Genomic DNA, 143391 nt, shown 5'->3' with positions numbered 1-143391 from the left:
TTATGTCTCTTCATCTCCATTTTGGTCTCACCTGTCTAAAGGACATTGTTTCAGAAGTCTTGTGCAAACCTGAGCTGTTCTGTCATGTTTTTGTTTTTGTTTTTTAGAGAGAAGAGGGTCTGTCTAACCTGGCACCCCTTCCAAACAATGCATAGTTTATTTTGTGTCTGCTCAGTTTAAATGGTTATCACTAAGTTAAATTTTACAGTAACTATTTTAATTGCTTTGAAGTAATGAAAATAGTTACATGACTGATGGGGTAAAAATAACCTTCATACTGATGGGTACCAGTCACTCTCAGTGTTCAGCTTGTGTATTGCGCTGTGACCTAATTCCACACAACACACTGAAAATGCTCTTGTTTGCTCACATTTTAAATTATCAAAATAAAATATACTCAAAGATGTACAATGGCGTGCATAATTTGCTGAATTCCTGGGAGTGCCATTAAACACAGGTGATGGAAAAAGAAGTGAACTAAGAGTTAGCGTTTTGTGTGGCCTGCTGAAATGAAATGAACTGTCTACAGTTTGTCTGAATGAAGGCCTATATCAAGCACCTGTTCCAAAAATATTATCATCTGAAAAGCTGGTAAAATTAGAAGTTTTTAAGTGCTGAGTGAAATTAAGTATTAAATTTACATGCAAAATGCAAATGACTGCTCTATAACTACAAACCTTGTCCAAAAAAAGTTATGACATTTGTGTAAAATGTCTATGAAAAAAAACATAATGAAAGAATTTGCAGTACTCATAAATCCATATTTTATTCACAGAACACAGAAAACATATCAAATGTTTAAACTAAGAGTGTTGCAAAGAGTTTGAATATCTCATCTAGTACATAATGTCAATAAAAGAGTCGGTAAATCTGCTCAAGGGACGAGGCTTATACTTCAAAAATGGATGGATGTCGGTGATTGTTGGGCCCTTAGCCAACACTAAATTTAAAAAAGGCATGATTCTGTCACGGGAATCACTGAATGAGCTCAGCAAGACTTCAGAAAAACCATTGTCGTGCCATACAAAAACTTAGATTAAAGCTCCATCATAAAGAACTCGTGTGAACACGATGAATGAATGCTGTGATATCCTCCTGGTCAAAGCTCGTTTTAAATGGAGTGAGGCAAAGAAAAAAACTATTCTGAGCTCAAATGAATCCAAAAGTTTTAATTCTATTTGAAAAACACAGACACTGTGTTCCCTGGACTAAAGTGGAGAGGGACCATCTTGATTGTCTGTGAAGGTTCTCAGTCATCCAGGTCATCGTAGTCAAAGGAGCTTGCTAAGAAAAGCGTCTGGACTTCTTTAAGTTACTTGAAGACGTTTCACCTCTCATCAGAGAAGCTTCTTCAGTTCTAAGGTCAAATGGTGGAGAGTCCCAGATATAAACCTAGTGGGAGTATCCCCCCCACAGAGGGACAAAAGGACCCCCTGATGATCCTCTAATCGCCTGAGACAAGGTGTGAAACTGGGTGTGGGTCCCAATCAGCCCGAGTTTCGGGTGAGTTCATTGAGAAACCTGGCCCCACCTTATCATGCGAATTCCTGAGGTCAGATGGCCCAGGATGTGAGTGGGCGTTAAGGCGTCTGGGAAGGGATCTCAAAACTGGATTATAGATGGCAGAGAGTTGGTGTCATAAACCACCGCCTCTGTTCAAAGATGGTCGCTCACAGTGGACATAGATGGCTTCTTTCACTCCTCTTTCAAACCATCTGTCCTCTCTGTCCAAAATGTGAACATTGGCATCCTCGAAAGAGTGTCCTTTATCCTTAAGATGCAGATGGACTGCTGAGTCTTGTCCTGTGGAGGTGGCTCACAAGCGCATGGCACAACACAGAAGAGCCACCTCCACAGGACAAGACTCAGCAGTCCACCTCCGAAGTGGCCCGAGCGAGCCCCAGGTTCCAGGCCCCGATAAGCGGCCGCCAAGGAGTGAGCCGGTGTGTACCCGGACGCCCACCCCCAGACACAAAGAACCACCAACGTACCGACACCTGAGGGAGTCCGCCACTGGCAGGGGAAGTGGTGGTGGGTGGAGATAGGCCTCCAAACCTTGGAGGGCCTGAGATGTCCCCAGAGAGGTGGCGTCTGATACCCAACCTGACATATAGACACAGACATACAGGCACACACAGACACAAACATCCATTCCCACCCTCATGCTCTCATATGCACTTACTCCACACTCAACCAACGTGGAGACAGACATAAAGAGACGCTGTACACACGATCACACTCCCCAAGCGTACTCTACGAACCGGGTCTAGGTACCCTTGCCCCTGGAGGGGGGAACTGCACCCAGACCCAGGTGGTGTTACCCTTTTCCCTGCGGTGGGGAGAGGCAGACCGCCCCGACTCCGCAGCAGCAGGGAGGCCCCACACTCCAGACCGCAGTCGGACGGCCAACTCCTCCTCCTAGCCCCCCCGCTCCAGCAGGCCGCAGAGAACGGGGGTGAGAGAAGACTCCAAACCTCCCTCCACCCGCTCATTGTAGTGTTGATGCATGTGTGTTCTAAGGTGCAATTAAAACCCAGGAGGGCATGGAGCTACCTGCCAGAGAGCAGCAGGTAAGCGCATGGTCCCTCCTGCTAGCCCTCAATGTCTACGTGTATTCAAAATTGAGAGCCATCTATGTCCACTGTGAGCGACCATCTTTGAACAGAAGCGGTGGTTTATGACACCAACTCTCTGCCATCTATAATCCAGTTTTGAGATCCCTTCCCAGACGCCTTAACGCCCACTCACATCCTGGGCCATCTGACCTCAGGAATTCGCATGATAAGGTGGGGCCAGGTTTCACAATGAACTCACCCGAAACTCGGGCTGATTGGGACCCACACCCAGTTTCACACCTTGTCTCAGGCGATTAGAGGATCATCAGGGGGTCCTTTTGTCCCCCTGTGGGGGGATACTCCCACTAGATTTATATCTGGGACTCTCCACCATTTGACCTTAGAACTGAAGAAGCTTCTCGGATGAGAGGTGAAACGTCTTCAAGTAAGTTAAAGAAGTCCAGACGCTTTTCTTTGCAAGCTCCTTTGACGACCATCTTGATTGTTATCAGTGCTCAGGTCAACATCCTGCATCACTGATGATATGAGGATGCATTAGTGCTTATGGAAATTGCACTTTGCACATTTGGGAAGATGAAAGTTATATACATGTTTCAGAGTAACATATGCTCCCATCTTTTTCAGGGAAGCCACTGAATATTTCAGCAAGTCAATGCTAAATGACAAACTGCATCTACAACAGCATGGCTTCGTAGTAGAAAACATTAGGCCCATCATTAAACAAAAGGAAGAAGACACAGGTATGTTGAGCAGCAAAATACCTGTATCAGACTGTGGGAGAATATCCGTCTTTCATTTTCTATCTTTCATTTTCTTAAACATTTGAAAAACAAACATATTAAACATTAGATTCTTTTCATGTTATAGTATAAATAAAGATGAAGGTGATAATCAGCTTTCAAATGCTGATTTGACGCAGTTATAGTTTTAATCAGGGTTAAGCCCAACATAAATGCCATTTTTTCTGTCTTAGAATTAAGTGATTTTGTTTGTAACTAAGCTGAGTTTCATTAAAGCTTCCAGAGAAGCACCCTGCTGTGGGACCATCTCTTTGCTCCTATCTGTGTGTCTGCAGTGGCATCTAAGCATTTTAAGACATTATTTAAGGCATGATGCAGATATAGCTGGTGCAAGCTCCTCAAGCAGAGCATTCTTGTTGTTTTTTAACCTACTTTACTGCACATGTGAATTTGAAACCAAACAAAGCTTTTTGCTCAGAGGGAATTTTGTCTTCATTAGACAGCTGCAAGGAAGGAGAATTACATATGATCTCTAAGCTTAATGCAAGACAGCGCACTCAACATCAAGAGTCTGTGTACGCCATCTGAAATTATTATTACAACAGATTTTCTTTTGTAATAAAATCACAAAGTGAAAAGTGTGTCAGCAACTGAGCCTTCAGTGTTTTGAGTCATGAAGCATGCTCTGGCTAAAACATCTCTCTACTTTCACTGGTGACCCCTTCTTGAGCTCAAGCACTTCATGAGCCACAAACTGTAGACCTCTGCTCCCAGATCTAGCATCTACTCTCTTCTCTTTAATCTTACCAGGTTCCATCACTGTTATCTATATGGTATCATTCACTGGAAATAAAGCTCTTTGCAGTCTGTGTTTTTCCCAGTCTGTCTAAAGAGACAAACAATCCCCTCAAGCTATATCGGCACAAAGCAGACTTACTGAATCGCTCTCCATTATTCTAAATTCCCATTTGTCAGTGTGAATTTTGATGTGGTCAAAGGTTCATTCATTTATTTGAAGTCTCTTTGTCAGTTGCACAGAACTTGTGGTAAACATCCGAGTTCATTAAGAGTTTTATTCACAACTTACAACATATATTTAAAAACTTTTTTTCCTGCTTAGATCTGGCTGAACCTTCTTGAACAAAGCCAACTGGCTTCTGCTCTGACTGTAAGATGACTCTGGCTTCAGACTGAAGACCTGGCAAATCTCTTGAAACTTTTTCTATGTACCTTTCCAATTACTGATATTCATTTAATGTTTTTCAGACTTTGTTCATGTTTAAAACTCTGCAGCTGGGAACACATTAAAGGCAGATTATTAGTGCAGATGATTATAATCAAGAATCGGTGCATAACAGCTACCTGTCTGTTCCAGTGGCTAAAGTCTGAATTGCTTCTATTAAATCTGAAGACAAGAAATTGGTTTATATCCAGTTTCTTACATTAAATTGTCTTGTTCCTGGTTAGTCTATTGTGAATTGTTTCACTGGTAAGAGACGTGTCCTGTGACATCAAGTACGCTGGTGTTCCAATTGTGCAAATCGCGAGTCCGTGCTTGCGTTCTCGGCAATTCCGGACTCGCCGCGAACGCAAGTATGGACTCGCGTACTTGAGAATTGAGAAAGGGCCAATGTATCACCTTCCTCCATCTCACTCTATATCTTGCATCCTCTTCTGTCACACTAACCCTCTGTGTGTTCTCCTTTATGATATTGGCAAATCTTCTGTTTTTTTTCCTCCTGTCTGCTCCATTTTCAACATTCTTTGTCCAATAAATCGACTATGAAGGATAGTCCCCTGCACATGGTCAAACCAGCTCAGCCTTGCTTCTCTAATGTTGTCTCCAAACTGAGATTTCCCTCCCAACAAAAATCTTCAGCATCTCCAATTCTGCATCCAGTCTTTTTGTCAACTGTATCCAAACCTTGTCATAGCAGATCTCCCTTCCATCGTGTGAACCTTTCACTCTTAGTTGCTATCCTTCTGTTACTCCTGACACTCATCTCCATCACTCCACCCTTCAAGCACTCCTTGCTTCACCTCCCTTATGCGCTGTCTGTTGCTTTGGATGGTTAATCTCAGGTATTTAAATTCATCCACCTCTATTACCTCTACTCCTTACATTGTCACACACATGCATTCTGTCTTCTTTCAACTGACTTTTATTCCTTTTCTCTCCAGAGCATACTTCCACCCATCCAGACTGTCTTACACCTGCTCACTACAGATCGCATGTCATCTGCAAATATCATAATCCATGGAGATTCCTGCCTGACCTCATCCGTCAACCTGTCCATCACCACTGCAAACAAGCAGGGTCTCAGAGCAGATCCCTGATGAATTCCTACTTCCACCTTGAACCTATCAGTCACTCCAACCACACACCTCACTAATGTCTCACTGCCCTCATATGGGATCTGCACTACCCCTCAATCCTTACTTCTTTGTCCAGTACCACAGTTCCTCTCTTGGCATCCTATCATATACCTTTTTATGACAAAGCTACAAAACATGGTGCAACGATGTTTCTCTATACTTCTACATCAACACTACCAAAGCAAACATGACTTCTGTAGTGCTTTTTCTCAGCATGAAGCTATACTGCTGCTCACTGACCTTGTAACCTAGTTTCCACAGCTCTGCCCTTGTTCTTGAAATTCAGCACCAATATACTTTTCCATTTCTCAGGCATCCTCTCACTTTCCAAGACTGTGTTAAACTATCTGGTTAAAGGTTAAGTCGCCTACCCTCCCTTTTAGACATCTCCATACCACCACAGATACTTTATCTGGATCAAACTTGTATTCCATCCTTCATCTTCTTCATACCTTTCTGCCAGTGTGGATGTTGGATTATGTGTGTGTTTCTATCTACTTTGATTTCAGAAGCAAAGCCTCCCTAGACTCCCACGCTTCTCCACCTGCATAACTGCAAGCAATCTGATAATCACTCACCTGTGTGCAATCCTGTGATTAGTCACCTCCTGCCTAAGTTACTCCACCATTGAAAAGGAGACATTTGTCTTCTTCTTCTCCTACATTTTAAAGGCGGCTGGCAAACAACTTTTAGGTGCATTTACCACCACCTTCTGGAAAGGAGTGTGGGTCGGAACGGTTTTGTAATCTGAAAAGGAGACATTGGCCCTGTTGCTAGCTCTTCAGCACTTCCATGTGTACTTGGGATCTGGCACATTACCCATTGTAGTGTACACTGATCATAATCCACTTGTATTTCTTGCCTGAATGTTTAACCACAATCAAAGACTCATGCGATGGGCCTTGGTGCTACAAGAGTACAATTTGGAGATTCGGCATATAAAAGGATCAGAAAATGTACTAGCTGATGGCCTCTCCCAGTTGTGAGTATGACTTGTTTTGTTGTTTGTCACGAATATTGAAATCTGTGTATACAAAACGTAGTCTTGTATTTTAAGGGGAGGGGTGTTACGGCCCTGGGCCTTGGAGAGAGTGAGACTATCTTTTTGTGCTTATGCAAATCTAAGTGTGCCAGGACTTGCGGATGATTGGCTGCCTGGAGATCCCACGACCACTCCATGACCAATTGACTGGCTGATTGTCTGCACCTGGGAGTATAAAAGGCTGAAGATCCATCACACTATGGGGAATTGCTGTGCTGAAGTGAACATGCAGTGTCCTCCTCGTCTGCGGTGCATGTGAAGCTTCCATTCAGTTGATGTCAGCTTGTTATGCCTACAGTGCTAGTGTTGGCCTGCTCCTCATGCTGTTTTGTGGACTTCCAGTATCCATTACTCGAGTCCAGTTTGTGTTCTTTTCTTGACACCAAATCTCTCTTCTTTCCTCTGCTCAGAGGGTACAACAGATACTTTATTTACAGTTTCCTTAACAGTTTCTCCTGTACTTTCACATTCATCTGGTAAATCTTGTCTCAACTCCTCTCTGGACTCTGTATTGCGTTCATCCTTGTTCATCTTCCACCATTCAATCCTTGCCTCTGCCTTCACTCGCTTCCTGTTCTTGACTTCCGAAGCCATCCTATAGACTAACATCCAATGCTGCTAGATGCATCCCCCCTTGGCCTCCACCTTGCACCTATCTTTTGTAGACTGCACATTCTGCATAAGATATAGTCCATGTGTTTCCAACCCTTCTGTAAAACCTGCAGATATATGTAGCTCATACTATGGTGCAAGTGATGTCCCTTTCACTGTATTTTGTTCTGTTTGGGTCTCTCAAGCAGCTTATAATGGCCTTCTTCTGACTAAGCTGGTTGAAGGCAAGCCTATTATAATAGCGTCATTTTGTTTTTGTTATGCTCAGACTATTGATCATATCCACTGTTTTTGCTGCTGTTCCTTTTGATATATGCTACAAGTCCTGCATCCTGCAGTGCTGACTGCAGCTTATACTGCATCTATGATGGAGCAGAGGCTTGTTAGGGTAGGTCATAAATCCCAGCTAGGTGTTTGTTATTGCAGCCTGTCTTGAGAAGTGATGGATTAGTCAGTGCAGTTTTAAAAAAAATTCTCATTGATTTTCTTTTTCTATCAGGTTAACAATATCATATGAACTTCTGTAAACTTCTGTGAAGATTTGAGATGAAAATTTTACACTGATTTTCATTTATTTTTTTTATTCTGTAATAGATTGGCACCCTATCTATGGTTTATCTCTCACCCAGTGAAAGTTAGGATAGACTCCAGCTCCCTAAATTTGACACATTCAAACCTCTTCTCCTAATTAACCCCTAATTATAGACACTGGTCAAATGTAATATTGGTCAAATACTACAATTATGTAAGACACTGAGTTAACAGTGTCTGATCTAACAATATGAAGATATCCCAGACAGCAGTGTTGTCCATTTCAATCAACAATTGTCCCTTTATTGGTCCCAAAGGGGATTTAAGAAACTATCGTAAATTTGAGGGAATATTCATGTATGTTCATGAGATTTCAATTACAATAAGACTGGTCTTTCAGTGACCTTTACAAACGTCATGCATCAATGAAGATCCAGGAATAATATGCTCTGCAAAGCACCAGTGACTGTTTAGATGCTCGACCCACTGAGCTGTGCCAACATTTAAAACCTCAAACAGCTTTATGGTATTTGTCTCATCGGGGTGCTGTTGATCGCTCGTGAGTTTTTGTGTGGCTGCTGTATAGAGATTGAAAATGTGACGTCATTCAGGGGTAAAACCGCAAAGAATTCTGGGAACTCGTGGCAAGACGTACTAGCGCATGCAGGCTTTCAATTGAAATCAGTTATACAGCGATAAAAAGAAACACAAAAAATGGCAAGAAGCTGTTGTATTATTAACTGCAATAGCCGGTCGCATGACAGCCACGGAAAGCCGACGGGTGAAGAGATCGGTTGTTATCGGATTACGTCGTTGAAGAGAAATTGTTCAAGCCATGTTTCCGAAGTAACAAAGAGGCGACTGGATTGCAGCCATTCAAAGACAAAATATAACGTCCCAGAACCCTCCAGCTCACAGGTTAGTCTGCTCCAAGCATTTCCACAAAGGTCAGTCTTCTGTTGTAGTTAATACGTGATTTTTCTTAACATAATTGGTGATATAGGTTACAAGCAGGTCTGGCGCTGAACAGAAATTGTCGCGCTATGCTCCTTTGTTTATTGTGCATAAATAGTAAATTGTCCTGACACAATATTGTGTTTCGCTTCTGTTATTACCATGGTACACTGACAAAAACATATACTTTTATTCACAGGGTAAAACAGTTTTTTGTATCACTAATTGCCCAGTACGATTACAGCATACAATATTATTGTCACTGCTGCATTTCTGTAATGCGTACCAGAAATTATTTCCACTACTAATTAATTACCGTTGAGCTCAAAGGTCCTATTAATAAACAGTTAACGAATGTGTATTTATGAAGACAATTTGTGAGACTGGTAAACTTATGATATGTACGATGGTCTTTCGTTCTACATGGTGCATTTCAAGGTCCTGTACCCATCCGTCGGTAAACTGGGGCTTGTTGCAGTGACCTGAAGTTACTAAACTTCACGAGTGTATGCACTCACTCCAAGAACCGTATGATTATAAATATGAGCGTGGTGAAAGTTGGGCAGCACGCTAACGTGTTTTGTCCCTCTGTGTGCTCGTAAGGGTCTAACCCTTTCACTGGTTTGATTTTTTTCCTCGTATCTTTTCTTTGACTTTTCATCAAGTCTGTCTTTGTACGGACCGGCATTGTTCTCCTTCGTTTTGTACATACCTTTTTGGTATGTACAGAAAAAGCAAGAATTTATTGGAACCGAAGAATGAACGTTTTGCGGTGCTGCAAATGCTTGCATTTGATGCGGTACTTGGATTGTTTTGCCACGAGTTCCCGGCATGCAATGCGCGAAAGTCACGCGGTCTGTCAATCTCTATAAATAGTCCCTCCTCTACGTTGCATTATAAATACAAGAACAGCTGTGGTTCAAAGCATCCACAAAGGCAAAAATTGTGCAAAAGTGACTTTGCATGGCAGTGGTACTTACAATTTCAGCCTGACTTAGCCACCTGTTAATCACTGTCATGCTGCTATTCAGCTTACTTTAAATAATTTAGGGCCCTGCTTGATGTGGACCTGCACACAGAACCTTCCGCTGCATGATTCATATACTTTAAGATAAACAAGAATGAGTAATGCTTACAGCAGCTGTTTGCTTTTAAAAACAGTTTGCTCATTTGCTTGCTGCGACTTTGCATTAGTTGTATGGAGTGAGAGTGGTTTGAATCTTTTACTATAAGAAAAACAGCTTTTTTGTCTGTAACAAAAAAGCAGATGTACAACTGAGTTATGTGGGGAGGCAGCAGAAATGCAGTGAGCACAGCATTTATTTATGCAAGGATGCTTATGAGAACCAAATATGGCAAGATTCAGTTTAATGTCAGGTTCCAACCTGTGATTGCACATTAGCTTGAGAGACTGCTGCTCTCCGGCACTGTAATTACCTACAGTAAGTGTCTTCAGCCAAGAGAATGGCAGCCAGCATAGGCAGGGGGTGGACTTTGCTTCAATTAGACTGCTCTGTTTCATCTACTTTCTCTTCAAAGACATCACTCAAAGGAAGATGGGTGTTTGTCCTGCATACAGCTGGTGGGCCTGTCCTCTCCTTGACACCATGGAGAAATGTCACAGAATACAACAGGCAGCATTCAAAAGCTTTCTTTGAAGTGAAAGCTTTCATTTTGAAGTATGGCGGTGCTCCACAGTCAAATGTGTGAGTTGCAAACAAATTGAACGCTGTCTGATCTGAAGAAACTGAGCAACACCACCTGTGACAGCAACATCTGATAGAGGTCTAATAGCTGACAGCTTATCATAAATCACTTATAAATGATGTGCTTTATTGTCTTCACTGGTTATTTGCGTTTTTGCTAGTAACACTTTTGGTCTGACAAAAACATCTGCATGTGTTTAAGAGTGCATTGAGTACCTGTTATAGAAAGCTCAGGCTGCTGTCACACAAGCCCAGATTGGTTGGCAACTCCCCCAACAACCACCAGTGACCATGAAAAAAATGTGTACTGGTTGGCAAGTGGTTAATAGAGGTTGCTGGCAATTGCTAGATGAACTCTCATGCAAACATGGTTTGCATGTTTGCCACTTTTGAAACATGTTGGTTGTGGTGGCAAGGCCATCATTTTCTTTGAAGGAAAATCATCACAGTTTTCACACTTTTTCAACTGCTTGTGTGATGACAAGCTAGCAATCTTAAGGAGGCTTTAAATGCAGCACCTTATACGTCTTTGAAAGCAAGACCTGTTTTCCACAAGTACCTACTTGTCTCAACTCAGATTTGTTCATTTTCCATTACAATTGAGTATCACTTCAATGTTCTTGGGGCGCAGTCAAAAGTCCCGTGACACAAACACAATGCAACAATTAAGGACATCGAGGCAATGATATAGCTGCTTCTTGGTCTATGACTTGTTTAGAACCCTGGCTGAGCAGGTACTAAAAAAGTACCTGGTACCAGCAACTAGCACCTAAACAAAATCTACAGTACTGTTTTGCTAGCGTTTTTCTCAAGCTTCTTAGCCTGACCTCTCTGGAGCAGCTATACATAGTCATGTACGAGACTGAACCACCTGCAGGTCTCTGCTCTCTGTGTGTCCACTTCATCATGTTCCAATCCACCACAAGCAATACACTGTTATAAAAGCTCAGGCAGGGTAAAAGGCAGAACTGTCATCATGACGAGGCACTACAGGTCTGCCAGTGCTATATGGGTGACAGTCAGATCAGGACAAAGATACAAAAAGCCCTTCTTGGAAAAAAAAAAAAAGCTACCAGAGAACAGAAAGGAAATGTCAAATAGGAAACCTATATCAGGTAAGGTTTTTACATAGTGATACAAGTCTTTGTCACCCACTGTGGTGCTGCTTCCATTTGTGGACAAGAGAAAGGGAACAGAAAAAATGTGAAGTACATTTCTATGTTTTATGTATGTTTTATAACTCTTCTATAATGTTGTATTCATGAAAGTGACCGGATTTGCATTCTTGTTGAATGTAATAACATGAATAAGTATAAATAAATTGAACATGTCTACTTTTATAAGTAAATCACTTTATCAAAGAAAAGTCAGAAAGCTTATACGGATCAAACAAACATTTGCTGCTTTTTCCGTTTCTTCTCCCTATGTCAATATGAGGATCTGAATCCCCCAAAATGTTCACTAATGTCACCTATTTTAAATATTTCACTCTGTTGCCATAGCTTGGTGGCTGCTACATTTTTCAAATGGATATCCAAGTCCTACTTTATGTTTAAATTTTTGAAGTTCAGCAAGCATGTTGTTTGCTAATTTCTAAGTGAGCATCAAAATCAGGCCAGTTTAATCACTGCAATCAGTTGATTTTATCGTGGAGCTTTGGAGGTGTCCATGGTGAGTTAGCACAGCGTGTCATATTCGTGAAATCCACAAAGTTGTATATTTATAAGTTGCTTCCACAGTGATGTGATACAAAAGAGCAAATATACAGCACCTAAAGTCGAGTGAATATCAGCTGTGTTACAGTATCTCATTTATATCACTGTTTTCTCTTAAATTGGGGTATTGTTCACAAACTGCAGAGCTTGTGAATCTCACTGAATTCTGGGGAGTAACCACCAAATGTTTGAGTTTGATTAATTTTTTTGTTCCACTTCTGATCCTGAGTTCTGCATTTGGGTCTGCAGCCTGCCCGTAACACAGTCCATGACAGTGTTCTGGTGCAGCAGCAGGAGCTTGTAGAGCTTGTAGGAGCTGTGTGTCCTAGATATAACAATGATGCCCAGTCATGATCACACAGTTGCATCCATCCATCCATCCATTCGCTTCCGCTTATCCTTTTCAGGGGCGCGGGGGGCGCTGGAGCCTATCCCAGCTGTCATAGGGCGAGAGGCGGGGTACACCCTGGACAGGTCGCCAGTCTGTCGCAGGGCCAAACAACCATTCGCACTCACATTCACTCGCACATTCACACCTAGTGGCAATTTGGATTATCCAATTAACCTATCCCCACAAGCTGCATGTCTTTGGACGGTGGGAGGAAGCCGGAGTACCCGGAGAGAACCCACGCAAACACAGGGAGAACATGCAAACTCCACACAGAAAGACCCCGGCCTGATGGTGGAATTCAACTCAGGACCTTCTTGCTGTGCTGCCCCAGTTGCATCTCACAAGCAATTTTTTTCAAAAATAAAAGCATGAAGATTTTCTTTGATTCATGCTGCTATGAAGTTACACCCAAGATAACTAACACATCTAAGATGTGTAATGAAATGAAAACAGCCCTACGACATGTGAACAGTTAACTCTGTTATAGTTATAACTTACCATTATGACAATGCCGCAGTGAAATTAATATATTTTCCATAATGTTATTGAAGAAATGTGAAAAACTTTTACTATATTCCATAAATCCTTAATGCTTCTACAGCAGCTCATCATTCTGATGAATTTATAATGTCCACAATTTAACTATGTGTGAACAGAGGTCACATAATGCATTGAATTGGTGTAGTCATAATCCCAAGAGCTGTGTTTCAACTATCATAACTTTAAGGTGTAGAGTTACATCAGAGGTTCCCAAAGTGTGGGGCCCCCCCCCGGGGGGGGGGGGGGGGGGGGGGGGGGGGGGGGCGGTATGAAAAGGAAAAAAAAAAGAACACTTGGACACTGCTAGCATAATGGACAGGTTTTTGACGGGGCTCCCACACAAACGCAAAGCAGGAGATGAAGCATCGGCAAATATGTTTCCAAACCAACTTCATTCCAAGCCAAAGACTAGAAAATATGGTGAAGCATATCTTCCCTTTGGCTTCACCTGCACAAGTGCCGAGGTAGGTCTCTGCGACAGAACTAGTTTCCCTGCATCGGGAGCATGCGCTGGGCTGTCCAAATCACGGACAAACGGTATCCCACATTCTTGATTTAAAACAAAGGGGGGCCCAGCAAAAAATGTTTGGGAACCACTGAGTTACATAATCCAGGCACTTAAATTTAACCTGTTGTGCTTCCAAAATTTACATAATTGCATATGTACACAAACACTATAATTTCACACAAATCATATCATTCAGATCCCAGATTTACACGTCTTGCTAATTTACTGACACTGGCATCTAACACAGAATACTCTCTGTCTCTGCCTCATATTGAATATAAGAGAAGCAGTGACACACACCAAACAGGAGGTACAAACTCTATGAATATGCTGGGTATACACAAATACATCATTTATACTCTGCCAAATTCATTGCCTAACATAACTTAACAGATCAACAACCCAGTGCCAAGCCTGCAGAGACTAAACAATCACCATCTCATTTATGCTGGTAACCTATGACTGCTGCCTGTAATGATAAATTTCTATGCATTAACAACCACAGCAAAGCCACTACTTTAGTGAAGTGACTAACACATGCAGCTAAACCCAGCCAAGCAGAACTCAGTGTGCAGTTTAGCCATATCTTTACAATGCACATGCAATAAAGCGACAGAAAGTGAAGAGGGTGTGAGTTTTACTCACCTTATTTAAAGTCTTTATCACTTAACCATGTGGCAGAATTTCAGCAGGACCACTGGATATTTTGGTTAGCCAGATAAGCTTATATTTTTCTTTTTTAAGGTTAACATGCTTGTAGTGGCTCATTAAATATGGATCATCGTTTGTTTGTTTTTTAAGACGTCACGACCGGCAAAATACCAGCTGAATTTACACAAGTTACATTTTTACACCTTTTTCTGCATTATTTTAACCACATGTTTAAAAAAGAAGAAAAATCAGAATTTTTTGAAGAATTTAAACAACTTATTGGTCTCATGACTTTGAATGTGGTCGAGTCAAGTTCTCAGTGAGAAATGTGAAAAAAATAACTAACAAAAAAATTACTGAAACTGTTTCACCCTTTTGCAAAATTGTAATTATTTGTCATTGTTGTATTAAAATGACAAGTAATGTCAAAAAAAGAACAGGCAGGCGTTCCTTAACCTTCAGGAGAAAACGTCACCATCAGTTTTATTTTATTTACCACTCATATCAAACATCAGCAATACAAGTCAAAATACCTGTAACTTTTTGATCTTTAACAACAAATACAAAACGTATACTCGAGGGGAAAAAAACTGAAACACATACAGACACTTTACTGAAAAATAGCTGTTTTTCTTGGTGCGTCTAAATTGTAAAGTAGTAGCAAGTCCATCCATTTACTCATTTCAAAAACATCGCTGCAGGTACCTACTGAAATCACCACCCACACTGTTTTCAGGCATTGTAAGCACTGACACCATCTGGCATTAAACGAAGCACTTCGAGAAATATGGCTGCTGCATGGATGCCTGACTGCCAAGGGCAGCCTAGGGCAAGTGCATTGGAACCAATGATATGTTCGCATGTCTAATAGATCGGCACGGTGCCAGGAATTTGACCATCCACCTTAGGCCATGGATGAGGGTCAAAGAAGTGAAAAGCTGAGATTTAGTCACCAAGTGGTGAAGTGTTAAGAGCAAACCAGGAAATGCACGCCATCTACGCAAATGAAGCAGAGCCACATTTTTGATTTCAATTTTTTTTAACTACAATTCCCTCTCTAAAACAACCGCCAACTCATTTTGTGTTGATGGTTCAGTTTAATGTCTAAACTCGTCTTCTGCAGGCTTGAGAAATTTGCATGCCAGGTACCAACTACTTCCCACCAGCCCCCCCAAGTCACAATCCCCTTAAAACTCATTGCTCCCCCCTCCCTTTGCCTCCTGCGCAGGTGACAAGCTAAAATGAGAGATAGCTCCATTTGCTTCCTATAGCTAATTGGATTAGTGCTTAAGGCACTACAATAACGGCTGAATTTAGAGAGGCAGGCGGAGAGAATGGGGGAGCTGAGTGGTAGAGCCAATTTTCCAGTGAAATGAGCTTTGCTTCAGGTAAAGAGAAAACTCCTGCAGAGAAATAGAGAAGCTCTGTGTTGGAAGATTTTATGCTTCCAGACGCAGTAATGTGTCACAGAATTTACATTCAGTGCATTACAAGAAGGAGCACACAGTGGTAAATGGCGTGTTTGTAGCAATGTCACAAATTAATTACATATTATGTATGTCCATGGAGACTACTTTATTCTGATAAGCTGGAGGCTGTGTGGCAATTTTCCATAACAGTGCAGCTCTGACAGCACCCTCATCACTATTATGAATGCATATTTTAAAAAATATTTAAACATACCCTGTGGATTGGATGAACAAATTGATGTTCAAAGTCCCAGGAAGAATGTTTAAAGTGAGTTTTGCAGGTGCTGTATTAGAAATTGGAAAACACAGTAAAAGAGTACTTTGGAAAACTTGTTTACATTCTTCATCGCCTTCACTGGTTTGTTTCTTGGTAGAGTTCAAATAGCCTAAAAATGTCAGCAGGAATCCAATTTCTGAATGCTTGAAGAGCACACACGTGCTTGTCTGGAAGAGATGAAAACAAATCAGAGACCAGGTGAGAGTAAGAACACTGATCCACGGTGCCGCTGTACCTTTAATTGCACAGGAAAGCAGGTGCAGCAATCGCTTGAAACATGTAGAAACATACATGAAAATACAGCATATAAGGCAAAAACAGAATTTGTGCAATTCTATCAAGATTGAAATTTAATATTTTGCGTGATTACATTTATTTTCCCACACAGACTGAACTCTCTTACACAAGCTTTGTTGTAATCTCATTCTCTCACAAGGTGATCTTACATTGGTTCAATAATATTGAGGTTTTCTATCCAGGTATGTTTTTACTACATTGGCAGTGTGTTTATGATCATTGCGATCACTGACATGCGGAAAAATAAAGCTGTTCTCAATCAGATGCTTTCCAGATGTTGGATCAAAATCTGATAGCACAAGATCTCCAACACTACTGACTGAGATGAAGCCCCAAACCATGACAGAGCCTCCACCGTGTTTTTTGAGACAAATATTTCAAATTTGAATTAATTAATTAATCAGCTAATGGTTTTTTTGGGAATCACCTTGTAGATGCAAAATATAACTTTTCCCTGCAAACTGGGTTATTGCTTGCATTTTTTTAGGTTAAGTTGATTTGGAGATTATGTATCGGAATTTCAGGAGCGGGACCACGCCTCCAAAAATGCTCCTGCCGGTTGTCATCTATATAGGTTCCCCCAGTTCTGCAAGCTGTTCATTCTCGTTTACGTGCCCCACGTCCCTCCCTCCTTGTTCTCAATTCTTTAACTTCTTCACTCCTATTTAGCACATGGGGATCTGCCAGGCCCGAGAGCCGTCGCCAGTCCCCTTCGAGGCCTTCCCCAAACCGCAGCTCAGTTCATGTCCAAGCATTCACCTTTACCCTAGTAAAATGCTGTCAAACCTAAAATGAGGACGTGGGCCCAGCTAGTGAAAGTAATAAAGTGTCTAAAGATACAATTTCAAATTAGCTTTTTGCTAAGTTGTCTGTTATGTGTAGACACGACACTGGTTGACCCTTTGAGGTAGATTCAGTGTGAAGTGGCTTAACAACCAAACAATTAAAAAACATTCTTTTAAAAAAGGTCAGGTACAAACAACTGGAGTGTAAAATAAATGAAAAAGCAGCCAATGCTTTCAAAAAAACTTTCAGTATCTCCAGAAAGCCTGGAGAGCGACTGCTCAAGACCACTTTAAAGAACTTACAAAAAAATCCTGCTCCCTGGAAACTATAAAGAAAATGAGCTCAAAACTTTTGGATAGCCCTGTACCTTAGCAATAACCCTTTTAACTTAATGACTAATAACTTGGGCGTAGCTAAAAATATATTTAACAGTTACTCTATATTTTTATGTAGTTGCAAGTGTAAGACAAATTTGGGAATTCTCAAATTGTTTAATGTTTAAGAAACTGAAGTACTTTTTGTTTTTCTCAGTAAATTCTGTGATTGTACCCTGGGGATAAAACAAGGTGAGTCCAGCCATTAATGTATTTCTATTGCAACATTTTCTCAGCCCAGCAGGCTGTGTCAGCAATAATCAGGGCACAGTGACAAAGGTAGTTAAAAAAACAGCATGCAATGTCAGAAAGTTCCAGGAAGTCTGTACAACAACTTATTTCTTAATTAGGTTGCTCGCATGAAATCACACAATTCTCTCTCTTTCTACACCACACTAATGAATTTATGTCGTTTTATATTTAGTTCGCCTGCAGGATCCTTTCCTGGTTATCTCATTCTCAGTTCATCCTTCGTGACCTGAAGTAAACCTGCACAAAGCAGCTTCAAACACTGGCGGTTCCAGATGGCTTCGAGAGGCCAGATGTTTGCAAAAATGTGAATGTGCAGAATTCTTGTAACCAAATGGGAAATTCACACTGCACACGTATGTTTACTAATAACCTTTGGTGCTTAAGGCACAAGAACAGCAAAAGACTGGGCTTTGTTTTTGTTAAAAAATAAAACCATTTACTTTTTCAGTTCCATGTAAATGAACATTTTTCAGTTTGTCATAGATTGGGATTCAAAATAGTTTGAAACAATTTTTAGCACACTGCATTAAAATTAAGCTAGAATACAAAAATCCAAATCACATTAGGAGGTTGTACCTGCTACAAATGTTAGTTTTTATCATGCTATCATTAAAGGACACAAGGTAAGACATATTCCTGGGAATGTACTGCCAACCACAGATCTCAGTGAGGTGGATAAAAGCGAGTGGGGGAGATTGTCACTCTATAGAGAAATGAACTATAGAGGTAAGTGTTAATGGTGATTATCAACTCTTCAGTAACTTGGTTCTTCTCAAAACCTGTTTCCCATTTGTAGGTCAAAAGCATATTTAGTTTGCAAGTTGGTGTGGCAGTTCATGATGAAGTGATTCTAACATGTTCTACTTTTTAACGCAGTGTTAGGGTCGGTGATATTTAGCTAGTCAGTGGGTTATGGTGTCCTGAAGTCTACCACCAATATGGATCAGACTTGATCAAATACTGTTAAAAGTATTATTCTATATTTTGAGAGTTGAGTTTTGTTATGTTTCTATATTATATTCAGATGGATATAATCACCAAAACTCCATGTAAGATCACTTTCTGAGGCTTGATGTACCACATCACATCTAAAAAATGAGGATTTTTAACTTAAGAAGAAATTCCTGTCATGTTCTGGGTGAGTGCCAGTGCTTTTCCACCGAGCCAGCAGTTCCACCTCTGGGAGGAGCCACTGTGTTCCTGTTCATTGCTCTCACCTGTGGGTAATTATGCCGTGGACTTATAAGGCCAGCGCACTCAGCTTCTCTTTGCCAGATTCTCTGCTAACCACATTTAGTGCAGGTTGCCACTGTGTTTTGTACACGTCATGGCAAACTATCTTGTCTTAACTTGTACCTCTCTTTCATAGCTACTCACCAGATTACCAGATGCAAATCTCCACCATGGAACTCCCACCCGGACGCTGGCCCTCCCGACATTCTCACGGGTTTACTCACACCATGCACCTGCCTGCCTCAACGCCAGGAATTACTTACCATTCACCCGAACAACTCTCCCTTCCATGCTACTGATCCACCCACGGCAAGTAAGCAGTGCAAAGGAATATTCAGAACTAATAGCTGCCAGTATTCCTCCGGAACCATACCTGACATATGTACTCTTGTTTTAGTGACTCTGACCCTTTCCCGAGACCCAGCCATCCAGTCTGACTCTCCCTTTGGCCCAAACCACAGAACTGCAGTTTCCACAGTTGAAAAATCACTGGTTGTTTACATAGCTCAGGTCGCATAAGTGCCCCTTAGTTTTGGTGTTGTTCCTCGCAAGTTAAACACACGACTCAGTTTTCTAGTTTTGTTTACTACACTTGTTGTGAAAAATAAACATTGTCATTTAAACATTCTCTGTGCTTCTTTGCGTCCTGCATTTGAGTCCTTTTTCTCTCGAGTCGGCCTCGGCCGTGACAATTCCTATAGGCCTCCTTGCATGTAAACATACAGAAGCCCTGTATATGTACAAGGTCAAAATTCTTATAGAGCAATTCCCATTCGTGAAATCAGGACCAGATGTCATGTAGAGTGTGAATGGATTTCATATTTTACATTTACAGGGAATAAAGTGGGCCACAACCATCAGGCACCTTTGCTAATGAGTAAATAAATCTGACTGGCGATAATAATGTCAAGGAAATTTATTTTTCATGCACGGCTTCCTGGCTCTGAACCCACGGAGACACTTAAATCAGAAAGTAATGTTACCTCAAGCACACACTCAACATGCAGAATTTTTCCTCTGAATCACTGAGGATGAATCTGTGTGTGCAGATTTTACTGTAGTTACCATTTAAGTCTAGCTAACTACAGATCAGCGCAATCTTTTTTTTTTTTTTCTCAGGGAGATACAGTGCATGTATGTATAAGAGGTTAGTTTGGAGAATCATCATTGAATAGCCTTTCTGGGTTGACAACATGTTTACAGGAGCTGAAGGAGTTTCTGACTGTTTGAGTCAATTAAATAAGTGCACCATCATAAGATCCATAATTGCAACTTCAAACTTGTTGCATGCGTTTATGCAAGTGATGCAAGGGATGGGGGTCTTTTTTTCCCCCTTAAATTCAAAGTCAGAACTGACAGTGGTGATATTGTATCATAGGACTGCAGTGGTTCAAACCCAGGACTTGTTGGTGCAACAGTGCTACCTCACACCTACAAGTTCCTGGTTTTGATTCCAATCTGGGGCCTTTCTGTTTGGAGCTTGCATGTTCTCTCCATTGCCTGAACCATGTAACACAGCTTCCTCTCACAGTCCAAAGATGTGTTTATTTGGTCAACTTATTATTTTAATTTGCAGTAGGTGAATAAGACTGTATATGTTTGTGGCGGGGTGTGGTTTGTGGGCAAGGGGTGAAGCAGCGGGTTCAGGGTGTGGTGTCAGGGGAGGCTGATTGTCACAGCATCATCTAATTGTGTCTTCCCCACTTCAGCAGCCACCCGGGCCAGAGTAGGATAGCCAATCGGAGCGGCTGACAGGAGAGGAGCTGGCAGCTGAGATCAAACTGACACTGGAAAGTGTAAAATAAAGTAAAAAGACCCCGGGTCCTTTTTTAAATGGTTGTCTGTCTCTGTGTGTTAGCCCTGCAACAAACTGGTCGGATAGTAGCACCTCTCACTGGATATATGGGTGGCCCCGTTTAAAAAGCAGACATGTATAAGTTATAATGAATGTTAGACCTCGCTATAAAATAAATTGCAGTGTCAGAATTTTAAGGCTGTCCTTTATGCAAATTCGTACCCTGCTGCACCTTTTATTTTCTATAAGTCACAAGTAGCCATTACGCTATTGTCAAAAACTGAACATAATTTTATACAGTGTGAATAAATAGCAGTATGATGTCAAGTATAAAACATGATATGAAATACAAATTTGCTGAAATGCAGTGGGGAAGGGTTGGACTTATGGCAAGCGCTGATTTATCTTATGAGAGAGGATATTTAACACCGCTGCGCTGATTTGTGGGTGTTCTTCATGCCCTGTCCACCTCGATCAATATGGGTGTCAGTGTTATGGCCTTAAATTACTGTTAGATGCTCATTATGAAGCAGAGCTCGATAGAATTGGGGATGTTAGTAAGGTTTGTGTAGGTGTGCGTGCACATGCATGTGTGTGTTTATTGCACCTGTGAGTGCATCTTTCTGTAGTGCCTGCCAATAAACACCAAGGCCATGAGGTGCTTTGAGGTGCAGTGGTTTAATCAACCAGAGGGATGATCTTTCACTCTCTCTCACAGACACACACACACAAACACACACACACAAACACAGAAGCTAGGTGGGGAAACGACTCTCCTTGAAGTCTCCTTTGGAGATCATAGGTCTCTGGGTACACAATATAATATATAGCAAATAATCTTGCAGTGCAGATAAAACATGAAATAGTATGTTCACAAAAGAATGATCAAAGGCCAGCAAAAGCAATAAAATAAGTGTGTCTATCCATCAACGGGCTGCTGAACACCTAGAATGATCTCAGTCTCAGGTGGACTGGATGCCTGACAGAGACTCTCCTCTCTAAATCACATGGCTGCTCTCTTATTTCCTGGATGAGTGGACAGTTTCTCCCCTCAGCCATGTACAAAACAAGCAACTTTTGAAAGAAAAACTTCACCAGTCAGTCAATGGTGAGTTACATTTATGTATTATTGATTTTTTTGTTCCTGCTCACAGCCATCAGTGAATCTTATGAGCCTTAAAGAATTCATGGAATTCTGCACACACTTTGTAAACATGAAGTGTAATTTCTACACTGTCTTGCTTTCTGCTCGGAAATGGAACAGTTTTATGGGTTTTGACACTATATTCCTCAATATAACAACAAAATCGATACCTACATACTCTATTATCTATACCTTAAAGCATTTTTTTTTAATATGCTTATATACTGTAATGGCAAAACAAAACTTCACCCTCTGTTTTACACATTGGGAAAAGGATACAAATACATCCAGAGATGAACAATAACACATGACATATATTATGTCATTATTTATTTAACAAAAACTAAGCTAAAATGCAGGAGCACTACGCAAACTACCACCCATGATTCAGTAGCTTGTAGAACCACCTCTCCCAGCAGAGACAAACAGTACTGGTTCTTATTATGTGCTTTTCTACTTTATCTCAGCACTCAAAACTCTTTACACAACTTGGCTCCTTCAGCTCTATTCACATAAGAATTTTTTTTCTATGCAAGTGCTTTCTAAATACTTTGATGGATGCATCGGAGGGCAACTTAATATTTTGCCCAAGGATTTTTGGCATGCACACTGCAGCAGACGGGGACTGAACCACCAACCTTTTGATTAGAAGTCAATGCCAGAAACACCACCCAGAGAGCATCCATATTGTTGCAAGGGACTTTAATAAGGCACGTTTGAAATCTGTACTCCCTAAACTTCATCAACATGTTAAATGCCCTACATCCAGAGTTGAGCAACAACACATGACATATACTTTGTCATGTGTTGTTGTTAGGATTAGGGTTAATGGACCATGTGTACATTAATATCAAGCAGACCTACAAATCGACGCCCTTCCCCTACCTAGGACTCCCTCTCTCTGCTCCTTATCCTTGCCTACACTCCCCAGGAAACAAACCCCTCCAAGCTCCCGGGTGATTAAAACATGAGCAGATGATGCTCTCCTTCAGCTACAGCACTGTTTCGATCTTTTAGGTCAAGCTTCAACTATTGGACAGATAACTGACTTTAAAACCCTGTGGAGTTCATGGCCCTTTCACTGCAAAAAAAAGCCCAAATCATCAGCCCTCCACCACCATGTTCGACAGTGGCATGAGGTACAGTGGTACTTTGATTTATAAGTGTCCGAACAAATGTGTTTTTCGAGATACAAGCCTTCTCTTCTTTGCTATGACTCTAGAGCTGAAATTCGTATACAAGCCAGCTTTGGATACCCCACGCCTATTTGGCGCAGTAAATGCCACAGTTAACACCGCAACATCCGCCCAGCATATCGTGACTCACTCGTTCACTTTAAGCATTTAGCTTGCAGTGTTGTGCTTGCATATGTGCTTGCATACGAATAATTTGAGTTACGACCTCCGTCGTGGAACAAATTAAACTCAACGCACCACTTTACTATTATTTTTTCTCCAAAGATGAAGATCCTACAAAATTTCCCTGTTGGTCTGCTCTGTCCAAAGGACATTTGGTATCTTCAAATGAAACTTTGCAAACCTAAGCTGTGCTGCTATGTTCTTTTTAGAAGGAAGAGGATTTTTTTCTGCTAAACACCTCAAACTTGTTTAGTCTTCCTCTAGTTGTACTGTCAAGAAGCATAATATTTAACACGATTACTGAGGCCTGAGATGTAGCACTTGGATTTTTTGCGGTTTCTCTGAGCATTTCACCGTCTGACCTTGGTGTGAATTTGCTGGAATGTCCACTCCTGAGAAGATTGGCAACTATCTTGGATATTTTCCAGTAGTGAATGTTTATAGGATAATGGACGTCAAATTGTTTGAAAATGGCTTTATAATCCTTCCCAGATTAATGGGGAGCAACAGTGGCTTCTTTAACAGCTTCTAATTGCTGATGTCTTTTCTCCTTTGCAATTTGTCAACACAAACCTGAATCCTCCCGACCAACAAATTGCCAGGTCCACTCCTTTTATAGAGCTGCTGACACTTCATGATGATCAATTAATGTGCCTTTGATCATTATCATCAGCACCTGACTGCTATTTATTTTTATTATTTCCTGATATGTAAAAAAGTGGTATTCATAGTGGGTTTCTTTGCTTTCTTTTTACCATGACTGTATGTGTCTGTTTCCATGGGCAGCTGCAGACAGTAACAGCAGACTTGCACGCATGCATGCACTACAGTTGTGGTTACGTGTATGTAGACATGCATGGACACTAGAAAACACGATGAACAGTCTGAGGCAGAGTGACAATTTTAAAGTACAATTTCCAGGCTGATCCAGTCATACGGATAGATGCACTTTGTCCTAAGAGCAGCCCAATGCTCCCAGTGTCTTATCTGCCAGATTTGACCAGATTTTTCCTGCTGGTTTGGAAAGCAACAAACAAAACCCCCTGCTCTAACCACCAAGCCCCCAGTGCAACATGGCCCTTCAGTGTGTCCAAAAGCACACTATGACATTTGCACTCTATTTCATGTGACTGTGATTTTCCTTTTTGTGTGTGAATATACTGCACCATTTTTTCAACATTGTTTTAAAATGTTTTAAGGTGCATCATTTTCGTATTTCCTCGTGTGGGTTTTTGTTATTCGTCCAACATATATTTTTAATTGAAATTAAAGACTTTAAACAGGTAATGATGCACTAAGATTCGCTCCTGTTGTCAGAGCACTCCGCAAAGCCTAGCCGCTCATGTCGGAACATTTTAGTAGACACCACACTGGTAGAAGAGCACAGTGCATTCTGCGTAATTAGGATTTTGTTTGGCAGTGTCTCCAAAGCTTGTTGCCTCTGTAGATAATCCTAACAGGCTACACAATGTGTTTGTCTGAGCTATGGGAGAACTGTGAACTCAAGCCTGAGCCTGTAAGCTGCCACAGAAGAAAATGAATGAACACCCACATTCCAAACAAAGCAGACTTTAACAGAGAAAGGCAGGAAGAGAAAAACAGAGGCAGAAAGGTGGTCGTTCAAGTGATGACACACAGCAGAGCTGTGCTCTGCAGAAGAGAAATTACTTCTGCTTTTAAAGTTTCGTGCATCGGCCCTGCATTTATCCAGCTGTTGTGGTCTGGAAAAGTTTCTCTACAGTGCAAAACTGTTAGTCCTTTTTAGTATTTATTTTATTGTTTTTCCTTTTCCTATGTATAATTTCAAAATGCATTTCATGGTGAGACAATCAATGCCTCAAATCTAACATAAAAATCAAGCTCCTGGCAAAGACAAAAAAGATCCCGTCATAAATGTGCGGGTGTGCCTGCATATGCAGTTTAGATTAAACATAAAATTCTCAAAAAAGACAATTTCCCTTGATATTTATTAATATTCTTTGCACATGTAAGAGATTTCAGCCACTCATACTACAGTAGGTGACTAGAATCTCATTGATTTTCATTTAATTGCTGATGGCTATGTAAGTCTGGGACTCATTAAAACAACAGCATGGATGCAGATGCACAGCTTAGCGCAGTCTCACTTGAATCTCTGACCTCCAAGGACCAGTGCATTTAACAGGGAACTGTCTCTCATTACTTATCCTTTATCTGCTGTCTCATTATACCCCTGTTCTGTTTTTTGAATTTTTCTATTACTGTCTTTGCAATGCAAATCTGCTGCTTAAATCAGCAGCTCTGTGTATACAAAGGCAAGGGGGGGGGGGGGGGGGGGGGAGAGACTCATCCTATTAGTGTTGAGAAATGTGGGCATCTGCACAGCAAAATCTCCAGTGTTAAATTAACACTGGAGAGTGTCTATATGGGTCCACACCTCTGAGTGTCAAATACAACACTGTTGAGTGTTAAATTAACACTTTTGACAGTGTTATATGTTTGGAAAATAACTCAAAATGTTAGAAATATTCCAGTGTTAGAAAATCAGCACTGCTCAGTGTTAGCCATTGTTAATCTTCAAAACTGACTAGGTTACTTTTAAACATATAACACTGTCAAAAGTGTTAATTTAACACTCAACAGTGTTGTATTTAACACTCAGAGGTGTGGACCCATATAGACACTCTCCAGTGTTAATTTAACACTGGAGATTTTGCTGTGTGGGAAAGAAGTCAGGGTGTTTAAAAAGGGGGAAAGAAAGCTCTGAAGAATATTCCCATCATCCTAACTGCTGCTTTTTGACCAAAGTATGATTTATATAAGAGGAAGAGAGAGACTTCCATAATCTCTGCAGTGCAGCATCAGGTCTGCAGTAGACTATGTGTATGTACCGATATGCCTTCCTGGATGGTGGATGATAGCTTATATGTCATGACTGCAGGCCTATCACTCGCTGTGTTCCCTGCAGTGTGAGCCAATATGTTCAGTAGACATAGATGTGGGCATTGCCTAATGGAATCCAGTCAACATGGCTGATACCATCACCAAGTCACACTGCCAAGCCTCGATAACACCCAGCTCTCTCCGTCTCCGGAGCTATGGCAAGTGTCCTGAAGAGGCCTGCAAGATGTTACATATTAATACTTCTCGACATTTTCTGGGTGATAAGCAACCCGGGTATAAATATTATGAAATCGCTTTGGCACAGCTTCCTCTTAGAAGACAATCTCTGGCTATTTCCTTTTCATGGACATGTATCTGAAAGTAAATGTTCTGTCCTCAGTAACCTGCACTTCATATCACTGCATCACCGCATGAAAGTAAAGGATAGTCTTCCAGTTCCCTCAGAGTACCGTATATATTTACATTTTAAAATTATGTGATAAATATACACCTATAAATATATAATCAATTAGTTTGGCATGAAGATGGAAACAGGGAGAAACAACAGCTGAAAGCAATAAGATCTTCTACTAACAACTCATCTCATCTTTCATAAACCAAACTTTAAATCTACTTCTAAGTCCTTGATATTTTTAACAGCCCCTCCAATGAGTCACTCATCCGACTTATCATCTTAGAGTACAGTTGATGACGGTAGTCCTTGTTTTGTTCTCCAGGACACCCACTGTGGACTGAAGGGGCACTCCATCCAGAACCTAATGTCGGTGGAGAAGGGTTTATGTGGCCCTATGCCAAACTCACAGAGGCTTCACAGCTTAACAAGGACTCCCCTCACCAGCTGCCATCCAAAGTGGTGGAGCTGGAGTCATGTTTATGGAAAAGAGTCACTAAAGAGGGAGCTGAGTAATGTTGAAGACTATCACGACAGCCTCCTGGCCAACCTCCACGTAGGAAAACCTAGGCACAACAATCAAATGGGATTGGGATGGACTGGCCTGCAGTCCTGACCTCAACCCTACTGAACACTTGTAGGATCGGGTTGGGCATGCTGTTCGTGCCAGGGTAACCAACCAACCCAGAATGGGACGCTATCCCACATCACTTGTGGGCCAAGCTGGTGACGATCATGAAGATGAGGTACCAGGCTGTAGTGGCAGTATATGGTTCTACTACAAGCTACTGAGGTCCATGTTATCTGTTAAGGTGCTAATATGCCAAGTTTCTTCAGACTTCAATCATCCAATCTAGCAAACAGCACCAAATAAGAGTCAACAGCAGAATAAGCTGTTTGGCACTGTCAAAGGAGATCTGGCAAGTTTTTCATGGATGCAGCCCACATACTCACCTCTGCTGCGCAACCCATGAATGTATTTTTCTTACAAATGTGGCACCACTTGATTTTCATTTTAATTCATTTTCACTTTGTCAGAGACCATGCACTAACAAAAAAACATTAACCTCCTAAGAGAAAAGATGTATTGTACCACATGGAGCTACTAGTTAATTTCCATCTGCAGTCCCTGGGCAGGTCAAAAACAAATAAAATTACATAAAAATACATCTTCAGTAAGCAAATTATACTAATACAAATGTAGTTGATAAGTCTGCACAATAAACCAAGCATCCCAGCTGAAATGATTTAAAACCACATGGACATATCCAACATTAATGTTAAGGGGAAATAAACAATCTTCCCAACCATATTTATTAAAAACGAGTCATATTTCTTGCGCATCAGTGTGAATCCACTGTCAAATCCAGAACACAGTTCTATGCATTTCCACACAAAAAAGACTGAAGCTGTGGAAGAAGATGCTGCTATCAGCTAAGCCCTGCAAAACAGTCCCAAAGCCAAAACAATTGACTTAAGTGTCTTTATGAAAGTGCTACTAGAAGAACCTCACAGATTATTCCAAGCAGCTCTGATTTTCCTCCCACAGAAATGACTCTCAACTTCCACTAAATAATGCAACGTGGCGTTTGCTTCTGAAACTTGTTAAAGTGTTATCCTCTCTCTGTGTGTGTAAGGCACCAAGAAAAAAATGGAACCTGGACCACATTATTTAAAAAAAAAAACATGCATTAGTGATGCCAACTGTCTAGTCAAATGTCATTAAAATTGTACGCGGTGACATGTGTAAGGGCACCAGCATGAAAACAAGGCTGGTACGATGTGAGGAACAAATTAGATTTGTTTAGGTTCTGTTATTCAATCTGACTCTATTGCAGTGCTGCATATGTATAGAAACCTTTTGCAAGCTATAACGTGTCGATTAGCACACTTTGGAGGACATGTTTGTTACGTGAAAGAGAAAAGTACCCAAAATAAGGGACAAGAGAGAGAATCTGCTTGCACAGCTACTGTGAGCTGCATAAACACCAGGCATGTGTGGGCTCGTTTCTGTGCATGCACCTGTGTGTCTGGGTGCCGCGGAGCCTTGAAATCCAAATGTGAAATGCAGGGTGAAACGCATACAAAACACACTGATCCCCACCCATCTCTCTCTCGCGCTCGCTGCTGAGTGAAAAAAGTGTTTTATTACCTCATCAAATATGAATTGCACTTTATTAGATCACATTTGAAATTCCAGGTTGCAACTCATGCATCCCCAAATACTTTGGGTAACATCATCAGTGTGTATTTTGCCTCCTAGCTGATGGAGGTAGCTTGTAAGGGCATTTCTTTTACATTAGGAATAGGTAGAGTGTGACAATCAAAGCTATCGCAGTTTAAAATGCTGAAATAATGAAGCAGAGCCACTGTATATGGAGATGTATTTAAATGTGTGCGCCAACTACTCCAGCACTGCATGAGTTATGAGATTGCCTGATCACTTGTCATGGGCTGGCATAAGGGAATGAGGCATGTGTCATATCTTGTTTAGGCAGCCTGATGCAGTGTGTATTTTGGTGGAGGTTTCACAGCTACTCCTCAGCCTCTCAGTGCGGCTCATGTTGTTGAACGGTTCCACCCCTCCGGCTGTTAACTGACTGGGGAAGTTTCTCGGCGGATACCATGACGACAACTGGCATCCGTGCTTTGCACCGTGGCAAATAGAGGTCATCTGAAGAGACAGCACCCTTACCTCTTACCTTCGCCGCCACAGCTGCCATGGCTACACAAACCGGCAGATTCTCTCAGCCCTTAGCCATCCCAGCATGCAGTTCACCTCTCAGCAGGCTGGAGCCAAGCATCCGTTCCAACGTACATATGCTCATGCCAAAGAATTCAGGTGCCAAGAGACGAGCACAGCGTGTGCTTGCATCTTTTACACATCCAAGTCCTTTGGGCTTTACATATCCAAGTCCCTCCAGCTCGGTGTAGAAATCCACTAGAGAACAAAAAAGCCGCACACGAACACGTACACATGCGCAAATACGAATCCAATGCAATAAACGAGTTCAGCACTCCCCACTAGGCAAGAAGCCCACAGCATGCAACGATCAAAACACATTAATTATTCATCAGAAAGTAAAGATTCCATATCTCTGATGTGTGCACATCCACAGGATATTTTAGGGTTTGGTTTCTTTTTCCTGATCCTCTAAAAATCCAAAAAGTTACCAGCTTTAGGATTTATCTGTTGGTGTTTTTGTGTAGTTTTCACTCACGCTTGGGTTATTACAGGTTATCCTTCCTGTGTAACACTGGAGTCACCATACAAAACTCAAATAATTTATATTTCATTAGTTGGAGCCAATACAGTGGATGGATTTTAGAACATACCACCTCTAATTTTTCATAAATGTAAATTATTTATCTTACTACTGAACTAAAGCAGACAAGGTCTTGTGATATTCTTACATAAATAATATTCTCCTTTGCTGTCGATGGGGCTTGACTCGACTACAGTATGTGATGATGTAGCCCTTTGTTTGCTGCTACAGGCAGTAAATATCTGTCCTTGGATGGTTGTGATGGGAAAAAAATAATAGAACATAACTTTCTGGAAATATAGCCAAGAGAATTCAGCTGTAAAAAAATATTCACAGCTTCCTCTGGCAGTGAAAGACAGATTTGCTTTGAAACTGGGTTGCTGGAATTTGAAAGACTGGCTCTCATAAAACAAGATGATTTCAGGTTTGAGTTAGTTTGTAACACTTGTACAAGTTTGGGATAAAAAAAAAATGGTACAAGAAGTGTCCAGATACTTTACTTAGCTTAAAGTACAAATAAAAGTTCCCCATTTAAAATCCTATTTAAATTTATGATACAGCCATGTGCAAAACTCTTGAGCCATTCTTCATTTCTTCATATTGTCCTTCCGAGGAGCCAGACTTTGTTTTTCTTTGGCTGCTTTTCATTCATTTTCAGTCCAGCCCTTGTAGCTGACCATTTGCCCAGGGATGTTATCTTTTGTTTGTTAAACCACTTAACACTGACCTATGAGTCATTCAAGCATAAAAAAGGCACCTACGGGATGAACCAGTGTTGTGTCTACGCATAAAAGATAACTGAGCAAAGAACCCATTTTAAATGATATCTTTAGGCCATACTATTTTAGCCTGTTAAAATGTGCTAAATTAGTAATAACCACAAAAGTACAGCCAACACTGATATTTGACCACAATCACAGTGTTTATGGACCTAGACGTCAAACATACAAACAGTTAAAGTTTCTCACAATTCATTTCAAAGGAACATAAATGTTTGTACAAAATTTCATCACAGCTCACTCAGTGGCAGATGAACCATTACAGATGCTACAGTATTTCTTTCCCAAGTAGCCTATTTGTGTGTATATATGTCTGTGTAATACTTGATTATTCACTCTTTGATTGATTATTATGATAAATGGAACACATCCCTCCACTAAACTATTACATCACTCATTTGTTCCTATGTCTAATAAAACCCACACTGTCAAAATCCATGTAATTAGATTGAAGGGGTGGAGGTAGTACACCACCACTTCATACATACCAGCCTCTGGACCAGGACTGAGATTGCTTAAGTAGCATTGCTTAATGTAGGCTTTAGTCACATAGATAGAGACCTGGCAACCTCATTGGGAGCAAAAATGTTTATTCCCTGACCGGTTGGCAGGTGGTTTTAGGACGTTTCTTTGCCAAAAACTTCCTTATATTGCTTTGATCTCTGCCGTAATCACCAATAGTTTGTATGGAAGATGCAGAGTGTCTGCAAATACTCACCATTCACTCTCAAAGCTGGAGTCAAATTTGAAAAACTGTGATGCAAACTAGAAACAAAGAATGCCTGTCTTCAGAGTAGAGGTTGTTCCTTACTCCTGCACCCAGCATATGTCAAAAGGCTCAACTTTTACTTTGAATGTCAACAGTCTCACTTTTCAGTTTGTGTATCATATTTCATATTTTCACTCACACTTGGCAAGTAGTTAGCTAGTTTTTAGGGACACGTTGATGTCTTACATGCAAAAGATGGGCACCCCTCTAGCAACCAAAGTGACCAGAAAGAGCATTTCAGTGCTGTATTAAATACTGCCTGGCAACCAGTTTGCAACCTCCTACTTGCAGAAAACACACTTCTCGCTAGAAACTGGTGGTTACAGGATATTAATAACATGTTACAAAGCTCCACTCCGTTCATTTTCCATTTTAAATGCAGTTATTCACATGGCTTCTAAAGGCTGCTTATTGTTATAAAGTTTTCATGCTAACAGCTTTTGCAGCTGATGTGCAATTGATGATCATTTCACACTGTTTTCTTTTAATGTGTAATTTTCTTCTGTAGGAATGCCTATGACAGCTCAAATAAACAGAGTAAAAAGTGGGTGAAAAACTGAGTAGAAGAATAAATTAGCCTTAAAAGTGCAAGTTAAGTCAATTTTTTACAAATATATACTTCTTCGGGAAGAAGGCCAAAAGAGTGACTTTATTTCACTCTGAAAATATCTTTAAATAATGCAAAAAAGGAAGAAAGTATAAAAATACGCTTATAAACCGGAATAATTGTGCTTACCAGAAAAGCTTGTTCTTCAGTATTGGATTCAGCTAATGACAGTGAGGGCAGTGCGAGATGAATTGACAGTGACAGTGGAGCCAAATGGCATTGCAAAGAACCCCGAGCATGAATAACAAACTGAATCAAATATTAAATTCATTCAAAAGGGGGATAACACTGGCAGTGACAGTTTAATCAATCCACATTTTGGCCTGATCTATTGTGTAACAGCTCAGACAAAGAGCACAAATGAGCAAAGAAGTCGATTTCTCCTCTGCTGTGAAACCCATCTTCCTTTCACTCTGTTTTTTTCTCTTCACACTCTTAATGTTTCTTTCCTCTTTCTATTCTGTTTTCCCCTGGATCACTTAAAGTCAATTTTCTGGTTCCATCTCAGTATATTACATTTTTGTCTGATAACATGTGCTAGTTTCACATTTGAGAGTAGTTTATATGTTGTAGAACAACAATGTCGAGTCCGCCTGCCCAATTTCTTTCCTTGTGACAGATTTCATCCTCTGTGTATCCATCTTTCTTACCAGCTTGGGCCATGATGCTTCTGAAATAGGAAGAAAAGGTCAGACCGTTAATTCACAAAGTGACAGCAGATACATCACCCAAATCTATGGTGACTTTCAGCAATACATCCCACACATGGACGCTCCGTTTTTATTGGGAGAAATCAGGAGTGATGGGGGAGGCACAGAAACTATAAACTGATTTCTAATTGTCCGTTGCTTCTAATAACATGAGAAACAAATAACAGTAATTCTTTTTAATATACTAAAAATTAGAAAGCAAATGTAGATTTAATTTGTTTGCCACTAAATGAGTCATAATTTTTCATATTTTTTTAGAACAGATGATTTCATAATAGATAAACTAAGTCTGTGGAATTGCCAAATAACACACATAAATGGGGACGTTTCTCTGGTCTTTGGGTTTTAAGTTAGAAGCTGGAGGAAATGGACAAACATATAAATCACTACCATGTCCTTGTTGTTGTTCTTTCTGCTTTTGTTAAACCAGCGTGATGGTGTTTGATGGCGCTCGTGTTTTCCATTTGCACTGCTGTACTACTTTCCGGTGCTTTTATTTCATATTTTCCTCGTGTAAATTATATTTGAAAGTACATTTTTGGGGGGCAAATTCTTCACTGTAAGTAAGAGGCCACCAATTTCAACTTGATTTCGTACACTTCTTGCTGTATTTTACATTTACCCTGCAGATTACTGCTAATGGATGCATTTTGTGTTTGATTTGCTGGTTGGCTTCACCGAATTGCGACTGATAGTTGAATATTTATCTTGGAGGCAAAATATGTTGGAAATCAAGGGAGCAGAAACTGGATATATATGCCTTTGGCTTCCACTGGGTTCCCAAATGTGCGCATTAATTTGAAACACTTTTTCAAAAATGGTCAAATGCATTGCCTTCTGTTGGCTCCCTACTGCAGCTTTTCAAAATGTGATTGATGGAAGCTCTTTTTTTATTTTCTTAACTGTGCTGAAGTAATCAATCAGCCCAGTACACATTAAAAATTAAGGACAAAGGGAAAACACAATTAACTATACTTAGGGTATGCGCTCTATTCATACTCAGCCAAACGCTCGAAAACAGATAAGACAGGGCTTAATGGTGCAAATGGATGATGACTCAAAGCATACTGCAAAAGTAAGAGTAAGGCACAGAGAGATTCTTCAATGGCCAATTCAGACACCTGATCTCAGCCCAACAGAGCATGTTTTTCAGTTACTGAGGACAAAACTGAAGGCAGAGAGATCCACAAACAAGCAGTAACTGAAGGCGGCTGCAGTAAAGACCTAGCAGAACATCTCAGGGGAGGAAACACAGCATTTGGTGATGTCCATGGGTCAGAGCCTTCAGGCAATCACTGACTGCGAAGGATTTTCATCCAAGAATTTAAAAACAATGTGGATATTTAAAATTATGTTAGTTATCCCTTTAAAGCCTGAATCATGACATAATTGCCAGAAAATTCAAATATTTTGAAAATAGTGTTTATTTAAACACTATTTTTTTAATAAATCACATTTCAATTTCCATATATGACATTTAATTTGTATCATATTTGCTTATCTGTTTTTTTAATTGCTTAAAAATGTATTGTGCAATTTATTTAGGTTTTTCAGGGGGGAAAATTCACAAATTCAGTTGAAGTCCCAAAAACTGGCAAAGTATGTATGTAAACTAGGCGTTAATGGGTTAATTCAATTACCTTTGAGCCTTTAAAAATAGGGGCCTAGATGGCTGTACATGTCCTTTGGTTTCCTCCAACAGTGCAAAGGCATTACTATATGAATATGCTGTAGATATAATGCTTTAAGTGTACAGAAACAAATGCGGTATAAATGTATGGTTAAAGTGTGACTCATTAAAAGCTCTTTGAGTGGTCAGTGAGGACAATTTATTCCAGGCTTGTTTGCACTAAGCCAGTTTTGTGATCAATAAGTATTGAGTAAGTATAGTACTCATGCCAACTTTAAAATATAATGAAATCACATGGTTGACATGTGTCATTCTGTAATTCAAACGTATCAGTGCAAAAGGTTTAAGCAGCAAATAACTGTAAAAATAAATACATACTGGAAAATACTGTAAATTCCAGTTGCAACTTTACTGTAATTGCAGTTACAGCAAGATATTTGTTGCTGTAAGTTGCTGCAGAATTTACTGCAACTTGTTTAAAGTGATTTTGTAAAGCATGAAATGCACTCTCTGCTCTCTGAAATATTAATTTAGCATTTATTTATTTCCATTTGTTATCAGATAAGCTATTTACATTTTTTAAATTACTGTGTTCAAAAATCATTTAGACATTTGTTATGTGTGAATTCTTAACCCAGATACAAAATTGACCCAAACCAAAACAATATGCACTGGTTCATTCCTGAACAATTAATATACATTTGTTAAACCCTTTGACCTAAAGCTGAAAGTCTGAAGGTCAGTCACATCTTGATGGTCTGAATTAATATCTATTGTTTTCATGCACAGAATGACAAACAAAAGCTGTCACTGTTCAAAATCTTCTAGGTCTAACAGTACAAGGTATAAAAGGACGCAATGCAAAAACTGAAAAATCTCAGTCCAAAGTTCACTTTTTAGCTTTGTCATGCTTTCAGGGACATGTTACCATCTTAAACTGTGATATAACCACATATTCTATTCCCTACAAAATTCTAACGCAGATAAAAACTTAGTAAAGCTTATTATCATTGTTATTCTGTGTCAAACTAAAATGTACAAGGTCAAGATTTGCATCAGCCATGAAAAACAAAAAAGGAGGAAAAGAAAAAAAATGACTCATTACGATGTTCCAAGGGCATATTATTAGGCAAATGTACAAGAATGACATTTTTTTATCATTAGAGTGCATTTCCATTAACAAATTCAGTCAAATATCCCGTAGATTGCAGGCAGCTAAAGCCATTAGTAAGCAGGCATTTCTTCACACCCTCTGTCTCTCTCTATCAGTCTTTGTCCTTGTGGGTGATTAGAATGCACCCTGGTTGTCTGTCTGCTTGCTCATTAATCACACTGCGAGAGACTGGGCCGAACACTAAATATACAGTTTGTCCTCATCTCAGCACTCCACACAAAGTGCTATTACAGCAGAAAACCACAAAGGGTCATAAATGACTCATAAGCTATCCTATACCGGTTGGCAGGCACTGGTTACAGTAACCAATGCACAGAGTGGAAAGTGATTATCATTTCTGTAAAATATTACACCCATTAAAAATTAAATCTTCAAGACCAGCAGCAAATATAAGTGTTCTCAATTATTCTGTCTACATTACCATTGCATAATAGCGTCGACATGGCTATAACTCTCTTCCGTATCCAACTCTTAAAACTTTATTAATTAAAATATACCAAAATTAACTGAGATATAATTATAAAAAGTATCACGGGTGTCGTTTTAAAAAAGTATTGCCTCGGATGTAACACAAACACTTTTTGACACTCACCTAAAAAATATCCTTCCTCTCGAAAAAGAATCATTTTAAATGTCAAAATGTGCACATTTTAGTGGTAGAAAATTGGTTTGCCATTAACAAGCAGGCATTTACTGTACTTTGCCTCAAATTCTGTCTGCCACCCTGTACAAAATCTCCCAAGAGAAGGAATGCTTGACGGAGCATTCAAAACAGGAAGACCCACTCCACAAGGAAGACTGGTCCCCCTCTGTACCAGTGCAGCTCCACTTGGGAAGTCGGTCAACTAATTGTAGTCTGTGGCTGGATTCCCGGTACTATCATTCTCCATTATGAAGTGTCCTTTGGCAAAATATCAAACTCCAATGCATCCTTTTGTGTCATGAATAAAAACACTGTATTCATACATTAAGCCTCATCCTACTAACATGCTACATATATGGAAAGGGTGGAAGTAACTAAGTACAAATACTGAGTTACTGTACTGTACTACATCCTCATGTTTTTTTAAGATATTCAGATGTGTACTTATTTTTTTCTTTCATATTGTAAATTCTGGGAAACAAACTGAGCTATGCTAACTTTGTGTTATTTAAAGGCTGCATGAAAATACTCTGCAGCTTAGCTTTGCTGTACTGTAGCAGGTTTAAAGTAAAGAACAGTGTGTGACTGGTCAGAGTTAGCTTACATCAGTTGTAAAAGCTGATGATACTTGCACCTTCACACCAAGTGTTTACAGTTAGTGTAAAGCAGGGGTGTCCAAGTCCTGTCCTCAAGAGCTACTGTCCTGCAGCTTTTAGATGCATCCTAGTTACAACACATCTGAATCAAAAGAATGGCTTGTTGTTACGACCCGGCTCAAAAGCTGCAACATAAAAAAAAAGGAGACGAACAACAGAGTGTGGGTGAGAAGAGGTTTCATCCTAAAATGGAAAACCAGGTTGGCTAAAATGGCTGGGGCCACCAAGGCAAAGACTAGTGCACTGCCGGAAAGCTTGCCTCAGGTATGCTTTTATCCACACCTGACTAGGTGTGGCCAATTAGCACCAGCTGAAAACACTGAGACGATTAGAAGCTGCAGAGGGACGTAACACTTGTTATCGGGCCTTTGCCAAACTTGATGGCATGCTGAAGCGGTAATCAAGCCATATGATTCAGCTATGTTGGAGTAGGGATGCATCTAAAAGCTGCAGCACAGTAGTTCCCGAGGACTGAGAAGCAAATATTATAGCAAAATAAACTGCAGTACAATCCACGTTATACTTAAAAACTCCCTCACCATCTGGTATCATATAAATCTGGTGTATAAATCTGGCATGATGTAGTTTTTAGTCATTTAAAAAGTACCTAATCTCTCCAGCATCTCCTGGGCCTGCCCAAGGGCCTCCATTAGATGGCCAAAACATCTCACCCAGGAGTTGCCCAGAAGGCATCCTGGTCAGATGCCCACCTCAACCTCCAAACCGCTTCACACAAGGCTGGAAAAAACCCCAGTGTAAGCTTGAGGCCTTGGCTCAATAAAATCATAGAAAGTTCTCAATCCAGATAATGAGTTTTTCTTCTTTAAAATGACTTAGGATGCATGACAAATGTTCACTGATTAAATCCATTTAAAACATCACTGGCAGAATTCTGTGTTTTTGACTCTGCAAGGACCTTAAAGCATGTGTGTTTTTGTAAAAAAAAAAACACTAATAAAAACGGAAACTGAAATAATTGGTGTGTCATCATTAGGAACTGACTAACATATTCACACAGAAAAAATCAATCAATCAGAATGATTTACGTGGTAAAAAAAAAAAAAAAAGTACCTCCAGGGTTTGCCTGGGCATCATTCAGTGGGATCAGGGCAAAAGCATCGAATTAGTGCCTTTAGGATCATAAGTAGAATAACAGTTGGTTCAATATAGAAGGTGAAGCAGTGTTGAGAAGCAAAATAGGTCAAAATCTGATTGAGATACTATGGCATGACTTTAAAAGGGTCAGAATGCCCAAAGAATTAAAGTACTTTCACATTTGAATGATTGGAAGGGATGTGTATTTTTAGCTATTCCCAGACTGAAATAAATCAAACTGCTTGGCATTTCTAGGTCTTGATTTGTTTTTCTTTTTTCCATTAGACAAAGAGCGCACAGAGGTTACCAAGGATGCAAATGAAGACACTGGTGTTTCATGAACAAACACCCTCTGTAATAAGAGCAGACATTGTTTTCCCCTCTTGTCTTACTGGTACCAATAAGTCAGGACAGCTTTAAAAACCAAGGAGGATATTTGTGATTCAGAGGAGAACATTCATCAGTCAACAAGCTGCCAAAACGCTCTAGAAATTCAAACAAATTGACAATATGGCTCATGTACTTCATCACTCAAATGCCAAGTCAACTTAAATCTTGTGGTAAAAGTTGAGCTGAAAACAGCATACTAACTGATGCATTATTCTCCATGACTTGAAGAATATGATTTAAAAAAAAAAGAAGTAATAACTTTTTAATTCTCCTTCCTCTGTTATTCTACTTTAATGCACCTCCATATTCAAAGACAGGCCCAGGGGTAGTCATTTACCTGCAACCTAAACTCATTAGATATTATTGCTGCGTGGTTCACAGTGACACTGAATGAGGTTGCCTCTCCAATGGAATCCAAACAAATTCTCTTTAGCTGTAGGTCTACTCTGAATGTGATGGCGAACTGAGCTCATTGATAAATCAGAAAGAAAAGTAATATATCCAATCTACAGCTATTACTACTTGATTAAAATTAAAATGAATAAGAATCTAATGTTACTAACTCGGCTCACTGAGCTTTTTTGTCTTTAAATATTAAAATTTGGCTGATGATCTGAAACGTGAGGTTGATAAATATGCAAAAAAAACCTTTGTTTACGGCACTATATAGATGCTGTGTTGTTATTCTGATGCACAGATCATTGGAAGAAAAAAAAAACACGACCAAGTATATATTTAAATTCTTTCCTGCTGCTTGGATTATTACACAAGACAGTATCAATCATTGTTGGTGTGCTTCACTTTTTCCTGTTGCTGTAAACAACCAGCCACAAATTGTGTTTGTTTCTTCATTCTGATCAGTTCAAGAGTCTGTGGGGTGTGGAGTTCTCCCTCCAGGTAAAGATCCTTCCTTGTTGTTTGGCAGTATGTTTTTCTCTGACAGGTTGTTTGCTCAGGAAGATGTCAGCATTTCATCTGTAGCATTTTTTTTTTTCAACAGGAGCCGGTGGAGAAACAAGCTATGGAACAACGTGTACTGTAAAGTTACTGTACATGCTTCCAGTGGGGTGTCAAGGCTTTACAGTAATGCAAGCAGAGCTGCTGAGCACAGTGCACACAGAGTTTGGGCAAGGGTCAATGTACAAAACGAGTGATGACTCATAACTAGGATGTTTTAGTGACTTATCAACCTTTCCACATGCCACACTGTTTGCCTGCTTTGTATCCTCCCCACCCCCCGACTCCACGCCATTTCAATTTGAGTCACAATAATTCTCCAGAAATGCGACTCTTACTTTTCACGCTTGATTTCATATTTCTCTTCACATTTATGGAAAAAGCAGTTGTGTGTGCTTACACAATTTCCGTTAATGGCTTCGGAGATTGTTTTTGCTGTGGCTTTAGACAGCCGTAATGTGTGGGAAGTTGCTGTATAAAACAGATGTAGCCTTTTTCACAGATCATCTAGCTTTGCCTCACCTTGGAGATATGAGATTTTGCATGGCATAAAGCGAGGGATTTGCTGACATAACTCTCACTCACTGTCCTCTCTGCGAACATTATTTCCAAAATCGTTTTCAATACATGTCTTTACACCATGATGAATGAAAAACAAACCGCTGCTGCTATTACTGCTGCATCACTGTTCCTTTTCATTCTCACTGATCCAGAACATCCAACAGTAAATACAGCAGCGGATTCCTAAATGAAATCCCGCTCCTTTAACTTTCTCTTTATAGATACAGACGTACGACAAATTAAAGGAAGCGCGAACATAAAGCGCATTGTGATGTGTTGCCCCACCATGTTTTCTGCTTTGATTCCACGAGTCTCTGAAACACTGTCAGATAAATGGAAAACCATGCTCCCAACACATATTTCTTCATTTAATGTTTTAACGGTGGAGGGCAGCGCATATATAACCTCGAGATCTGTTGACCGCGAAAGCCAAAACATGTGATTCATCCAACAATTGTTTGACCCCCACGTGGCCTGTGGGTGGGCGCTCAGGAAAAAAAATGTTCACTCTGATCATATTTGCATAAATTTGTGGTGACCCTTTCGTCTGAGGCAACAAACTGATCAAAGTCTACCAAAGCCATCAGGTTTTTCTCACTGCAAAGCCCCATCCACATTTAAAGCAATTTGCGCTTTGCTTTGTAGCTGATGGTTGGTGGGTATTTCAGCCTCCTGTTACACAGGTAACCCTCTAATGCATTTACCTCCCCCTCATACACGCAGCAACCACATTATTAGATTGCTGGTACTGGGTTGGACTCCCTTTTTACTGGTGACTGCGACAGCCATCTGAGTACGGTGAACCTATTGTCATGTTCAAGAAACCCATTTGAGAGGAGCTTTCAATTTAGTCCCATTTTGTTTATATTGGGCCAAATCACGACAACAGTTGACTCAAGGAGCTTTATATTGTAAGGTAAAGATCCTACAATCAGACAAGCAATCACTTTGGTGACAGTGAGAAGGAAAAACTTCCTTTTAACAGGAAGAAATCTCCGGTTGCAGAACCAGACACAGGAAGGGGCAATTTGGGGTGAGTGGAGAGAGAAATGTCAAAAGACACACTTAGAGATTCAAGATGTGCCAAGAAAATATCCCCCACACCATTACACCAGCACCATCACCACCACTAGCCTAAGCTGTTGATGCAAAGCAGGATGGATTTATGCTTTCATGTTATTTATGGCGCACTGGAATCTTCTACTACTGTGGCCCATCAACTTCAAGGTTTAATGAGTTTTACATTCAGAGATGTTCTCCTTTGGTTGTAACAAATAGTTTTCTGTGTTCTGCTAGCTTGCTGTTAGCTCAAACCAGTCCAGACATTTTTCTTTGACCTTTGACAATCTGGGTTGCTAAAAGTTATTTTGTCTGTCATCGCTAATCGCTAATAGACTGTTTTCCTGCTTGTCTTTAAACTCTATCGCTAGCATCACTTAGATCACTCAGAATTCAATGCATGATAAAGATTTAAGGCTAAGCTATGTAGCTTTGAAAAGAGAAAATATCACTATTACAAAGAGAAGTTAGCCAAGAACTACCACACAAGTTTGCTCCCTGCAGTCTGCAAAGTAGTCTCGTCTGACATATCAACCCTAGCTATAGTAAGCTAATATTAATATTAACTAGATGTAGCTTTTATTTCTGAGTCAGTTGCCTAATATTTATGACTTTTCCCTACTTTTGCTATTAAGGTAGTGAATGCAAGAGAAAATTGGGAAATGTAGGGAAACCAAACTTATTATTTATTAGATTTTGAGGCCTACTCTGAGTAAAAGTTGCAGAGCCGTGCTTTAAATATTCAATTTAACTCAAAGCACTAATGGAAGGGGCAGTAGAACTTCCACATGCCAACTTAGTCTCTTACTTTCTAGTAAGTTTTACTTCAAGAATAGATGTAATAGTTGTTGTTAATTTAAACTTGTACTTTTCTTTACTTTTAGGCGACAGCCAAATCAAGCTGTAATCACTAGCCTAACTAAGCTATGTTTGTGTTTGTTTGCATAGATGTAGAAGAACATCTCACAGCTCAGCATGACTCCAGGCTTGGGTCTCTTAAATTTTTTTCGAATGCACCATTCAGTGAAAGCTCTTAATATAAAACCCTCTAAACACTTTGTGCTGTGACGTGCCCTTCTAAAAGAAGTCTGGGGGTCAAAATGGCTGGTTGTGCAGAGCCGTATTCGCTTTTATAATAACTTACTGGAGCCTGACCTTACATGTACAGGTAAGGCGTGAAGTGAAGTTGAGCATGACATTTATGGGTCATATCTGCTGTAAATGATTGGAGAACCCCGTGTCTTTGTGGTCAGAGTTAATGGGGACGTCAGAGAAAAGGTGAAGCCGCGTCTCATAGATGAATAGAAAAACATTCCAGTGAACTTTTCTGTATAGTGACAATTCTACATTTTGTGTGTAATTGGTGCCAAATTTAGCTGATCCGTCTCTTCAAATTCACCTAAAAAAGGGAGAGAAGATCAGAAATCAGTAGCTTTAAAGCACATATTGACAGCGATTGAGATCATGACCTTTCGCTAATGTGATGGCTTCACTAACCTGTGGTCATCTTTGCCACCATGCGTGACATTAGCACAGTAAAGGTCAGTGCTGCATAACCTTTGGGAAGTGTCACCTTGTTGCCGATCACACAACCTCATAAACAGCAGCAGGATGCAAAAGCTGCCCTTTAACACTCCATCTTTACTGATTGACTGTGAAGCCTGCCTGTTCAGTATAACCCGTCTTTGTATCTGTTGCACAGCTAATGCAGTGTCTTCTAAAGGAAAGAGCTCATTAAGTGAGACTAACACCCTGTAACTTGGTCACGTTAATGATTGGTATTCTACCTAAGCTTAAATAATACGCGGCAGGCATGAGAGTTAGTTATGTTGTGCATGCATGTGGAAGACTGCACAACAATTGTCTCACTTATTTCAGATTTCAGATTTTAATTAAAAACTATGTTGAACACGCCCCAGGAGGAAATTACTCAGCGAAAACAAAATGTATACATAACATTATCTTAAAATGTCAAAGACATGCGTTGCCTTTCGTTCACGTTATAGACAGAACACAAAAACAAAACAAGGTTTAACCACTGGCCATTAAAGAGGCATTAGTTCAGCTGACTCACCTCTTTAAGGAGCATTTTGGCCTAAGGCGCAGTGACGCACTCTGGGTCCCACCGTGGTTTAGTTGCTGCCAAAATCTCAAAGGTTAATTCAAAGTCAGCACCTTAATTCTTCAATAAATCATCCTTAACTCCTAATCATTTCCCTTCTACATTTGAATGTCAACAGTCAGCACAGGTAGCACCTCTTCCTGTCCTCAAAGCACCTTGGAGTAGTAATAGCTTAACAAGCTCAAGTCTATTAGCCAAATATGATAAGCTTATGGATCATAATGATATTGGCTATAATCCATTTTCAACAAGAGCCAGCAGCTTAAAAATTCAAGGGAACACCTTAGCCCGCTCCGCTATCAGAGAGCCAGTCCCTCGATGCTTTTTTAGGCACTCAAGTAAGAATGAATTCATGCTGTCAGTTCTGCTTGTCAGACATCAGCGTTAATGGGCATGTGTCCATATTCATGGGCTTTAAGGATGAAGTGTACTCGTCATAATTTTCAGTTTTGCGAGGTTTATGAAATCCTGGTGATGGATTGAGAGGCTCCTGGTTTTTCTTTTTTTTTTCAGCTTCCTTTCCAGTCTTTTAGCACCACACTGTGCCTCAAACCAGGCATAACAGCAGGTGGAGCGTGTGCATCCACTGCAAAGACTTTCTCTGAGTTAAGTATGTGTGGCATGTTGCTGATGCTGTCTTTTTTACAGGTTACGCACACAGTTAGCGAATGTATCTGAGGGTCTGATAGGGTTTATAAATGTGATTGTGAGTGACAAAGACTGTAACCGCAACCTAGTGAAGTCTTTCAAAGTTGCTCTTTGTTGTGTTTCCTGCTTTGCATCAGCAGTTTGAAATCAACTTAATATATAAATTAATCAACAAATTTATTGACATTTCACATTTCTAAATTACATTTCCTGTTTGAAAGGTGTAGAAATAAACATTTTTTTATAAGGTACACAAAAGTGCCTGGCAAAATTTCGAGCCAGGCTTATCATCCATATATCTGTCTATGGTATTTACGTGTTGTCACTTCTTTTGATGTAATTATCAGATGAAGCACTTTTCAAAGCCCATTTCTTGCACCTGGATTAGCATGACCCCTAGACATATTTTATGCAAATACCTTTCATCCTATCAGACGCTTCTCACGCTACCCAGCAAACAGCCTTACCTCCTCTCGTTCAGATTTAGTATTCCTGATAGCTAGTCACAAAACAGGAAGGTTTTTGTAATAAATTCAGCCTGTTTTTCTTCTATAAGTAGTGGTTCATATGCACTGACTGTAGGTTGTTCTGCACAATAATAAAGTGAATGGTTTATGGTTGGTTTACACAGCTTGTATATGTATGTGTATGTATGTGTATGCATGTGTAGCTGTATATATCCACACGCGCATGTGTGTGTGTGGGTGAATTGTGTTGCTTACATTGTTGAGATATACATTGCTGTGCTTGAGAGTCACCATCTACCAGAACCAAATTCCTTGTATGCGTCTGTGCATATGGCCAATAAATGCGATTCTGATTCTGATTGGTGTCTTTAATGTGTGTCATATTGTCTTAATAGCACAAACTGACGTTTATTTAAAGGACTAAATAGAATCAATTCAGTGTGTTCAAAGTATTGTTATAATAAAGCAACTTACACTTACCACAAAATTAATGAAATTAAATAAGGGAAGATTTTAGCTCACTTGATCATCGCAGTGTAACAGAAAGTCAGTTCATTACTGTGAGACGAGGAGAGTCAAACAGGGACCAGCAGGACCATTATCTGCTCCTTTGCATGAGGGGAGCAGGAGGAGTCCTGCTACAGTGCTGTAAAATGACCTCCAACAGGCTACTCGTGCATGTTTCCAACCAAACCTTTAGAATCACACTCCTTGAGTGTGGCATCCTTTTTTCAGATTCACCAGAGAACACCAGTACTGGCAGATCCACCACTGGCATGACAGCAGCTTCACAATTAGCATGTGTGACATACACGACAGAGTCTGGAGACACCGTGGCAAGACATTATGCTGCCTGCAACATCACCCAGCATGACTAGTTTGGCAGTGGCTCAGTGATGGTCTGGGGAGGCATATCCTTGGTGAATGCCAATTGAGCTACATGGTGCTGGCTGTAAGCACAGGTCCCACTGAAAGATATCACACCCTCATGCCACCTTCATGGTGTCTGATTCTAACAGTTTGGTTAGAAACATGCACAAAGGAGCAGATGGGGTCCTGTTTCTGGGTTGGTGCCTTTCAACAGGCCTGTGTAAAAGCCCATCTCCTGGGATCTTGTCCACACTCTTGAGACTGTGCTGGGAGACACAGCAAACCTCCTTGAAATGGCACGTATAGATGTGGTCCTGGAGGACAACCTGGTTCCTGCCAGCAAAACTAGAGAAAAATCAGCCTGGAGGGAGAAAAAGATAGCAGTGGTTTGTGGCCTCCACTTGCAATACCATTCCTTTTTGAGGGTTGTCTTCTTGTTGCCTCGTTTTATAAATGCACTTCTCACCTTTGGTATAATAATTTCTTTCAGATGATCCGTTTGCTCACAGCAAGAACCAGAGTAATAGCATTGCCAAAACATCACGTTTATACCATTTTACAAACTATACCCCCCTCAGTGCCTGCTGAGAACACTCTTGATGCACTACTCCACCTACATCCATTTATCTTTACATGGTGGCCCCGCTGATTTCTGATTTATAATATCACACTTTTTCATTACTTTCACTGCATTTCAAATAACCATTAGTGCAATAGCGTGTATATATATTTCTGAACTTCATGAACTATCCTGGGTCTAATCCCTTATTTAATCCCAGGTGGATCAGGCCTTGGGGATCTCCCCCTCTTTGATAAAGTGTACCAAAGCAGATGAAATGGATTCACAGCAGTTTGTTTCCCAACTGGACAGACTGATATCCCTGAAGTTAAAGTGATTTTGTGTTTTACTGTGATGGTTGCAATAACAATGCATGGTTGTCAAAGACACTATGATCTTGGCATACTGCTTATAACTTTACCGGTGTCTGATTCTATGTTGTTATAAGTAAAACTGCCACACCACCACCTTCGCACTCAATATGTACAGCTAGGTACAAAAGTTTATTTTGGCTACTAGTGGAGCTTCTGTCAGGCTGAACTTTGAGTAAATGTGTTTACATGTCAAACATTGCAGTTTTTTCACTGGAGGGCCTCGATAAAAGGAGTTGTTTGAAATGTTTATTTGCTTCATTTATTTGCTTTTGTGTCAGATGAGAAGATTATACCACCCTTGCTTGTAGGTTGAACACAAAGCCAGCTTTAGTGCTAAAGTTAGCTTAGCATGAAAAGTTAAATGTTATTTTTCAGGTTTTCTTTGGATTGAACAAAGGGGGTAGCACCTGCGAGCTTTACAGATGTTGAGGTTGTTTGTATTACTCTTTAGCTGTTTTTCTGTGTTAGATCTTTAAGATCTGCTTACTGCCATAGATGATGATATACGGTATATAGTCTCTTTTTGATGGGAAGTCATGTGATTGGCTCACCTGTGCATATAGTTCCTTTGTGTATTGCTGCTGAATGTTTGGATCCTGTTTTCAGTGGAGTTGACTGTACATGATGCTGAACATTTGGTAAGCAACTTACACTGAGGGAAAAAGGAAAGAATTACTACATCAGTTTTTAAAAAATATAGCACGGCCCTGACTGAAAAGTCATTTTTCAAGCTGGACATCAGCATAATTCACTAAAACTGACTAAGTGATTTGTTTCTGTAGCTTTCCCGTCTCCATCTTTTAAAACTGTACTCACTGTTTCAATCATGTTCCTGAAAAAAAAAAAAATGCTGCCACTCTGACTGAAGTTACCATAAACTTTCAGCAATCCATCATCCACGCCATATTAAGCACAGATCAGACGCCATCCACGTTGCGAATTAGATTTGCAGAAGAGAACTCCTTGGAGATAATCACTTTCTCATCATCAGCAATGAACGTGTGGCAAATTCAGATGTGGATATGATGGGTAAAACAAGCCAGATGTGCAAGCGCAGTCCCCTCCCCCTCACCAAAATCTATTAGAATTCTGTTGTTGCTTTTATCTGAGTGCAACAAGAGTTAACTGACAGCAGCAAAAAGTTTTATCAAAGCTGATATTAGTAGGGAGCATTCAGCAGGTCAGGTTAGTTTCTTTAAGAAACCGTTTTCTTAGCGCTTGAAGATTAAATCTGCTGGGAGCCATCATCTTGGAGAACATTTTCTTTCTTCCTGACAGTCGTGCTACTCTGTATCTGTGCTCCAACATTGTGCCGCCAGCAGCACAAGTGAGTGCTGCACCTTCTTAGCCACGTCGCTCTTGATAAAGTCTCTCACGGTTTAAATGATAAAAATTCAAAATACAGGAGCTTCCATTATACTGAATTGCACAGGGTGCTTGCTGAGGCAAAAAATACCAAATGTTCAAAGTGTCAAAATTTGGTGTTAAGCTAAAGGTCCAACAGTTTAGTAAGGGTGAGTTTACATGTCAATGGTTGTAGTGCAATGAACACACTCTTGGTAAGTGAGTGTTTCTGGCATGACACTGCCATCCAGTGGTGTGCTCTGTGAAGTCACCACACCACTGTGAGAACTAGTGTTTTCAGTAATGTAACAGACGACAATACCGTCGGCATTTCTTTAATAAACATTTGCCAAAGGTGGAGGAGGAGGGTGGTTGACAAATCATTTTAGTACAAAAGAAAAGAAAGAAAAAAAACAGGAAAAAAAAAGAAGACATTGTTTTCTTTTCAAACTCCGATTATGCTTCTTTGTTTTGCTTGTGATTTTACAACACCTACTGGCAAAAAAAGGCATGTGGAATTCAAACAGCCTTTCTCCATGAAGCTGGATCAGATTTGGTGCATTCGTCTGAGAGGTTACTACTCCTTATTCTCTCAATTAGCTTGTTGTGCTCATGACTAATCTGACCCAAATGGGCCACCACTGTTTGAAGATAATCTTGACAATAGAAAAAGGAGGACAACATTACTTATGGGTTATATTCCTAATTGTGCAGATGGAGCACATCATCCATTTCCTTTCATAACCAAAAATAGTTTCCGCCTACTTCACTCAGTAGTGCAAAACATTAATACTAGTCTGCTCTGAAGCAATTACAGAAAGGCTAAGGTAGAGTTTTAAAATTTACCCAGCCTGATAAATGTACACTCAAAAAGATCAGAGTTTAATTTAAAAGACAGCAGAATAGATTACAAAAAAAATATGAAAATGGTATGAGCAATAAAAGCTCCTCCGATGTTAACTGTCCTTCTGCAGCGTATTCCACATTCCAGACTGAGGAGGAATACAACGCCTTATACAGATTTAAGTTATTAAAAACTTAATGTGCATCTCCAGATCCATCTAATCTGGTCTAAGAGGCTTCAGGGTCAACCCTTTCACCCATAGTCACTTTACATATTTCCAGTCTTTCAGAAAGGCAGCCCTCGGCCTCTGATTGTTGCCGTCGAGTTCACATGTGGGACAAAGCCAAGGGGTAGTGGTGGAGCCCCGACTTGAGAGGGGGAGCCCCAGGGTTGTCCTGGTGCTGGGATGGGTGGTGGAGGAGGTACACCATCCTTTCTTGCCATGGCATGGTTGTAAAGGTGGATAGCACTGGGGTTAGACTGTCCCTCCACAGGTAAAGGGCTGTGATTGTACTCAAAACGGTGGTCCTTGTCCCCAGTGAAAACCATACTGCTGGGTCCAGAAGCTCCGGCACTTGGAGGGAATGGGTCGGGGTGGGCTGGAGCAAGAGCCCCAGGAGCAGTAGAGGAGCTGGCAGCCTGTCCAGGCCCACTAAACACTTCTCTCAGAGTGTGAGGTGGCAAGCCCCCACCCAACATATGACCCATGTAGCTTTCCCCAAACCCTGCAGGTGTAAAAGGTGGAGGTGGTGGATGGCTGTATTCGCCACCGTATCCAGAACCTTCTGCAGTGGGCAGAGGTGGATAGTCTGGCTCTGGGGGTCTCCCTCCGTCACCTGCACCTGCAGATGCAATAGGGGGGGCATGGCCTGTCTTGGGCTCAGGTGGTGGCTGCCGGTAGTCAAGGTCAGCATGTGGAGGTGGCTCCGGAGGCTCTGGTGGTCTCTGGTCTGGGGGCAGGATGGACACCCCACTTACATCAGACACTGAAAACACAGTTGCACAATGTATTATATTGCACATGTATAATATTAGTTCACTTTTTGATGATCAGCTAATAAAAAAACTCCGATTATTTTCATTTTTAAAGCAAAATCAGAAAAAATATTTCTGCTGGTCTGACAAGATATTTGACCTTCAGTGGTATAAAAGTTAAAGAAAAAGTATTTGTCAATCTACTGAGGTACACAGACACAGTGTGTTCAGAAGGCAGCTCACCTGGTGAGACAGGACTGGGCTCAGGAGGCTGTTTAACCTCTGGAGGTAGAAGCGGTGCTGCAGCTCCAGCAGAGTTGGTGCTCTCTACTCCTTCTCCACCATCGACTGGTTCCTGCCTTTGTGTATGCTGAGCCTGGAGGAGCTGAGCTAGCAGCATAGTCATGGCTGTCTGTGTGGCAGCTGCAGCCTCGCCTTCTGGAATATTTGACGGAGCAGACATCGGGGGCGAAGGAGGTTTGGGCATTGGAGGAGTACGGGGTACTCCTGCTGGGGCTGTGGGTGGGGGAGGCTTGGCAGTTGCAGGCTGAAGAGGAGGCTCAGCTGGGTCAGTGGGAGCTAAGGCTTTAGAGAGCTGCTGTAATGTCTCTTGGTTGACCTTTGAGCTCATGGACTGGACAAACTGGGCTGTGCTGACTGCACTCTTTGGCTGCCCTAAGAAGTTCAGGAGAACTGCCAGCTGTTCCTGGGTTAACTGTGAGTTTGCTCCCTTTGGGTCTGTAGGAAGACAAATGACAAGATTGAGCAGAAGTCATAACACTGATAATATCCTGAATGCAATATATGAAAGCAAAAGTTCCTTTAACAACTTCTGGCCATATCATATTTATAAAAAAGGCTTTTGTTTAAAATAACTTCATTTCGGGAAACAGCCGTATATATTATAACCTTGCATGACAAGTTCTATCCTTTTTTAAATACATAAATCTAATCGATGACATATTTACTTTTCCCAAGTGAAGAGAATGGAAATATCAGTCTGCAAGATTCATTACTAGAGCAAGAACCAAGAGTCACATATATATATATATATTTCTGTGGAAGGAAATTACAATATGAGCATAAGTGAGTTTGGTTCAGTGTGTTGTCTAGCAACACGGATCTTTTAAATATTTCAGAGAAGAAGGCAAAGGCAGATTAGTGAATAAATGAATGACTGAGCTACATTCCGGATGTAATGGCTATTTAACCGAACAGTGACATCCAGTTTAACCTCTAGTTAAAGCATGTTAGTCTGGTGAAAGCTGTAATGTTTTAAAAAACTCATTTCCATACATTACCTCACAGCTCAGAGGTAACAAGTTGATTTTTAAATACATCAGACTATCCGAGTTTACTTTTAGCTCATGAAACTAAGGTATGAAATGAAACCAAGTGTAAGACGACAACACCTTAAATAAATAAAAGCAGTCGTCAAACTCACCTAGCAGAGCAGAAGCAGCTGCATTCTGGGCTTTGATGGCTCCGGGGGCAGACAAACCCTGCGGCGTGTTACTGCGACTGTCATCAAGGCCCAGCTCTTTGCGGGGTGCCTTTGGAGCTGCCAGTTCTTCCGGCATCTGCTTCTGTCGCCTGCGTTTCTTACTCCACAGCTCATGACAGTCCTGCCAAAGTGGGAGACTAAAGAAGTGGAGAAAGTAAAAGATCTGATGAGCACAGCAACACTACAGGATGAACATGATGATGGAACATGAACCCAAACGTACTCTGGTGGAGGCATCTTGTCTGGATCTACATCCTTGAGAAACTCGCTGCCCAACGCCTGTTCAGCTGTGCAGCGTTTGCTGGGGTCCAGATTGAGCATGTGGTCAAAAAGATCGAGGGCAGCTGGAGGGATGCTGAACAGCAGCAAAAGCACAGGAACATGTTTAAAATAAATGCTGGGAGGCCAAATTCCACAGATACGACTTACAATAAGAAAAAGTAAACATCAACTTACAAAGCAAACTCCTCTCGTAGTCGTCGCCGGTACTGCTTCTTTGGTTTCATGGTGTTGAAGAAGGGAAGCTTTATGACATCTGGCCAGACTGCAGGACAGGGGCTGCCACATATGCGGCTAAAAAAAAAAAAAACCAGAAAGGCATTTTTTCTAAAAAGTACAGTAAAGAGCAGAGGTAACAGAGGTAAAGCATTACATCTGTGTACAGCAGAGCTCACTTCTTTCCTCTTTCAACCACCAATGTGTGATGGAAATATGAGGAAAATAAAATGTGAGGAGAAATATATGTATTTCTTTAATTTCAAAGCTCACAGGAGGGAAACTGTATCTGTGGCCCTGTGTGAGAGCCAGTCATGGTTTAGGAATTTAGGCTATGCTTACCTAATAAGCTCTAACTGGGCAAGCTCCTGGTTAGCTTGAAAGATTGGCTTCTTTGTGAACAGCTCACCAAGAATGCATCTTTAATAGACAAAATAACACAATTCATGACACACATATGCCACCTTTCAGATATTCTTATTATTAAATGTTTATGATTAACAATAAAAGTATCAGCACTTACCCACAGCTCCATACATCAATAGCAGGTGTGTACCTCTCTTCTCCCAGAAGTAACTCTGGGGGACGGTACCATAGTGTGATCACTTTATTGGTATATGGTCGACTGAAAATACAAAAACAAAGACAACATCTGTTTATTAGTATGCAAATCACACCCAAAAGATACCGGTAATGATAAATAAGTATCTTACATAAGGTAAGATTCAGAAATAGAATGTATGAGGGCTCACCTCTCTTCAGAGTTATACAGCCGAGCAAGACCAAAGTCTGCAAGCTTTATTTGACCTCTGAGTAGAAGGGAAAAAAAGAAAAGAAAAACACTGCTTAAAGCGTACTTGAAAGCATCCTTAGCAAGGTTTTAAAACATGAAGCACTAAGTTCTTGTAAATGGGTAAAAAAAGGCAATCTTACTTGTTATTGAGCAGAATATTGGAGCACTTAATGTCTCTATGAAGAAAGTTCTTCTTGTGGCAGTAATCGAGTCCCTCCAGCAACTGTCGCATGAAAGACTTTATGTGGCTCTCATTAAAATGAACGAGCCCAGACTCAAGCAAACCCATCAGGTCGTGATCCATGTACTCAAATACAAGATAAAAAGCACCTAAGACAAAAGGGAAAGAAAGAATTTTAAAGAATAAATAAATATCTTTTAAACTATTTTTAAAATTCCACTAAGTATCATAAATATTCACAAAAATATAAATTACCTTTATCATTCTTGAAGTCTAGAGCATCCTCTTTGTCTGTGACAATCTCCTTCATGTTGATAATACTTTTATGGTTCAGTTGACGTAAAATTTTAATCTCTCTGATGGCTGTAATTGGGAAGCCTTCCTTTTCATTGTCAAGTCGAACCTTCTTCAATGCCACCATTTCAGCTAACAGACAACAGAAAGAAATACATAAAACAGATCTTTATGACAATATTGACTTGTATGTCAAAGAAAAACTGCACTTTCTGAAGAATACACTATGAATCAGTGCCAAAGTTGGTGTAGAGGAATTAGGAGAATATTAATCTTCAGTAAAACTCACCGGTGTCTTTATCTTTAGCTTTGTACACTTGACCGTAGGTTCCTTCCCCTGTGATTCCAATGATCTCGAACTTGTCAACACAACGTTTTCCCCAGTCTATGGCAATTTCCTTAATTTCACCATATCTTGGACCACAGATTCTGGCAATTACAAATTTAATTTTACATTGAAATAATAGTAACACAGAAAACAGCAGCAACAGCACAAAACAAAAAGTGATTTAGCACTATATACATCAAGAACATACTTAGGTCTTCGGCGAATTGTTTGGGACTTCTTGTCATCAGATGGGCTCTGGGTAGAATCTGTGCTTCCAGGAAGTTCAGGGGGCAGAGGCAAGTCTGTTAAAAGCTGACGAGCCTTTTTCTCTGACTTTTTCTTCCCTGAGAGTGAGCTGTCTTTCAAGCTGCAAAAATGTTGAAAGAGCATTAGCATACTGAAACAGTCTGATCATATCTACAGAGTACAAACATTTCCTGGTCAGCACATCCATACCTTTCTCCTTTGTCCATGTGCTCAATAACTGTTTGGGGCAATGGCAGCAATGGGAGGGTAGACATGGCTTGACCTGTGGTACGTTCCTTTTCTTTGCCTTGTCCAGAGGCTGGTGCTTTCCTCTTGTCCCGATGTATAGAGTCATCCTTGCCCTTTACATCCCTGTCCCTGCTGGTCTGGTGCTCTGTTGTCTTCTTGGATGACCTCTCTGAGGGTGACTGAGGCTGGGTTGATGTGGGAGTTCGGGGTCCCTTCTCCGGTTGAGGTGGAGAAGGAGGGCGACCCTTTCTGGAGTTGTGATTCGATTTAGGGCTGGGCTGATGAGCGGACGAGGAACCCTTGGTGGGAGTCGATGTATTGCTCGAATTCTTGGCCTTAGCAGCTGCTTCTGCAGCTTTAGCCTTTTTCTGCTTACTGAGTTCAGCAGCAAGGCTAGTTTTGAAGGTGAGCGTGCTTGGTGAAAGACTAGATGGCCGACTACGGGAACGAGAGTGGCGGTGTCGGCTGCGAGAACGTGAATGCCTTGAAGTTGAATATGGACTTCTACTGCGTGACCTAGCAGATCGCCTGGAAAGGAAATGATGAGAACAGCATGTTCAGTTGGTACATCAAAAGCACTTATAATTCAAGGTATTTCAGTCAGATTAGCAACTGCAGTGACACATGCAAGTTGTTTTTTGGGTTGTTTTTTTTTTTTTAATGAAAAATGAAACAGTGCAGCCTTATTATAACAAATCTAATAAAGTCACCACACCAACAGAGCATGTGCAACAAATTAAACATGTTCAATTAGCTGCGTAATAACAACTCACCTGACATCAGGACTTGGGCTCAAGGACTTCCTATATGGACTCCGTGATCGCCTCCGGTTACCATAAGGACTTGAGCCAAACTCTCCTTGTTCATAAGGACTGTGCCGACCGTAACTCGGAGACCTGCGCCAGTTCACTGGGCTCACAGGTGATCTCTTCCTTTTGTTGCTCGAGTATGAACTGGGTGACTTGGGGGCACCGTACGACCCATACATGTCTGCATCTCGGCTGTAATATGTGGAACTGGGAGAAAGTCTTTTGCTCGCATAAGTTGGACTTCTTCTAGATATCAGCTGGTTATAACCGCCAGGAGACTGGTAGTTATATGAATATGATGTCCCATAGGGACTTTCTGATTTAAAACCAGGACTTCTCCTGTATGCCCTGAGGTCCTCACGATCATCTCTGTAAGACTGTGGAGCATCTCTGTATGCAGATGGGGGCTCTTTATCAGATCTTGTTTTACTTCTGTGCCTTTTTGAATCCCTTTTATCAGCAGATTGTGAGGACTGGGATGTAGATGTCCTTTTGCCATTCCTGTCACTGCTCCTTGTAGTGTCTCTGTGATTTTTAGAGCCACTCAGGCTTCCTCCACTCCTGGCTTTTGAGGAGTCCCTCTCCCGACTGTGACGGTCTTTTTTCTTACTTAGCTCCTTCTCTTGCCTGCTTCTCTCAGGTGGTCCTCTTGTTTTCTCGTCCTTGCTGAGGCTTACTGCCTCCCGCTCTCTGGGGTGACTTCTGTCTGGGGATGCTGGTCCATTATAGTCAACATCGCTAAGTCGGTCCGCTGTGAGACTCTCAGCATGGGGGTCAAGTTTAGGAGACGGGCTCCCAGAAAAACGCTCTGACTGGGAGCTCACGTCATCGTACTCCACCAGTGTCCGAAGTTCAACATCTTTCTCAAAAGCACTTCTTCGATCATTGTCAGGGTCCTCTATTGTACCGGTATGCCACAAGCCTCTTTCCTTGGGTTGCCTGCGTTTCTTTCTTCTAGAAGCCGATGAGCGCCTCTTCTCACGGTGCCTGTCTCGCTGAGCGGCACCGCTCCCCGGTTTGCTACGCCTGTCCTGCCTGCTAGCATTTCTCTGTGCAGAGGGGCTCCGTCCCCGACCCTCGCGAAGCACCTCCGAATTAGGCATTTATCTCCCAAATAAATGCTACCACCACGCTAAGAATAATATATTCTCTAATTTACCAAAGCTATGTCCCTTGGTGTGTCGTGGAACAAAACATTGGGCTAGCTATGGTGACAGGCTAGTCAGCTAACGTAACAGCAAAATCACAGGTAGACAGCCAGCCAGCTAGCTAGCTTAACGTTAGCATTACAAAGCTAGTACAGTTCAGATTGAAGATAAAGTGAGTTAGTTCAGAGGGAAATTAATGACACTTAGTGCCAGCACACTCCGGCTCATATCAAATTCACAAAATGATTCTTGGTTACAGAGCCATACGATACTCAACCATTGTGTTCCAGGACGGACATCTCCCAGATTTATCAGCTAATGCTAGTCGGTTTAGCCAGCTAGTATTAACTGGCTAACTGTACTCGGCTACACAGTCGCATTCCGTTTCATGGTAAAAGCACAGGCCTAAAGCCTCTCTAAATTTAAGATCCACTTTTTCTAAAACGTTATCGTCTGTGCGAGCATGTAAATCCATTTACCGAATAGTGTTAAAATGTAAGTAGTCAACTCCGTCTCCTTCTCACAAACTTCTTGCCCTCCATCACACTCCGGTGTGCAACAAGGAAGTGAACAGCACGCGAGTTGGCCGGATAGTCCGCGGCTAACCAGCTAGCCGCTAGCAACTTAGCCAGCTAGCTTCTCCTTGTGTGGAGTTCAAGACAACTCAGTCAACATGCAAGAAAACAATGCCATTCAAAAACACGCCTGCGTCCACGTATCTTGCTGGACTGCTACCTCAGCTGATTGCAGCATTACCCGAAAGTAGCAAAACCTCTGCGTTAAATAGCTCAAAAAAATCTCTGAATGTGTTTATATTAATATAACTTTGTTCCCAGTACAGCTAACGGTACAGCTCACCCGGGCCCAGGCTGCTTTCAAACTACAGGCCTTGTGCGTCGCTGTCAACCAATGGCACTCGTATTCGTAATCCATTGGTAACGTCACAGCGAAAGGGAAACCCCTACCATCAAAAAACCACCACATAATATGATATGAAAATGCGATATTAACCAGAGTGTACAGGAGATGGTTATTTTCTACGTATCCAGTAAATGGAACTACAGGTTACGTCTTTCCTTTGATTACAATAAGACCAGATGCTGCCGTCACGTGCCGTTAATCAGTTAATCTGTCCCTCATTCCTCAGTTTAAATGATTAATTATTACTATACAGAATATGGTCATTTGTCAAGGGAATGATTGGAAAATTAAGAAGTTAAATTTAAGTATTAAAAACAAAACAGATTTTCTTTTTATTAAAGAAAAAAAACTTTCCAAACCTACCTGGCCTCAGGAAAAAGTAAATACCCCTTAAACCTAGTAACCATTGGGCCACCTTTGGGTGCAAGAACTGCAGTCAAGCATTTGCAATAACTGGCAATGAGTCTCACACATCAAAGGAATTTCGGCCCACTTTTCTTTGCAGAACTTTTCACATGTGGTCAGGTAGGTTTGGATAACCTTTACCGTTAATACATTAACACATTAATACATTAACTGCAGTTTGCATTTACTCAGGATATTTTTTAATAATATTAGAAGATGATCTGACTGGCAATGCACAAGCTCAACCTACACCTTAGTTTGCTCACTATTGTACAATAACATTTCAAATTCTGTGTGCGCATAGATACATTTATATGCAATAAAACTAAAATACCTTACAAATTACAACATCATTCATCGCAGACACTGTGTAACACAAGAAAGATACCTAAAAGCTAAAGCAATTTTTACTTTTTTCTCTAAACCAAATGCACAAGCTGAAATTGTGACAAATATATTTATTTACCTGTTTTTATTGTTATTTATCCAACAAAGACACCAATAAATGTTACCTTTCCATTTTCTGGCAAGTGTTTTTGTGGTGTGTTTTTATGGACATGTCTTGCTATTTTCCTGGCAATACAGGCCTGCTGAAAGACTTCATGAGTTTCTAAGGTGCTTAGAAAGAACCTAGACACTTCAAGAGCTTGTTTTATGACCTTAAGATAGTGCTTTTCCTCTAAGAAAGATCAGGGTAAGGAGATAGATTATCCATGTTTATACATATAACACAGCACTTCAAAGTTCACCTGTTCAGTGCAAAAAACAATAAACGTATCACACAGAACATACACAAAGTGTTATTAGTAATGTCCACTTTATTTGCCATTTCCAAACTCACAAAAAAAATGAATTGAAATGTAAGCATCACCTCTTGTATTCACAAACAGATAGGCTACATTAGTGGTTATGTTAAAAATAAGTAAACATGAAGGAAACATTTAACTGATGGCATACATACAACCATCCAATCAATTACATAGATACCTATAGATTTCTTTTTTTACTCCAAGGGTATAGAAAAGGCAAAACAAGTTATCTGAATACCCAGTAGGACAGTTCGCTCATAGCGTTCACACAAACATCTGTTTTAGTATTTCACTGAAATTTTTCGGGCTATCAAGTCTATTAAATTAATATGTGGAAACAAAGTAACAGCAGTAGAATGATTATGAATGATGTCTCCTTGAATAAACAAAAACCCACAACAAACAACTGAAACAAGAAAGACTTTGTTTAGCCAGTGTTATAGTATGCAAGCATTACGGTAGTCACTTTATGTAGGGCAGCTTCTGTAATCCTCAACAATGAAGACACAATGCGGTTAATGTAATAATCTCAAGCTAAAGAAGGAGAGTAATAATAAACTGGGATCTTTATGCTCATTCCAGTTTCTGTGCGTGCCACTTTAACTTTCAGGGCGTTTCAATCATTATGTGGTGTACTGGAGTTTAGCCCTTAGGACATATATTAGAATAAACTGCTTACCAATCAGTTTGATGCCACCTCACGTTACTGTTTTAAAGTCCAACTCCTCCTACTATGTGCTTTACTGTAGACATGAGTTGCATGATAAACGCACATTAAAAAGACAAACATACAGACAAAAGAAAGCTTCATAGCTGTTGGATGACACACTTTTTTCCAAACTGCAGTCAGATCTGTAAATGGCGCTCCAGCTCAAGTGCTTCTAGTTCTCAATAGTTTCTAGACCCAGTCAGTGTTTTAAACTGTTTCCAAGTTTCACATTTCCTCTTTGCAATTACAGCAAACATTTTGCATAGACTCCAGTGTTGGGCACGTTATTGGTTGTGGCAATCTTTTAGTGTAAATGGTGAGCAGCTTATTAAGTTAACGATTGGTAGTGAATCAGAGAGAAAAATGGCAACAACCTCAATGTGGCTGTTTAACTTTACTGAAATATTAAAAACAAATAATAAGTTACTAAAAATAAATTATATTGTTCACAAGAAAAGAAAAGGCTCAGTCATAAATTAAGAAACAAGGGGCAGTTTTCACAGTGTATTTTGGTCTATGCATTCTCAATTTGCCAATTTCTATACACTGTTTCAACCTTTGCCTCTAAAATGCCATCTACAAGATAAAATGAACACATTCGGCATGTTACTACAGCACTGTAACACAGGGTAGCCTTGCACAAAAAGTAGCAAAGTAGAACGCCAGTGACCTCTAAACTCTGCAAATCATTGGCAGTCTAAGATTACAGGCAAACAGGATGAGTATGAGGGGATGTTTCACATTCACAATGGACAGAGAGGCAACAGTGACGCACTGCACAAGAATTACTAAAGCCCTCATAACCTTGCATTTCTTTCCCCAGGCGAATCAGACTGAAATCTCGACGCTTCCCGACACTCCTTTTGCAAAGACTGTAGTGCTTACTTTTGATGCTCGTTACAGCAAGCTGTCATTCACTTCAAATAATAAGTGGGCACTTGTTTGTACTAGCTAGCGTTTTTCTTTGGCAACTAAAACTTTTTTTGGACAAGTATCACCTCACGTCTATGCAGCCTGCAGTCTCATTTTCATTTCATGCCTTAAAAATGATCTATTCATTAATTTACCCCAGCTTTCCAATTAAGGACTTTTCCATTTAACAAAAGGAAAAAGGAGATACAAGTTTGCAGATTAAATGTCAGGAAAAATTATAAATGAAAAAAGACATTTTTTACATGTTACAATGTGTTTCTTTGTTTTTAAAATTAAGATGTGTCAGCATGTAAGGGATGTAGTGTTATGGAATCACCTTTTATCTGAGCACCAGGGATTCCTTTATCGCAAAAAAGACAATGCCAAGTGAGGTAAAACTTCTGAAATGTTAGAATTGAAAAAGAGTTCAAGTGTTGCAAAATCCCTCACAGATTCAAGGGTAACAATTAATGTCCATTGTGCATTTGAGAAGACTCAAAAGTCTGTGGGGTAAGGGGAGAGATTAGTGGAAACATTAGTGCGCTTATCTTACACTGGGTGATATGATAGAGGAGAAGAAGGGAAATGTTTGACGTCACGACTAAAAAGAAGTATACTTAACTGTACAACGTAGTAAAACTGAGGTGTAAAACGACAAACAGGAATGGCATCAAATTTTGTCTCGAGCTTTGATAATGAAACTTTTTTTCTAATTGAAAGGTTTCATAGGCTCAGTGCAATGTTCATCTCCTCTGTGGCTCTTGATGAACTCTGGGTTGACACTACACTGCCGAGTCTGTTAACTAACCCTTCTTACCAAAGATGGTGGATTAATTAAAAGGGATTGGGGCTTTCCAGTACTGAGCTCCAGTTACATCTTCCCTGTTTAAACCTTGGCGCTTAGACTTTCATTTAAATCTTTTTTTCAACTTGCACTGCACAGCTCTCTTAATATGTGTGTTACACACACACACACACGTCAGACTTTACAATGAAAAGTTTTGGAACATTTCAGGACTTAGCCTCTCAAGCTTAGGTCTAAATTAAAAACACCACTGAATTATTACACTCTGTAATGTGGGCAGAGTGAGAAAGAGAGAGAGTACATAAATTATTTGGAGTGTCAGCACATAAAAAGTTAGAGCTATAAATGGTGTATGAAGCGCCATCTTACTACTTCCTGACACATGGTCAGATGTCCTGTTAACCAGGAACAGAAGGTCATGGTCAGGTATGGGCACAAAAAATTAAATTAAATTAAAATTTAAAAAAAAAAAAGCAAAAGTCTGAGAAATGCATATGTACATAAGCAGCGAGCCTGCTCCCTCTAACGACTATAAAATACAGCATCTCTCTCTAATTCTCTTGGCCAAACTTTTACTTTTCTTCTTCCCGTTTTTCTCTTTGCTGTCCTCCATTTTTCTTGCCCGGATCTCTCTCATTAGGTCGAAAAAAACCTGTTAACAGGAGAACATAAAAAACACAAGTGTTCACATTTCTGTGTTTATGTGTCTGTTTTGCTTGGTGTCAGCATAGGAAGGAATTATTATGTTCAGCAAGTTAAACAAACCTTGTCAACATTGGCACGAGTTTTGGCCGAAGTCTCCACGTAGCACACGCCCCACTGCTCTGCACGTGCCTTTGCCTCATCTGCGCTAACCTGCCGTCGGTCGTCCAAGTCTGACTTATTACCAACCAGGAGAAAGGGCACATTCTCATCCTCCTTCACTCGCAGAATTTGCTCTCTGCAAAATGAACAGGAAATCTCATTCAGCCGTGAATTATGTAAATAAACAGAGCGCTGCATGGTAAATGCACAAAATCCTTACTCATATGAGTCTAGTCAACCTGATGGAAGAAAAACCTTGAGTTGTGATGAAGTATCAAAAAAGCAAAGGAAGAAGAATAGCTTAATTACATCCTAATGGATGGGTAAGTGCTTCATTAAAAGAATCTAAGTGGCTGCACCTGAAGTCTACTGTTGCTGCAAAAGACTCCAGCTCTGTGATGGAAAATACGCAGAGGAAACCCTCGCCACTTCGGAAGTAGTTATCCCGGATGGCTGCGTAGTCCTCTTGCCCGGCTGTATCAAGGATGTCAATTTGCACCTCCTCTCCATCCAGCACCACTTTCTTCCTGTAACTGTCTGCTTTAGTGGGCTCGTAGTCTTCAACAAACTAGAAAACAGAAAGAGATCCATTATGCCAGAGTTTTTTTTATTAAAACCTCAAAACTGGAATTTCAGTTGAGTACTGTGATGTGAGCAGCTCACCTCATCATACATGAACTGGAGTGTAAGAGCTGATTTGCCCACTCCTCCACTGCCAACCATTATCACTTTGTGAAGGGCTAGAGAGTTCTGCCCTTTTGGCTTTGCAGCTGCCATGGCTCTGTGTACCGAGAGATGCAAGTATCAAAGGGAGAAAGTGCAAGATGGCGGGAAGGGATTGTGAAATGTGAGGACTGCAAAAATCAGATCCAAAGACTGCAGGTCCAACAAAGGGCTGAATGATAGTTCCTGTGGAGAATTTAAAAAAGAAAAGAAAAAAAGAGAAAGATGTTGCATCATATTTTCCAGTGCCTCCAGGTTCCATTTCTGCATTTTGATTGCACAGTCATCATGGTAATAAATCCCAAACCAATAAAAGGCTAAAAAGCAGAAACTACAATTAGACTTGAGACGTCGCACAAAAGAATGATTCTCGGTAGCTTAACAAGAATGCAGGAAACATTGTCATGACACAAGACTGACGCATTAGAAATGCAAATTTATTTCATTATAAATTCTGCTCTGAAGCCATTTGCCTGTGCAAATAGCACCTATCCCTTACTGCCTTAAGCAGTATTACTTTCCTCTTTACAAACGCGACCGCAATACCACTTGACCTGTTAACAATTCAGGCCATAAGTATTCAGAAGTAACAGAAATCAGATCACACAAATTGTAAACGTGGCTCTAATTTCCAGCTGTACATTTTGTTTTTACATCTTGGTTAGTTGTGAAACACAAGCTGGAGAAAGCAATAGAAGTGCAAGTTACTACTGGTAGAAATATTACCCCTGGCATAATTTCCTCATACAAGAGACAAGAAATAATTTTCTTGTCCATGCAAAGACATTTACTAATCGATTTTATTTATTAATTTTTCCCTCTCAGATGTCTGAAGGCACACAAAGATTTGAAAGATTTATGAATATGTTGTTTGAATCAGTTTTAGGCCTAGTCCAGCAAAGGGATTCCTAACTTCTCCCAAGAAACTAACTCTTTAATTCCTGTGTAAAAACAGTTGTTAAGGTTATACCAAACAAACTGGTCGAAACATGACCCTCACATCACAGATGCACTGGCCAATCTACAACATAGCAAAAGGGTACATTTAACATAATCTTAAACCTCTTTTGCGTGTTGCTAAAATACCGAAACACAAATACCAATTCAGAAAGGCGCCTTGTGGGTGCAGTACTTTCGGCAGCCAAGTGTCACTACAAATACACATTGGAGCCTGAGGACCAAATACTGCTTGTCAATAGCACAGAAAAGGTAACGTTAACTACAAATAAAGCGCACAAATTCCACTAATAGAACAGTTTTAAGTGAACCTGCCCTAAGAAAAGGGAGACAAGTTTTGAAAAGTTGGCAGTACTTTATATGTCTTTGACAACAGTGGATAAAATGTGACACATGATAAAGCCATTGAGTGGCCTCTTTTCCATACTGGACTGTCCAAGAACACTATAGAAAATGCATACTGTCCAGAAATGTGTGTTCAAGCCCTTTCCTAAAGGCCAACACAAACCCTTTTTTTTGGGGGGGGGGATCAGGGATAAGCATGGGCTTGCAGCCAATTCGTCACTACACAAATTAACATAAAAGGTTTATATTTACTGCAAGTCAATAGTACTATAAAGAACTGAAGGAATGTTGCTTTACTTTCATCTTTTAAAGCTGCAAACATCTCTTAACAAGTTGTTTTGAGTGGAAGTGAAAAGGGAACTATTAACGAGTCAGTCGTTCTGGGCTTGGAGAGACGTTTAACAACAATTTCTAAACAAACCCAAGTCACCTTATGTAAAGACAGGGAGACTGTAGAGACAATACTATGCCTTCAGTTTACAATCATCAGCACAAATGTGGGTGGAAAGTCAATACACCAGTTAGACAAATTAGTCAGCGAGTCATTATTTAGCAAATAAAAAACAAACAAGACGCCACACCATAAGCACACCAAGAATACAAAAAAACAAAATACTATACACAAAAATCTATACATAACATGAACTGAGAAATCAACTATTTAACCAACTATTTCAATAAAAGAAACTAGCACAGCAAATGTCAGTGTACACGTCCCTAACAACAACGTTAACTTATTAGCAACTTAGCTGGTTGACTGCTGGGCAATGTGGCTAACAAGCTAACTATGCTACCGGGCAGGTAAATGCCACCTGACATCAAAGTAACATTTCAGGATGAAGATAACATCTGAAAGACACGTCTCTAAAAGCGGATATTCTGCAACAGATGTTCGCTCGTTGCTTCCAAACTCAGTAGCTTCCTCGTTAGCGAGGGCGAGTGTGGACACACAGGGGGGGGGGTAAAGGGGAAAAAACGGCTAGCGAGCAGCTAATCATAACTAAATGATGCGACGCTAATAAAACTGAAAGACAAGCAGGGTCCGTTGCACCAGTACCAGGTCTTGTATTAACACAAATCCAAAAATAAACAGCACTCACCTTGGCAAAAGGTCTGATGAAGCGGAATTTAAGGTGGCGAAACGAAAAGACTCAGCTAGCTACTTGTTAGCTCATGGCTAGCTTTCTAGCTAACTCCAGAGACCCGGCTGGTAGCTGTTAGCAGCAGACTGACTGCACGTCCTGTGGGCTTGGCTCCGACTGACAACGCCCGCCTGCTTGGGAGAAGCACACAGCGTCTCACTTTGACTTTAGTGTGTGAGTGTAATATTTTCTTTCAGATAAAAAAAAAATATAGCCCCGGGTATGGACATATCAGATAATTACCCTCGCAGTTGAGCATACAGTACAATGCAGATTAGGAACAGCGGATGAAAGGTACCACATAACTGATTAACTGGCTAATCCGCATAAATAGTGGCAGGTTTGTTCAAAAGGAGAAGAGTGAAGAGACCTCCACATGCCAGGTATGTCGGTTTGAATATAGTGTTCTCACTAAATAAACACACAATTTAAGTTAAAAAAATGCGCAAATGTAAATAAAACATCTTAAAATGGGAAGAAAGTTTAATTTTATTTTTTCCCATCAATCTCCTGTTTTTCGACGCTTTAGATGATGGACAGGGTCACAATTCCAGAGCTGTGTTTGAAGTTTGCAGAGAAGAGTTGGGCTGACACTTTTCAGCTTGTCCGAAGGTGTATGGTGAGGCAGACTTCATTAAATAAAAATGAAAATGCCTCTACTCAAATGGTCTATTTGAATCATTTTAGTTGTACGGTTAGGGTTTTTTTTTTTTTTTTTTTAAATCTCGTCTTACGCAAAAGAGATTACTCATTTTATTTCTAATTTAAACTAAGACCCCCTCCTTTGTTTTGTTTGGGGTTTAAAGGGGGTATGTTGCGTTATGTGGCTGGTTAGTGCATGGCTCTGCTAATATGATAATGTGGTGTGAACTGGTGTGGCTATCCACTCAGAATGAGATCATTCATCCTGGAACACACACGGCTTTGTTTTTTTTGATCAGCGGTCCTTTTTTTTTCTTCTTCTTCTTCTCTTTTTTTGCATTGACTGTTATCACTTAACCTACTTGGATTTACTTATCAAGCACCTGGTACAGTGTATGGAGTAAAGCCTTCAAATCAAAACAAAGTAGTTTGACTGTGGGTTGTTGGTTATCTTTATGGCATTGGCTTTGATTCCACTTTTTAACAGCATCCCTTTTGGCCAGACATGCACTACTGCTGGCTTAATTAATTTTCCTTTGCACTATTTATTGATTCTTAAATAGAGGATGTCCCTCTTGTACATGTATATTATTTGGTTAGAGGTTTGAGAGTTCAAGCACTGACATGAGGCAAACGGGCTGTACTCTGTGCAGTCACTATTATTATTGTTCTATCTGTATGCTGGGCCTCTGTGAGAAGAGAGGGTTGGTTAGTTTTCTTTAGATTTGTCATGGGTGGAGCAGCAGGGTAGATAATACTTTTGGATTAATGTGGAGTGGAGCTTGGCAGTGGTCAGTCTCTGGAGTGTGTTGAAGAAATGTGATTGCTTGGTGGTCTGAAGTGATGTGTGGTCCAAAGGGATAAGGCATCTGGGGCTAGTTATCAATTTCTCTTCCAGCAGTGATCTTAAAGAGAACTTGTGAAGAAGTGGGGTTCTTCTTCTTCAAAAAAAATTAAGTACAATAATTTCAAACTCCTAGTTCCAAAACATTTGTTTCATTAAACACACACATCCCAGTATGAAAAGCATGCAAATGTCAGTGTTTTCCTTGAGATGGTGTCATGCAGTTTGTGTTGCATGGTGAGATGGGCAGACAGGACCAAAGGCTGTTTGCACAAGACTTTGCTTTTGCCATACAAACAGTCCATTGTTGTTTTCTTTGTCTCTCGCCTTTGTTCCTATAATAGGAGAAATCCAGAGATGAATCCAGATCCCGTAAGCCACTGGAAAGATCCCTGGAAAAACTCCAGGAAGAATCAAACGGTATGTGAGTAACATGTGTTTTTATTTATTTATTTATTTATTTATTTATTTGAAGTATTTTTACTTTACATAAGTAAAATGAATCTCGTTATGTTTCAGTGTGCACCATCAACACCACAAAGCTCCGCCTAGAGATTATCGCAAAACAACAAGGGTATAAAACTGACCTCCATGGCTTTGTTTTTGCTTTTTAGACTCATATCTTTCCTCATCTGTTTTTCTATTAATCTACTGTGATGACACCTTGTTATCCATATGAATCTTTTCTCCCAAGGATGAGTTTTCATTTTGCTGAGGCCACGTGCTATTTATCAGCTGATTTATTCTACGTTGAGGTATTGTTGTTGCCGTGTGGTGAAGTGGAGGAGGTGAAGGTGGTCCCTCACGGAGAATCCCCTGTTGTAAGTGGACTGTGCTGTTTCCAGCAAGTCATTAGAACTTCTCACCTTTTGCTAATCATGCTGATAAAATAAAACTGTCTCTTAGCCCAGTGAATCCCTGCTTCAGCTGCTAAGGTAAGGGAATGGATTGCTTTTAAATTTACATTTTTCTTGCAGTAAGCAGTGCCATTATCCACTAAATTTTTTTAAGAGCATAATGACAGCACTAATGGTTTTAGCTCTATTTGCTGATTGTGCTGCTTTCTGGGTGCACAGGTCCAAAAACTTTGCCGCCTTCTCCCTGAAGTTACAAGGCCTCTTTGCCCAGTACAACATCCCTGGAGACAAGTGCCTACCTCAGCTTATCAAATATTCTTTAGCTCTTATAAATCTGAGGCTCTTGTGATCATTTAGCCATGTGTTCCCTTTTTTCTTTTCCAGTGAAATTAAATTAAAATTGTTGGCATCTCTACAGTGCCTTGGGAAAGACTTATGGAAAATCGCTCATTTGCCAAGGTGTGTGACAAAGCAACAACTTTCCAAAAGTCTGTCTGCTTAAAACAAAATGAATTCCTGTTCAGTGCTTCAATTTAAATTTCATAAACCAAAACGCATGTATATAAAATGATCAGGAGAGTAAATAATTGTAGCTCTTCATATAAACTGCAGTTTGTTTGTTTTTTGTTTGTATTTTTTCCTCTTTTCAGGGAACAAAAGTATTTTGACCCTGAAATGGACTTGATAAACAATGGCAGGATAGGGGATTTAATCATGGGAAAAGAAGGTATAGTTACACTTGTATATTGAATTGGTTGTATTTAAATTATGCAAATTAAATTCTAGATCAAGAGTGTCAAATATAAGGTGTGGGGGCCAGAATTGGCCCAGTAATGACTCCAATCTGGCCCACTGGACGGCTTTGGAAAATGTGAAAGATGTAAAACTTTATTTTCACAAGTTTTACAACTTTCCTTCTGATAAACACCTCCCCCACAGTCAACCACACCACACAAAGTAATAGATAAACAATTAGGTGATGTAAAAGTTTTCACTGTCTATTATAGAAAAGTCATTAAAATTGAAGTTAAATGTATTTACACTGACAGAAAGGGAAGTGTCACTGGTCTGGCCTAATTAAGAGGAAACTAGGCTGAATTTGGCTCATGGTGTAAAATGAGTTTGACATCCCTGTTCTAGATTGTCCTTTCACCATGCGGTTCTTTATTCCTCCAACCAATGGAACAAAAACTTTGGTGTCAGGTAAGCTTCTGAGTTAAAAACGTGATAAATTGCGTTCTCTTTCATTCAGTTCATTCAATACAGGTGTCATCGGAGATGTTAAAAGTAATAGATTTTCCTCAAATGACAGACTTGAATCCAGTTGTTCAAGCCGCCCAGGTTACTGTAGTTGTCAGCAATGTGACCCACAAGCTTCAGATGGCATCTGTGGTCCCTCAGCCTCCCCAGCTGGATCCTCAGGGGTATCTGCCTGCTTTCTGATTTTTAATCTCTCACCCAGCGGGACACGTTTCATTTTCCATTTATGAGTGAGTCTGACTGTCACTAGCGTTGGTGTTAATGGAGTACAATTGTGTCCTGGAGCAGTTATCCTGTGTTTGTTCCGCTGAATGAGGTGCCAAATGAAATGCTGCCTGCCTGTTTCCTGCTTAAACTGCAGCCAGCTATGCCCGTGATGCCGTCTTTTGTAAAGAAGCTCAGCCAAATTACAGGTCAGGGAGGCTTTCATGAGTATTTTGTGAAATGGACATGAAACAAAAAGCCTGCTCATTACTGCTGCTCTGTCTCCGATTATTTCCTACATGTGACTGTACCAGATGTTGACCTGCAGTGGGCACCCCTACCCAAGCTTCTCATGAGAGATTCATTAAGCGCAAACAGCTCCTGGGAGATGACATGCGAAAGCAACATGATTTTTACAGTGGTATGAGGATACTATTTATTATAAGTGGAAAAGGTAAAAGAGGGGTTAGTATTTAATATGTAATTTATGCATTTAAAAAAAAAAAAAAAAATCAATGTTTATTCATCTAGACTCTTCCTGGTGGTGTGATGCATAGTTATGTTTTCCCTGGAGCTGCATGGGATGTGCCTGCCCACAGGGGGGCTGTGGTGGACAGTGTTCCCTTCACCCACCCTGGTCATGTCCCAGCCCTGCTGGAGCTGCTGCGCCACCAGTGTGCCATTAACACCCTGCTGAGGAGCTGTTTCATATTTCACTGTGCCAGTCCAGGTAGGAGTGTTTTTACATTACAAAACCGGTCGACACAGAGATGGTGTAAAGTGGGCAGCAAACATTGTTGTGCTTAAAATATGTAACGCTTCATTTATGCATCTTACCAGGTTCAGTTTGTGGCCTGCATTTTGAAGTCCTTCCAGAGTCTGACAGCAGCTTTTCTGTGACCTTCCAGCCACCTGACGCTGACTCCCTGGGTGTTTGTGAGCATTAAGTTCATTTCAAATTTGGGAAAAAATTAGCTGTTTTAAAAGTTTATCCTTTTTAATATATCTATTTTTTTTTTTTTTTTAACCTATATGCAATAATCAAATGCATATAGGCATAAAGACATGGTCAAGACAACCTGCTGAAGCTCAAACTGAACATCAGAATGGGGAAGAAATATGGTTTAAGTGACTTTTCATTTGGCATGGTAGTACCAATTGGGCTGGTCTGAGTATAAACTGCTGATCTACTGGGAGTTTTTGACATCACCACAGTCAGAATCATGTTTATGGCCAAGTTTGTACACAAATAAGGAAATTTGTCTTGGTGTCAGGGTGCAAAATCTCTAAGTTTTGCAGAGGATGGTCTGGGAAAAGACTGCAGTGAGTGGAAGTTCTCTGGGTGAAAACACCTTGTTGAGGTCAGAGGAGAATAGCCAGAGTGATTTGAACTGATAGGAAAACAATGGTAGCTCAAATAGCCAGTTGTTGCAACCAAGATATGCAGAAGTGCATCTCTGAATGCAGAACACCTTGAAGCAGGTGGGCTACAGTAGCAGATGACGCATCGGGTGCTGCTCCTGTCAGTTAAGAACCGAAAGCTAAAGTTGCACAATCTCATCAAATTTGGACAATGGAAGATTGTAAAAACATTGCCTGGCCTGAGTTTGCCTGGTCTATTTTTTTCTGTGACATTCAGATGGTAGGGTTAGAAAACAACAACTTGAAAGCATGGCTCTGATTTCCAGTTTCAGGGTGGTGGAGGTGGTAGTGGAGTAGTGAAGGAGATTTTCTTGACACACTGTGGTCCCCTTAGAATCATTTAAATGTCACAGCCTTCTTGAGTGTTGCTGCTAGCAATGTGTACCCATGACTCCTTCCAGCAGGACAAAGTGTCATGCCACAAAGTACAAGTAATCTCAGCCTGGTTTTTTGAACGTCATCATATTTCCTGCAGGGTTCGTTTTTTGGCTATAAACATGGTGGTAGATGGGCAAATTAAGTAAAAAAAAAAACAAAAAAACCTGGTTGTAATATCAGTTTGGGAAAATGAACAAGTTAAAGGAATGTGGTGTGTAATTTAAACTGATTTGTGCCCACAGTGCTGGTGAATGTACCGAAACCTCACCAGATTACCTGCAGCTTATTTGGAGCAAATACACGTGATCCTTCCATTAATGAATACCTCTCCTCTGTCATCATGAGGTATGTTTTCTGTCTTTAAGAACCATGCTTACATGCAGATGTTGGTGTAAATGTGATTATTATTTACTCACTCAAGTGTGTGTAACAATGTACAGAAATTCTGCATTATGAAGATCTGTGTGCAGCAGAGTAACTGAATGTAGTTTATTATGCTGATTCATTCATCAGCTACCTGAACAGTGTCTAAACTTTACAGCTTTAACTAGCATAACAAATGTGAGCACATGATTACATGGTAGAATTACAGTAACTCTTTCTCAACCACTAGTACTCATCCTACATTTACAAACATGCTACACACGCCAACAAAAAAGATGCTCTTAATTAAGAGGTTAAACTGTGTGTTCAACACAATGCTTGGCTAACATACCAGCAGCTTCCTTGCTGTTTGTGTTACAACTATAGATTAAACTCTCTTCAGTATGTGTCTTCATCACATTCTCCCGATTCCTCTGCGTTTACATTCTCCCACCGAGCTGCGGCACTTAACCTTTACAGCGCCTGTGTCCCACTGACGTCTCTACTAACACATTGTGACCTTGCACATTTATTTACCTGTGATTTGCTTTCTGTTTAAAGTTCCTGCATGTTTTATTAAGAATATAGATATCTGGTAGCAGACTGTTTCAACAACTGGGTTGTAAGAGGAGGGGATTTGTCTTGTTGCCGTACTGAATTTTAGCTCCACTCCTTCTAGGAACTTTCAGTTGTTTTGTTTTTCTCCACTCAGCTGTATGTCCATCCCTGAGACAATGAGGATGCTATACAACAAGCTCGAGGACATCACCTCTGTCCCACTTTCTCCCAGCTGCTCGGCCACCACAGAGACTGAAAATGACCATTCAGCTCCCTCGAGTACAGCTGTGGCCGACACCAGCAGAGCTTTGGCCACTTTCTCCCAAAGTGCAGCTATGCCGAAGGACGGCTTCAGTGTTGCTGATTTAGCACGTTCTGCCCTGACTGTAGCCAAATCTGAATCTATTCTTGAAATAAATTAAAGTCCCTCCGCCTCCTCTTACCCACCACCCCTTGTAGACACGTTTCAACACAGGGTGGACAACAGGCACAGCTGATCTAAACGTGCATCCACAGCCTTTATGAAAACTCTCACGGGTTAAATCAGCCATAAATATGGACCAGAATAACTGGTATTTGTTTTCCGTTATCAGTTAGAGATGCTAATGTGTAACTGCAGAAGGCTGTGTTTGAGTAATTCAGAGTTCATAATCGCATCCATCTCCTGCAGGATGCTTAAATGTCACTTACTATGCATTCCAGCGTGGCAGAGATTACTGGCTGTAAAGATCTGAGGTCTGACATCTGACCTCAGACAGCCAAGAGCCCAGTTGATTGGTACCATGTGAGCCAATCAAACATTGTTAAAGTACATAATGCACTCTTGATGTTTTGTAAGACTCCACACATTTAAAAAATAAAGAAAAAAATAGCTTTGGTGTAGCATATGATTCAGCTCTCAAATGCATTCTCTCTAAACCACAATTTAGTTTTTGCTTCTTCTTTTTTTTCTTCTTTGATGTAAATTAGGTTTTGTACAATAAGAGTGACATTTGGCGTGAAAATGTAGGAGTGGAAGACCGATGTGGAATGGAAACTCGGCAGTAAGAAATCTCTTGATTGCTGCTGAGCACAGTAGTGCTTTTTCTGTGCGGAAGCCAACACGGTTACCAATATAGCACAAATGTGAGTAGTCTGTAAAGAATTAGAAATATTTGCATTCTAACAAAGGGAGGAAATTTAACTTTTTTTTTCACATTCCAAAAGAAATGTTTGAGACAAAACTCACTGGTGCAATGTTCAACTAAATCCTGAAGACCTACTGGCGATGTGCATTTAGAAAGGAATTTAACATGTATTAAGAATACGAAGTCAACTGTCAACAGCAGACAACTGGTTTTGTCTGCTGTCTGTACTTCTGCATATCCAATGACCTGTACGGCTGCTATTCATAGAAACATTGTAACATGTGGTTAAACCGCTCTCTTTTTTCAGTGGGCTTCTGTTCTCCGAATATATCAGCGATTATGTGTCCTCACTTCTAACTGGATGGGCATAAATCTGTTGAAGTCGCACCTGGTAGTAATGAGGAGTAGATTCCTTGGACTGTGATTCTTCGTGTACAGTTGGCAAACTCCAAGTGTGCAAAAATGTTTAAAATGAGCGAGCTAAGTTGCAAATAGGTAGAAATGCTGTACTTAAATGTTCCTAAAGCGCAGTTTTGGGATGTTGTACGCTTTTATTTTATTTATTTATTTATTTTAACCTCCACATCTCCCTCCCCGGCCTGCGGTCTCTTTAAATCCAAATCCAGTTGGAGGGGAGCTGCGCGTCCTCAGAAAGTTGTGTGGCCGCTGTGATTGCCCGCACTCAGTCTGATAAACAGCTGCTTACCATTTAGGGCGCTTCACAAAGTTTTCTCCAAACTCCTCCAATCGGGATTTTTTTTTTTTTTTGGTCCTTTTTTTTTGGTCCTTTTTTTTTTCGCCGTTCTGAGCCTGTGGATGTTCAGATATAGAAAGTCTGCACCGCTGGAAGCAAGTCTGGGATTCTAGGTTTGCGTAATGCTCAGACGTCCTCTGCTCAACATCTGGATTAACTATTTGGAGCCAGAGCTAACGGCCCTACACGAAACTCTTGACTGTATAGCCTGCTATCTTGATGGAAAGAATCCATTTTAGCCTACTCTGGAATTTAACTTGATGACCCGAGTTGGTGCTCGTAGATTATGTATTCTTTAAAATGGGTGCGAACAATGGAAAACAGTATGGAAGCGAGGGTAAGTGCTTCAAAAATTACTTTTAAACACATTTATGTGAATGCCACTTTAAAACTCGCTCTTTTTTTTATGCAAGTATATATGAAAAACTCCCTTTTTAGTGGGTAAAAGAGGGGCTGTGATATCATCGTCTGTGGCTTTTTTCTTTTGTGTCCTGGCCATCTAAAAATAGAAAATAATGCAGAGTTTCTTGGGTCTGTAGCTTCCTCGAGCTTGTCCCTAGACGTCAGTTAGCTAGCTTAAAACTAGCACCATCTCCTCGGAGTTGTGCACTATATTTAATCTCCTTTGTGCGTTTTCTGTTTTTATGCACACTTTAATTTACTCCACATGTCTTCGAGATGTTTGGGGTGTGTGCAGTTAAAGCTGGTGGCTACTTTTGCCTTGTATTTTATATTGGTTTTAGAGATGTCACATTTATTCATAAAAGATAAGAGTGACATCTGGCGGCGGTCGTTTTTAATCCCTTTGAAAAGCGGCCTGTTGTGTTAGAAAAGTCAAGTTTGAACAAAATTCGTGTTTTTCTTTTCTTATTCTCAAGGAAATTAACTCATCTCTGCCTTATTGTGTGTTTGCCTTCAGTTAAAAGCATATAAGTGAAAGAAAGCCAGTTTAATAGGATCTCAACATTGCATAACGACTCTGACTTAGCAAGTTCTTGTAGCCTTATCGTTTGTTTTTGAAGATAAAATCTATTCAGGTTTAGTGGAGGTGGTTCTCATAGATGTGGGCACTTAAGTCCAGCTTATCTTGATAAGAGCCAGTATCAGAGATTGCAGTCCACGACCCACAGCCTGGTGTTGTTTGATTTGGAGGCCATTTCATACATGCTAGTCAATTTCATGTTATTTTTTTGTGTAAAGTCAAAAGTGCACAAGACACAAACAGCTAAATACTGTGAATAATCTTTTCTTAAATGGATTCTCATTGAGACTGTACATCTCAAGTTCACTGATTTATTTTTGCTTCACTTCAGTTTTTATTTCAATTACAGTTAACTTTCCTGCAGATGCTGTAAAATGCTGTGTTTGGGCGGAGCCTCAGAAACTGGGGTTCACAGAGGACAAGTAGACATAATGCTTTTTTTTTTTTTCTTGCACAAGTGTTTAGACTTGGCAAAATAAAATAGCCACATATTAATATCAATGACTGACGAGACAAGAAAAATGTTGCATTGCATAGATTAAAAAGCACTTAGAGTACATCACACTTAACGGACAGACAAGTACAGAAAGCTGTTTCAGCTTACAGGAATGCAGCTCGAACCGTCTAAAAGATAACATTAGACCTTGTTTTTCATGACGTTACCACAATCAGAATCAGAATCTGTTCGCTCTCATAGAAAAATGCAGAAAAATCTCCAACATGTGGCATTAATGATCCAGGAATTTATCCCGCCTTTTGTCTGTTATCATCAAAAATAAAAACTTTGTGTTACGACCTATCTCTGCCGTGCAGGTCTCATGTGAGGTCTGATCTTCAGCATTACTTGTTCAGAAAAAAATTGTGGTCGGACTTTACCAAACACATTATTTCTACCTCAGAGCAGAAATGTTTGTATAAATAACATTCCAAGGAGCTCTCTTCCTAAGTCAATAGCTGCAGAGAAAAGGTTGGAATTCATGATGTTAAAAATAACACGTGGAGCAACTCCACCTAGGAATTTAGTCTGTTAAGGTACATGAACAGATTCTATCACAAGCTCAAGGCCTGTACTCAAGAGCTGAAGTTGAGTTGTCCTTGAGCTGTGCAGCAGTCAGAGAATACCCAGACTGAAGAACACCATACTGTGCAGTTAGTATCTAGCACAAAATAAACCAAACAGTTAAAAAATTGTGCTTTTTGTTGATTAAGATTTAAAGTCTTCAACATAAGAAGTGATATTAAAGTCTTTGACAGGCTCAAAATGAACAATCCTTACCTACGGTGCATACTTCCTTCTTAGTCCCATACTCTACTGATTTATCTATTTATATAATTTTCAAACTCAAGAACATCACTTCAGAAAATGTATCAGCCTTCACAGAACATACATATGCTAGTAATACAAACACTGATGTGTAAAATCAGTAGAATTCCCCTTTAACAGTAGATTTATGGTTCTGCATTAAATCTACACCGTAGGGGAGTTATAACCGCAAACCCTTCTATAACCCTACGCTGTAACTTATGCCATAACCTGACATGCAACTCCCTAGAAATGTAAATAGATGTTGCCTCAAGGCCCGTTCAGTAGTGCTGTTTCCTCCTATGCATTGCCAGCTTCTGCCGATCAACTGGAAGAGACAATCTCCACCGCCAGCTCAACGTTTTAGGGATGAGAGGATGCAGATGCAGAGGAACACCATGCATCCTGGCTGTGATGTCACCCACTTGCATAAGATATTTCTGTATAGATCCAATGCAGAATTAAAAATTAAGATTATACCTGATACCAGAATATACCAGAATAATAACTAATGTATTATTTGTTGTACAGCTAAAAATAACCCTTGCATCCTCAGTTTATAAATGGCTGCTTTTCCATCATGATATTAAAAAAACTTGTTGCACATTGTTCTGTAGGTTTTGCCAAAGTTATTGCAGAAAGTGTAAATTTCTGGCAGAAAAAAAGACACTGGGCTCCAGATTCTTTTCACCTGTTTTCAGTGCTATTTGTTGATTTATGTATCTGATATCCCAATATTTTCTTTTACAAAACATTAACGTATTTCCTAACATTTTTTAATGTAGTTCTTTTAGATACATGTTTACCATCTGCTTGATTTGGCTAAGATCAGATGGTTTATGCATTTGGGGAGTTAAAAACGTGTATTGTCAACTGAAGTTGCAGAGTGCCCTCTGGTGGACAAACTGTGCAATGTTAGCACACATAGAATGTTTGAAGGGTGTTTCTCCTGGCTCATCTTTACTTTTTAAATCTTCATTTATAAATGCTAGGCCCAATATATTAGCAAATACTTAATATTGACTGATAATATCAGCTGTTAGATAAATCAGTTTCCAGAGGAATTCTCCATAACAGTCTGTCAAACATGTATCTGAAGTCTTTAAATGTATTGGAGGGGTTGCACAAAATCTGATAGGCTTCCTCAAGTGATGCTGAGGTTGGGCTGAAAGCAGCGGGCAGACAAGCAGTGGATGTGGCAACCAGGGAATGTGGAGTATCAATAAAATTGGGTGATTTGTAGCAATGACAGAGCAAAGTGTGGTGTGTACACCTCTGAGTATAACAGGTGAAATGAACAAATGAATACAACTGACTGATATATGATGGTGATATCTACACAGCCAGAATCTGGAATGCCAATTAGCAACCAGCTGTCAACTACAAAGTGGTGTGAGATTAGCAAATTACTAATAGTAGTAATAGAGTTCTGTTTTGGGTAATGTAGGCACAGAATAAAAAAAACAAACAATATTTCTGGTTTTGCTGTGTTTTTTCCTTCTTTCGACCTTGGATCCCACAATGTCAGGAGAGTAACGTAAAATTAAGGTAGTATTGCATTGTTATCGCTTGATAGTATCTAAGACCATTGTCTTAACCCAAACTTTAGAATCCTGCAGTCCATTAGTCCACATCTGTTTTCAAGTGTGATTCCACAATTAATTACACACTGGTTGTAACTATGCAGCAACTATCAACCAGCACATTATATAAGCATAAGACAGGAAGCAGGAGCTTTTCTGAAACTTGTTTTTCAATGAAAGACAGAAAACAGTTATTGCCTTGCAGAGACCGACCCACATGCCAACCAAACAGCCCCTGCAGCCACGAGTTCCTCGCTCGCTAAAGAATTGTGTAACCGGCTAAATATCAAAATATATTTGCTTGCGTTAACTCAGCCTTTTATGCTCTGCTGGGAAAAGTGGTCTGACATTAACATCTGCAAGCTCTTCATGAATATCTGACTCATTTCTGTTGCCTGGGGGGAGCTTTAACAGATGTGTCAGCTCAGTGATGTCACCGCAAAGTGTCATTCATGTTCATACCATATCTGCTCCATTGGTTTTGTATTATTTTATAAGTAGCTGTGCGATCTTTCGTTGTTTCGTTGGGCTCATTATGCAGACAGGTTGCTTTTTTTTTTCTTCCGTCCCAAGTTTTTGAGAGTTTCTTCATATTTCGGGAACTGTCTTGTCTGTTTAGGTTACTGCGCTTGATGTGGGCGTGACTGTTTGGGAACACCTCCTTAGCCTGTCGTGCTGGGCGAAAGGCACATAGTTACTCTCAGGAAAGCCACAAAGCTGCATTTATGATCTGACAGAGGAATGAAACGCCATAAACAACTTCTCCACAGGCAGCCTGTAGTCACCATGGCAGTGAAGCCTATCGTACTTTGGGAACAGAGGCAGTCATGCAAAAGGATATACTTTTTTTCACTTTAGCACTCATAGACGAGTCGACTGTGTAGAAATTCAAAGTCGAAATCCTAGAACGAAAACGTAGAAATCACTTTGGTGTGGTGTTTGTGAGACAGTGCTGACTCGCTGCAGATGATACCATTCATTAATCTCTTTCTGTGTTTTGTCACTTGTCCTGTGTGGAAGTAAGGGCTGAAGGGGGGATTTTAGAAGACTTTATTCTTTTTCCAAATGTCAAAAACGGATACTAACTCAGACGAACCAGCAGATACTTTGTGCATGTGCCAAGGCTAACCATTCCTCCAAAACCGAGGAACATAAAAGTCATAAAAGCAGAGAGTGATGAGATTTATATTTCCCTACACTTTGTGCCTCCTTACTGTATAATATACATCATCAAAGTTTGAGTCCACCTTATCTTTAGCAAACATTCTTCAGGTATTAAACTGAAAATCAAAGTTTCGGGGGATTGCGGGCTATAAAATTGCCTCAAATGACTACAAATTTAATTAAAAAGGCAGTTTATTATCTTAACCTTGATATTTTATGTCCAAGCACTTTTGTTTTTCTTCCCTGCAGGTAAAGGGAGCTCAAGCATCTCCTCTGACATAAGTTCGAGCACAGATCACACACCAACTAAAGCTCCGAAGAATGTGGCTACCACTGAAGGTAAGGCATCTGGTGCTCATTAACCAAACTCCCCTCCCTACTTCTTCTTTCCCTCCTTTTCTTCTTCTTTTCCTCCTTCCAGCGCTCTTTTTCCTCCTCATCCACTTTCTGTGCTGCCTATTTTTGGAGAGAAACCTGTGTGTTCTTAGGATAACCTTAAATTGAAAACAAACTCACAGCTGCCATCAGAACCCAGAAACCAAAGGCATTTCTTGAGCTTTGTTTTAGAAGAAGGGGGGAAAAAAACACTTCTGGCTTCTCATTGTGGAAGAATGCTTATCTAAACTGTGGTCGTATCAGGCTCAAAGCGTTGCCAGGGCGGGTGGGAGGTGCATGCACTTGGGAGAGGTGGGCGAGAGGGATTTTGTTGGAGACAGTGAAGGTATGGGGAGTAAGAATGGAGAAGAGAGAGCTTCACCTTCTGCTCAGATCCTGCCCTTACTCCTCTCCGACTCTCTGACTCCCTCTCACCTCCTCAGCCTCCTGCTTGCCCAGGCAAGCGTCCAACTCTGCAAGAGTCACCATAGGAACTCTTTCAGGAGTGGATGTGTTACTAATGTAAACTGTGTGCTTACCCTAATGGTTTGGAAATACTTTTCAGCTGGCAGATACATCTTGAAGCCTGCTGTCAGCAGCTGTCTCGAACATTGATCCATCTGGTACAGTCGGAACAATTTGTCAGTCAAAAGAACAGAATATAACACCAAAAACATATTTTAGAAAATGTTTTCATGCATCAGTATTATAGTGCATTCCAAAAACACAGGTCCAGTAACCTTTAAGCCTATTTGCTCTACAGATTTTGGAAATTTAAAAAATTTTGGCGCACATGCTCTCAACTATCAAAACTTCAGTTATTTATTAATTATTGACTATTCATGATTAAATGTGTTCCTGACCACATAATGAGAAAGACTCGGAAATTTTGATGGAATTTAGAGGTGCCAGGAGGAAGACAGGCAAGGCGCTCTTTTCCATTGGACGATCTATATCATACACTTTTTCCACATTTTTTTTAAAGTGATGGATGACTGTATGCCAATTTTAAATGTATTTTCCCCTACTCTAAGACATCAGGTAAAAATACAGTAGTGCAAAAAACAAGGGACGAGAACACCGACGGTTTAAATGGGCTTTTTATTTTTTAATCGACGGGCCAGGGACCAGAATTATCTGATTTCCAGCCTTCTTGACCCAGACTGCTGACTGGCCGGTCAGCCACCCATGTGTCTGATTATAATTTGCTGGAAATGTCAGTACTGCTGTGCTGGTGCACAGACAAATAGTTGTGCACTCACAGCCACATGCTGCTAGCTCTTTGCTGTACCAGTACTACCGTGAAAATGCTTATCACAAGAAAAGCTAAAGCTACGCAAAGCTCAGAACAAGCCACAAGTCAGCAGCCTCAGTATGAGCAAAGCAGTTATGAAGATACTTATGGAGAAAAAAAAGGGTCGATATCCTCTAAATTTCTTGCAGCTGCTTCTGTTAAGTAGCATCTCTAGTTATTATGGCTAATGTGTTGCAGTGACCCATCATTTTTAGTTTGTGGTCTCCCACATGTTTAGGGACTACAGTGCTGTGATAGTGCTCTCTTTCCACAGTTCATCAGTACTCTTTATCCAGGTCGGGTATCTTCACAGCATCTTTGTCGCTATCATCGCGATGATTTGTAGACATCAGACTTCCACTGGTCAGAATGCGTTCAAAGATGATGACTCAGACAGTGAGAATAAGATGTAAAACCCCAGTGAAGTAATCACAAAGTCACTTGACAATTCTGATCAAAAGCTGATCAAAAGCTTTATCAAAATCCCCCACAAATACATTGTGGTCTCCCTACTGTTGTGTAGGAGACTTGACCAGTGAGTCATCGGCTGTTTTGCACGCTCATACACTTTTACAGTACACTCGCCCTTTTTCTCTCATGCATTGTCATCGCCAATCTTAAATTTGCTCTGGCATGCTAAATGTAGTATTCTTGTGGCTTTGCACTGCCCACAAGAAAACAAATACTAACTACAGCGTGTTTTTATAACTGTCACTCAGCTGGAGATTTTAAGGTGTTTCTCAGAGAAAAAAAAAAGGATCACAGGGGAAACCACACATCAGACAAACTCCTCAGGAGACATCAGATTTTGTGCAAAGTTTGTGCCAAGTAGTTTCACATCTTGCTTTAAAAATACACTGAGATGTACTTGTGAGAGTGCATTGTAGGAAGATAGATCACTCTTACTCATTCGGCTTCGCTGGAAATGCTGACGCATAAAGGTCCGTCCACCGAGCAGCTTCTGGAAGTTAATCCAGAGTACTTTGTGGAAATCGATAATTGTCCTGGATGTGTCTTCTCTGAGCACAACCTGTGCAGATAGAAATATATATATATATATAGAGAGAGTATAGGCCATAGCCAGTGGCTTCCAGACCATAATTCCCCCCCCTGTGTTATGACTGAAATTGTTATTTTTTTCTCCATGCTAAGTGGGAGTAATTACATGGTCTGGAACCGCTATGGCCACAGTCAAATCCCCCCTCCTTAGAAAGACACACGCATGAATGTGCATGCACATATACACATACGCGCACACACACACGGACCCACATCCACATGCTCATACACAGTGGCAGATTACACAGCCCTTCCCCACCTAGTCCTGTGGTCCACTAAACTAATCAGGAAGCAGTCTGGGCTGTTTCCCCACCACACACTGGGAGTATTCATATTAGGGCCTCCAGTGTCCCCATGCTGCAGTATGGTCACTGTTGCATTGATGTAGTTCCATTAGTTAGTTATTGTTTTGCTCTTTGTAAAACACCATAGTAACACAATGAAAGAGGAAAACATTGGTTATACAGGAACATTTATAGAGGTGTATAAATTTATAAAAGAGTGCAACCAAAAGACACCGAATGCTATGAGCTGGAATATTATTGTGATACCTTATGAGAGCAGATTAAAAGACTGTTAGAGGTCAGAGCATCTCTAATATTAACTTTGCAACATATTTCATAAATTTTATGCTCTGCCAGTAAGTGCCCAAATAAATTAAACCTATTTGAATTTAAATATAGAGTTTTCCACTTTTATTTGCCCTTTAACTAAACAGACTGCACCAGTCATGTGTTAATTCTTAAATATAGAGTAACAGACTAGATCTGTGGTGTAGTTGTTCCTGCCTCGCAGCAGTCCTGGTTGAAGCTCCTGGTCATCTGGTAGTATGCTCTCTCTGTGGCTGTTTGGATTTCCTCTGGGTGCTCTGGCTTCCTCCCACAGTCCAAAAGCAGGCTTGTTAGGCTAATTAGCAACTCTAAATTGGCTCTAAGTGTGAACGTGAAAGCGTGTGGCTGTCTGTCTCCCTGTGATGGGCTGGTGACCTCTCGTGCTGTTGTTACAAAGATTCCTTTCACTGTAGAAAAATGCATATTTCTGTTGAGACAGACATGATTGTTCTACCAGGCGGGCTACAGAAGGATGTTTTTTTATTACCCGTTGCAAGAACTAATTCAGTTGAAAGAACAGTTTTGTGTCAGGCTGTGAAGAGGTGAGATTTACTGCCAAACGGGTGACACAGAAAGAAACCAGCAGAATTGGATTTAAAAGGCTATTAAAAAACTACATTTTTGAGATGGTGTCTGACCAAATAGAGGAAATGATAAAAAAGCCTGGGGATATTGGCTGTGCACTTAAATGATAGATTGCTCATGCTGACATGATATTATGATTTTATGTTTTTTACTTTGTTTTATTTGTGTGCGTGGTGGAGTTTTGTAAAGATGTTTTATGTCTCTGTGTAAGTTGTTTATAGTGAACTGTCACAGTGTAAGTTTTTTTCCCCCTGTGGAAAAGAACAGCTGCTGCATTGATGTGGCTAATAGGGATCCTAATAAATGAAGCTAAACTAAACCCTATGACAGCTGTGATAGGCCACAGCCCTCTGGCTCCACCCATCTGCAGATGGATGAAAGGAGTATATATATGTCATTAAGTTGTGACTGAAAAATATTAGTCAGAAAATATAAAAATGTTCTAATCCAATCTAATGCTTGCTAACATTAGCTAACATAAGCTAGTTGTCATACAAGATAAAGTAAAGCCTTTAGCTATGGTAAATTTATATTACTACTATTTACTTATATGCTACTATGCTATGCTACTACTATTTATTTATATTAATACACCTGTTAACCCCTGATCTAATTATTAATCTAATTACCTAATCTAATTATTAATTTTAAAAATCTGTCTGCATGACCTTTTGGCCTTAAATTGTAGGAAATTAATGTATAAAATTAAAGAAAAAGTTCTCTTAGCTTGCTCCTCAGATTATCCTGTAACTAACCCCCCCCCCCCCCCCCCCCCAACATTCATTTCTATATTGGATAATGAAAAACAGGAGTTTTCCAGTTATCTAATTGTTTATTTGTTACTTAATTACTTTGGTGTAGTCTCAATGGTCATGTGGGAAGCCTTTATCAGGAAAAATTGAATTTGTATCAGTTTTTGTCCTTCACATTTTCCAAGGGTTTCCATGGGGACCAGATTGGAGTTGTTGCTGGGCTGATTATGGCTGCCCAGAACTTCCCTGCTTTGCACTATCTAGAGTACAAAGCAGATCCATGAATCTGGTTTTAACAATGATCTGTCCAAAAAAGAAAAGGAGTGAGGTTTTTAGAACAATACTTGTTGTTAGCTTACCATTAAAACAACCAAAGTTAACCTTACTAGAAACTTTGTATATGCACATGGAAAAGATGTATATATTAATTCACAACCAATGCTATGCAAGTTTGCATTCCTTTTTTAGATTTTTGAGGTGAATATTTTTCTCTTTAAACATTATTTTTCAAACGATACTGTCTGTTTTTACAGCCACTGTATGTCAGATCCAAACCAGAGACCCTGGAAATGAACGGCTGGAGACTGCACCAAGTCCCATAAGGGCTGTTTCATATTTCTCTAAACAAAAACTATTGCCATCGCAAGAATTTCAAATAGGTTGTAATCATCTCAAAAACTAATGAAAACCATATTACTGAATTATCGCCCAGCCATAATATCAGTATGCAAACGGAAAGTAGACTGGTGCCTGCCGTCTTTCAATGATCAGTCAAGTATTCCAACAAAACCAACATTAGGAAGTCACACTCATTCTTTTCTTGAAAACAAACTGAGCTGGGCAGTCATCTGGCAAGATTTTGCAATACGTCTCTGTTTTCAGTTATTATTTAGACAACTTTGTGGTGGCCTGACCCAGTTGAATCGCTTATTAGTTGCAGACTGAAAGGCACAGGCTTGGGACAGTAAATCCTTCCTGTGAGATGAAATTGAGTATCTCCCAGCAGGGGTTACACAGTGACCCAGTCTGGGCCTCAAGGGTTCGCTTTGGTACAGCTGGACGCCGGGTACCTTAGGAATGTGGCTCAGACATAGTAAGCGCTAAACAGACAGCACCCTGAGGTGTTCAGCCTACATGCTGTGACTCTTGAAGACCATTTTGATGTTGCTGTATCAGCTAGAGCCTTTGCCAAAGGTTTACCCAATGAAGTAGCACAGTTTCATTATGTAAAAACAGCCAATGTTTGGGGTCAGTTCCTTCACTCGTACATAATGGCACCAGGAAGGTGGCTCAGACACAGGAGAATGGTGGGAACAATGAACGTGCTGACTTCCTCTCTGTCTGCCAAGGACCAAAGAAACAGAGATAACAGTACCGAGGAAAAACCTAATCTGTCCTTCTATAGCACTTCCAACACTGTAGTACAAGGCTGTACTGTAAACACTTTGTAATTTATATGCTCTTAACTAGAGGGTTATCAAAAGCAATTTTTTTAGATGATATTTTGCTATAAATATCTACTTTCTGCATGACGTAAGTAAAGTTTCTATATGAGTTAATGCAAGAGTAAGACTAACACTGACTGGTTGGGGCTCTGTGTAGTTTTATATAGCAATGGAGCAAGGTGACGGGTTAAAAATAAGACTAAAACTAGAACTGAAAAGCATAAAAACTAAAACTAAAACAATAAAATCCTGTCTGGAAACAACCTGAAAATACAACGAATTGGAAAAAAACAAGTCAAAATGAAATAAAACATAAAAAAACTGCTATTTAAGATGCACTACTAGATTTTTCTCACAAAGACACACTTAAACCGAAAGCTTTAGTGTACGTGGGAGGTTTGTATATGGACACCGATCCTGTGGCAAGTATGCCAGATAGATGCATTGTGTCAGCACAATGACTCACTTCACATCTTTCTATCTTTAGGCTATCTGTGTAATGCACTAGTCATATGCTCCAATGTAGCATATAAAGCATTACAAACTAATAATCCCCCTTTTTGTGGGTCGAATGCCGTGTCGGGGTCACATTTGCAGTCTAAACAGCTTCACTCCTGTCTCCAACAAGTTAATATTTTTGCTCTCCCTGGAGCAAAAGATCCCTCACACTTCATCTATAAACTAACTCTGCATACTGTTGGCCCATTTCCTTGTGTTTGCTCAGCCAGATATATAGTGTTTCCCTGTTGATTGTTGCCAGATCCTGCAGAGAGATGTCCGTAAGTGTCGCTGACTTAGGGGCATTTTTACAACAAAAATGAGATTTAAGGTGTTAGCCTCCTTTTATTTTTTTATAGCCTCCTCTCAAACATCACATCTGTTTTTTAACGGAAGATATTTAACTACTGTCTATTAAAGGAAATACTAATGCACAGAAATTCACCACCTCAACAAGTATCTGCACCTTTTTTACTGTCCTAAATTAGGACACAAAACAGCTGCCTGCAGTTATCCAAGGGCATTTTTAACAAGCCTATAGCGATTGCAATAAGAAATATCATTGGTTTGCATTTAATCCTTGTTGGAAATAGTTTAGTAAAGATAGAACACAGTGAGGAACAGAATGCCAATGCTATTCTGCCCAGATTTTCTCCATCAGCTGTCTTCACTCCTACCCCTTCCTTTCTACCACTCCACAAGCCAGGAAATCTGAGCGAAAAAGCACAGAACAAGGCTCCAAAAGAAAAACAAGTGAAAGCAGTTTACAGAAGAAGAAGAAGAAGAAGAAGGAGGAGGAGGAGGGGGAAGTCAGTTCATAACTCTTCTGTGATTACGACTTGGTCTTCTCTTTCTCTGCTGAGAGGGAGGAAGTGCTGGCCCTTCTGTTTTGAATGTGCTTGCCATTTTCTTCAACAGGGGTCACGTTTATCAGGTCTACTACAGGAGCACATTTGACAGGAGTTGGGAAAGATGCCACCTGGAAGAAACACATGCTCGCTTCCTGTAAGATTTTGGCTCGCGAGCGATGTTTTCACTATGATCCACCTGGGTATTTGGGCTTTTATGTGGCAATATGACCGCGATTGTGGAACAGCTGAACTGACACATTGGACTTCCCCTCCCCTCATTTCACTCTGTGGTTTGTTTCGTTACGTAAGCAGGGAAGCGTCAGTTGTGGCTGAAGCTCCAGCGTTACAAAAATGAGAGGAACATTGCTGTGGAGACTGTTCCACCCTCGGGGAGTCTTTCTTTTATTAATCGTGTTTTATGTAACTATGTAACATCGCAAATGCAAAAACAACTAAACATCTTCTTTATCTGAAGCATTTGGGTCTAGAAATACACTTGTCACCATCATAGGAGGAAAAATATTAGCTCAGAATTTTGGCCTGAATGATGATCTGTACAGCCTTAGGCCTAAAACAAAGCAACTGATGAAAACGTTTTTATGAGAGATTGCTGAAAATATTGTACAAAATTATTGGAAGTTTGATACTACAAGGCCAGAAAATAGCTTTGCAAAGTCATTTTTCATTATTTGCACAAAAATTAGATTTACCAGAAACATGCTAGCTAGTCACAGTTAAACTCTTAGGAAAGTGTTTACTGAGGTCACAGGTAAATCTAAAGTAGCAGAATATGAATTGACCTCTGTAAAAACTTTCCAGTAGTTGTACATCGTTTGGGGTCATGAATAATTAGGCCTATCTTCTAAATCAGCGGTCCCCAACGAGTCGTTTGGTACCGGGCTGCGAGAGTTGAGACTCGGGTGTGAAATGTATGGTTTTCAGGGTTTTTATCGGTTTTTAGCGTTATTTTGTTATCGTTTTTTTTTTTTTCATTAACTCGGTTTTCCTGGATCTGGAAAAGCGCTATACAAATACAGGCCATTTACCATTTACCATATCTGGACCATCAGGTGTGTATTACAAAGAAACACCATTCCTTCTGATTCAGGGAGTAATTGAAAGTAAAAAGCAAGGAAAACAAAGACTGTTAAAGCAGTAGTACTGGAGAGAGCCCTGCTGTTGACAGGTGTGTTAACTCAAGCTAATCATCTTCATGCTGTAGCTACAGATTTAGCATATGGACAAAAGAGAGATGTTAATCCTGTCATCCAGTACTGTTTCCAGAAGTATTTTGTGGTAAAATAAATTGTGTTTTTATTATTTTTTCTCCTTAAATGCACTTGTCAGCTTTTTCCATGAGTTGGGTATCCAGGACTTTGATGTGAAACAACCTCTTTCAGAAGTTCAACCAAGCCCTTTTCTGTCAGGGGTTTATAACCAAAGAGTCCAGGCACTTCCCTTGTTCTATTGCTTTAACCACATGACATCATTACATTTGCTCCTCATCACAACCAAATCAAACATTTGGCCAAGCATTCACTTTTCCATTTGTGTCAGATGTGCTCTGTGTAGCTACGTTACCCTCCTCGGTCGTTTGACATGACTTACAGTCACGTTGCACTCTAACCCCACTCACACACTCTGCCAAAATGGTGAAACTGTCCATAAAAGAGAAATCATGCACACGACTCCCCAAACTTGGTCACCCCAACCTTGACATCCCAATTTAACGACCTTTAAAAAGAAAAATTACATCATCTTGAATTTCAATTATTTGCCAAAAGCCAGATCATCTTTGAATTGGGCCAAATCACTCGTGGACTGCAAACTTTCATCTGCATTCTGGAAAATTTGCGCACACACAAGAGCTAATTTTTGAAGAAGTGAGTTCGCGTTCGAATCTGGCTGTAGAATATCTGAGCGTCTGCTGTCCTCCTCTACTGAGGATTTATAAAGTGACGAGAGCAGGGTATGGAAACGTTTAAGGGGCTTTAATAGGTGGAAAAACTCCCTTGAGGAAATTAGTCGCATTGTGGGGAAAAACGTGTTATAGTTCTTGGCATATGTACTTGCCAAATCTGTTGCAGCAAAATCTTCAAAAAAAAAATAAAGAGAGAAAAATGCAAAGAAAGAATCTCAAGACTGAGTGAGTGTGAGAAAAGCTGCCGTCCAGAAGCATAGGTGGGTTGGGGGTTGTGCCGAGTGAAGAAGTCTATTTCCTGTCCGAGTGTGCGCATTGTGAAAGAACCAGCAGCCCCATTGTCTTTCAGATTGCGCAGTGACGTAAGAACTTCCTGTAGTGAAGGCTTTGCTGATAGCCCAGCCGCCACACTGTACAGTAATATCAACTTCCATGTATTCAATAAAATCTGAGACAGACCCAGATGTTTTTCATCCGAGCAGTCCTCTCTCTCAGTTGGATGTTTCCTTTTTTAAAGAAAAGAACTAGAGCACATGCCCCTTTAGTGCTGATAAATCAATAGCATTTTTTTCAGTCAACTCTCTGCTGCCTGGTTGTTTTTTATTAGCTGATACTTCTTCTTGGCGTGTTACTCCTCTTGAATTAATTTTGGTTTGATTTCCTGACTTATGGGTAGAAAATGAGCTTCTTTTTATTCCCTCACACTTCTGGCAGGGAGGAGCCCAGTGAAAGCTTACAGAGCAGGAGCATGTCACACGGCTAATGTCACTGAGGTAATGCATTGCTCTGTTCTGCCAGATGCAGCAGTAATAATCCTGAGAGCCCCAGACAGGGTCTTAGCAGAGCTTCACGGCACTGCAAGATCCTGAGTAGAATCCCTATAGCTTTAGTTTATGACCAGACTGCGTCAAAGTCTGGATTGACCCTGCCCGTGCACTTGTCTTTGTCTCTGGTAAAGTCTGCAGGCTCTTTTGCCAATTTATCTTCCCTCTTTCCTTCCCCACTGCTCCTGCTTTCTTTTTGAAAGCCTTCAGCTGATTTCCTCAAATCTGTTTTTGTGTGCTACTTTAAAGAAAAATATTAATCAGGATTTTGTTATTAAGTCGACCTCACTCCAAATAGCCAGCTGCGCCTCTTCATCATCCAGGCACGGTGTCTTTTCAGTGATCATTCCGATTGATTTACATTAAACTTCTGGTATCAAAGCACAGTCCAGATGTGCTTTAGAAGTGAAGCTGAGCTGACGTTAATGAGATCCTGCTGCGGCACTGCCATGGATCAGCACAGATTTGGGTATTTGTGGCAAATGATTTCAGCCAAGTATGCCATGCTGTGGCTATATGTGCATTCAAAATGCATGAGTTTCTCTTTCATTTCATTACTGTGCAGTTGTTCTTTGCCCAGGGTAAAGACCAGATGTTCCACTGTTCTCTGATTTCTTAAACTAAATTGAATCTTCCACCATCTGCACTTGCAGTGACTTCAAGAGAACTTTAACAGCTGCATAGTATTTGTTCTGCTAATGATAGGCTTGCAATGATACAGAGATATAAAACACGACACTACTGGTTAACTCGTAAAGCTGCAACTGGAAGTTACAGGAAAGTTTATTCTTGCAAGTTGCAAGTAAACCTTCTGAAGAGATCCACGTTTTCTAGAGACCTTCTGCTGTTTCAGATGGACCTTATTAGAGGAAAGTTTTTCTTGTTGTCATAGCGAAGAATATTTTGACATGTGAGCCCAGTAGCTGTTATAATTTTCTCCATAACACTTTTAGGACTTCTCATCCATGTTGGCTTATGCATAAAGCTCATTCTTGACCTCTTTGAAAGGAAGATTACAAAACAGTTCCATCTTAAGGTCCACTAATGAGTGTGTTGAAAGCTCCAGGCTGGCTTCACCTAGCAAGGGAAATATAAGCTGTGATTGTTGTTAATGTTCTGACTGAGGGATTTCTGAAAAAAATTAAAATGTACAGCTCTGCTATCACTTTCGAGATAAATGAAGACAGAAAACTAAACAGCAGTGACGTTTGTAGGGTTACTGAAGTTGGGCTAGCTGGTATATAATGGTGTGCTACCTGGTGGCTAGCTACACAGCTATGGTTAGCACAATATGAACACATTAGCACAGTAAAGCTGAAGCCATTCGGTAAAAGTTATTCGAGGGTGTTTCTGATGGTTAGGGACAAATGCAATCGCATGACAGGATGCTGTAAACGGACCAAACTTCAGTCAGGAGAACAACTGCAATAAGGGTTGATATGTCATCACTTAAAGACCGGATAGGAAAGTGGCAGAGTGTCCTCTGGTGGACAGACTATGCACTATCAACACTCATGGTTGAAGGGTGTCTCTTTTTTACTTTTAAAGTTTTCTTTTTTCTTTACTTTCATTTCTTTTTAAGTTTTCATTTATCTGTCATTTTTAAATTGGTCTCGATATATCAGCAAACAGTTAATATATCGACCCCATCAGGCTCTAACTTTCAATGTTTTCATTCCACAAGTTTTTGTATAGCAAATTCCGCCTGATGGGCTTTCAAACTATGTGCTTGACTGACCATTCAAGTGCTTTCATGTTGTTTCTTTTATTTGTGTTTGTATTCGCAAACCCCTAACATTTGAAAGTATGAAGAATATGTGTTGCAAATGCATTGCATGAACTGCATGAATCCCTCAGAAGACAAGAAGTACAAGGGGATCTTGTGATACTTTGTAATTCAGGTACCAGATGGATGTGAAAAATGTTTAGAGGAAAATGAAGGAAAATATCAGAAATGAGATCATTCGAGTCTTCAGTGATACCCGGATAAACAAGATCCTCACTCAGCTGAAAAACATAGACAACTGTAACACCTGGATTTCCTTAAAGTAATCCAGATGCTAGCTATCCAGAATCATGCACAGTTAAGCAACTGCGAAGCTGACTTCACTTAACTTTTCCCACCAGCTGTTTGAAACTGTGTCTCAGATTAAAGGGGTTGGGTGTAGCCTGGACTTGGAGTGCTCTTCTGATCAGTGACACATGTAATTACGCAATTTGGAAGTTGCTCCTTAGCCAGTGGCAGATGAGTTGCATGCTGAATCTATCGCATTAGCTAGGATTTGGACAATAAAGCGGTGCCTCATTCATCCATCAAAACTAATGATTCACAAAATGTGTCTATGTAATGCCTGCACACAGCTTCATGGAAAATCTGATTTTCTCCTGGATGCTGTGATGTTTTCATCGCAAGACTTGCACATATACATTTTTTTTCACATCACAAGATTTACTACAGTATCAGGATATTTTTCATTCCCATTATTAAGTGAAACTTCACTTTTTTGGAAGATAGTTAAACATATTTTCACATTTATAGAGTTTTGTGCTGCATGGTGTGGGGTTGCAGCCAAATTATGCAAAAAAAAAATAACAGTCACTAGGTATTGTGGGAATGTTGTACAGCACTACTATTGTTGAGACATATTTGGACAGCTGTGTGAAATTCAAAATAGATGAGGTGTTTGTAACGACGTCAGACCATTAAATCCTTTGCATTAAGCTAAAAAATGAATTGTTATTGGAGAAATCTATTGGCCGAGAAAAGGTACAAGTCCTCAAGAGAATAGTCCTGCATATTTTAATCATAGATGGACCACCCACAAGAATGTGATGCATTATAACCAAAATGAGGTGGACTCTATCCCACAAGAATAAAAAAAAAAAAAAAAAGCCCAACATGTGAAAAGTTTTGATGCATTCTCTTCATCTGGCCAGGATTTGGATTTGAATGAGAATTTTAAAGCACACAAGAGGCAGTTTAAAAAGCAGGATTCGAGGACATGTTCCCCAGAGGATGAATCTGTGGATGTCATCAGAAGTGAGATGGGAAGCAGATTGAGCAGAAGCTCTGGTATCTACATCTGAAATACGACTGTAAGGACGGTGTCACTGCCCACCTCTCCCAGCGCACAAATCCACATGGCAGACAGGATGCTGTCTATTTGTCATGTACTGCACATGCTGACACACTGTGCAGAAGCAGATGATTGACTTACCCTTTCATTTTAACCAACATAGTTCAGTTCACACGACTGGGAGTTTAAATATAGATTGTAGATTGCAGACAGTGTTAACATGGAAATCACCTTTTTGTCAATAGTCTGTTGAAGTACAACAATCGTACAGGTCACGACCTCACCACTTACCTGCAGACTTTGCAAGTTTATTTTTGACCAAAATATTGTCTCAGATCCTGCAGATAGCTGTGAGCCCGTCTGTGACGTATTGGGTGTTGTATGACTGTTGGTATTATTTTGACCTTTTGATAATTCTGCTCAGTAATCTCCATAATGTGAATTACTAATAAATGAGGTCCTGATATTGATCTTACAGACATACTGGGCTTTCTTAAATAAACTCAGTTACTCAGAGTTTGTCTTGGACCAGTAGTTTCGGATTTTGAAATACGAGACTCCACCTCAGTAGTAGACGGACCCTTTAGAAAATAGTTAATGAATGTTTGGGTGTTAGAAGTATGAGTCTATAACCACACACTGCTAATTCACGAGCTCCTACAAAAGGCTCCTAGAAAAGTTCTTGTAGAAGAAAAGGGGACATTTGTGCTCTTCTTCTTGGGCCCAATGTTTGTAAAGAGAATTCATTCAAATGTAGCTTTTGTAAGACAACCAGTCACCACATATCTTAGGAAATTAGCTCCACGGTGTTGTCTAAATACTGGCAACCTCTTCAGGGTGTAACCTCTCACCCACTAAGTGCTGAGATAGGATCCAGGATGGATGGATGGATGAATGTTGAGACAGCTGGAATTTGCTTCCTGAAGAAATAGTGCCGAATTCTATGCACTTGCGTCCTCTGCTTTGTCATTAATTACAAATTTTTGGGCATTCAGGTGGTTCACAAGTTTGAATGTTTATAGCCTAGAAAATTTACAAACCATTAATCAGCTGCATCAAAGCAGATAAACTAAAGGTAAAATGTCTGAACTTCTGAAAAAATGTTTAAAAAAACATTTCGTTGGAATAAAAATGGCATATTAGCAAGATAAGAAATTCTCTCTTTATCCCACTGGTGGGAAATTTCTACATCGAAAAAAAGCCTACATTCAATTTTTTACCGTTCTTTAGACTCGCTTAAGACTAAAGTGCTTCATTTTCATGAGGTAAGCTCATCAAAGAGTCTCCCAAAAAGCTCTGATGTTGATGGAAGCATAAATCAGAGCTGGCTTGACACCTAAACAAATCGTAAACAACTGGCTACTCAGTAGCTTTTGCTTACTCTACCCTAAACAGGAAAAAGCATGGATAAAGGCAGGAACATTTGAACAGCCCAGAAAGCTTTAAGTGGATTTCTGCTGTTAAAAGGCAAAAAATCTCATCTTGTTATAGTAACAACCTTTGTCCAAAACTGAGACATCGTCTTTTAAACAAATTATTGGGAAGCAATCTTTGTGACGCGATTCATTCTAGCTTGCCTTTTTCACCACATACTGTTACTTTTTAGGTCAATCAGATTAGTACTAATGGTTGGACAGCTGTGGGTGACATCATACTAGTGACTTCTTGGAATGTTTTTAGTGATGACTATCAGTCCACCTAAAATCCTCAAGATTGTAAAGAATAGATTGGAGGGTTGCAGACTTCATCAGAGGAGAGCGCTCAGTGTCCCAGTGCGACAGTTCGACCCCGGGAATCAGATTCAGCGCCCTGGCTGACAAAGGATTCTGTCGTCTCACGCTAGAGTGATGGGATCCAGCCTCGTCTTCTCACAGCTGCATCTTCAGACACGGCAGCAATCAGTGCACATCTGTCAGGGCCTCAGTGTTTACACAGGGCTAACCATATATTGTCAGACCAGGCACCAAACTCCTCATCTGCTTTGCTTTGAAGCCGCAGAGTTAATCTGATGAAGAGGAACTGTGTGTGCTGCCCAAACGCCTGGCAGATAAATGTGACACACTTTTTTCCAAAAACATCCCAAAACCTGATAATAGGATCCATGGAAACGCCTCTTCACTGATGATAAAAGCTTGTGTAGTACTGTAACTGTGGATTCCAAGTTTCTCGACCAGTTTTTCCAACTTTTTATCTGTTTATTCTTATTCTGTTTATTCTGATAATAGCTAGCAAATGTAGAATGCAGTACATCACTTCCCTCTAATCAAGCAAGGTTTCATATACAGTACTAATGATATTCCTTTTCTTTACATATGAAGGTATAATGGCTGCCATTAGTGCTACTGGAACTATATCAAGTGTTATTTGGTTTTTGGGAGACTCTATAAAAGCATGAAGATGTCATTACTGTTAGTTAGAGAGTTTGGGGAACAAAACAGAAGGCCATGTGTTAGAAAAAAAATGAAGAAACGTCTGGATTGTACCAAATATCACTGTGAAAAACTGAAAACGCTATGCCCAGATGAACAGAATCAACCTTTATATATTATATCTTGAATGCACTCTTCAAACCAGGACTAGTAGATTCGGAGACCTTAAAACCTCAATCGATGTCATAATCTGATTACAGTAGAATTATTAGGTCTCAACAAGAGATTGTGAGGCAGCGTTGGGATCGTTACTCAAGAAAAGTGAAGTACACATTACTTGTTATTGTAATGCAGTACATCACGTAATTACTCACCAGAGAAAGTAATTTGTTACACTGTTACTTTCTCATTAGTGCATAATATGATACTTCAAACGCCCCCTTACATATTTACCAGTTAACAACATAAACCTTTAGTCTGCCGAACCACACACTGATACAAATCCTTTTCCTAATAAAGACACACATATTATTGTTCTCGTACTTTTCACATATGACCACAAAGCCGACAACAAGACAAAGATAAAAAACGGCTAAGAGACAGACCCCACTATCACTCCTCAGTGCATCCGATGCATCAGATAAAAATAATGTCCATATCACCACGCCTCAGAAGCTGTATCGCTGTATGACTCTACAATTTTCCTCCTCTCGCCCACTAAAATCAGATAATTGTAGCGCAAGTGCACACACAAGAAGAAAACACGCAGATAACAGATGGGTTTTAGCACAAGTAACGACATAATTGTAACTGCAATGTAACATGACTGTGTTACTGAAAAATATCACGACGCGTTACACAAACGAGAAAACAGAAGATATCAGGTGTCTCCCACAAATTTCAGATAAGAAGACTGGAAATCGTTGGAAACACGTCATTATCACAGACAGAAATACCTGGAAACACTGAAAACAAATCATGCTTTTTTTCTATTTTCTCAAATTTTATTTTGCATTTTATATTTATTTACTTTTTTACATTTTTTTTAACATCTTTTTGATACCTAAGCGCCTTCTCTAACATTCACACAAACACTCGGGGTTCAGCATTTGGCCCAAAAATACTTGGACATGCAGACTGGAGTAAACAGGGATCAAACCACTGACCTCTTGATTGGTAAATGACCCGCTCTACCTCCTGAGAACATAACAGCCACACCAACAAAACAGGAACAACCAGTTAATGAGTCATTCATTAGTAATGTTCTAACTCAATAACTCCTTACCCGTCTAGAAGATAATGACTTCCAGAAATTGTGAGTCATTAGGTTGCCATTATTTCATAATTATCTGTAAATCAACAGGACTCCCCACTTTCTGCATGAGTCATTCCTGATTAATTGCAAAAGTTGAACGTCACAAAACAGTAACTTCTCATTTCTTTAACATTAGCTACTCTTTTTGTGTTACTTACTTACAGTTACTTTGTAGTTACACATTACATACCAGTGCCTTCAGTTTTTGTCTCCTAAGTGTAATTAATTACTTTTATTAACTTTACTTGAACAATTATCTACTGTAATGTCCTGGATTGAGATTATAAAGGGACTGATTAACTTAACTTCAGCTTGTTGTTGACTCTTTCAATTAACTATACAATTATTTGAGTCCCTTATTGTAAGGCGGTATCGCAAAGGGGAAATCCCTTTTTGGTTGGTCCACCTAACAGCTCAAATATTAGCTTAAAAAGCCAAAAGATTCATTTAAAAGTAAAACTTAAAAAAAACAAAACAGAAGAATTATTCTGTCTCATTTTGTTTTGTTTTATTGTTTTTATTCAGGTTTAGATTCCAGCACAAGAACACTGAGCACCCCGAGCCCGGGATTGATTCTGCCTTCCAAGTCCTCCTCCCTCTCCTCACCTGCTCTCTCCAGCAACGGCCACGAGACCAACTCCTCGTCCTCGTCTTCTGCCCCCGCTGAGACGGTCGCTGTGATCCACCCTCAGCCCGGCACTCACACTCGCTCCAGACAGTCGAAAACCCACCACTACGCCCCCATCGATCTCCTCCCTGACCACACCCTCCTGCAGATCTTCTCCCACCTTTCGACCAACCAGCTGTGCCGCTGCGCACGCGTTTGCCGCCGCTGGTACAACTTGGCTTGGGACCCCAGGCTGTGGAGCACTATCCAGCTAACAGGAGAGCTGCTTCATGCCGACCGTGCCATCAGGGTCCTCACCCACCGGCTCTGCCAAGACACCCCGAACATTTGTCTGACCCTGGAGACGGTGGTGGTCAATGGCTGCAAGAGGCTCACTGACCGGGGGCTGCACGTGGTGGCCCAGTGCTGCCCCGAGCTACGCCGCCTGGAGGTTGCCGGCTGTTATAACATCTCTAATGAGGCCGTGTTTGAAGTGGTATCCCGCTGTCCCAACCTGGAACACCTAAACCTCTCGGGTAAAAAGAAACAGACAAGTCATATTGAGTAAAAAGCAAATAACCCCATCTGACTTTAATTAGAATCTTTGGGCAAGCTCTAAGTCTTAAGGAGTGGCCACTACTTGACATCATGCACATGTGTGGATTTGCCTCAAAGAACTTCTCCTTTCAGTCCTTTTTTAGTGATTTCTTGTAAAGCTGGTAGAATCATTAGAGGAGCAGGAGAAGCTCTTCCAACCTTAAGTCCCCATGTGGGAGAAGAAAGGCTTTCTTTAGCTGAAAGCAGAGCTTACCTCAACATGGGTAAGAGGAGCGGTCTGCTGCTTTCATTAAGGAAGTGACACAAATAACATTGACTGGAGCAGAGCGAGGTCTGCACTATTAGCAGCAGGAAGGAAGCTCTTTGTAGTAAAAGGAAAAATAAGCCCTTTTCAAAGTGTTAAAGACACCAGACTTTGATTGAATTGGCCTTTTTGGTCTCTAAAAACGACCGCACTTGTGTTTTCTTTGTCTGCGCTCACATTTTCATTCTTCTGCTTGATTGGCTGTAATCTAACACAGCAGGTTTTTACTCTGGCGCCATCAAGTGGCGACTCAATTAACATCAGCTTTTAAGAGTCAGTGTTGGGCTACTGTACCGCCTCCCTCTGTCATTGTAGGCTGTACACAAATAGCCTTGAAAGTGCAGCAGATGGTAATAGGAGGCCTGATAAGAGAATTTAATTGGTTTATAATTTCTTTCTTGCTGTCCCACAATAAGAGATAAGAACTTTTAAAATCATTTTTACATAGACAGAGAGAAAATGCTTCTTTTCTTACTCTTGGATTGCATTATAACATAAAATCCATGTGCATACATACATGTGAGCTCTGCATTAACACCTGTTCTTTCAACATCAACAGCGAGACTCTCTTTAATGGAAAAAAATCACCTCTGCTTCCTTTCCCTCCAGGCTGCTCCAAGGTGACATGCATCAGCCTAACCCAAGAGGCCTCACTCCAGCTGTCTCCATTGCACGGCCAGCAGATCTCCATCCACTACCTGGACATGACCGATTGCTTTTCCCTCGAGGACGAGGGCTTGCGAACTATCGCCTCCCACTGCCCTCGCCTGACTCATCTGTATTTGCGGCGATGCACCAGACTAACAGATGAAGCTTTGCGCCATTTGGCTCTCCACTGCCCTTCAGTGAGGGAGCTGAGCCTCAGTGACTGCCGCTTGGTGGGGGATTTCGGCCTCCGGGAAGTCGCCCGCCTAGAGGGTTGCCTGCGCTACTTAAGCGTGGCCCACTGTACCCGCATTACAGATGTAGGCATGCGCTATGTGGCTCGCTACTGCCCGAGACTGCGCTACTTGAATGCGAGGGGCTGCGAGGGGCTCACGGATCACGGCCTGAGTCACTTGGCCAGGAGCTGCCCCAGACTCAAGTCTCTGGATGTCGGTAAATGCCCGCTGGTGTCGGACAGCGGGCTGGAGCAGCTAGCCATGTACTGCCAAGGCCTGAGGCGAGTCAGTCTCAGAGCCTGCGAAAGTGTAACAGGCAGAGGACTCAAAGCTCTGGCGGCCAACTGCTGCGAGCTGCAGCTGCTCAACGTGCAGGACTGCGAGGTGTCACCGGAGGCTCTGCGGTTCGTCAGACGCCACTGTCGGCGCTGCGTCATCGAGCACACAAACCCCGCTTTCTACTGAGACGGGGAGTTCTTGGACTGGTCTTCTGACAAGTGGATGTTCTAATATTCCTGCTATGGTGTTGGCAGAGTTCAGCGGCTGATGTGTCAGAGCTAGTTGAAAACCGGCGTGCAATACTGGCCAGAATTTGTCTTTTTAAATTCGCTTGATGGCTGTTAATGCTATCCTTTGAAAATACTTCCACAGAATGTATTTAACATATTTATCTATACAAAAAGGCAGAAAAGTACAGTATTACTCCCCCCCCCAACATCACAGTTTGCAATGTAATAACATGCTACAACACTGAGCACTGGGTACAGCTGTGTTACAGTTTAAAAGTATTGTAATATCTATTTTATTTTAAGTCATTGTCACCTTTAGGCCCTGAAACATAATCATTGTAATAATTTCTACAGCTATTCTTGAACAACAAGTATCTCTTGATCCTAAACCACTGAGAATGTAGCAGCAGCTAAGCAGATCTGGTGATTTAGACTATAGTCAGTTTCACTTTCTTTGTGTTGTGTGCATACGCACTTTATGCATTTGCGCTGACAATCACTTCAACTGAGCTCAAACTCTTATATTTAGCATTTTGCCACATGCATTTGTGTTAGTTAAATGTCACGAGTAAAGCAAACAGTGTTTCCAAAAAGGCCGGGATACAATAAAATGTAAATAAAATGCAAATCATAGAAAGTATGTTTAATTGTGCAAGGATGACATTCAGTTTAATCACAGAGCCATGCTGTAATATGTGCAGGATGTGGTTTGGGCCTCTCTTGAATATCATTACTGATGCCTCCACAGAAAGCTTAAGTCGGACATCCCACATGGATTCCAGCTCCTTTTAAACTTTGCTGGATGGTTCCTCAGTTCTTTAGCCCAGAGAAAGTATCCAGAAATCTGGCATGTTGGCTGTTATGTAATCTCAATAATGAAATCCTCCAGTTCTTTGCATTTTTTTATATTCCTTACTGCTGTTGTTAAACAGTTCAAGTAGATCTCTATCTAGTCTTTTTTACGAGTGGTTAAAAACTCTCTTTACTTCTGAAAGACTCTCCAAGATGCTCTTTTGGTAATGAACCTAATTAGCTGTGTGCATGCGGTCAAAAATAAATAAATAAGAGGAGTGGAGAGGTTCTGGATGCTGAGGCAGACAGGTAAGGTAACATCCAGAGCACACAGAACATGTGGAAACATGAGGGACGGTAACCATCTATGCAGGAGGAGCAAGATCTAAGATCTAAGCAAGAGGAATCCAGAAACCATGAACTGCAAGGAGCATTAACGTTTAAACACAGACAGGAGGAACCATGTTGTCTTTGTACCAGTCTAACTGCAATGTGGAGTTTAAATGCGTAGCAAATCAATGCACAATGTTTTTGTTTACATTTTGCAAAAGTAGTACTGACTTTTTTTTGGAAAGCACGTTTGCTCCTGAGAGGGGCTTTTACTGAAAAATAGGAATGGGATCAGTGTTGAAAATAAACAAGAACACATTGCTGCTATAACTGTGCCAATAAATTTCATGTAAAAATCCACTCCCTCCTAGCCTGCGCATGTTTATGAGTCATTAAGGTGACTGAGAATATCTGAGAATGCCATATATGGGCGTGTAACGTGCTATTCCCCTTTAAGACTTAAAAGAAACAGCATGCGTGCTGTTTTAATTCAACTGAATAAACCAAACCTGTCTATAACCTGTACACATTTGTTAGGTATACCCAGTCAACGTCTTGTTCACACTAATATCTAAAATCTAATCTGTTGTTGCCGACTGTGGCCATCACTTTATGATCACAGTGCAACCACAGTGCAACTGAGAAAAGCTGGTTTTCTTTGGCTTTTAAGAGAGCTCTGAAGCTGCTGTTGTTTGTGTGTGAGGACATTGCAGCGCAGTGAGAGTGAAAAGCAGCAGATGGAGGAGAATTTGCACATCCTGTCCGTCTGTCCACTTGTGGGGGCCTTGTGTTCTAAACACTTGAGGGGGAAAGATCTCACAAAAATTCCTGTAATGGAATGTGAACATGTTCTCTGGCTCTTGCAGGAGAGCTTATTTGCCTTAAATCAGTTACAACAATGAGTTGTATAAAACTAGATCCACACGGGTTAATTGGCTTTATCTTTGGGTTCAATGCAGTGTAGTTTCTAATGAGTCAGTTACACCATGTTGTTGAGTGTGGCTGGTTGTTACTGTTTGAGTTTATGAGAATCCAAAGCAGTGATATTTCAGTGATCAAAAGCCTTTTGCAAGCAATGTTTACGTGTAATTCAGGTATGTACCTGATTTACAGCAAATAAGCTGCCAGACAAGAGCCAGAGAACATACTTCCCCTCAAGTTAAAACCTTCATTCCCCCCCTACCAGAAATCGATCCTTTTTGCTGTAGTTCCTGCTTTCTAAAAACTTTTCCAGCATTTTGAAGGCTCTGGCTGTACAGCTGTTATTACAGATGTACAGCCAGCTCTTTCTGTGGTTTCTGGCGGTGCAGCAGAGAAGCATCATTTGTTGAGTGATGACCTTTAGCAAGTGGAAGTCTAGGGCTTGGGTGAACTTGCTGCCAAATCTTTTTTTTTTTTTTCATGCCTCAGTGAGACATTACCTAAACAAAGCCCAGAAATTCAAGATGAACTTGCTACATATGAAAAATCTTTCCGCCAGCATAGGCTGTGCTTTTTTCTCACTGCCAGATGTAAATTATCATCATGTAAATAAAGAAATAGAAGGATCCTGCAGCTCTCTTAAAGTCTTTACTTGAAAGCTTTGCGGAGGATAGGATATCTAGTAGAAAACATTTAGGGAAAAATGTTTAGTATCCTTTCACAGAACTGCCCTCTGCTTATGTGTACAGATACAGTCAGAGACAGACTTCCAGTTAGTGGACATGTAAACATGTAACGTAATGGACAAATTACTAAAATAAGGTAATCGAGATTCTGCTGGCTCCGAGGTCGGCTTAGTCATATTTCCTCATTATTTAGGGAACTGAGAATTGTGAGGCAGAGTGAGGTTTTGTTTGTTGCGCTGGTTACCACTAGAGGTCAGTAGAGGTATGCTGATTCTCAGTGCTGAGCCGTCATTGATACTTGATACTTATGAACAATATTAAGTGACTTAAAAAAATAACTATTTTTAACACAAGTATTTTTTATTATAGTCTCTTGAATCAATCATTGGTTTGCTGGAGGCATCAGTGTGTCTTTGACTCGTAAGTAAATTAGATGGTCTGCTTTAAATTTGATTTAGGTTTCCAACTACAGAATCTTTTTCAGATGTCTTTCAAACAAGCAAGGTTGGTTTCTACAAAGCAGTCTGCTACACCAGCACTAACATATGCAATGAAACTATAAGTGGAATCAGTTTCCTCAGAGTAGGCTTCATATTCAGTTTTCCTCATGCAGATGACTTCCAATTTGACTGAATGACTGCAGCAACGACACAGGAAGCTCTGAGGCTCGTAAGAGTGAGTGCAAAGGCAAGTTGTTGGCGTCTTGTTGCTCTTGCATCTTTGTGCTGTGACACTGAAAACTTAGTTACTGTAGGTCTGTCACTGAAGCTGCCCAGTTTAAATTGAAATGAGAAATACACAAATTTTGCTTGTCAGGCCTCAGAAAAAAATCAGTTTTGATTCCTGAAATTTAACAACTGAGCTTTTCAACATATCGGTGCAATATAGGGAAAATCACGTTTCCTTTATCTGATTCAATAATGCAAATAGGTAATGTTACCTGTTAAGAGGTGAGCAGATTGTCAATGAATTAGTTGCTCGTCTTGCTCAACTTCCATCATGATTCACAAGTTGTTACCTGTAAAACTATGAATGTGACTTTGATCTTGAGCACAGTTTGGATGAATTAGGTGGTTAGTGTGTTTGTTTCACTGAAATCTCACTAATACTGTAGGAGGAGTAGCGGTTCTTGTAAATTGTAGACAGATGCAGGGAGGTCCCACCCTAGAACAAACTAATCGGTCCATCAGCCGGATGAGCTGAAAACATTAAGACATTAAGTGCTTCACAGATACACATGTGTACTATATTCTGCTATATATTCAACTTTATCCTTTACCAAACACAGCTACAGTCAAAGACTGTAGCTCAGGTGGTAGAGCAGGTCAGCTACTAACTGGAAGGTTGGTGGTTTGATCCCAGTCTGCTCCAGTCTGCATGCCAAATATCCTTGATCAAGATACTAACCCCATGTTGCTTTCTGATGCATCCATCAGAGTGAGAATGTGTATGAAGCATAATAGCTTGTAAAAAAAGTGCCTGTGTGAATGGGTGAATGAATTAGTTGTATAAAGCGCTTTGAGTGGTCAGATAGAGTAGAAAAGCACTATATAAGAACCAGTCCATATAAAGATATAGACTTTATTATTTATTCCCGTTTAACTGCCCATTAAAGCAAATATCTAATCAATCAATATCATGGCAGCAAGTCGGTGACATGATCAAGACGAGCTGGTGAAATTCAAACTGAGCATCAGAATGAAGAAAGACGGTTTAAGTGACTTTGAACGTGGCATGGTTGTTGGTGCCAGACAGACTGGTGTATTTCAGAAACTGCTCATCTATTCATATCTACTGGGATTTTCCCACACTGCTGTCGTTGGGGTTTACAGTCTGAAAAAGAGAAAATATCCAGTGAGCAGCAAATCTCGGGGTAAAAAAATATCTCTTTGATGTCAGAGGTCAAAGGTGAATGGCCAGACTGCTTTGGGCTGATAGGAAGGCAACGGTAACTCAAATAAGCAGAAGACCACACTGGGTGCTGTCAGCTAAGAACAGGAAACCGAGGCTGCCCACACAGGCTCACCAGAACTGCACATTAGAAGACTGGAAAAAACATTGCCTGATCTGATGAGTCTTGATTTCTGCTGAGACACTGGGTGGATAACACACCACGTCACATATCTCATATTCACCTCAAACTGGTGTCTTTAACGTGAAAATGAGTTCACTGCAGTGCGCTGTATCGTGCAACCGAAATCCTTAAAAAGTCCAGTGGAGTGTGTGTTAAAGTTGAGTGTGCATTACCTAAATTAGACAATCTGGCCTGTCTGATCTTGTGAAAAAGTGATTTCAGTGAATGAAGTGCGTACGAACATGTTAAAACACAAACAGCGTATAGTTGTTTATTTTCACGACAAATAAATAAGAAACAGACAAAAATGTGCAAAAAAACGTTTCCAAACATATATAAATACTCTGCTCAACATAAATGTATATATTATATATTATATATTAACTTCTTTCTCTTACAGGCTTGATTCTCGCTGTTGTAAAAGCGCCTGCATACGACCGACATAACATAGTGTAATATAAGTCAGAAAAACACCAGCCTTTATAATCACAGCATAGCTCGAGTTTCTTTGCCTCCTTACAGAGCTGTGATAGTTTTGATCTTTTTTAGTCCCATCACTGGGGCAAGACTCTGTTTTTTAAGAGGTTTCTACAGCGTAGTGCAGCACAGGGTGTTTACAAGTGCTAAACACAGGAAATTTCCACATTTTTGTTGCATCATTGATCAGTATGGTGGATGTCAGTAGTGTTTGGGCAGTGCAATAAAACCTGTGTCACACTCGAAGTGTAATCAGCCTATCTTGACAGTTTCATTTTACCCTTCGCTGCCTTTCTCCTCTTGGTAAGCGTATGCATCGATATTTGTGTATTAGGTTCCTCCCTTGCCCCACATAAGTCTCTCAGTGGACCCAGACTGATGCCGTGGCCTTGTTACAAGCAGGACCAGCAGAGGAGTTAGCTGGAACAGAGCTCACTTCCTCACTCTGCTGGCAATGAACACTGATCTGGCTGCTCATACTCCGGGAAAAACTTCCAGAAAGTCCGCCTAAACAATATCCCAAAAAGTCAGAGGAGTTGGTTGAGCTTCACTGCTTGTTATCGAGAGTGCACCGCCTCTGCAGCTTCATGTGATTCTGGCTAACCTGGTGGCCCTCCGAGTTCGGACATTTGGCTTGATTTGCACAGGAGCAGTTAAGCACGGGGTGCAGTTGCCGAGTCCATGTCATCTGGAAGAATATACACAAAGCATATTAAAGTCAAGCACTAATCCTATAGTTCACATGCTGAATTTTCTAAGGTTACGAATGGTACCTGAGATCTGAGGACATGCAGCTCGTTGTGAGCTTTGGTATACTTCTTCTCCAGTTCCAGATACTTGCCCTTAAGCTTCTCCCGGTCTCTGCGCTCCTTCCGAAAGTCTTCCTTAAAGACTTCAGCCTAAATATGGACGTGAGACAAATAAAAACAGATGTCCATTAGGGGTAACTCAACAGTTTGGGCAAGTCTTATACACCCCTTACTACATTTAACCTTGGATTTTATAAGATATGGTTTACACATTCATTTAAGTGAGTAAGTGAAAAGCAGCTGAGTGGATTCGAGCTGAAGACACAAATCCCTTTTGGAGTTGCGTCAGGAAGGGGATCCGGTGTAAAACGCTGCCAAAAATCAAACATGCAGGGTGCCTGCTTTGTGGCAAAGTGGCAGCTGAAAGCAGCTATTAGCCAGACTACTACAGAGTGAATTTTATAGGTTTTTTGATTGCCTTTGGACACGGACAAGTAATACCTTTTTCCTTTGTTTTCAGTCTTTATGCAAAGAAAAACATCACACACATGAAGACAAAGCACTCACTTGATGTTTCCAGATGTCTAGTGTTTCATTGTCCACTCCAAGGGACTGAGAAGCCTGAAGCGCCTCCTTTAAGGCCTGCACAGACACATTGAAACCACTGTTAGAGCGTTTTTACTGCGAGGGTTAGAATGAGACTTCCTTTTCATCAGTGAATATCAGAGAAAGCCTGATGCCTCACCTTGTTCAGTCGTCTGATCTCCTCGTGTTGATGCTGCCCTTTGCGGGTCAGGGCGCTGTTCTGCGCTCGCAGCTCTTTTACTTCTTTCTGTGCTTCGAGCTTCTCAGAGCTGGCATCACCCTCTTCCGTCTGTGAAAAAGCATCCCATGAGGGAACCGTTAGCGCTCAGATCAAACGACTTAATCTATCAAAGAGCGGTCGGCGCATTTACCTGTGCGCTCTCTTTTCCTTTGATCACCTTGAGCTTCAGTCGGTTTAACGTGACGTGCTTTCCTTCTTCCTCTTCAAAGCGATCACACTGCTGTAATGCTTTTAACTCCTCGACCTGGACATTGGGTGCAGAACGCAGACAACACTTAAATGATAAACAAGCGCGATAATAAACCGACACGAGCTGAAAAACAACATTAAATGATGTGAACTTGCTCCTTTCTTACCTTCTCTTTGTAGTAGTGCACCATGGTTCGGTACTCTTTTGCCCATTTCTCATTAATAGAAAGAAGCTGAGTAAAAACAGAAAGACTGTGAACCTTTAAACGTGCATACGCGGGTCGTAGGATGGATACACAGAAAGTCTGAGAAGTACTCACCTCGTTCTTTTGCTCTTCTAAGATAAGAATCTGTGTTTTCATGTTGACATCACTTTTGTGAGAGGACCCTTGCAGCTGAGGCACATAAAAGAGAGAAAAACAGGAACTACTCAAATGTGGCACGCAGTAAATCCATCAACAGCCAAATGCCTGCGACTCTGGGAAATTATGCAACACGACTCCCTCTACCAACTTCCTTTTACACATTTTTGGAAGTTTTGCTTCACACTGCTTCCAGTAACCCAACGAATATCATCATTCAGTTGTGGTCAGGCAATCAAAAGGTGGTGGTTCTCTGTTCTTTTGTTACCTGTGTGTTTTCCAGCTTCACAGACGGGTGTAGTTCTTCCCCAGTATTGCACCAAAACTCATACCTGAAAAACAAATTATTTGCATCACGTTCCTCCATAAAAACTGACTCCAATTTTCACATAAGTGCTGCTGTGATGTGTCTCACCTGTCTATATTTGGCAGAGATGGATACAGTCTGTGGGCTTGTCTGTGTTTGTCAGTGTCATTTGACTCTGATGGGTCCACAGGCAGCCTTGCCGTTGAGTTTTCAAGCAGAGACTGTCAAAAAAAGAAAAAGTCAAGGACATAAGGACTTACTCAGTTGTATATAGCATTTGTATTTCTATTTTATTGTATATTTTATTCTATTTTATTCTACTGTATATAGTATTTTATTTTATTCTATTCTGTACAGTTGTGTACTGTATTTATTCTTATTGTATTCTAATTTTTACTTCATAACTTTTGCACTGTCCACTTCCTGCTGTGACAAAACAAATTTCCCACGTGTGGGACTAATAAAGGTTATCTTATCTTATCTTATAAGTTTTATATGAAATTAATAATACTAATAATAAAATAAAAAAAAACGGTTCTTCTATTGTAAGAATAAGTACGCCAGCAGAGATGTATTTACATTAGGATGGCCTAAAATGAGTTTTTCTTCTGACATAACACCCCAGTGTAGAAACAGATATTTCCACAGGTTCAGCAGTTTCATTTGACATCAATGCAAATTCCCAAAGATATCAGCATAAATGAATATTACAAGTATTTCTGCTTTTGTCTCAGAAAACGATTAATCAGTCATTACTAATAACAATTCAATTACTCAAAGAGTGTGTTGCAGCCTTGACGTAGTCATTGTGCTCCACGGAGATACTGTGCTGCAGTGAGCTCAGTTTGTTTGTAATGGCACAAAGTGACACTTGACTCATACCCACAAAGGATGTCGATTATCTATACCCCGCGCTGTCACGTGGTTACCCGACCTCAGCTTGCACGTTCCTCGGTAAATCATCAATATTTAAACTGCCTTTAAAAACCTCTGAGGAGCTAACATGTTTATCAGGACAAGATGTCCAAGTTGATATAAAAGCCTATTGAACTCCTCCTGCTCTGAGTCCAGGTCAGTGTTCTGTACAAAGCAAAACTTTTTTTTAATTTTTTTTAAGTAGAAGGTCAGAGTTGTTGGATAATAGCAACGGTAATAGCGAAGTGTAAAAAGCAGCAGACTCACCATACTGCGTTTCGGAGGCGTCTTCAGAGTGTGCAGACCCGACTAAAAAACATGTGAATTGAAGCGACGCGACCGGCTCGCCTCTCAGTTATACCGAGGATCCCCTGTGACGTGGGAAAACCCTGACTGTCCAATCAGCTGCCGGGATTCCCTCCCCGGTCCCGTGCAGTCAGAATGAGTTGAGCGACTGACCGACTTTGTCGAAGGAAAGGAAAGTACAAGCAGTTAATCAACGCCTCGAGCGGTAATAGACGATGTGTTTATGGTATGAATCGATGACTAAGACAAAAAAAAAAAAAAAAAAAAAAATCTGCTGTTGCACTGCAAAAGATGGCAAATCTTTATTTACGTTTTTTTAACCGAGAGAATATTTTTCTAGCATTTAAACTTAACACCAAGCTAACATTTACTGTATTTACAGAGATAGTTTTGCTTTATATAAAAAAGCATGTATAATGTACAAAAACTCAGTTAATTAATTCATGAATTAATTATTCTACCCGTTGGGACAACACATTACTAGGTGTAAAACAAAACAAAATAAAATAAAATAAAATAACACTATTGATAGCTATAGATTTATAGCTTTTATAGCTTTATTTGTGTGTCTATTAACAAAAACATTTAAAAAATACTTTGTTTACTATATATGTTATACCTCAAGGTTAAAGTTCATATCCTAATTCATGTGAATGAAATTTTGAAACCATATGAAAAATTATAATGATACCAAATAATATTGTAAGAGATTCTGACTCTTGATTTTTTACAGTGGACAGCCTCCAGTTTCAGCTGTGTGAACTCATCTGTATGCTGAGTATTTTTTTTTCTTTCTTCTTTACTTCCTGGGTGGTTAAACTGCAGCTGCTTAAAAGCCCGACCAGCTTTCAGAACCACTAATATCGAAATGAAACTGTCCAAAAAAATGCAAAACTTATGGCCTGCGGGTTATGGGAAAATCACACATCTCGCAGGCTTATCATTTACACAATCTCTTGACAGTCTGTTCTGAAAGGTGTTGACTCAGAGCGGGCTTATTTCAGGGAAGAAAGAGAGGGGAAAATACGCCACTGCTCCTCCTCCAGTAACCGGCACTCAGCGCGGGGGACTCAACCCAGAGCTAATTATTTATTATTTCTTATGGAAACCTGTGTGATTTATTCCCACATATAGGACACGCCATCCTTTTCTTCTTTAGGAGACTGGTTTCATGATCAGCACATTTTAATTAGAGATGATGTTACCAAACAGACACAGACATGTAATTCCTCAGTGCCCTTTTTCACATCAAGATATTTGTTTTTCTTTTGTTGAAGTGGGAGCTTCCACTCCTATTAAATATAGCCAATGGTGGGGACGTTCCAGCATGGCATTATGTGATATCCCGCACTCCACCGAAACAACCATTAATTTTTGTAGCCTAGGACATTTTTTGATATTTCCACCTGAAAAAAATAAGAAATAAAAAAAAAGAAATCCCCAGATTTTGCCAGTAAGACCAAAAATAGCCAACTCTCGACTCTATGGGTGAAAGAAACTCAAGAGAGATTATACAAGTCTGTTCCCATATATAAATGAATATAGCTACCGTCACATCATCATCATCATCATTGCTTTGCAGACCTGATTTGAAGCCCAAACCTGAGACCTCTACTTTCCGTGATATCCAAGGAAAGTGTGGATTTGAGAAGTCGACCAATGGTGCATTCTCAAGTGGTAGTGATTTGTCTATGATAGGGTGTGCTTGCCCTAAAGTGCTTACACTTGAAAACAGTGAGTGAGATCAGAAAGTCACTGAGAAAGTTTTCACTGAAGTCACAGAGCAAAAAATACAAAGCTGCTTTCCTATAGATTTCAATATACGTATATATATATATATATATGTATACATGTGTGTGTGTGTGTGTGTGTGTGTGTTTGAGCCACAGGAATCACCTCCTGCTGGTAATGGGAAAGACTGCAGATCTAAAGCGCTTCTGCTGTCATCTTTTATCTACAGTCTATGTACACTGCACTCGCATGCCTCAGTTGTACTGTGCTGCAGACAGCTGGAAACCCAAGCAGACCCTAGAAGACTCACGTAGACGTTTTATGTGGTAACAATTTGTTAATTACATGGAGCCCCTCATTTAAATTGGGCCTGTTTTCTCTCCTTTTTTTATTCTAAGTTGAACCATAATTTACAAAATTAACTCGCGTTGAGGAAAATGTCCAACTAGTGACCAAGCAAATAAGGGTTTTTTTTTTAGCATAGACTCTTTTTGGAACTGTAAGACCCTCCCTCTACAGGCCAATAGGAACAGTGCAGCTTCAAGGCACTTCCACATTGGCTTTACTTCTCAGATTTTGAGGCCTTATCCATCATTTACATATTTTCTACATACATCAGACAAGAAACTAATTATTCAGAGAAAACCACATAAATACCAATACCAATACATTATCCTATTAAGCTTTTATCTTGCCTGTTCTATAGCAGGCACAATAAATGGAGCCTTACTTATATAACACCTTTCTACTTAACTTGAATGTCTTTGAGGTACTACTTTAGGTACTCTCTACCTCACCCAATCACGCACGCATTTATGCCTAAGTGCTTTATAACATTCACACACACTTACATGGATTCAACAGGGGCAAATCAGGGTTCACTATCTTGCCCAAGCAGACTTCAATACATGAACTTGAAGAGCTGGAGATCAAACACTGACCTTCTGACTGCTACACCTCTCTCCAAACCACCTGAGCCATACACATTTATTATCATGGTGTGTTTGGGTCATTTATAAAGAAAATGCTATCTTGACTTTGTACTATTTGGACACAAGCTACATGTTAAAAGTGTTGGAAATGTTTTGCAACCTAAAGTTATATCACCATGTGGAGATGAGATTTAAAAAACACTAACAAAAATGTTCATTTTTACTTCTGTGTAATTAAAACTGTTATTTGGAAAATAATATAGAGAGTATATGTAGGCTTAGTAAACACTGATGTTACTAGACAACAATTAATTGTTCCAAAAAAGAGAAATTCCTGTCTTAAAATGCTTATATATATATATGTATATATATATATACTTATAATGCCGAGGTTGTGAGTTCATGCCTCACCTGGAGCACCAGAAGAAGGAACACGAGAAGCTGGAGAAATACCAAGGGCTCAGAGAAGAGCTCGAGAGGATGTGGAGGGTGAAGGTAACGGTGGTCCCCGTGGTAATCGGAGCACTAGGTGCGGTGACTCCCAAGCTAGGCGAGTGGCTCCAGCAGATCCAGCAGGAACAACATCTGAGATCTCTGTCCAGAAGAGAGCAGTCCTGGGAACAGCTAAGATACTGCGCAGGACCCTCAAGCTCCCAGGCCTCTGGTAGAGGACCCGAGCTTGAAGGATAAACCGCCCGCAGGGGCGTGCTGGGTGTTTTTATATATATATATATATATATATATATATTATACTTAAGTTGGCCCCTTACTTATACCAATTATTCATGCCACATAGCCATTTAATTGCTGTAATTTGGTTGAGACTTTTGTCCAATGCAATGCACAAGAAAAAAAAAACAGAGCACGTGCACAGACAGAAAGACAGCATATTAGTTGGATTTAAATGCTTGTGCTTGAGGCAACAGCTCATCCACCCTGGAGGTTGCAGTATTAGGCCCAGGCTGTAACTGTTAAACACTCATCAGTATCTGTTCTCTGTTCTAACATAATTAAATGTGACATCGATAGTGATGCTTTCATTAGTGTATAATCACCTGCAATTACAAATTAAATTAAAACGAAGGCTTATGTCTTGACAAGGTGCAAATCCTTGTTCACAGTGTGTATATTTGCTCCAGTGTTAATACAGTAACCAAAGGCCCAGAATAACCAACTGTAGCCTCTTTAGACTGGTTTGCAAAAGCCAGTTAGATCCCACAGACTCAATTGTTAAAATGTCCAGCATTAGAGCAGACATAAACTTCTCAGTCTGGTCCAAAAGTTGAGCTTTTTAATACTTCTAATACCTAAACTTGTGCATTGTTAGACACGTAGCTTGACTTTGACATTGCTAATTTGAATCACTAAACATTTTAACCAGGTTTTCTTTTTCTTTTTTGTTGTTGTTGGTTCAGTTTGGAACCTCTGCATCAAATCAGGAAGTTATCATGTATCGTGACTTAACAACCTGTCATGCACAGATGTTTTATATTGCTGAGACCATACTGAAAAAGCAGTCTAATGCTAAATTCAGTGCTAAAAAGTATAATGTTTAAAGTAAGCATGGTAAAGTGTCATAGTTGCTGCCTGCAGGAGTTGAAAGATTTTTCTAAAAACATTCCCAGTTCATCAGGGAAATTCACTTCATTCAGGGAATGTGATTGGCCTCTGGTTACTCATGTACTTTGCTTAAATGCTTTAAAAAAATGTCAAGCATTAACATCACTTTGTTTGGTTGCTCAGTCGGTGATACTGTACATTTTCTACTCTAGTAAAACCTTTAACCCCTCCCCCAAAAAACTCAGTCCATATTTGTCCACATTCCTGGACCCAAGAAGGATTTGGAAAGGTTTATACCCACTAAGAAGTACTAAGTACTTTCTTAAAATGTCTATGGAGGGCGCAGCATCAGTAAGCTGGGAAGTAGCAGTCAGCGGAGCAGGTAATGTACTGACTGTCAGGGGGCTGGCAGGGTCTGCTGGGTTTTTAGAAAACTTCAATCCAGCTTACTTAAATAAAAAGCCCGTTTTAGATAAATATGTGGAAATGTCAAAAAATGACCTTGAAGGTTTCGCTGTCACCACAATAACACTTTGCCACTGTCCTAAAAGTGCCACACAAAGATTATTATTAGTGTGATTGTGCGAATGGCAACAACAGTGACTCAAATCGTGACAATGTTTACCGACATTACAGTACTTGTCACAGTACCCCATGTTGTGGTTTTACACAAGGGGCCTTCTTCATATTACACCTGTGCAGTGAGAACCCCGAACGCCTCTTCCCAGCACCAATACAGCCCATTTACGGTACGTGTGACACAGCAGCTATACGCTAGAAAGGAAAGAGGAGGTTTTACTCTGCTCGAGGAGCCTCCCTCTTCCTGCCACAAGAGTATCACTCACACAAATATGTCTAACTCTGCTCTTTAAGATCCTGTCACAGATCTTTGGTTCACACGCGAAACAGATAAGGCTCTTTGTGGCGTACACCTACGAATTAAAAACCCAAAACGGGTTTGATCTTGTTCTGGAACACTTTCTCTTGTGATCAGTGGTTTAGCAGGTTTGCATAATTGCACACGTGTTAGTGTAACCTTTGCTATCGGTTTCAAGTGAAAGAAGAAAGAAAACAAACACAGCGTTTAGATGAAAAAGTGGAAAGTTAGCTAAGCAAATATTGCTTGTTGTCAGAGACTTCTTTCCATAAAATCCCGATGACTTCACAGAAAGTTACTGACGCTGAATTTGAACTTACTAAGCCTGTTCGCTTTTTAGGTTTTGTTTCAGGTTTCCAAAATCAGAGCTGAGGCTTTCATATGTGCTGCTTGAGGCGTGGAAACAGACTTTTTTCTGATAAATTATTTAACCAAACATAACTGCATGACCTGCTCATCAAAGGTGTAGCTTGTTTTCAAGTATATATTTCAGCTGACCTAAATTTTCACCTAATCCCTCTAAAAAAAAAAAAAAAAAACGAAACAAAAAAAGACTGAATAACAAATATTTTTTTAGATATTATTAGTGAAACCCATTTATAAGCAGATAATTATAGTTTTAGAAATAAAACGCCCTTCAGTCACAGTCACAGAGTTTTTATACACTATAGAAATCAAGATTTAGAGTAAAAAACAAGGAAAAAGGAAATTCACAATCTTTCAGGGCTTAATAAAACATGTCTTAAAATTAGGTAAATACAACTTCAGACTAACAAAAGCATGAAATATTACACAGTGTCATTAGCTCGAAGAAAACCAAAGCCAAAATGCAGAAAGTTTCTGAAAAACTAATTACACCTTTACTGCTTCCACATAAGCAAAAGTTCAGGTTTCCAATCAATCAGTTTCCAGTTTCTCCAGCAGTGATGGCGCTTAGTCTAAGGTCAAGTTGTGCACTACTCAGAGAAACTGAACAAAATAAGCCCAAGAGCTACATCTCAGACTCTACAGGCCTCAGTTAACTTTAACTGATGTTAAATGTTAAAGTTCATGACAGCATAACTAGAAAAACACTGAACAAGTACGGCTTGTCTGACAGGGTTACCGGTAGAAAGCCTCTTCTTTCTAAAAACAATAGAACAATGTCCTTTATATCAAAGTATATAGTATATCAAAGTAATCCTGCATCAAATATGAAGCTATCTGTCCAATAAGCTAAAGCTTGGCCCAGATTGTGCCATGAAATAGGGCAATGATCACAGCACAGCAGTAAATCTACAACTGAATGGCTGAAAGAAAAAGATGAGAATTCATCTACTGCAATCTACTGAAAGTACTGAAATATCCCAGTAAAGAACAGTGGGCCTAAATTCCATCGCAATAATGTGAAAGACTGATAAAGTTACACAAAAAAAAATGTACCTCATGCTACTTCAAGTTGTTGCTAAAGGAGGTTTTACAAGTGACTGATTCATGGGCTGTGCTTGCACACTGTTTCTTGGCTATGTTTTTGTTAAATAAATAATGACACCGTGTAAAATGTCATGTTTGTAGTTCCCCCAGGTTGTATTTACCTAATTGTAAGTCTGGCTAAGAACCAGATGGTTTTGTTTTATCTCTTAATACATAAAACATTGGAACTGACGGAGAGTGTGCTTTCTTTTTACTATGACTGTATGTATACTTTTACTGAAAATGATTTTTAACTATTGCAGACCACTGACGGTGACATAGGAAGATCCTCAATAAGGTGTAGTTTCAGTTCATGTTTTCTGAGTTCCCGTCAGTCTTTTCTATAGTTTGCGTTTTGTCCTGTCTACCTGTGCTTTTCTTTTTCTTTTCTCTTTCCCTTTGCCCGAAAGTTCATGGCAGACGGCTGATCCTCCCTGTCCCTGGTTCTGCTGGAGGTTTCTTCCCATTAAAAGGGAGTTTTCTTTCTTTATAGCTCAGGGTTTGCTCATAGGGGATCATCTTCTTGTGATTTCTCTGTAATACTGTAGGGTCTTTACCTTACAGTCTAAAGCACCTTGAGGTGACTGTTGATGTGATTTGGCGCAATATAAATAACACTGAACTGAACAGAACTGTAGCTTAGTGGTAGACCGTAATGAAATGAATAGCTTAACTTTTTACTATGAAATTAACTACTGAAACTACAGAATTTGCTAATTATTTCCTCTATCATTGCATTTCTCCTGTAAGTGAACCTCTTTTAAACCGCCCTGTTCTCTTTTTTCTTTCCCTCTAACCCTTTTGCAGGCATGCTCAGTCACTAGAAAAACAAACAAATGGTGGATGAATGTAGTGAATCTGCATGTAAAGAAGAATCACAAAGGTAAAGGCCAACTGGCAAAACCCTTTGAAAGTAGCTCCAAAACACACACGCATTAAGACAGTTTTGTCCACTTCGCAACAATAAACTGGGCTTTATTTAACCTATTTAGCTCATCAATTGATCTGGATACAAGAAGAAAAAAAACGTTGTATTATATGTGCATTATTTGACATGACAAGACTGGTTTCATTCATCTACTGAAAGCGGGAACCATACATATCAGCGGGGCATTGTCACTGCTTATGGTCCAGTATACATATAAGATGCTGTGTCCAAATTAACCCCTTAATGCCTAGTGTATCATATTTGATACATACAGTTTTTTGAAAGTTTTTGGGACTTCAACATAATCAGTGTGAATTTCCTCCCCTGAAAAACCTAAATAAATTGCACAATATATTTCTAAGCAATCAAAAAAAACCCAAAACAAAACAGATAAGCAAATATGATACAAATTAAATGTCATATATGGAAATTGAAATGTGATTCAATTTTTAAACAATTAAATAAAATTAAACAAAAGAAGGTTAAATAAACAATATTTTCAGAAAAATGTTATTTTCTGGCAATTATTTCATGATTCAGGTTTTAAAGGGTTAAATGCTGCAAACACTTCTGGTCCATGTTGACACTGACTGCATCATTATTTAGTCATCGTTGGTCAAACCAGTGTGCTCATCTGCTCTACTGACACTGTTATTATCAAGCCATCTGTAGATTTAGTTTAGATCGTTACAACTTTTAATAAAAGGTTAACTGCTTTCACTTTCACCCATTAGCACTAATTATAATAGAATGACCTTTAGATAAATCCACCTGACATTTAAGCCAAGGAGCTGCCTTTACTAGGTGAGTCAACTGCTAAAATAGGGTAAGCGGCTAATCTTATCTGGATGGGTGTGTTATGGAAGCCAGTGTTAGATGAACAGGCCTTGACATGGCTTAGCTCATTGATGTGAACGTTTTTCAAGCATCTGTCACAAGAATAAATGAACTTCCAGAGAAATGCAGAATAAAAGCTTTTGGTTGTTTAAATACAGTAATGAGTAAATCAAAAGTCTTGAGTCACCCCACATTTCTTTATATTTTATATTTTGTTGGAAAAATGGGAAATTGCTGCTGTTATTAAAATATGTGCAAACATGCATGAAAATAGAGTGTATAAGGCAAGAGTTTGTACAATTCTAATGACCATGAAAGTCTATATTTTCTTGCCATTCCTTGAAGTAGTCTTGAGGAATAGTTCTCTAGGCTTCTTGGAGGATTTTTAAAGCTTTTCTTTGGATGTTGGCTGCCTTCTGTTCTGTCGAGATGATCCCACTCTGCTTTAATATTGTTGAGATTCTGGCTCTGGGGAGATCAATCCATACTTGTTGAAATGAAGCCCCAAACCATGACAGAGACTCCATGGTGTTTTATAGATGGCTTTAGACACTCACTGTTGTACATCCTCGACACATGCTGACAATGTGAACAAAAAAACGTCAAATTTGCATTCGTCACCCCATAAGAACTGTTGCGACAGATTTTCAGTCCAGACTTTAAACAACAAAGACATGATGTGTTTGCACTTTACTGGATTCAAATGTGATTACATAACAATCATTATTACACTGAAATACAAATAAAGTTTACAACCTTGTGTCTTAACATTTTATTTTGAAAATAAAGCATATTCTGTGACCAGGAGATAGCAGCCTTCATACTCAGTGTGTTTAATTTAAAAAAAAAAGAAAGAAAAGAAAAAAAAAGTTTCACATCAGATCCCACAAAATGAAAAACAATATTTTCATAATGTGATGTATTACAGATGTTCATTTGAAAAACATATTTCACATATATGTGAAAAGAAAATACTCAGTTTATTTAAAAATTGAAAAGGAAACAAGTGAAAGGTTTCTATGGCTGAATGCTACTATGTTGTGTCTGATATAATCAGACTTGTTCACCAGCAGGTTTTACATGCTATCTGTGGTTTGGAGCCGCATTCTTGAATCCGAGATCTGTTTGAACACAATCCAGGATAATAACGAGAGGTCAGTCGTGCTTTGTGAGGACACACACAAACAGGTCGTCAGTTCCTTTGTAATGCACATGTACTTACTCAGGCACGTCTTTGCAGCTGTATGTTATCCCTGTATGTAGCGCTTTCTTTAATTTCTGCAGGGATGCGTTTTTGCAGTTTGATCTGAACAAATGGAACAGAAGCAGTGAATGTAGGCTCAGTTTTAAAATATTCATGCCCCGATTGGCCATTCTGATGTAAATTAAACAAATAAAGGACAACATTGTGGTGAAAGATTTGCATATAAGAGGAAATCTTACTTGGCATTCTTCTGTATGACCATAACAACATTTAGGCTCCTGACCTTAGGGGCTTTAAACCTCGTCACCTCAACTTTTGCAAAAGTACTGAAGAGTAAAAAAAAACAACAACCCAAAATTCAAACCACAACTGTAAGACCACTTAAAATTAACTTGACGAGTGAGATGGATTTTAAAAATGCTGCTCTTAAGATGAGGAACTGAGTCTGTGACTGCTACCTGCAAGCTGCCATCTTCAAAGCAGCTGTGATGAATCAAGACATTGATAAAACAGTTAGACAGAATCAGTCTGCTATCACTTTGTGACTAAATGAGGCCAATTTGGCAATCTGTTTGTGATTCAATGATGAAAACCACAAATCTGTTACCATCTGTTGCAATTTTGTTGCTGTCGGCGCACATAGCATTTTACGTTAGACAACAATTCAGACCCAGTGTTTTGTGTTTTTTTTTTATAAATTTATATTATTTGATTTAGTGTTATTCATGGTTTTGGTTCTTATTCTTAATCTCTCTGTGTTATATTTTTTGTTTCCAGTCTTTAGCTTTTTGTTACGGTGCCTTCCCCATGTTCCACGTGTTCTCTATGTTCCCTGTCTCCCCGGTCAGTCATGTCTCCATGTCTCAATGTCAACTGTGGGTCTTTGTGAATGTCTTACACTTCCTGTTTTAATTTGACTGTCTGATGTCCCATGCTCAGTGTTTCAGTGTTGCTCCCTCCTTGTTTCGTTTTATCAGATTAGTCCCAGCTGTGTTTCCCTCCTGTTTCCCATTCCCTCATTACTCCCTTGTGTATTTAAGCCCTGTGTTTCTCTCTGCCCAGTTTTGCGTCGTTTCCTCATGTTGCTGTGTGTCTCTCCCACAGGCCTCGTTTCCCTGAGTGGTTTTAGTTTGCTTCCTGTTTAGGTTATGTTTTGTGTTTTCTACGCTCGGATGTTCACACCAAATAAAGCTGCCTCTTTGAGTTTATCCCCGTGGGTGCTGAGTTCTGCTTTTGGGTCCACATCTTGCCTGCTACAGCACTAACCTTGACAGAACTACTTCAGTTGCAGATTGTTAAAAAACTTTCCAACCTGATTTGGTTTGTAGAACAAGAACTTTTTTTTACAACAACCTTTGACCTTGTGCAAGAAGGACAATAATAACTGTTTTTTAAATAGAACTTTTACTCTGCAGTGGCAAGGCAGACATAAAAGTCACTTTTTGCACTTAGTCATTTAAAAAAATATGAAAAAAGTGATGAATAAAGAACTAAATACAAAGGCAAAGCAAAGCCTTAAGATTCCTTGAAACTAGGTGCATATGCCAGTGTTACATTAGTGGCTCTCATTAACATTATAATGGAAGACATTTCTTTATTTTTCTCACTAAAAGTCATAAAACTGTGGGAGAAGCAGAAGCAGCTCTACCTTGTAGGATCGAATGGTGTGATGGTGGACCCGCTTAGCATTGCCGTGACATCACCACAGGCAACATCTGCATACTGTACAGACACACAAAGGGGATTTTGAAGAAACACTCACTCATCTTGTAAGAAAAAACTAAAAAATAACACGAGATTTGGTCCTGAAATTAATGTTAGTTATTTGTCTCTTCCTGTAAAGTGAGGTTTATCAATCAGAAATCACTATTGATCTGTTAATGGAGCATGGGACATATGAAGTCCCTTATTTTGAGAAATAACTGTACTTCATACTCCACAGATTGATATTATGCAAACATCTTTGTATTCAAAACAGGAAGTATGGGGCTGCAACATATAACTGAGGTTTTACCATTTTTAACTGTCCAAATGTTGTAATAATTTTGAACAAAACAAGTTGTACTACTTTCCAAAGATTTGCTAAGAGTGTCATGAAATGGTAGATTTAGGTGACTTATGTAACAAATTCCAGGATGAGCGCTCGCTAGTTCTGGGAGAGGTCACTGTTAAGTAATAGCGGTGTAATCCAGGAAAAAAAAAGCATTTCATTTATAAAAACATTTAATTCTCTCACTTAATTTTATATTTTCCTTACTTTATGGTATTTTTGTGCTTTCTGAATTAATGCCAAAATGAAAAGCTACTTTATTTAAAGCTATGTGGCACTTGCTTTTGCAGCATGAGTCCCATAAGTAAAGGATCTTTACAAATTAATTAAACTCAAATTTATTGCAGTGCAGCATCTCTAGCTGAATGTATTTTTGAATGTATTTTTGGAGGGGTCATTCCCTTTAACAACTGAAATGCTTAACCTTTAATCTCATGGGCTCTTTTGAATGTGTGGGCTGCCACTCACTCAGGAGAGCGCTCCATGGAGACCGACACAAAACCTCATTGACAGACAACGAGACGTGAACATTTCTTTTCTCCAACACCATCACTTATACTCAGGAGGGATTTGCTGCACTCTGCAGTCCACTTGTGTGTTATTTTAAGCAATGCAGGACCTCAGGACTATACTGTTTAACAGAGAGAAAGAAAATGTAGTAAATTCATGTTGAAAACTTACAGCAGCAGAGGCACGAATCCAAAATGAGTCAACAGGGTTGTTTTCACAATTTCTTGGGCAAGCAGTAGTGAAGGTACCTATGACAACAATATGCATATTTGCTTGGGTTAGCTCCTCAAAACAACGTGCAATAATGAACTTCAGTGTCCCTCTAATAATCCAATATTAATTTTAATTTGCCAATTGGTGTAGTTCCAGATTTCCCTTGTAGGTCTGGTGCTAGTAACAATACATAAAAATAAAATAAAAAACAGAGGCTGTCAGGATGCTAAATTCACTCCCTGCTATCACCCACCCCCCAAACATACAAACTCTGACTCACCACCATTGCCCTTTCACTGACTACCCCACAGACACTCGCACATGAACCTGCCCACAATCATTCAATCACTATGATTGTGTTGGACACTGCTGTTTAAACACTTGTATAGTATTGTATTGTGTTGTACATAAGACACACTGTGTGTGTGTGTGTATATATGTATATATATGTGTATGTATGTATATATATATGTATATAGATAGATAGATGTTTGACTTTGACTACAAGTGGCAAGTTTAAGAAATTCTCCTCAAAAACCATGACTTGACTCCTGGTATGTAAATGTAACAACAAATCATGTCTTGCAAGATGAATTACATATATTTTTAGATTCTAGCATGATTTATATAAACAACTGTCAGTGCTCTTTTGCCGGTGTCTAGATTTTTATAGCGCTTAAATAATAAACTGTGATTCTTATCTACTGCTTTGAGAGTGTTACCGTTGCTGCCTTTTTTTCCACACCAGGTCAGACCATTCAGGGCATATCCCAACACAGTGTCCTCCAAAGTGACAAAACAATCTTTTCTCTTCTCAGTGAAACCATGGACCACAACCTTGGTTTTGCTCCAGAACATCATCTAACCCACAAACACAGATATTTATGTATTGTTAAACAGATCATGAATGATTGTGAGAGATGAGATGATTGAGATGGTGTAATCATTGATTATTACTTTGTTGCACTGAGGTTTGAAGGGGGCTGCAGCAATCAGAGGATCATAAGCTTGCACTGGAACGTTACATGGATCCTTGTTCACATAGGCCTGCTCAAAGGCACCCCATAGCCTTTGACAGTCATATCTAAAAAAAATAAATAACGTTTTTTAATGTTTAGGTGTATTTTCTTTTAAAGAAATGCTAAATATGCAAAATATTGTATCGCGTTTACATAACTCTTATATATTTGTTGTTTATGGCAGTTTATGGCAGGGAAATTGCCATGGGGTTAGACTCTGGACACTGACTGTGCACTTCTTAATGTCATGTTTTTAGTGAAGCACTTTGTAACTGTTTTTCTTTTAAAGCAAAATTCAAATATCCCAGAAGGAAACAGGCAAAAACACCTGACAGATATGTTCATAGTTCACATCTCCGTCTAGGTACTATAGGTGGAGTGGTATACATCATTTTTGATACTAATGACATGAAAACCAGCTGAGCAGACATCAGCAGATCAATCACTGACTATAATACCAATCCTGCTGTTAAGCAAAGCAGCCTTGCCACTTCATGAGTTCAAATGCAGTTAGTGCTGTATTTGCCAAAAATGCTTAAACATGCAAAGATGCAAGTGCACATGTACACATTCATTAATTACTCATTCATCATTTAGATTTGAAGCTGAAGCCCCATTTCTCTTTACAAAAATAATGAAAAGTGTAAATAAAAAAATGCTGAAATACCATCACTTACTGATTGAACTTCTTACACCTAGACAAAAACGTAGATTTAGGGTCACTTTCGTTTGTTTGTAGAACTGGTCCCAACACCGCACCAATGATTACAATAGAAAGGACAATGATACCACTTAATATGCGTTTCCATGGACGAGGAGTCTCCGCTTGCTCTTGCTCTAGCTCTAGCTCTAGCTCTTGCTTTTGCTCTTGCTCTTGCTCTTGCTCTTGCTTTTGCTTTTGCTCTTGCTTTTGCTCTTGCTTTTGCTCTTGCTCCTGCTCCATTTGTAATGCTTAAAAAGTTGGAAAAATCTAGCTTTCTGGAGAAGTCTGCTTCACAAAATGTTGTTTACTTTCACTATCACCTGAAGTTGGGCATCTATTTATGGAGATGCAGAATGACTGTGCTCACACAAACTATTCAGGCTCTGTCCAATCAGAAGTCTTGTCCACTCATAATGGAGAAAAAGGTGCAAAGGGGTTAAATGTATCAAGTTCTGATGGACCCAAAAGTCAGTCGGATTATTTTGTGTATATAAGTGTGTGTGTATATATATATACATATATATACACACACACACACACACACACACACACACACACACACACACACACACACACACACACACACACATATATATATACACACACACACACACACACACACACACATATATATGTATGTGTATATATATATATGTATGTATGTATATGTATGTATGTATATATATATATATATATATATATATATATATATATATATAACACTAAATTCAAATAGACTAATGTTTCTAATGAAGCCACAGCAGTACTAAAGGCTGTAAAGTTCCTCCTCTCCAAGTTGAGAAGCACCTGTTTCAGCTGCATTTTGTTTGTAGATTTGTGGGGATCAGTGAAGTGTAGTGGGTACGCAAAATACACACGCACACACTGCTTTCAATCAAGTTAGATTTTTGAGAAGCCAGTCTCTGGCTTTCATCTAAGGCTGACAGTGTTTACAGTACTCACTGTTCCTTTTATTGCACTCTGAATTTACTTGACACTATAACTGACACTATATCTACACATGGCAGATATAGATATTACAGCAGTTTGTGATTTAAACAGATATAAGGCTGTTTCTGTTTAACAAAGTATTTGCACATGTGTGGCAGGATGACTTTTGCGGGTCCTGGATGCATTGAAAGATAATCAAGGTCCTGTGAAGGAAAAATGACCTGTTAATGATTGACAGTTTCATAAAAGGTTTTCCTGTTAGGAACCTCTGTGTCTAAACAAGTAGCAATAAAACACACCTCATGACTTATACTGCATAGGGTTAACAACTGTCACATGATGTGATGCTTTAAGTGATCTAAGACCACTATTCCAGATTGATAAGTAACTTTGATGAAATTAAACTTCCAAATACTGAACAGTGTGAAAGGGCTTAAAATGTCACGTACTGGTCATTGTCTGTACAGGTCTGGATTGGAGGAGTTCGAGGAGTCAATTCTACAATGGATCCTTGATTGATCGAGGCAAGTTGTGTAAAGCACTTTGAATCCTCAGAGTAGAAAAGTGCTTTATAAGAACCACAACATTTTACATGTCAGCGAGGCATTGTTATGATTTCTTGTTCACTGTACTGTACAAACAAGATGCTGTGTCAAAATTAAATACTGCAAACTCTTCTGGTCCATACTGACATTGACTGCATTATTAATTAGTCATCAGTTGTCAAATCTATCAGTGTGCTCCATTAACTGAGTGTCTGCTGACACTCCAATAACACTGTAAAATATAAAACCATCCCTGGATTTAATTTAGATCTTTATGTGACAGCATGAGGGGGTGGGAATTATGTCACATGCACACACTAGAATGACAGCCAACTGGAAGTTTTTCTGGGATTCCAGATGACACACACACACACACACACACACACACACACACACACACACACACACACACACACACACACACACACACACACACACACACCCCAAACATCAGAAACCAAATGTACAAACACAAAACAAATTACATTTTCAGTTTAGAGCAGATAACTTCTCTGATTCAATTATTCAATACATTAAATGCACATTAACAGGCTCACATATGTTGCACATACGACTCCAACGCCATTCTAAAGCCAGAGCAAAGCACAAAGATCAAACATTCTGGGTCACCATGCATGAGACAAAAAGTCGACTCTGAAGCTACTTACTGCTGATGCGAAAATGCAAAGTAGCAGCACTTCTGTAAACGTAGCCCATAGAAACAGTAGTGGTCTCTCTGTAAAGCTTTCAGACGCCCACCCAGGCCCAGACTTCCTGTATGTTATGGTTCGGCTGTGTGGCATGCAGGATAGGCTGCAAATGCAGGACTCACGAAAGAGTGAACTAAAAGAGGCAGCTTCATTGTGAGTGTAACAACTAACTTCAAATCCAAAACAAAACTAGAAACTGGGAACAGGAATACAAACCAGGACATGTAAAATAAGGAATGGCTAGGACCACAGAAGAAAAAACACAGCATAGTAAGAGTACAACACAACAACTGACAGATGAAAACACAGGGCTTAAATACACCAGAGAGTAACAACAGAATGGAAAACAGGGGGAAAGCACGGCTGGACCTAACCTGACATAACAAGACACAGGAAGCACAGCAGGATACACTGACATAGGACACGCACTATCAAAGTAAAACAGGAAGCACCACACAATTTACAAAGATGCAGATTAGACACTGAGATGTGGAAACATGACAGACTCTGGAACAGATGGAACATGAAGCACAGAGACAAAAGTAACTAGAAGTGGAACATAGTTTTCTGTCTTTTTGTCTTCCCTGAGATGAAGCATAGAACACACGGAGAACAGAAACAGAACAGAAACCTAGAAACCAGGAACGGTAAATTCAATACAAAACAGAAAACCATAATTAATAAATTATTACTTAAACCAAAAATACAAAACACTGGGTCACCAACACAGGACCATGACACTGTAATGCATCACAAAATCAGCATTTTTGGATAAGTGGCCAATAGGAGGCTTCAGCAGCTACAACCTATAAACACACCTGCTTACTGCAAAGTAATATTGTTAAGTCTAATTGTTGAATGTTTGTCATTATGCTTCTTAAACTTGTAAGGTCTTAGTTCAATCTATAGGATCAAGACATCCTTTTGACCCTGACCACCTCTCCAGCCACTCTGTGCTGGGGGAGGATTATTACACATCCCTTGTGAAGATTCTGTTTGATGTTTGGTAAGCTTCCTGCCCTTTGTATGGCTTCACTGTGTTATCCATGGTGAACCATACATTGGGTGTGGGAGAGACTACCCTCTTTATGACCAGGATGTTGTAGAAACAGTTGTGATCAGGAAGACACACACACACACACACACACACACACACACACACACACACACACACACACACACACACACACACACACATTCTTACATGCATACAGATGTTTACACATACACACACACATAGTGCCTTGTCTTAGAACCATTTGGGGGGTTTATGGTGGGCGTTGTTTTGCTGTGATGTGTATTGTGTGAACTGTATTCCCAATAAAAGGCAGCAAGCGGAGGCCGTCGTTGGGGTCATTTCGTGGTAGACACCGACGAGGCCTCCCTTGCAAGTAAATCGATCGATCGCTGACTGTCTTGTTTTCTTCATGATGAATAAGTCTCTAAACCAGCGGGGCTTGTGGAAACACAGACCCAATACTGGTGTTCCCAAACTCCTCCCATATGGGACATTCAGCACAAATTCACAACCAAGCGCCCTTGTACGATCTTGATCCATTCCTTCAAGCAACTCAGAAAGCTCCTTTCTAGCACCAACAAAGTTTGTCCCTCTATCACATCTTAGCTGGCGCACGGGTCCTCGAATAGCTATGAATGATCGAAGTGCATTCATGAATGCGTCTGTTGTCAAATCGTCAAGCGTTTCTATGTGAACTGCTCTAGAACAATCCATATCGTTTCAACTCTCTTCTTCTTTCCTTCACAATAAAGCGGCCAAAACAATCAAGCCCACAATAAGTAAAGGGGGGAGATGTCTTAATTCTCTCTCCTGGTAGATTTGCCATTTGTTGAACCTCAGTTGTTCTTTTGTATCGTCTACATTTTACACACTTGTAAATGTGTGAGGAGACCACACTTCCACATCCTAGGACCCATATTTCGTTTGCGCGCAACTCATTCATGGTCATGCCCCTTCCTTGATGGTGTATGCGCTCATGATGATGTTTGACCAGCAGAGCTGACACATGAGATTTTTTCAGAAGTATTGCAGGATGCTTTACATCATGGTGTAAGGCTGACTGAGACAGCCGTCCTCAAACCCTGAGAACATTGGTTTCGTCCGGGAAAGCATTCAGCTGACGTAGCCTGTTGTGCCTGCTCAAAGTGTGTTCCTTCTGGCCTCTTATTTTCTTTATCTCTTCAGCAAATGCCTCTTCTTGTACAAGTTTGATGATGAAGATCTCTGCTTCTCTTCGTTCTTCAAGATTAGTCGACTCATTAGTTCTCGACTGAAATCCCTTAAACTCTCTGACAAATCTCTTGAGCCTGGCAATTGCTCTCACCACTCTGGACCAGTCAGAAAATTTAGTTAAACGGTTTACCATTGGATTCTGTTCTCTTGCTTTAACTGCATGAACATGTGCTCTCCGAAGTTCAGGATCAGTAGCCTCAACTTCTCCCACCATTCCCACTTCATGTGGGAGATTTTGCTGCCAAAGGAAGTTGGGTCCTTTCAGCCAGTTAGATTCTTTAATTTGAACTGCAGTCAATCCTCTTGAGGCTCCATCGGCTGGGTTGTCTTCAGAGTTGACATATCGCCATTGTTCAGGTTTTGTGCTAGATCTTATTCGCTGGATGCGGTTGGCCACGAATGTTTGGAACCTTTTAGCATCATTGTTCACATAGCCAAGGACCACCTTTGAATCAGTCCAGTAATACTCTTGCACATTTTCAATCTCCAGCTCGCCTCTGATGATATCACCAATGCGGACTGAGGTCACAGCTGAAGATAACTCAAGCCTTTAGTTTGGTAGGGGCTACTCTTGCTTTCCCCAAGACAAGTGAACAACTTATCTGTCCTGTTTCACTCACCGCTCTAAGGTATGAGCATGCACCATACCCTTTGAAGCTTGCATCGGAAAAGTTGTGAAGCTCATATAGTGAGACTTCACCAAAGTTTGATGGAAGGTAGCTTCTTGGAATCTTTAGAACTGCCAAATGAGGCAGATCTTTGAGCCATGACTCCCATTGTGGCTGGATGTGCTCGGGGAGAGGTTCGTCCCAGCTTACCTTGTCTCTACACAGCGTTTGAAGAATCTGTTTGCCGACAAGTAGGAATGGAGCCACGAAACCTAGTGGATCATAGACTGAGGCAACAGTTGAGAGAACCCCTCTCCTTGTCAGTGGGTTTTTCTTTTACCTCCACCCTGAACTGAAATTCATCCGCCTCAACACACCACTGAACTCCAAGTGCTCGCTCGATATGAAGTTCTCCTAGAGCCATGTTTAGATCTTTGGTCTGAGCACATTCTTGTGGTAGAATTGTTGCAATCACACACTCATCGTTGGATACAAACTTATGTAGCCGTAGATTTCCTGTTTTGCACAGAGCTCTTGATTCCTTTACCAGGCGTATGGCTTCAGCAGTCGACCTTACACTTGTCAGGCCATCATCTACATAGAAGCTTCTTTGGATGAACTTGATGGCTTCTTTGCTGAACTTGCTTTGGCCTTGTGAAGCTAGGTATTTCAGTCCAAAGTTGGAGCAACTGGTGGATGATATGTCTTTTAATTATTCTAGGTGAATAGAACACTTAGGATGTGATTACACAACAGTCAGTATTACACTTTGGAGTCCAAATAAAGTTTACAAGTTAAGATTTTATTTAAAAATTAATACATGTTCTACCAACAATGAGATGGCAGCCATGGTACTCAATGTGTTCAGTCCAAAAAAAAATAAAAAATCAGATTCCACAAAATATTGTCATAATGGAATGTATTAGAAACCTACATGTTTAGAAAAATAAATTTCACATGTACAAAAATACTCAAATTTTATTAAAAAAGTTGCAAGGAAATGAGAGAAATGTTTCTGTGGCTATATGCTAGTATGTTGTGACTGACATCAGACATCTTCACCAGCAGGCTCCACACGCTATCTCTGGTTTGGCACCGCATTCCTGAATACGAGATCTGTTTGAATACATTACAGGATAATAACAAGAGGTCAGTTGTGTTTTGTGAGGACAGATACAAACAGGTCGTCAGCTCCTCTGTAACGCACACGTACTTACTCAGGCACATCTTTGCAGCTGTATGTTATCCCTGTATCTAGAGTTTGCCTCAAATTCTTCAAGGATGGATCTGTACAGTTTGATCTGAAGAAGTTAGACGCAGAACAGAAGCAGTGAATGTAGGATCAATATTAAAATATTGTATGCACATTGTGGTGACAGATTTGTGTATAAAGAGAAAATCTTACTTGGCATTCTGCTGTAAGACCATAACAACATTCAGGCTTTTGATCCTAGAGGCCTGAAACCTCACCACCTCAATGCTTGCAAAAATGCTGATGAGAAAAAAAAGAACAGCAGCTTAGAGTACAAAATTAACTAGATATTGCTGTCACCACAACACAACACCACATTTTTCTGATATATTCATCTATCTGGCACTTGAGCCCACTTCTAAATAATTTCCAAGGTGCTAAAAGGATCAGTAGTCACCTCAAAGAATTATTGTCGCTACAGATATGATAGGGTCACACTAAGGAAAAACTGTGGTTGTAGACCGTGGCATTATTGGAAGTATTGTGACCATCTACAATGAACTTGAGCCATGAGACTGCTTTTGAAATGGTTGCGCTTAAGATGAGGACCAGATCAGTTACAGCTTCCTGCTAGTTGCCATCTTCAAAGCAGCTCCGATGTATCAAGATGGTGATAAAACAGCAATAAGACAGAATAAGTCTGCTATCAGTTTGTGATTAAATGAGGCCAATCTAGCAATTACAATGTGTTTGTGATAAATTGATGAAAACCCCAAATCTGTTACCATTTGTTGCAAATTTATTGCTGTCACAGTATTTTACATTAGAAGAAAATCTATACTATGGTAAATGGCCTGTATTTGTATAGCGCTTTACTAGTCCCTAAGGACCCCAAAGCGCTTTACACATCCAGTCATCCACCCATTCACACACACACTGGTGATGGTTAGCTAACTCCCGAACTCTTGAGCCACGATCGCCCATATTATCTACTTACAATCAGAGTCCAGCCAGAATTTCATCGATTTGAAAAAGAAATTCTCCCACAAACAGTGATAGTTTGCTGATGGACCACAATAGCGTGTGTTGTCTGTCTGCGTTCATAAGTTAGCTGGTACTTATTTGAAAACCTTTGCCAATCTATCCGAGTCTGTGATTGTTTAGAGTCAGGTCGGCCCCCACCAGGGGACCTGTGCAACTGCCTTTCTATCAAAATTGGTCTCCCTGAGGTTGTGGGCTATGCACGCTCAACCACTGAACAATGAATTGTTCACAACATCTACTTTATGCGTTGACTATTTCTTCTTCAGTCCCCTTTCTCACTCAGTGTATGTTAATAGACCTCTCTGCATTGAATCATACTTGTTATCTCTGGCTGTCTTCCACAGCATATCTTTTGTGCTGTCTTCCAAACGGTTGCAGCAGATGCCCCTCCCTGAGCCTGATTCTGCTGGCGCTTTCTTCCTGTTAAAAGGGAGTTTTTCCTTCCCACTGTTGCCAAAGTGCTTGCATTGTGCAACAAAGACAATGATAACTGTTTTTAATAGCACTTCTCTTAATCTGCAATGACGTCTTAACTTAGCTTGAAACTCAGCACATATATCACTGTTAAATTATTTGGTGGCTCTAATTACCACTAAATGAAAAGAGATTCTTTTACTTTTCTCAGTAAAAGTCATAAAACTGTCAGAGAAGCAGAAGCAGTCCTACCTTGTTGGATTGAATGGTGTGTCGATGGATCCACTTAGCATTGCTGTGACATCACCACAGGCAACATCTGCAAACTATGCACAGCATTTCATTCAGAAAAATCTTTAATCAATTTGTTCACTCAACTTTTCCTTACTTTATGGTATTTATGTGCTCTCTGAATTCATGCAAAAGTTACTTTATTTAAAGCTGTGTGTTACTTGCATTTTGCACAATGTATCCACATAATTACAGCATCTAATTGACCATTTTGGTATTTTTCCTTTTACACACAGTACAAATCAATTTGTCTGGGACTGCTGCACAATTCACCGAACTGGAAAACATTATGAATCAAAGAATATTTGTATGTTTGTTTGCTTTTTTTTTCAACTGTTGGGAAAAGTTGGCTGTTGCACAACAGAGTAAAACCCAGCCAAACTCAACCAAAGCAGGGCTCCTTTGAATGTGTGGGCTGCTGCTCATTAAGGAGAGCGCTCCATGGAGACCGACACAAAGACTCATTGACAGACAACGAGGCAGCGTGAAGATTGCTTTTCTTCCATCACCGTCACTTATACTCAGGAGGGATTTGCTGTACTCTGCGGCCCACTTGTGTGTCATTTTCACCAATGCATGACCTCAGGGCTATCCCGTTTAAAAGAGAGAAAGAAAAGCAAACAAATGTTGAAAACTTACAGCAGCAGAGATACGTCTCCAAAATGAGCGAACAGGGTTGTTTTCACACTCTGACCATCCGGGACACCCAGTAGTGAAGGTACCTATGACAACAACATGCATATTTGCTTGGGTTAGCACCTCAAAGTAAAATACAACAAAGGAGAGAAATTTCACAACACTACATAACTACAATGGACAGTAAAGAAAAAAGAACAACCTAGGGCCGTTTATGTTGTGCCCTAGCTGTCCACCCTCAGCCGCTTAATCAGAGGGTTGACTCAAAATCTTCTCTGAGTAGCTCAAATGTAAAATCACTTCTATAGTGTGTTTGGATCAATTACTAAAAGAATAAAGCCTGAAAATGCTGCTTTACTCAAAGCAAGTTTTGCATAATCAGTTATTTCCAAAACTAGAACCAAAGTGAAACCTTTCACACCTAATAGGGAACACATCCCTGATGACCCAGCTCATGGAGATAACGTGTTTTCACAGAAACATAATTTCTATCTTGAAGATAAGTGTGTGAATGTGTGTGTGAATGTGTGTGTGAATGGGTGGATGACTGAATGTAGTGTAAAGCGCTTTGGGGTCCTTAGGGGCTAAGTAAAGCGCTATACAAATACAGGCCAATTAACATTTATTTACCATAAACTTATTTTTTTATAAATATATTTGATAAATGATGCTTGCTGTCATAGGATGTGTTTATCCAATTTGCGCTGAAACCAAAAGTTAAAAAATCTTTATTTGGGTGTAACCACCTTGACTTTATCATTGCGATTAATTGATATAGTCATTATTACATATATCATTGAAAGGTGGTCGTGCATCTTACTGAATTTCTGTGCCCCCCCCCCCCGAGCTGAGCTTAAACTATTAGGAAAAGTTTATCTTTTTAAAAAGGGGAAGCTAAAAAGATGCTCTGCTTACATAGAAAGTTTTGTAGAATTCTATGTTTCTGTTTTCTGTAGCCTGATTGTGTTTAACTTCACAAGGTTTCTTGAACATTCTCAAGTAATAGCAGTTGTGCGAAAGCTGCGATCTTCTCAGAACGAGTGAGGGCACGAACACTTAAAGGTTTATCTGATCTGTGTGTGAGTGTATTCTTCAAGTGACAAGTTTAAGAAATTCTCCTTAAATTTCAGGGCTGACCTGACTTGCTGTTGGTATGTAAATTTAACAACAGGCCACACAAATAGCAAAATCATGTCTTGCACGACAAATTACATATATTTTTAGATTTTAGCATGACTTATATAAACTACTGTCGTTGCTCTTTCGCTGGTGTGTAGTTTGTTGCACTGTTCAAATAATAAACTGTGATTGCTTTGGGAGTGTTACCCTTGCTGCCTTCTTTTCCACACCAGGTCAGACCATCCAGGACAGATCCCAACAGAGTGTCCTCCAAAGTGACAAAACAATCTCTCTTCTCAGTGAAACCATGGACCACATCCTTTGTTTTGCTCCAGAACATCATCTGACCCACAAACACACATATTAGTGTATTGTTTTACAGACTATGAATGATTATGGCAGATGGGATTATTGAGATGGTGTAATCACTGATTATTACTCTGTTGCACTGAGGTTTGAAGGGGGCTGCAACAATGAGGGGATCATAAGCTTCCACTGCAACTTTACATGGATCCTTGTTCACATAGGCCTGCTCAAATGCATCCCATACTTTTTGACAGTCAGTTCTGAAAAATAAATAAAATTTGCTAATGTTTAGGTGTATTTTTCATTTAAAGAAATGCTAAGTATGCTAAACAGTCAAACACATTTACATAACTCTTATATATTTAATTTAAAAAAAAAACTGGTGTCAACAAAACCAGATGATTATAGATATTATTGAAAGAAGTTCATGGCAGGGAAATTGCCATGGGGTTAGACTGTGGACGCTGAATGTGCACTTGGTGATATCATGTTTTGTAACTTTTTCTTGTTTCTTGCAAAATTCAAATATCACAAAAGGAAACACGCAAAAACACCCGACAGACATAATGCAGTTCATATCTCCACTTACTCAATGCACATTATCATTATGTCTACGTGCTGTACACGTAGACATAATGATAATGTGCAGTGGTATACATTATTATTAGATATTAACAATGTGCAAACCAGCTGGCATGAAACAGAACGTTAACAGATCAATCATTGACAATAATACTGATCAATACCAGACCCGCCTGTTTTTAAGCACCTCAGCCTTGCAACTTCACAAAAGCAATCAGTCCTGCATCAAACATGGAAACATGCAAGTGCACATGTACACATTCATTGATCATGTGTCTTTTATCATATGTGCGTGCGTCTGAAAATACAAAAATAATAAATAAGAAAATGTTGAAATACCACCACTTACTGATTGAACTTCTCACACCTAGACAAAAATGTAGATTTAAATTCACTTTTGTTCTGACGGAGAGTCAGTCCCAACACCACGGCGATGATTACAATAACAATAAGGACAACGATGACAATTAATATTACGCAGCGTTTCCTCCGCCGTTTCCCTAGTCGACGAGACTGCTCGTGCTCCATTATAAATGCGTAAAAAGTGGTAAAAATGTAGACTTCTGTCTAACAAGTGTGCCCAACAAAATGTTGTTTACGGTCACTATCGCGCGAGCTCGGACGTCTATTTATGGAGACGCGGAATGACCGCGCACACAAACTATTCAGGCTCTCTCCAATCAGAAGTCCTGTACAACCTTAAAGGAGGTAAATGCGCAAAGGGTTGAAACGCAGCAAGTGCTCATGTATTTAAAAGTCTGCTGGACTTATGGTACAACATCAACCCAAGCATATATAAACTTTTATTTCATATAGTCTGCTCAACAAAATGTTGTTTACTGTCACTATCGTGCGAGCGCGGACGTCTATTTATGGAGACGCAGGATGACAGCGCTCTCTCTCTCTCTCTCTCTCTCTCTCCACATATATAGATACATATATATCAGATAAAAGTTTAAAACATTATCTTTCATGTGATGAAACAACAGAAAATATTTTCAGAAACATACTCAATTTTATTTCAACTACATTTTCAACCTGTTATGACAAATGAATCAACATACATACCCTCAGGACATTTTTTCTCTTTTATGTATTCCGCGGTTGTGCTGGGTTGGACTCCTTTTGGCGTACTTTTAAGATGCTGGAAAGATTCCTCTGCGATTTTAGTTTCTATCAACAAGACAGCATCACACAGATGCTGCAGATTTGTTGGCCGCAAAGCCATGATTTCAGTTTTTCATTCCACCACATCCCACAGGTGCTCTATTTGACTGAGCTCTGGTGACTGTGGAGACCATGTGAGTACAGTGAACCCATTGTTATGCTCAAGAAGGCAGTTTGAGATTATTTGAGCTGCCCATTCCTTTATAGCTGTGTTTGCAAAGGGGTGGACATTGTCAGCAGCACTTATGTAGCCAGTGGCATTTTAAGTTGTAAAAAGTTGTCAAAAAATATTCCTCATATTATTACACCAACACCACCATCAGTTGATACAAGACAAGATAGATTCCTGAGAACTGTCGTTCTCTGGATATTTTCTGTTTTTCAGAACATTCTGTGTAATCTCTAGAAGTGTTTCTGTGGGAAAATCCCAGTGGATCAGGAACATCACTGAGGTGCAGGTGAGGCATTCCTTTTCTTTCTGCTTCTGGCCACCTGTGTCTCAGTGTTATTCCACAACTTAGATGCTTTCAATACCTACACTCTAATGACACATACACATAGGGCTTTGGGGGTGGGCATACTGAATGGCATCCAGAGTTAGGTCTCTTCATTCAGCCACATACGAGCAGGCGAAGTGAGGCATGGGGTCTTTTCACACCCCTGTTCTCTCTTCATTGTCTGGGACTAGATGGAGGAGGAGCTGGCCATCCAGTCGCTGGGCTAGTCTGCTGCTGTGGGGACCATATCCTTGGTCTGGGGCAGATTGCCAATGTTGGGGTATTGGTGCCTGGACCTGAGTGAATAGAGGGTGTATGGGAGTGTGAGTGTGTGTACAGCATTCATTTTGGTGTGTCTAGATGCTGGGTGCCTGGGTGAGTATTTGTATATGTGTAGATGAGGGTGGGGATGATGCTTGTGTCTTGTGTATGCCCGTGTGTCTATGTTCATGTTTCAGGTCAGGCCTTAGACTCCACCTCTCTTAGAACATCTCAGGCTCTTTGAGGTGGGCCTATTTCCTCCCACCACACACCCTGCCAGTGGCTGGTGTCCCCACCAGTGGATTGATGATTCAGTGTCCATGGCTGGCTGCTCAGGTGTGTACTGGGTCACTCCTGGTGCCTTCCTGGTGGGGCCAATTATTGTTGGCCTTCAGACAAAAATTCTGATTTATACATTGCCAAATGTCAAAAAAAAAAAAAAACAAGTTACAAACTGTTCATTGTCTGTACAGGTCAATAAACTATTTTTTTTGATTATTTTCTAATTATTTATTTGAATTTGTTTGGATTTACTTAATGAATTTCACTTTCATGTTGGAAGTCTCGTCTTGTTTCAGGAGGATTCTAAAGAAGAATCACCAAGCTACAGGCTCACTGGCAAAACCCCATGTTTCTACCTGTGAGGTAAATACTTTAAAGATAAGGAATTCGTCCTCAGTGCAGTTTTATTGTATTTTTACCCAGTATAGCACTACTATGGTCCAGTATACAAATAAGATGCTGTGTCCAAATTAAATGCTGCAAACACTTCTGGTCCATGTTGACATTGACTGCATCATTATTTAGTCATTGTTTGTCAAACCTGTCAGTGTGCTCGTCCACTCCATCAACACTGTTATTATGAAGCTGTCCATGGATTTAGTTTAGATCTTTACAACTTGAAATAAAAGGTCAACTGCTTTCACTTTCACCCTTAGCACTAATTATAATATATCGACCCTTATATGAATATATTATATAAGACAAGAGTTTGTACAATTTTAATGACTTTTAAAGTCAATACCTGGTATGACCACCTTCATTCTTCAACACAGCCTGAACTCTCTTTGGGAAGCTTTCTTGTTATTTCTTTAAATAGTCTCAAGGAAGAGTTTTCAAGGCTTCTTCAAGGACATTCAAAGCTCATCTTTAGATGTTGGCTGCGTTTTGTTCTGTTCTCTGACAAGATGATTCCCACACTGCTGTTGAGGTTTGGGCTCTGGGGAGACCAATCCATGACTGATGGTCTTCCACTGTGTGTTTTTTATATCTAGGTATGTTTTTAGAAATGTACATGTTTAAAACAACTCGAAAACATTAATTGAAACAAAGAACATTTAATCAGCATTTTATTGAACAAATAGTGCATATTCTGCCAACGAGAAAATGTCATATGGTACTCAATTTGTTTAGTTAAAAAAAACAAAGAAGTTTAACTTCAGATCCCATAAAATTAAAATGTACATTGTCATAGTGGAATGTATTAGAAACATACATGTTTTGAAAAATACATTTTACATGTACAAAAATTCTCAAATTTTATTTAAAAAGTTAAAAGGAAACACTAGAAATGTTTCTGTGGCTGAATGCTAGTATGTTGTGACTGACATCAGACATCTTCACCAGCAGGCTCCACACGCTATCTCTGGTTTGGCACCACATTCCTGAATCCGAGATCTGTTTGAATACATTACAAGATAATCACAAGAGGTCAGTTGTGTTTTGTGAGGACAGATACAAACAGGTCGTCAGCTCCTCTGTAACACACGTGTACTTACTCAGACACGTCTTTGCAGCTGTATGTTATCCCTGTATCTAGCGCTTGCGTCAAATTCTTCAAGGATGAATGATTACAGTTTGATCTGAAGAAGTTAGGAACAGAACAGAAGCAGTGAATGTAGGATCAATTTTAAAATATTGGAGGCACATGGTGGTGACAGATTTGTGTATAAAGAGAAAATCTTACATGTTGTTCTTCTGTATGACCATAACAACATTCAGCTTCTTGACCCTAGAGGCATTAAACCTCGGCACCTCAACGCTTGCAAAAATACTGAAAAGAAAAAAAAGAACAGCAGCTTAGAGTACAAAATTCAACTAGATACTGCTGTCACCACAACACTGATTTTTTTTCATCTATGTGGCACTTGAGCCTACGACACACTCTTAAAGAATTTCTGTAGTACTAAAAGGATCAGTAGTCATTTCTCAATGCAGAATGCCTTATGTTGCAGGGATTGTAGACCGTGGCATTACTGGAGGTATTGTGACCCTCTACAATGAACTTGAGCCATGAGACTGCTTTTGAAATGGCTGCTCTTAAGATGAGGAACAGGCGATAAAACAGCAATTAGACAGAATCAGTCTCCTATCAGTTTGTGATTAAATGAGGCCAATTTGGCAATTACAAGCAATCTGTTTGTGTCTGTCTGTCAGCACACGCAGCATTTTATGTTAGATAACAAATCTATATTAACTACTTATATTCAGAGTGCAGCCAGAATTTCATAGATTTGAAAAAGAAACTAAATATTGATATAATTCCTGCAGGACAGCAATTTAACTACAAAGTGACAAAGGTGCCCATCAACTTTGCCTTTTTATACAATCTAGAACAAAACCCTTGCAGCGAGTCAAGTCGAGTCCTCTACAGCAGAAAGACAGACTGACTGCAGTGTGTTGAATCTCTCTGCATTAATAAGTTAGCTGGTACTTATTCATTGTAGGCCTTACAATATATAGTGCCTTGAGGCAACTGTTGTTGTGATTTGGCACTGTATGAATAAAATTGAATTGAACTGAACTATTTGAATTTGGTTGCTGATTGCTAAGAAAATTCAATGCAGTCAACTCTTCAACTGCAACTTCAAGTGTGCTGATTTCTTTCCGAGTTGCAAGGACGCTGCAGTCCTAGTTTCACTCTATTGTGACTTAGGGCTGCTCGATTATGGCAAAAATGATAATCACAATTTTTTTCACTGAAATTGAGATCTCGATTATTTGATGATATTTATTTAACAATAACAATGTATTGAATAATGGCTTTAAAGATTGTCAAAAATAATATAAAATAGTGTGCAAATACTGATAACATTGCAAATGTTTGCAATATAAAAAATAAATGAAAAATGTAAACATTAATGTTTAGTGAACTTCAAAATACTGCATAATATTTATGCAAATAACCAAATATCAAGGCAAGCTGTGTAGCCACACAATTGCATCAGACTGACAGTGAGGTAAGTCAACTAAAGTTGCCGCTCTTTCATTGTTTGATTGTATGTCACTTTGTGAGCGGTCTTCAGATGATTGAATAAATTTGTAGTGTTGCTCTGTGGTGCAGCTACGACACGGTTTACACACTATGTCTACTTGATCCACGTCTGACTCCGCGAACCCATAATGTTTCCACACCACTGAAGTCGTTTTAGCTCTCTTCAACCAACGGCATTCTTTCTTCAGAAGCCATTATCCTCTCCTCTCCAAATAACTTTTGCTTAGCTTTCCGAGCTTCCCTCGGGTCCTCTTAATTGTTGTGACGCGTGTTCGAAACGCAGAGAGGTGCGCTGGATTTGTCACACGGAGCAGCGCGAGAGTAAAGCACGAGGGAGGTGCTAATAATCGGCACAGTCATTTTTAATGATCGTTGAAAGCTCAGATCGTAATTTAGATTAAAATTCGATTAATTCAGCAGCCCTAGTGTAACAGAAATATAAATGAAAATGAAGCAGCCTGCATCAAAATGGCCCAGAGTGGAGACAAACATTTAGGCCTGATTTGGTTTGTAGAGCAAGAACATATTTTTCACAACAACCTTTGACCTTGTGCAACAAAGACAATAATAACTGTTTTTAATAGCAGTTCTTTTAATCTGCAATGATAACTTAACTTAGCTTAAACTCAGCACATATATCACTGTTAAATTTTTGGTGGCTGTATATTACCACTGAAAGAAAAACATTACTTTACTCAGTAAAAGTCATAAAACTGTGAGAGAAGCAGAAGCAGTCCTACCTTGTAGGATTGAATGGTGTGTTGATGGATCCGTTTAACATTGCTGTGACATCACCACAGGCAACATCTGCAAACTATACAGACACACAAAGGGGATTTTGAAGAAACACTGTCATCTTATAAATAAAACTAAAAAGTAACACAATATTTTGTCCCAAATTTAGACTTAGGTATTTGTGTCTTCCTGTAAAGTGAGGTTTATCACTATTGATGTGATAATGGAACATTGGACATATCTAAAGTCCCTTACTCAGAGAAATGACTGCACTTCTTACTCCACAGATCGATATTATGTGAACATCATTATATTCATAACAGGAAGTATGAGGCAGCAACATATCACTGAGGTTTTACCATTATGATGCAATGTTGTATTTAAAATTATTTTACAGTCCAAATGTTGCAATAATTTCACAGATGTCATTTTTTAACGCGACTGTGGTCGTTTTTCCAATTTTTCCATTTCTTCTAGTTCACCTTTAAGTTCACCCAGGCTTTACTGGTCTGTACATTTTGTTAACAAACAACAAAATGAACAGCAAAAGATCAAAACAAGTTATACTGCTTTTTAAAGATTTGCTAAGATTATCACACACCCAAAAAACGGTATGTTTAGGAGCCAAACGTAACAAATTCCAAGCATAACATGACAAGCCCTCGCTAGCCTTGGGAGAGGTCACTGTTTAGTTGCGGTGTAATCCAGGAAAAAACAGCATTTCATTCATAAAAATTCATTGCTAATGAATTTTTTCACTCAACTTTATCTTTTCCTTATTTTATGGTATTTATGTGCCCTTTGAATTAATGCGAAAGCTACTTTATTTAAAGCTATGTGGTACTTGCATTTGCATAATGCATCCCCATTATTAAAGCATCTACTTGAGCAATTCTGGATCAATTTCATTATGTTTTTTTTTTTACATTAAACTGAAATTCCTACTACAATTACACACAGTACAAATTTTGATTCTGTTTTTCTGGGACTGCTGCACAAGTCACTGAACTGGAAAAAAATATAAATCAAAGAATATTTGTGTGTTTGTTTGCTTTTTTTTGGACTGTTTGGAAAAGTTAGATGTTGCACAACAGAATGAGACGTTGCAAAACAGAGTAAAACCCAAACTCCACAGCAGGGCTCCTATGAATGTGTGGGCTGCTGCTCACTCAGGAGAGCGCTCCATGGAGACCAACACAAAGCCTCATTGACAGACAACGAGACAGCGTGAACATTTCTTTTCTCCATCACCATCACTTATACTCTGGAGGGATTTGCTGCACTCTGCAGTGCACTTGTGTGTTATGTTAACCAATGCACGACCTCAGGACTATGCCATTTAAAATACAGAAAGAAAATGTAGTAAATTCATGTTGAAAACTTACAGCAGCAGAGGCACAAATCCAAAATGAGCGAACAGGGTTGTTTTCACACTCTGACCATCCGGGACACCCACTAGTGAAGGTATCTATGACAACAACATGCATATTTGCTTGGGTTAACTCCTCAAAATAAAACACAACAAAGGAAAGAAATCTCACAACATTACATAACGACACAGGACAGAAAAGAAAAAGCAAAAGCTAGGGCACATTTATGTTAGCTGTCCACCCTCAGCTGCTTAGACAGAGTGTTGACTCAAAATCTTCTCTGAGTAGCTCCAATGTAAATCACTTCTATAGTATGTTTGAATCAATTACTAAAGAATCAAACCTGAACATGCTGGTTTATTCAAAGCAATTTTTGCGTAATCGATTATTTCCAAAACTAGGAACAAAGTGAAACCTTTCACACCTCATAGGGAACACACCCCTGATGAGTAAGCTTATGGAGACATGTTTTAACAGAAACATAATTTCTATCTCGAAGATAAACTTATTTAAAAAAAAAAAAAAAGATAAATTATGCTTGTCTACATAGGATGTGTTTGCCGAATTTGCACTGAAACCAAAAGTTAAAAAAAATCTTTATTTGGGTGTAACAACCTTGACTTTATTATTACTATTAACTGATTCATTTATTATTATATACATCATTGTGAGGTGGCCGAGCATCTTACAACAGTTTCTGTGCCATTTCTGGTGAGCTGAGCTTAAACTATTAGCAAAAGTTTATTTGGGGGAAAAGTGCTATTAATCAACCTTAATATCTTTGTTCTACTGTGGTTTTAATGAGTCTTTTTAAAAAGAGGAAGCTAGAAAGATGCTCTGCTGACAGAAAGTCTTGTAGAATTCTATGTTTCTGTTTTCTGTAGCCTGATACTGTTTAACGTTACAAGGTTTCTTGATCATTCTCAAGCGATAGCGTTTGTCCTTCTCAGAACAAGTGAGGGCATGAACACCACAGTTAAAGGTTTATCTGATCTGTGTGTGAGTGTAGTCTGCATGTGGCAAGTTTACGAAATTCTCCTTAAATGTCAGGGCTCAAAAACCTTGACATGACTTGACTTGCTGTTGGTATGTAAATTTAACAACAGGCCACACAAATAACAAATCATGTCTGGCAGGACAAATTACATATATTTTTAGATTCTAGCATGACTTATATGAACTTCTGCTGGTGCTCTTTCGCTGGTGTGTAGTTTGTTGCACTGTTCAAATAATAAACTGTGATTTTTATCTACTGCTTTGAGAGTGTTACCCTTGCTGCCTTCTTTTCCACACCAGGTCAGACCATCCAGGACAGATCCCAACAGAGTGTCCTCCAAAGTGACAAAACAATCCTTTCTCTTGTCAGTGAAACCATGGACCACATCCTTTGTTTTGCTCCAGAACATCGTCTAACCCACAAACACTGCATTGTTAGACAGCTCATGAATGATTATGGCAGATGGGATGATTGAGATGGTGTAATCATCGATTATTACTTTGTTGCACTGAGGTTTGAAGGGGGCTGCAGCAATCAGGGGATTATAAGCTTCCACTAGAACTTTACATGGATCCTTGTCCACATAGGCCTGCTGAAAGACACCCCACAGCTTTTTACAGTCATATCTGAAAAACAAATAATGTTTGCTGATGTTTAGGTGTATTTTGATTTAAAGAAAGGCTAAGTATGTTAAATAGTGCAACGTATTTGATATAAAACAAAAAAAAAAACTAACGAAAAAAACTGGTGTCAACAAAACCAGATGATTAAAGATATTACTGAAAGAAGTTTATGGCAGGGTAACTGCCATGTGGTTAGACCGTGGACGCTGAATGTGCACCTGCTGATATCATATTGTGTAACAAGCAAAATTCAAATATCAAAAAAGGAAACAGGCAAAAACACCTGACGGATAAACTGCAGTTCACGTCTCATTTACTCAAGACACATTATCATTATGTCTAGGTACTGTATGTATTGTATGTGCAGTGGTATACATTACTATTAGATATTAACATCGTGCAAACCAGCTGACTGGATACAAAACAGCAGCAGCTCAATCATGGACTATAACCGATCAATACCAGACCTCAGACCTAACGCCTGTTTTTAAGCAGAGCAGCCTTACCACTTCGCATGTTCAAACGCAGTCACTCCTGCATTTGCCAAGATTGCTCAAACATGGAAACATGCAAGTGCACATGTACACATTCAGTGATTAATCATTATTAATTTGATCATGTGTCTTTTATCATATGTGCGTGCGTCTGAAAATCCCAAAAAAGTAAATAAGAAAATGTTGAAATACCACCACTTACTGATTGAACTTCTCACACCTAGACAAAAATGTAGATTCAAATTCACTTTTGTTCTGACGGAGAGTCAGTCCCAACACCACAGCGATGATTACAATAACAATAAGGACAACGATGACAATTAATATTACGCAGCGTTTCCTCCGCCGTTTCCCTAGTCGACGAGACTGCTCGTGCTCCATTATAAATGCGTAAAAAGTGGTAAAAATGTAGACTTCTGTCTAACAAGTGTGCCCAACAAAATGTTGTTTACTGTCACTATCGCGCGAGCTCGGACGTCTATTTATGGAGACGCGGAATGACCGCGCACACAAACTATTCAGGCTCTCTCCAATCAGAAGTCCTGTACAACCTTAAAGGAGGTAAATGCGCAAAGGGTTGAAACGCAGCAAGTGCTCATGTATTTAAAAGTCTGCTGGACTTATGGTACAACATCAACCCAAGCATATATAAACTTTTATTTCATATAGTCTGCTCAACAAAATGTTGTTTACTGTCACTATCGTGCGAGCGCGGACGTCTATTTATGGAGACGCAGGATGACAGCGCGCTCTCTCTCTCTCTCTCTCTCCGTATATATACATATATATCAGATAAAAGTTTAAAACATTATCTTTCATTTGATGAAACAACAGAAAATATTTTCAGAAATATACGAAATTTTATTTCAACTACATTTTCAACCTGTTATGACAAATGAATCAACATACATACCCTCAGGACATTTTTTCTCTTTTATGTATTCCGCGGTTGTGCTGGGTTGGACTCCTTTTGGCGTACTTTTAAGATGCTGGAAAGATTCCTCTGCGATTTTAGTTTCTATCAACAAGACAGCATCACACAGATGCTGCAGATTTGTTGGCCGCAAAGCTATGATTTCAGTTTTTCAACTGTCGTTCTCTGGATATTTTCTGTTTTTCAGAACATTCTGTGTAATCTCTAGAAGTGTTTGTGTGGGAAAATCCCAGTGGATCAGGAACATCACTGAGGTGCAGGTGAGGCATTCCTTTTCTTTCTGCTTCTGGCCACCTGTGTCTCAATGTTATTCCACAACTTAGATGCTTTCATTGGGGGTGGGCATACTGAATGGCATCCAGAGTTAGGTCTCTTCATTCAGCCACATACGAGCAGGCGAAGTGAGGCACGGGGTCTTTTCACACTCCTGTTCTCTCTTCATTGTCTGGGACTGGATTCCGGGAGGAGGAGCTGGCCATCCAGTCGGGGTCTGGGCTGGTGGGCTAGTCTGCTGCTGTGGGGACCATATCCTTGGTCTGGGGAAGATTGCCAATGTTGGGGTATTGATGGTGACGATTTGTCACCTAGCGTAAAATGTTACGCTTTGGGAGTGAGAACGTGTTGATCTGAGTGAATAGAGGGTGTATGGGAGTGTGAGTGTGCGTCCAGCGTTCATTTTGGTGTGTCTAGATGCTGGGCGACTGGGTGAGTAATTGTATATGTGTAGATGAGGGTGGGAATCATGCTTGTGTCTTGTGTATGCCCGTGTGTCTATGTTCATGTTTCAGGTCAGGCCTTAGACTTTAAAAAATTTATTATTTTCTAATTATTTACTTGAATTTGTTTGGCTGTAGTGTTTATCACACGCACATCCTTGTGACTGTTAGTTTGATGTTTGGTAGGCTTCGTCAGTTATATTTTAGATAGCAAGGAGCAGACGGGTGAGGTTATTAAACTCCACTGAGACAGCTGGTGACGCAAAACTGAAGGCTAGACCGTCTAATTTCACAGCCGCTCACTTCTGGCCTACCCGGCCTTCAGAGGACCCGGCCTTCAGAGGACCCGGCCTACGTAGACCACGAAGGCTGGGTCCTCAGGAGGAGACAACAAACATTTAGGCCTGATTTGGTTTGTAGAGCAAGAACATATTTTTTACAACAACCACTGAACTTTCTGCAACAAATACAATGATAACTGTTTATTAATAGCCTTTCTTTTAATGTGCAATGACAGCTTAACTTAGCTTAAACTCAGCACATATATCACTGTTAAATTATTTGGTGGCTCTAATTACCACTAAATGAAAAGAGATTCTTTTACTTTTCTCAGTAAAAGTCATAAAACTGCGAGAGAAGCAGAAGCAGTCCTACCTTTCAGGATTGAATGGTGAGTCGATGGATCCACTTAGCATTGCCGTGACATCACCACAGGCAACATCTGCAAACTATGCACACTCAAAGGGGATTTTAAAGAAACTAAAAAAGCTAAAAACAAAAATTAACATAATATTTTATCCTGAATTTACAGTTAGGTATTTGTGTCTTCCTGTAAAGTGAGGTTTATCAATCATGAAGAAGTCACTATAAATGTGATAATGGAACATTGGACATATCTAAAGTCCCTTATTCAGAGAAATGACTGCACTTCATATTCCAAAGATCAATATTATGTGAACATCATTATATTCTTAACAGGAAGTATGAGGCTGCCACATATCACTGAGGTTTTACCATTATGATGCAATGTTGTATTTAAAATTATTTTACTGTCCAAATGTTGCAATAATTTCACAGATGTCATTTTTAATGCGACTGTGGCTATTTTTCCAGTCATTTCTTATATTCACCTTTAAGTTCGCCCAAGCTTTACAGGTCTGTACGCTCTTTAACAAACAACAAAGGAGCAAAACAAGTTATACTGCTTTGGAAAGATTTGCTAACATTATCACACACTGTTGAAAGATTTAGGAGGTAAACGTAACAAATTCCAAGCATAACAATTACTTGCTAGTCTCGGGAGATGTCACTGTTTGGTGGCGGAGTAATCCAGGAAAAAACAGCATTTCATTTATAAAAACCTTTAATCAATTTGTTGACTCAACTTTATCTTTTCCTTACTTTATGGTATTTATGTGCTCTTTGAAGTAATGCAAAAGCTACTTTATTTAAAGCTGTGTGTTACTTGCATTTGCACAATGCATCCACATAATTACAGCATCTAAGTGACCATTTTGGTATTTTTCCTTTTTTCCTCCTTTTGTGCTTTATAAGGACCTTCAAAATGTTTTTTTTTGTTTGTTTGTTTTTTAATTAAACTCAAATTTCTACTACAATTACACACAGTACAAATCAATTTTTCTGGGACTGCTGCACAATTCACTGAACTCGAAAAAATTATGAATCAAAGAATATTTGTGTTTTTGTTTGCTTTTTTTTTTTCAACAGTTGGGAAAAGTTGGTTGTTGCACAACAGAGTAAAACCCAGC

General features: G+C 39.9%; 8 protein-coding genes across 11 annotated transcripts; 2 read left to right on the top strand and 6 right to left on the bottom strand.

Moving 5' to 3' along the window:
- Positions 1-48142: 48142 nt before the first annotated feature.
- Positions 48143-56207, bottom strand: cdk13 (cyclin dependent kinase 13). Its single transcript, XM_026180029.1, has 14 exons — positions 53964-56207; positions 53152-53718; positions 52904-53062; positions 52657-52796; positions 52329-52499; positions 52033-52222; positions 51852-51908; positions 51623-51724; positions 51442-51519; positions 51061-51177; positions 50828-50959; positions 50545-50741; positions 49344-49838; positions 48143-49111 (listed from the first exon to the last, which is right to left on the bottom strand). Exons 1-14 carry the CDS (start codon positions 55100-55102, stop codon positions 48411-48413), a joined length of 4245 nt encoding a protein of 1414 aa, XP_026035814.1. The 5' UTR covers positions 55103-56207; the 3' UTR covers positions 48143-48410.
- A 1064-nt stretch (positions 56208-57271) lies between these two features.
- On the bottom strand, positions 57272-63746 carry ralaa (v-ral simian leukemia viral oncogene homolog Aa (ras related)). Of its 2 annotated transcripts, none has more exons than XM_026180033.1 (5): positions 63638-63746; positions 61176-61421; positions 60872-61080; positions 60474-60648; positions 57272-60360 (listed from the first exon to the last, which is right to left on the bottom strand). In XM_026180033.1, the coding sequence occupies exons 2-5, from the start codon at positions 61287-61289 to the stop codon at positions 60238-60240; spliced, it is 621 nt and encodes a 206-aa protein (XP_026035818.1). In that variant the 5' UTR covers positions 61290-61421; positions 63638-63746; the 3' UTR covers positions 57272-60237. The 2 variants fall into 2 exon arrangements, with proteins under 2 accessions (XP_026035818.1, XP_026035819.1); XM_026180034.1 differs by having other exon boundaries at positions 61176-61293.
- A 42-nt stretch (positions 63747-63788) lies between these two features.
- On the top strand, positions 63789-71089 carry med1l (mediator complex subunit 1-like). 2 transcript variants are annotated; one of them, XM_026180030.1, is made up of 18 exons: positions 63789-63853; positions 64014-64062; positions 64209-64298; positions 65510-65585; positions 65685-65739; positions 65860-65986; positions 66072-66100; positions 66242-66313; positions 66407-66481; positions 66673-66749; positions 67163-67225; positions 67335-67446; positions 67571-67695; positions 67801-67907; positions 68018-68216; positions 68327-68422; positions 69529-69631; positions 70362-71089. In XM_026180030.1, the coding sequence occupies exons 3-18, from the start codon at positions 64209-64211 to the stop codon at positions 70627-70629; spliced, it is 1674 nt and encodes a 557-aa protein (XP_026035815.1). In that variant the 5' UTR covers positions 63789-63853; positions 64014-64062; the 3' UTR covers positions 70630-71089. The 2 variants fall into 2 exon arrangements, with proteins under 2 accessions (XP_026035815.1, XP_026035816.1); XM_026180031.1 differs by lacking the exons at positions 63789-63853; positions 67163-67225 and having other exon boundaries at positions 64002-64062.
- A 658-nt stretch (positions 71090-71747) lies between these two features.
- Positions 71748-98438, top strand: LOC113029256 (F-box/LRR-repeat protein 7). The gene is made up of 4 exons (XM_026180032.1): positions 71748-72425; positions 77370-77459; positions 94622-95239; positions 96175-98438. Exons 1-4 carry the CDS (start codon positions 72389-72391, stop codon positions 96909-96911), a joined length of 1482 nt encoding a protein of 493 aa, XP_026035817.1. The 5' UTR covers positions 71748-72388; the 3' UTR covers positions 96912-98438.
- A 3656-nt stretch (positions 98439-102094) lies between these two features.
- Positions 102095-106033, bottom strand: LOC113029239 (TNFAIP3-interacting protein 1-like). Of its 2 annotated transcripts, none has more exons than XM_026180008.1 (10): positions 105851-106033; positions 104777-104889; positions 104630-104693; positions 104320-104394; positions 104167-104232; positions 103941-104084; positions 103730-103858; positions 103552-103626; positions 103009-103134; positions 102095-102923 (listed from the first exon to the last, which is right to left on the bottom strand). In XM_026180008.1, the coding sequence occupies exons 1-10, from the start codon at positions 105851-105853 to the stop codon at positions 102783-102785; spliced, it is 936 nt and encodes a 311-aa protein (XP_026035793.1). In that variant the 5' UTR covers positions 105854-106033; the 3' UTR covers positions 102095-102782. The 2 variants fall into 2 exon arrangements, with proteins under 2 accessions (XP_026035793.1, XP_026035794.1); XM_026180009.1 differs by having other exon boundaries at positions 103941-104054.
- A 9221-nt stretch (positions 106034-115254) lies between these two features.
- On the bottom strand, positions 115255-120145 carry LOC113028814 (ADP-ribosyl cyclase/cyclic ADP-ribose hydrolase 1-like). Its single transcript, XM_026179264.1, has 8 exons — positions 119880-120145; positions 119141-119267; positions 118906-119044; positions 118142-118218; positions 117059-117132; positions 115650-115736; positions 115429-115512; positions 115255-115327 (listed from the first exon to the last, which is right to left on the bottom strand). Exons 1-8 carry the CDS (start codon positions 120143-120145, stop codon positions 115270-115272), a joined length of 912 nt encoding a protein of 303 aa, XP_026035049.1. The 3' UTR covers positions 115255-115269.
- A 5606-nt stretch (positions 120146-125751) lies between these two features.
- LOC113029291 (ADP-ribosyl cyclase/cyclic ADP-ribose hydrolase 1-like) lies at positions 125752-131266 on the bottom strand. The gene is made up of 8 exons (XM_026180089.1): positions 130904-131266; positions 130106-130232; positions 129874-130009; positions 128551-128633; positions 127873-127946; positions 126376-126462; positions 126188-126271; positions 125752-126086 (listed from the first exon to the last, which is right to left on the bottom strand). Exons 1-8 carry the CDS (start codon positions 131080-131082, stop codon positions 126029-126031), a joined length of 828 nt encoding a protein of 275 aa, XP_026035874.1. The 5' UTR covers positions 131083-131266; the 3' UTR covers positions 125752-126028.
- A 2534-nt stretch (positions 131267-133800) lies between these two features.
- Positions 133801-140493, bottom strand: LOC113029290 (ADP-ribosyl cyclase/cyclic ADP-ribose hydrolase 1-like). The gene is made up of 8 exons (XM_026180088.1): positions 140175-140493; positions 139355-139481; positions 139129-139267; positions 137874-137956; positions 136494-136567; positions 134446-134532; positions 134258-134341; positions 133801-134156 (listed from the first exon to the last, which is right to left on the bottom strand). Exons 1-8 carry the CDS (start codon positions 140351-140353, stop codon positions 134099-134101), a joined length of 831 nt encoding a protein of 276 aa, XP_026035873.1. The 5' UTR covers positions 140354-140493; the 3' UTR covers positions 133801-134098.
- Between the last annotated feature and the right edge of the window lie 2898 nt (positions 140494-143391).

This window comes from Astatotilapia calliptera, chromosome 9 (genome assembly GCF_900246225.1).
Source record: "Astatotilapia calliptera chromosome 9, fAstCal1.2, whole genome shotgun sequence".
Classification (NCBI taxonomy): domain Eukaryota; kingdom Metazoa; phylum Chordata; class Actinopteri; order Cichliformes; family Cichlidae; genus Astatotilapia; species Astatotilapia calliptera.
Note: the sequence above shows the minus strand (reverse complement) of the source record. Positions and strands in the feature narration are given on the sequence as shown.

Coding starts and splice junctions, on each gene's coding strand:
- cdk13 (XM_026180029.1), bottom strand. CDS start 55,102: ATGCCTAATTCGGAGGTGCTTCGCGAGGGTCGGGGACGGAGCCCCTCT. Junction 52,797..52,903: donor ACAATTCGCCGAAGACCTAA/GTATGTTCTTGA, acceptor TGTAATTGCCAG/AATCTGTGGTCCAAGATATG. Junction 51,520..51,622: donor ATTGATGTATGGAGCTGTGG/GTAAGTGCTGAT, acceptor TGTCTATTAAAG/ATGCATTCTTGGTGAGCTGT.
- ralaa (XM_026180033.1), bottom strand. CDS start 61,289: ATGGCAGCTGCAAAGCCAAAAGGGCAGAACTCTCTAGCCCTTCACAAA. Junction 60,649..60,871: donor GCAGCAACAGTAGACTTCAG/GTGCAGCCACTT, acceptor TTCATTTTGCAG/AGAGCAAATTCTGCGAGTGA. Junction 60,361..60,473: donor CTCGTGCCAATGTTGACAAG/GTTTGTTTAACT, acceptor TCCTGTTAACAG/GTTTTTTTCGACCTAATGAG.
- med1l (XM_026180030.1), top strand. CDS start 64,209: ATGATGGACAGGGTCACAATTCCAGAGCTGTGTTTGAAGTTTGCAGAG. Junction 64,299..65,509: donor AGCTTGTCCGAAGGTGTATG/GTGAGGCAGACT, acceptor TTCCTATAATAG/GAGAAATCCAGAGATGAATC. Junction 66,750..67,162: donor TTTAATCATGGGAAAAGAAG/GTATAGTTACAC, acceptor TCCCTGTTCTAG/ATTGTCCTTTCACCATGCGG.
- LOC113029256 (XM_026180032.1), top strand. CDS start 72,389: ATGGGTGCGAACAATGGAAAACAGTATGGAAGCGAGG. Junction 72,426..77,369: donor AAAACAGTATGGAAGCGAGG/GTAAGTGCTTCA, acceptor TCTTCCCTGCAG/GTAAAGGGAGCTCAAGCATC. Junction 95,240..96,174: donor GGAACACCTAAACCTCTCGG/GTAAAAAGAAAC, acceptor CTTTCCCTCCAG/GCTGCTCCAAGGTGACATGC.
- LOC113029239 (XM_026180008.1), bottom strand. Junction 104,395..104,629: donor TGAAGCTGGAAAACACACAG/GTAACAAAAGAA, acceptor TATGTGCCTCAG/CTGCAAGGGTCCTCTCACAA. Junction 103,859..103,940: donor AAGGAAAAGAGAGCGCACAG/GTAAATGCGCCG, acceptor GCTTTTTCACAG/ACGGAAGAGGGTGATGCCAG.
- LOC113028814 (XM_026179264.1), bottom strand. CDS start 120,145: ATGGAGCAGGAGCAAGAGCAAAAGCAAGAGCAAAAGCAAGAGCAAAAG. Junction 119,045..119,140: donor TCAAACCTCAGTGCAACAAA/GTAATAATCAAT, acceptor TTTGTGGGTTAG/ATGATGTTCTGGAGCAAAAC. Junction 118,219..118,905: donor TGGAAAAAAAGGCAGCAACG/GTAACACTCTCA, acceptor TTGTTGTCATAG/GTACCTTCACTACTGCTTGC.
- LOC113029291 (XM_026180089.1), bottom strand. CDS start 131,082: ATGGAGCACGAGCAGTCTCGTCGACTAGGGAAACGGCGGAGGAAACGC. Junction 126,463..127,872: donor ACACCATTCAATCCAACAAG/GTAGGACTGCTT, acceptor TTTTCTCATCAG/CATTTTTGCAAGCATTGAGG. Junction 126,272..126,375: donor GTCTTACAGCAGAATGCCAA/GTAAGATTTTCT, acceptor TAACTTCTTCAG/ATCAAACTGTACAGATCCAT.
- LOC113029290 (XM_026180088.1), bottom strand. CDS start 140,353: ATGGAGCACGAGCAGTCTCGTCGACTAGGGAAACGGCGGAGGAAACGC. Junction 139,482..140,174: donor AGGTGTGAGAAGTTCAATCA/GTAAGTGGTGGT, acceptor TTTGTTTTTCAG/ATATGACTGTAAAAAGCTGT. Junction 134,157..134,257: donor AGCTGCAAAGACGTGTCTGA/GTAAGTACACGT, acceptor GTATTCAAACAG/ATCTCGGATTCAGGAATGTG.